Below are 144,179 nucleotides of genomic sequence, written 5' to 3'. Positions count from 1 at the left end.
TTTTGTTGCTCTGTTTCTAGAGGTCTGTGATGTTGGCTGGTGTTCCTTGGCCAGCCATTGGCAGTAACTCTGCCTGGATGTTGCCCACCTGCTTGTTTGTCCATAGATGCCTGATGTTTTGCCTGCTGTCATTCTGGCTATATCTTTTCCTTCTTCTGGGGCAGCTGGACTGGATGCAGATTGATTTGTTGCATGCAGTGCATTTCCTCCCCTGACTGCATACCTTAAGCTACAAATTATATTCTGAATTTTCCATTCCACATGGGTGCAAAGCAAAGCCTGTTGAATGCATCAGAAATCTCCTACTGATTTCAAGGGAGCATTGAATCATATCCTAAATCACTGATGCTATAGGGTTCATCACAAAGTTTAGCTCTTTGCTCAAAATACCACACATCTGGGAATATTTTCCAACAAATTATATTTTCCTAGATATGTCCTTGCTCCCGTATTGAGCTCCCATTTCTTAAGACTTCTGCTTCTAGGTCTCACTTCTTTTGACTGCCACTCTTGAGAATGTGTCTTTAACAATTTCAGCCTGACAAATGTTCCTTCTCGTAAAGCATACTGGTCTGTATTTCACTTTGCTGGAGTGCAAATGGCTTCCTGCTGCTGAAGAAAGTGCTCTTCCAAGGAAGACATCCCTTTAGTCTCCTGGGAATGGATCTGAATTTTTGAAAAAGCAAACTTCTCTGTTGTAGCTTTTAAAAGTTGCTGGAGTTTCTAGAGATCCCTGGGGCTCCTTTCTCTCCTCCCAGTAGATTCTGCAAGTCAGTGAGGCACTCAGCATTTTTTATTCTCTCTTTATTCCACTGCTTCACTGAGGAGCTTGATACACAGGGAGAGTCGGCTCACAATTGAGTCCCCAGTGGGTAAAGGTCCTTTAATAGTGTTTCTTAAATAATTACAGGGTTCTATTATACAGACTTGTACCATGTGTGCCTTTCTAATGCCTTCCTGTGAAATTCGGTGTTAAGCTGTGGCGTGTCAACAGCTGTCTTTTAACCATGCCTCTGGAAGAGGTTTAACACTAAGCTATAAAACATAATTTGAAAACTGACAGGCATTTTAGTCTAGAGCTATGCTTCTAATACTCTGATGTAATGAGTTGCTGTGATTAGGTTAGAGGACGACAGCAATAGAGATGTCATACAGATTTAGGTATTTGTTTTCTATTTCAATAAAGAAAAGAATATATGACCAAAGTTAATCCATCATAACACCAGCCTTGGAGGTTTTAGGATGAGTCCCATCAAGGCTGGAGGAGGGCAGAAATAGGATGCCAGGAGAAAGCCTCAGGATGTGTTCTGGGGACTATCAGGCAAAAGAGGTGGGCAGAGCAGTTTTGTGATGCTGATGCCATGCACAGACCCCAGCTCCTCCCACCTTGCAGCAACACAGCTGATGCAGAAAGCAACTACACTTGCAAAATTGAGGTGATTACATTACACTCTCAATTGTGTGGGTGTTGCTTCTCAGCAGTCTCTGTTTTCAGATCACCTAAGTGATAAAATAACTTGTTCAACTAGAAAAAGGGCAAATCTTATTTACAAATAATAGTAACGAAGTTTGAGCCTTTAAGCTTTCACAAGTAAAATAGTATCTAGCAACTGAACATAACAGGGATGATCTATGCTAAACCAATTTTAGGTTTATAAAAGCTATTCATGGACACGTCATTAACCTTCCAGCAAAACTGATACGGACTTTTGGCTGCTGCTTCAGTGACTGCTTTGTTACTTTTAGGACACACCTTACCACCAGGTCATGATTCTAAAGGGTTTTTTTTAAGACACTGGTGCCAACTGTCATTCACGATCTCTGGTTGTCAGAAAGTCTCAAATTTATCTATTAATTTAGTTATTACAATACTATATTAGATGCGGCTTGGTCTGTGGTTTTTGGTTTTGGTTTGGTTTTTATTTTGGTTGAGTTGTTGGTTTGGGGTTTTTTGTGCACTGCAAAGTTTTGCTGATATGTTCACTAATTTTGAAAACGGTGGCAGTGAATATTGTGTCAGATAACAGTCTCAACTGGTATTCTCTCTTTACTATAAGAAGCACATAAAAAAACTAAGCTTCCACAGTTGGGCTGTTGTGAAGCTGATCGAGGGAGTAAAGTACCTACAGGATAGATTTACTGTTGCTCTGTGGATAACAAACAGGCTTGCACTTTTCATAATTGCAAGGGGTTCTGCAGAGTGTGTCACTTCCTTCACAGGTTAAAAAGTTTGAATATATTACCTCAGGAGCAAGGGTCAGCTCTGCCAGGTTATTTTGAAAGATGGTTGTTTGGAATCCTGTGGACACAAGGTCTAGATCATCCAAGCCAGCCAAGAGAGAAATTCGGTGTTATACTCCCAAGACTAGACGAAAGAAATAGGATGGATATAAAAACAGAACATACTGAGTTAACAACAGAACATACCAAGTTAAATACAACAAAAACCCCAAACAGGTTAAGTGGGACCTGCTCCTTTTCAAAGAGCTCCTAAAATGTAGTGGATGATTGAGGTATAGGAAAGCAAGGCCCCTTTCTTCAGCCGTAGGTTGACTTTATCACTTGAAAAATATACAAAATTCAATGTAATTGAAGTCAGGTTAAAAGTAATTTATGTGCGTATGCTAATATGGAAATCAACCTTTCTGAAACTATTATTAAAAAAAAAAATAACTCCTCCAAAAATATTAATTCAATACTTTAGGAAAAAGTATTTCATTTTAAAAAGGCAGAAAGCTTCAAAGTCTGTTTTATTAGTGGGTTTAGATAATTCTCCTTGTTTTCTAGATATTCCCACAGTGACAAGAGTAGAAAACAGAGGTGCAGTACAATCGCTGATGAATGAGGAAAAAAAAAAATCAAAAGCAGGGAAACAAGTCTTATACACAATCGATGAAAAATTTACCTGCTTCACCTGGTACTTCACTATTGACTTTATATAATGTGGAAAACAATCATAACAGAAATAGTAGTATACAGTATCAGTAACTGAAAGCACCACAAATTGAGAGCAAACAACATGAAAAGAGAAAGTCACCAGTCCAGTCAGTCAATAAAATTCACAATTTTCAAGGACCATGCTTGAATCACTGTTATTAATCAGGCTCCCAATTTACAACAGATGATATTGTGCAGTTGGTGATTGATAATCCTTTCGGGCGTAATGTCGGTTCTTCCTTGAACCATGAAGGCACAGTTTGTGTGTGTTTGAGAACTCATAGATTGGTGAGCTCCACAGTTCACCAGCTGCCCAAATTACTTTCTATTGAAAAAAAAAAAAAAAAAAAAAAGCTTTCATTTAGGGAAGGGGAGGAACTAATTACTAATTCATAGTATTTCTCAGTTATTTTCTTTCCTTTTTTTTTTTAAGGTATGGACATGAATTTGCAACACACTGAATATAAATGTAAAAGCTATTAGAAGCAATTGTTCTATAATAAAACATAATGTTGCTAGAGCACAAACATCTGTCACTCATACAGGCATCATCCTGTAAACCCATCTAACTATCTCTGTTTTCCTTTCTGATTATATCGAGGTAGCTTGTGGCATGACAGTGATTTGAATGACAGGCATCCAACCTGGAACAGTGCTTTGCATACTCCTGTTTGTTTGCAGGGCCTCCTCGTGTTTGAAAGATTTAAATTTTAAAATTTGCTTTTATTGAGAAAAAGAACGATGAGGAAAAGGTTGTTACCTTGGAACTCAAAGTTATTGTGGGGCTCTGGCTTTCATAAAACTTTACCAGGTTTTTAAATTGACTTTTTTGTTTTCTAATGAAAAAGAGCATGAATTATTTAAATTTAGACCGCATTTTCTATATTAGAACCATACTATACCAATACAACAGAAGAGACAACAATCAAGACACAGTTTAACTTAATCCCCTTCCTCCCATACCTTAATTACAATCTTCAAAGCAGTTATAGAACCTCTATATTAAAGGCAGATTTTTTTTTCCCTATCTCCCTCTTAAGTTATTGTCGGATTTCTGGAATGCAGCTTTAATAAGTTTAATCAATGAGATTTTAATTTTTCTAAGTAGCCTCAACACCATAATCAAAATTGGTTAATTTAAAACTTCTAGACACAGAGCACCGGAGACTCCTGCATTTCAAGATAGCAAAAGCTCTTTTTATCTAAAATGTTTTTAAACTTTTGTTATACATCTCTTATAACAATTCTGACATGCCTGTGAACAATCAGACAGTTTTGTTTGTGGCTTGGGCATGACAAACTGAATACTTACGTTTCCAGTCCTGTTGGACCATATCTGTAGTTTCTCTGTAGTGTACCAGATATAATTGGTCACATATCCTGTATAAACAAAGCTTTCTGCCCCAAGATCTGCAATGTAGGTGAAATATGGTCCTTTGCCAATAAAACCATGCTCTCTAATGATACCAATCTGTAAGTTGGCATTTTGCATTATGTGCTTATTTGTCAAGCAGTAAATTGATTTGTTCAAGTGAGAAAGAATAATGTGGAACCTAGTAATCTTAAACTATTGTAGTGTATGACAGAAAGGTTTAGGTTGCTTATTTTCCAAAGGCCATGCTCTCATTTCAAATCTGTGCTCTTTGACCTGAAATCATAAAGAAGGGGAAAGAAAGGTAATTCCTACCTGATCATTGTTTCCCTACCCTGGGTGCTCTAATCTGGTATCCATCAGACAATTGGCATGGTCAGCTGACTTGCTGTCACAACTGCATCCATTTTCTCTCTTCTGCTTATGGCTTTCTGCAGAGGTAGCCTGTGAAGACCAAAGAATAGTATGTGAAGTGTTGGTGAGTATCTTGGGAAGGATTTTTACAAGTTAGGAGAGAAAGCTGTCTCGAGTAAAGTTACGAGGAAAAAATTAATTGAATGATAATAACGTCTAATCAATTTTAACTATTAGTTTCAAATTAGAGATTCAGTCTTTATATGATGAGCTAGAATATTTAATCATAAACATTCATCCAGAATACTGGGCCCACAAATATTCATAACTATATTTGACTATACTTTCTTGTCATAATCACTGATTCTTTGAGAACAGTGCTCCTTTTCACAGAAATAGTTTGTCTTGAACAGTTTTTTATTTTGAAACCTGTGTTACCTTAAATCATGTACTAAATTATTAGTGTCTGATACTTCCATAGTAATAATAAGACAGCCTTCCCCAGTGGCTTCCCCCTCCCAGATCTCAGTGATTTATGCCAAGTTCTGGAGCATGGGTTTATGTCATACCTATTATTTATTTTATTTCTCTTATATTATTGTTACTGTTGTAATAGAGCATGGAGTACCTTGTTGCAAACCCTGTGGGCACTGGTTAAAAAAAGAAAAAAAAGACTGTCCTTTCCTTGCTAAGTTTAAAATTACCCCATCCAAAGATAGAAACTGTGTGAGGAATACTAAAACCGTTGCAAGAAATAGCAACATAATAGTGAAATGATTATGCTTCCCATCGGTGAGGTAGTCCAAAATATGAAAATGTCATCAGGTATCTTGGGAAAGACGTTTTTTAAATTACAGCCAAATCTATGCTTCAGCCAACAGAACTACCAAAAATGAGATCTGCTATGACTCTTTGTACAGAAAAAAATGAGGGTCTCTTAAATATCTTCTAGTCTGAGGGGGGAAATATGGAACTGCAATTTTGTGATAGAATTAAACTGCTCCATTTCCTAATTTTATTACAGGCTTTGTCAGAGGAATGGCTAAACGTCTGCTTATTAGTCCTGATCTCAATCTTTATCTCAGGAGACTTTTATCATAATGAGTGTTAATTCTATGAAATTAATTGAGAGGTTGTTATTTTCATCTCTAAATGGCGTATATTTTTGATTGACTGGTCAATGACAAGTCTCTTCTCATTTTCCACTATAATAAGGCTATGAAAAAGAAAAGAAGTGGAATAGTTGGCCAATTAAGTTATACAATAATGACAAGGTCAAGCCAAAGAGAGTACATTGTGGTAGTTTACAAATTACTAAGACATTTGGGTTTTTCATGCTCCTGACAGAAATTGTAATGAAAATAGAAAGTGACACATGAATCCATTAACTTGACAGCACAATAAAAGGGAGGAGAAATAATTTTAAGCATACAAGTGTACATCAAAATAATTTGAAGGGATCAGAGACAAACCCACAAGAGATTTTTGACTCTTTCCAAAATAAGACAACAGACCACAGAAAATATACATTTCTCATTTCCTTCTAAATCCATGTCTTTTGCAGTTAGTTTCCTGTATGTCAGGGAAGTTTTTCTTTACTATCTCTTCAATATGCTCTATGTCTGAGTAAAAACTTTGAGTCATGCAAAGATGGTTCTATTCACTGAAATCTTGTGATGGTGGTGTAATGAATTTGTGTTGCTTTGCCAAGGAAAGAGCAGCTCTCATCAAGAATGTGTGAAGCTGTGCCAGTAAAAAGTGACATGTTTATAAATAAGGAACAATGTAGTCATATTGAACTTATGCCTGGAAACATCCTGCATATTACATCATTCTGGTTGAACTGTTTTACCCAATAGTCTTATGGGATTCATTTGTTGAAAAAAAAAAACAAAACAAAAAAACAGAGCAGGGCTCCTGTCTTAAAGTTTAACAAAAAAGGTTTGTTAAAAAAAGATTTTTAACACTAGCTGTTTCCAGTGTTTCCTGTAGCTAAGGTAGAATCATACATTGTGTTAAAGAACGATCATGAAGGACCTGTTCATTTTTATCTTCATAAAACAAGAGAAAATATTGTTCCATCTAAGAATGTTATCAAATTATGTATAAGACATCTTCAGACATCTGGGGTACTCTAAATTTTCTAACAATAGAATTAGAACTGTTCATTAAGTATCTTAATATACAGTACCTGCATAGAAAGCTCATATGAATGGATGACATTATGATCTAGCCACAGTGTATTAAGTGAATGGTGAAAGAAGGAAAAAAGTGAGCTTAATGCTGACTTTCCCCCAGATCCTCTCTTCAAAGATGATCCCTAGAACACACAGGGAACTTAAGGGATATTTTAAAGTGTGCTGCATGGGAGAGGTTGTTCTGAACCTGCTGTGCTATACCATCACAATTCACGCTGCACCTTCCCAGAGCCTTTCTTTTGGGCCCGCATTGCAATATTCCCAATGACCATGGGTGGTATAACTCTGCCTACATCAAAGAAATCTCCAGCTGACCTGCTGAAATAACTCTTCATTCTCTTGGCACTGATGGCACAGTACAAAGGGGACAGCCAGGGTCAAGCTTCAATGCTGTGTTAAAGAATACTCTCATAACGATTTTCGACTTAGGCAAATACACCAATCTTATCTGAAGACCCTAGGTTATTTTGCAAAAACAGAACAAAACTAGTTTCTTTGCAGATCTTGACCCCACCTGGCACAGCTAGGTGCTGCCCAAGATCAGGTTCCCAAACAAGGGATCATTTATGTTTGATCATGCCATGGAATCTGTATAGTCTTGCCTGCAGCATGGCCACTGCACCAACACCCAGTTGCTTCCTGAATACTCCAGACTAATATAATCATTTTCCCAGCACCATTGCTCTCTGTTGATGCCTTATGTAAATGTGATGGATTAGCCTTACTGCTACTGTTGCAGTTATTTAAAAATAACAGGATGCACAGCCTTCTGCAAACTGAGTCTGTAACACATCCCATAGAAGCTGACACATTAGGGTGTCATGTTTCAGACTTTCAGTTATCTCGTCTTCTTGTGATAGCAAATTTTGTGGGATTTGACACCTTGTCTTTCAGTCTCTCTCTCACTCTCATCCCTTCTTGCCTTGTGGGAATGAAGAAACTTTCCATTCTATGTCTGAGAAGATCACAGCAGATCCTTCAAGATCTTCCTTCAAGACAGCTCATGAGTTCTCTGGCTAGGGAAGAATGAATTATTGTGCATTTTTTCCTCATTTAATATTAAAAAGGCAATACATCTATTTATGTATTGTCAGCAAAATTCATCAACTTCATCCACATTTTGTGTATCTCTTCACTGAGCACAACTGCTATCCCCAAGTAGTATTTGATAATATTTTTCTTTTAAGATATGCTGTTATCTCTAAGGAAAGGATATTAATGTGCTGTCTGCATGTCTCTTTATGAACTTGAGGACCTGATCAGGGTAAAGATCAAGTATCACAAAAGTTTACAGCTGCAATAAGTCTGATTTTCTTTTTCAGCCTAGGAAACTTCTGGGAGTATTAAAAACATGCATGATAAGCTCTGGCCTCTGGATCACAGAACAGTTGAAGTGGGCAGGGACCTCTAGAGATCACCTAGTGTGAATACCTGCCTAAAGCAGGATCAGACTACAGCAGGTTAGTAAGGGCATGGTAAGTTAGATTTTAAGTATCTGCAAGGCTGGAGACTCCTAACCCCCTCTGGACAACCTGTTTCTACATTTGATCACCTGTACAAGGGAAAACCTGTTTTTCTTATCTTCAAATGGAATTTCTATTATTTCAGTTAATGCAGATAGCCTCTTGTCTTGTCACTGGACACCACTGGGAAGAGTTTGGCTGCAACTTTTTAACTCCTTCCCATCAGATATTCATACACATTGGTTAGATCCCCCTGTGCTTCCTCTCATGCAGGCTGAATAGTCCCAGCTCACAGTGTTTCTTCATGCAGCAGATACCCCTGTCCATCAGTCATCATCATGGCTCTTTGCTGATATTTATTAATGTTGGGAATCTATGTTACCAAATTAGAGACCAGTTAAGATCACACCACAGGCAAGACTGCCTTTCTCTGGAAAGAAAGGGACTTCCCTCAAGCTTTCTAGATTGTAAAGGATGGGATTTCTACTTTTGAATGGGGAAGTTTTCCCATTAACAATTTCCATGTAAATGCTGTTCTCATAAAACCATGATCTATACTCTGATAAATGAATTCACCCATGGTTTCCCTAGAGTAAAGAGGCATAGTTTAGGTAATACTTTTATCAATACCTTATTTGATTGTATTTTAAAAGTAAGTACTTTCCCCTGCAAACATAGAATAAGAGATAGAGTGCAAAGTCATCGCATAGCGATAAAAAATGCTTCAACTGGCAAAAGAGTTGGTTTGCAGTGTTTCTAAGACATAGACTGATGGCAATAATGATCTGTCATAACATATATCTTCAGAGTAATTTCCCTCACACTTATGCCAGATGTCAGAAACTTAATACAGAAGAAGAAGGTATGAGTAGAACAGTAGATGGCAGAATCACATACACGACCCAAGCTTTCTGACTCTTAGTCTTCCTGCTGAACACTGTCCTCTTGTACTCATTCTTTGAATTATTTTTTCATAAATAACGTTATCTAGATGCTTACTGAGTACTCAATTGTGTTTTCACAGCTACTGGACTGCAGTAAAGAATATTCTATCCTTAGATTCTGCAAAAGAAAAGTTGGATCAGTGTTGTCTGAAGGACCAGTCATAAGGCTGATAAAGAATGCAAAAAGGCAGCGCATTGCAATTCTCTGTCATTGCTGGCTTCTTGAGCATGAGCTGACACACACCATGGACTTAGAAGATACAATGATTGAATTGTGCAGGGTGGAGGGAAAAGATGTTGGGATTCTATAATCCTACAGTGTCCCTAGCAGTGACTAATATAAGACATTAAAATTCACTATGAATTAGAACTCATGGTTAAATGTGTTCAAGTTGTTTTGTCTCTAAAACATGTTTTATAGGACTTTTTTATAAATAATAACAGAATATGGCATAAAAAATGTCACAAGCCAGTGTCACTGTATAGCATGAGGTATAATTGATGCACTGTAACAGAGAAGGCAAAAAGTATGCCCAAGGTCAAATTTCTCACAAAATTGACTAACAGGACAGCAAAAGCCGTGGAAAGAACTGGAAACACTGCTTACGATAGATATTTTATTTATATTCAAATATGCTGCCACTTTTGTACCCTTACTAAGCCTAACACACAATATTTGCAAATCATCTGTTTCTCCCATTCTTCAGCTCAGGATTCTTTATTGCTATTTTCTTGTCCCACATACAATCAGTAATTTTAATTATTTCCATTATCATGTACTCAGTCAGCTAAGAGTTGAGTTTCAGTAGGTTAGACTGAATCCAGTTTGCTTTCATTATTTTCTATTTGTTCCACTTATTGGAAATTGTTCTCTGTTGTGGTTATTATTTTTCATTAAGTTCTTTGGATTCTATGAATCCTTTCTTGGAATACCCAACAATGCACATTTTAAACTAAGTCTCTTTTCACTAGTTATTCCATGCCTTTAGTTTTCACTGCAAAAAAAACACAGCCCAAATAAAAACATGGTCTAATTCCTCTATTCTAAAAACTAATACTTAGTACCCATTTTCCTTAAGAATCACTGGGGGAGAGATGCCTGCCTTCCTCATGCAACTATTCTACCATATTTCTTTCTTCTCCTCTGCTACAATAGGATTTATTGATATTGGAGATGTCTTCTTTTTAACCTCTTCATGCAAAGTTTGTGCATGCATTACCTACCTCTTGCTTACAAGATGGTGTGAGACTGAAAAAATTCATCTGGTTTCCTCAGCAGGTAGAAGCACAGGTGGGGCTTGGCCACAGTCCCTGCTACAAAAGGCAACATAAGACCCTCACGTAAAGCAATGCCTCTTTTGACCCCTCCATGTTGCATTCCCAACAATGTAGAAACTGCCACGGATCTTTCACTTTTCCCCAGGTATGTGAGATACATGAACCTTTGTGGTTGTTCTCTTCCTTTATGTGAATGCTTTCTGAGTGCTAAATGGCTGTCTATACAGCTTGTTTTATCTGCTTTTGAAGTTCAGTGGGCCTCTATGCACCTGCTGCCTAGCTACAAAAGTCTCTGTGTCATCAAACTGATTTCTAGAGCTTGACACGGATAAAGAGCTTGATGGGTAACGAACTGGCTGGATAGCTGCAAAGAGTTGTGGTCAATGGTTCAATGTCCAGCTGGAGACCAGTAACAAGTGGTGTCCCTCAGGGATTTGTGTTGGGACCGGTCTTGTTAAACATATTCATCACTGACATGGACAGTGGGATTGAATGCGCCCTCAGCAAGTTTGCTGATGACACCAAGCTGTGTGGTTCAGTTGATACGCTGGAAGGAAGGAATGTCATCCAGAGGGACCTTGACACACTTGTGAGGTGGGCTGATGCCAACCTCATAAAGTTTAACCATGCCAAGTGCAAGGTCCTACACCTGGGTCGGAGCAATCCCAAGCAGAGCTACAGATTGGGAGGAGAAGAGATTCAGAGCAGCCCTGAGGAGAAGGACTTGGGGGTGCTGGTCGATGAGAAAATGAACATGAGCTGGCTTCAGTGTGCACTCGCAGGCCAGAAATCCAACCGTATCCTGGGATGCATCAAAAGTAACATGACCAGCTGGTAGAAGGAGATGATCCTGCCCCTTTACTCTGCTCTCGTGAGACCTCACTTGGAGTGTAGTTCTGGTGTCCTCAACATAAAAAGGACATGGAACTGTTGGAACAAGTCCAAAGGAGGGCCACAAGAATGATAAGGGGACTGGAGCACCTCCCATATGAAGATAGGCTGAGAAAGTTGGGGCTGTTCAGCCTGGAGAAGAGAAGGCTGCGTGGAGACCTCATAGCAGCCTTCCAATATCTGAAGGGGGCTTATCGGGATCCTGGGGATGAACTCTTCATTAGGGAATGTAGTGATAGGACAAGGGGTAATGGGTTAAAACTTAAACAGGGGAAGTTTAGATTGTATATAAGGAGAAAATTCTTTCCCGTTAGGGTAGTGAGGCACTGGAATAGGTTGCCCAGGGAGGTTGTGAATGCTCCATCCCTGGCTGTGTTCAAGGCCAGGTTGGACGAAGCCTTGGGTGATATGGTTTAGTGTGAGGTGTCCCTGCCCATGGCGGGGTGGTTGGAACTTGATGATCTCGAGGTCCTTTCCAACCCTAACTATTCTATGATTCTATGACATCTCCCCCTCTTGAACTAGTGCAAGACAAGGGGCCTGGTAGTCCCCCTGCATTGTAAAATGTAGCCATAACTCATAGCCTAAGCAGGAGTCTCTCCAGACTGTATTCACATGAGGGCTGGTTCCTCAATCAGACATCTTTAAACAAATTACTCCACTAACATGTTGCAAGTCCCTTGCCGATCTTATAAAAGATAAAAATTCCCATCTTAGCTGCCAGGGGTTTTTCTTAGCATAACTGATTTGTTTCAGTCTGTTTATCACAAGCTTTACATCTACTATTTAAAACAGAATGTAAAGTACACAGGTTATTTATAAAATATCTTTTGCAAAGTTGGAAGGCTTTGGTGATAAGTACTGGGTCATTGCTTATTCTCCAAGCAGTGAAACTTTCCTCAAGGAACAGCACTCTTTGTCATAGCTCCCATGGTTTTCTATCATCCCATATAATAGTAATTCAATATCTATAACAAGAAATAAGAGGTAAAGGTGGATTCTATGTAAGTGTAGTAAAAAGTCCTCAGAAATAATTGGTTTAATTAAGGAAGTTGAAAGAGTGCAATGGCAATGCACAGCTTTATCTTGTTTCAGAGCAGAGACAACATTGACTGGCTAGAATTAGCACAGCAGAAATCATCTCAGATAAATAATGAATGTCGCCATTGAAAGAATTATCTTCTGTGTGACAGTCAACAAAGCATGAATGGAAACTCGGTGCAATAAAAGTGGAAGAGAGCAGATTCGAGAGCAGATTCAAGAGCAGAGACACATTTCCGTGCAGATATTGGTACTGTTTTGATGAGAGGTAGTTTCAAGCCAGAAGTACTGGGTGTGCCAGTAATGATTCAACTCAGTCCTTTTCTTATCAAACTGCAAAATGAGGTCATTGGAAGCAAGAAATGGACAAATGATGGAAATTCCCTGTAAACGCCAGTGAATCTTGATTATACTTTCAGCTCAAGGCACATTCAAACTTACGAATGCATTGAGACCTTGAATGCAGCTTGGTTACTCCAGATGTGCAGAACTGGCCAGGAGCTGCTGTGAGGGGTACAGTGGAAAGCACCAAATTCCACACACTGGAATGCATGTGTAGAGGAAATACATACATTTTTATAGCTGTCTGAGATACTTTAGTTTTGCATTGGTATTCAGTAATTAATGTTAAATAGAATCTCTAAAACTTGGAAACTATATTTTTTTCAAATATAATACTTTGCTAGTTCAAAAGCACAACTGCCTTTTTTTTTTTTCTGATCATATTCTTCCTCCTTGAAGGCCTGCTGTTAATATTTCACTATCTTTTTAATTGTCCACATCTATTGGCTTAAAAATTGAGCTTGTGAAACATTGGTCTTTAATTCATACTAATTGCAACAGAACGATAACATAATCATAACATAGCAAGAACGGGAAATTTGTATTAATCAGATCAGGTCAGTGCTGTACAGCTGCAAGTAATAAAGTCTCTCAAACTCCCATCACTTCTCCCAGGAATTACTGCTTTGTTGGCAGCAGCTTGCACAAAAGAAAACCCAATTGCTGTGTTTGTTTTAACCAGGAGTGCCATTGTAATGCAATAAAGTGCTCTGCAAAAGAGAAGTTGGGTCAGTGTTGTCTGAAGGACCAGTCATAAACATTAACTTGAGAATTTCCTAAGCGAGTCAAAACTGATAGTGATGGGCTAATTTACAAATGTGAGTTTCTGACAAGATGTTCAATTTATGTCCCATAAACGGTGCCACTTGGCAAGAGAGAAACAGATGAGAAAGGGCAGGAGGGAGTGTTTAAGTTTCTATGTCTCTTTAAAGGGGAGGAAAGGGCAATTTAACTTTGAGAGTGTGCTAAGAGGGTTAATTCAGGAGAAGTTCTGCAATTTATTCTCCTTCTCTGTAATGTTGGACCTTAGGGCTTAATGTAATGGAATGTGATTTAGAGTTCTGAATGTGCTAATTTCGTAATTCAGGTGTCCTGTGGAGAGGCTGTGTTCATGCCAGCTGTCTGGGGAATTAAGTGCAGCTGATTTGTGTTGGGAAAATGTGCAGTTTGCTTCAGGCCAAAATTGTTGTAAAATTTAAACCAGTGCATTTTTTCTCTCTCCTTAATTTAAAGTATGGGATACAAGAGGGCCTGAGGGGAATTACCAAGGGCTCCCACATACATCCTGGTGTTTAGTATCGAAAATTTTTGTATTGTTAAATTATCGCACTTGATAACCAGCGTAAACCAGTTTTATTTGTAGCACAGCTCTTCTATTTTCCTTTGCTTTTGCCTTGCTTTGGGTGTTCCGTCTTCATCAGACACTAATTACAGTAGGATTTTGAGTCTCATGCTCTCTGCAAGCATGAGATGTCAATCTAATGGCCAATCTCTTTGTAAGAAACTCTTGTGTTAAGTATCAATTTGATTTTCTTCCACGATAAGAGATGTGGGGTGGGAAAAAGGTTTCCATAGTATTCTTGAGTCAAACTGAAGATTTGTTGATATTACTGTGAAATTGTGAGCTGACAGTGCCTGCCTACTGTAAGGGGTACGCTCGAGTGTTAGCTCAACAATGTAAGCCAAGTTTGCCAGGTGAATAACACAGCTCTGAATTATTTACTTACTTATTTATTTATTTCAAAATGTATCCTCAGGATATTACAAAATGTAGTTCTGAGAAATAAAAAGCCATGTCTTAGGCTTATGTAAATCAGAGTTACTCCATTTGCTTCAGTGAAGCTATGCTGATTTATGCCAGCTAAAGAGATGGACCACTGTTCCTTAGGCTATAAACATGCTTGTTGCTTTACAGATGATTTTGCATCTAAATGCCATTATGAAACCATAACACCTGACCTGAGAGGTGAAATTGGTTACTTTTATTGAAATCAAAACAATTATATTTCTATCTTTACTGGTTTCCTTCAGCTGCCTTGGGAAAACATTTTAGAAAAGCAGGAAGGTGAAGTTGTCTTTTTGTACATTCTTGCAAGAGTACTGCTTTTTTGAAATACAGCAAAGACCTCTTAAATAGAAATGCTGGTGAATAGCAAATGAAAGGTGCCTGGTTTGTTTTTTCCTCCACCTTCAACTTAGTCCCTTTACCATGCCTTTTTGGAGACAAGTGTAAGTAAATTACTTCAGGTCTCTTAATATTAAATGTGAAATGCTGGGTGGACAGAAAACTCAAAAGATGCTAATAGCAAAGCATGATGTATACAAGAATTTACTCAAACCAGCTTATGGAAGTATGCCAATTCAGCCTTTCAACGCAGGATATCTTTGTCCATTACACACAACATGTTATGTTCCATGTGCTTTTGAGTAACAATATTCTGCATTTGTTGGTTTTGCCAGAGAAGGGTTTGCATCAAGTCCAAAGAAAGCAGTATGTGGAAGTAATGGATGTGCTTCAAAGTAACATTAAGATCAGTCCATGTTATATACAGAACAGATACAAGCTGATTTTTGCTTTGTTCTGTGTAAGCGTGGCTTAAAATATTTTCTACACAAAATCCTTTTGAGAATGCCAGTATGTATGGGGTGTGAGAATGTGGGTACATACTGATATTCCAACTAATATCTGACAGATAAAATTTCATTTCTAAAAGGGCAATGCCTGACACTGTGATGCAAACAGCTTGTTTCAGAGTGGATAAAATAGAAGATGAAAGTTGCCCTTAATGGAAAACAAAATTGTTTAAAATTGCAAAATTATTACTCTCTGACTTGACCATACTTCAAAGCTTTGCATGCTGATACATTCAGTTCCTGCCTTTTTCTTACTCAAAGTTCAAGAGGCTTTTGATATAATTCATCCACTTCCTTCTGCATTGCCCATGACTTTTGAACTTAGTATTGGTTTAAAGTAATCTGGGCATAATCCTCTTGTTGCTGCTTCGTAGTTAAACTATCCAGTTAATAGATTAAGCGGGTAGCAGGTACAAGCTTTGCTCATTATGGGTATTGCTTTCACAGCCTGGACCTGCACATTGTTGTGGTTTTTGGCTGAAACTTTTTTCTTCCAAAGCTGCAGGTTCAACCTATATATTTGTCAAACTTATTTTCTGTGTTCAGAGATTTCTAAGAAAGCTGTATCTTTTCATTTTGACTTTTAAATAAGAATTATTAATTAAATTAGAATTAATTTAAATAAGAATTTCTGTGGGTTTTTTTAATCAATAACAAAAACCAATTCTTCCCCTAACCTTTACCACAAACATAACCAAACTGTCACATTTGTAATGAACATCTTCCCTGTTTCTAAATTGCTATTGAAACACTTTCCACAACATGAGAAGACTGTCAATCAACTGTTATTGAATAAGAGCTTATCTACACAATCACCAGAAATTAATCTGAACTAGACATTAAATTAGTGGAGCTAACTCACTCTAAAAATTTATTGTGGACACATATTGAAAATTAAATTGGTGTTAATTTGATTTGATTTCCTTCACAATATAATAACGCTTTGTTATGTCACTTTCTACTGTAATCATATCAGGCATTCTAAATGGGTAAAGAAATATGCTGTACAAAACAGTACTAGTTATTCCAGGAGCATCATTTCAGTATTTGGTTATCATTAAATTAAAGATACAGGGAAGTACTTGGGGTAATAAGCTATTGAATGTGTATCATAATGCAAAATGTGAAATTGAGGTCTTGACCACTTTGTGCAAAAGTATGTCCAGACTATATCTCCTAACTGTTATTTCTGTTTCCACTGGGGAATAATTTTTCTGCCTGATTACATTTTAGTGAGTTCTGAGTTTCACACCAGGAAGAGTTTTATTTCCATTTGTAATTACCCATCTTTCATTTGTTTGAATAAGTGAAGTTTGTAAGTCATTCTGGTATCTTCAGAAGAAAGTAACTACAGAAGAGCAAACTCTTATTTCCAAGACGGACACTGGATGTCATGACAAAACAATGTGGTAGAAGAAAACATGGCTTTTTTCTCACATGTGAGTTCATCAGAATATAATTGGGTTAGATGTCTCATCTGCAAATCAGATCATAAACTTAATCCAAGCCTTTTTATAAGAACTAACACATTTTGCCTTGAGTTAGAAATTTGCTATTGCTACCATCGGTTATGCCTAAGGATTGTTAACATTTGGCATCAAGTTCAATTTTATTCGGTGACTGTAACAGAGATCAACCTTGTTTGATCCCTCACTTTTTCTTCAGGGAAATTAATTCCAAATGATGCAGCTGGATTGAAGAACTGAGAATTTAAATTTATCTTCTCTGCTGGGTGAAGGAGGATGCATATTTATGGCATGAATAGCAAACTCTCTACATCCTGGCTTCCCATATTTTATTACTTGGTACCAGTAGCAAAACTTTGTGCTCTCAGCAACAGCATTTCCAGAGGATTGTTTTTGTTTTGTTTGGGTTATTTTTTTTTCGAACTCTCCTGTACAAGATTTAATAGTACAATCACAGACAAAGGATAATTCTCCTGCTTTTATAAATTATGTAATTGTTACTTTGAATTGTGTCATAATTGGGTGAAAAAGAAATGCATATTCTATTCCCTGTTGTTTCTATCTGTTCTTTCTGGCTTGTTCAAAGAATGTCCAGGCTTTTCAAGTATAGTTCATGTACAGTTTATTTGCTTTTTCTGTATGTCAGCTATTGATACGGACTTCCTTTCTAAGTCTTTTTGAAAGGTACTAATGAAAAAAGACAACATTGAAAATTAGTTGACAATATTAATATCACCTCATTTGGCCTGAAATATCAAGGCTGACTTGTTTAAGGCTTTGGACAACCTCTCCTACCAGAGAAATATTTCTTCCTGTGGGCTGCACCAGTTTCCTCTGGGTTATCCTGATAGGCTCTTCCACTCAACCCCAGAGAGCCACCACCTTTGCTTGCCCATTAGATTGAGCAATATAGAGTGTACATTCAGAGCCTCCTATGTCAAGTTAAGTAACTCCCTATCTTTGCTTCTCTTTCATAAATGTTTTTTCATTCATCCAATGTGATTCAGAGAAAATTCCAGGAACAAACTTGCCAACAAAGTTTTCAAGCTGACAACCAGGTATTCTTTATTGCGGCACCAGGAGACACTGGGGATAGCTTCTCCTAACATGTGTCCCCGTGTTGCTACACAAACTGTCCTTATATAGTCCCTGGGTATACATACATATTCATGAGGCTACATATGGATTACATTATTTTCCAGAAAGTTCCCGCATGCATACAAAATTGTGGTGGTGGTCACTGAGGGTCATTTACTTCTTCCAACAATCTTCACCACTTCTGGCAGCCTTTGAAGCACCCAGTAGATGCTTTTACCAGCTTAATCGGTTCGCTAGCACCACAGACATAATAATCCTCCTGTCCTCCTACTTATCAGTTAGTTTAACTGTAGCCCATCCTGAACACTTGCCATTCCCAGACACTCCTTATCCTTGCATCCTGTTCTTCTAGACTGTTTTTCTTAAAACTATGTCAACTATAATGATTTATGTTGTACAAGAATTCTGTGTGCTCTCTAGCTGTACTCTATTTATTTTCTATGTATCATGCACCTCAGTAATTTTCCATTGCTACTGTTAAAAAGCTGTCAAACAACATTACTTAGAACTGATTCTAAAAGTTTATACATTCCATTTTGTAATCTTGTGCTCCGTTTCTTGTGCCCCCCCCCCCCCAGTCCCTGTTTAGACATACAATGAGCATCCTACTCTTACCTTTGTCACCTGCCCTACAAACACAGCTCCTGGAGATGTCCCAGAAATTTACCTAGTAACAGGAAATAAGGAAACGACATTCCTGCAGCTTAGGTGGGAACATAGAAAGAACTCAGAAAACACCTTCTTTCTCATCCATCCATACTTGTATGTTCTTTCCCACAATGACTCCCATGTTTGACAGGATAGTTATGCCTTGAGCATCTCCTGGACATGGCAGTTCTGCACAGGTCCCCTACCCATGGGTGGTGATAAATGAAGCTGGCAGTTAGAGGGCATAATTCCTACAAGAAAGTTTAACTGCCTGGAAACAGAAGAAAGCCCTCACCCTGCTGTGTGGTAAAAGTTGGTGGGAGAGATTGTGTTTACCACCAGCACCATTAGCATGTTCCCTTTGCTTTCATCCTACATTTGGCAATGCAACATTCTCTCCTGTCCTGACTCACCGTAATAGTATCAACTTTAGGAACAAAGTTGTTACTACTGATTGGAATACTTTCTGCCACCTTCCCTCTCTTGGCAGACACATAGGGAAAAATGTATTGCTATTTCAAGGCCTTTTGACACTGGGCTTCTACAAAACTCTTCAGGCATTCTGAGCAGCTGACCCCAATCATCCTTTTCTCTTCTGCTTACAGGGCCTGCTTTGGTCAGAACTACAAACATTTAAAAAGTCTATGAAATTGATAGGACATTAAAATGACATGTTTCCAGGGTGTCTTTTTATTACTGTGCTGTGTCAGCCATGGCCATGCCCACTGTGTTATAGAACTGTTCAACAGATCTGCCTGGATGATGATGATGCTTTTTCAAAAAGCACTTTGGATTTAGAATAATAACCACAATCTGCTACAAGACAAATGTTGATGAAAAGAGGACGCCAGCAACAGAAAATGTGACAGAGCTGGAATTTCTAACAGCAAAGCTGTGTGCAGCAGTGTTATTCACACTTCGAAATGCAATCTCTCTCAGATAGCGCTGCCTTCTGATATGCAATATGGGCCTGATCCAAAGCCTATTTAAGCCAGTGGACTGATTCCCAATGACTTTAATGGGCTTTGGATTACACCCTAATTGCGCTGATGTTCCCTTTACTAAAGCTCTTAGTTATAATGAAGCTCAACAATGCTGTGTTTGTTTTTCCCTCATTTCCAGGTGTTAATATTTTCTCTCTTTCCATCTAAGTAAAGCCTCAATTATCAGGGAGGAGAGGAAAAAGCCCAAATCTTTCACCCACTGCAGTGATCTGCTGTACATAGATCGCTAATGCTCAGTGCTGAGTCACAGTGAACAAGATGATGATCACCATGTAAAGGCAGTTAATAAAAGCAAAAGCGCAGTGGCATTTCAAGCCTGATTTGGCAATAAATGTCTCCATGCATGAACAGCCCACTCTAGTGAGAGAACTGAAAGTACCTGTGAAATGGGAAACTATGGGACCAGAGTTCAGCAGGAGGAAAGGTCTTAAAAGAATCAGTAAGGCAATTTCTCTTTTGCAGTAAAAACATAAAGAAAACAACTCATAGTTCACAGGGACATTGACAGTTTCTTTTCTGTAAAGAACTTTTCTCTAAAAAGTACAGACATCAAAAAACCTGCCCAGGTATTACTTTTTTCAGCAGGCCTTGCAAACGCTGGAGTAAACTGACATTCCCCTCCCTGGTGGGCAGCTCCCACGAGGAAATGACTATCCTTTTGCTATAAGCAAAAAGTAGATACAATGTCCTGTGCCTATTCCCATGATGTATAGCAGGATTTCTGACAAAATGCCAACATTTACATTGGTAAATTCTCATCTTATTTGACAACTAAAAATCATCTTCCCACTAGTCCCTGGCTGCCTTAGCTTCTTTAGTAAAATGGGATAATCCTGTGAGAGCTACTTGCTAACTAAATGTATTGACAGAAACTGCCCATAAATTAATTAACCACTTAAGCAAATTAAACAGATGGAAAACAGGGAATCAGCTATGAGGGAGGGATGGATGGACAATCAGAGATACACACACATGCACACTGCTGAATACAACATTCCCTTGCTCTCCCTATAGTCCACATCTTTTTAAACAGAGACTAGAGAGGACCCTAAGTTTTGTTCCTTCAATAAACGCTGTGGTCCAGCTGAAATGAATGGACAGAACCCAGTGAAAGTGAATGGACTGTAACTAATAATGCTATAAATTTAACAGAAAACTAAAAATTAGAGGAAAGGTATAGGTCCAGGAATACTGAAAACTGAAAAACATTCCATTTACTTTTTTCTTTCAGATAAGCAAAAAATATCTACTCTTTTACCCCAAGCAAAATATTCTGCCCAGCCCCTTACAGTTTATTTGATCCATATTCATTTTAATCTGTTTCAAATTAAAAATTAATTTAAAAATAAAAATTCTGAAAGGTTCACTTGGAAAATGTCAAAGGGAAAGCTTTTGTCATTTCCAAAATGCAAAATTTCAGTTTCAAAAGGTGTCAATCATAGAATAGAATCATAGAACAGTTAGAGTTGGAAAGGACCTTAAGATCATCTAGTTCCAACCCCCTTGCCATGGGCAGGGACACCTCACACTACACCATGGCACCAAAGGCTCTGTCTAGCCTGGCCTTGAACACTGCCATGTCAAAGCAAAACGTTTCCTTTTTTCTTTTTTTTTTTCTGAAAATACTTCCATAAGTCAGCCTGAATTTGCAAATAGGTTCTATCGTCCCACTCAAGAAAGGTACTGAGTTTTGGTTGGTTGGGTGGGTGTTTTTTTAGCAAATTAATTATTCAAAACATTTTTATTTTTTTTTCCCAACTCCAGATTTGATTCCATGTGTGTGATTTTTGGGGTAGAAAATGTTATTTTATTTCAGGCAAAAATACAGTATCACAAGATAGAAAAATTGAGCTAAAAAAGACAATAGGTGAGATTGGCTAACAGAATGATTTCAATATTAATCTACAAGCAGGAAATATCTTACTTATACTGCCAGAAAACTAAATCTGTGACAAGTTCAATTTTTTATCTCTCACTAGTTCAAAAGGTATGTGTATCCTGTGCCCTATTTGTACTCCATATATTATATACCATTTTAACATGTCTGTGCACAAAAGAAAAACAAAAGTTCCAGAATCTGGCAAATATTGGATAAATAAATAGATAAATAAATAATCTCCTTAAAGTACAAATTAATCAAAATTTGCTTGGAATTAAAAATTTTCATCAAGATTTACATCTTCTAAATCTTTATGGTACAAAAAATAGCAGTAAAGCATATTTCTGTATGACTGTGAATACTGATGTTATTTTGTTATTTTCTTATTGATGGAAGATGCAATATCTGATTCTAAGTCCTATATAGTATTTTGGGAGTTCTACTTACCTAAACTATGCACATCTCAGTGAAATGTTCTTCAGGCTGTAAAATTTCTCATATAACTCACCTTGATCCCTTAAATTCATATTATTTATCTACGTGTGCGTACCACACCCTTTACAGCCCTAATACTTCAAATATTAAGACAAGCATGCAGCATTTATTCATTTTAGCTGTCTCTCTAGTATATGATGCAGGACAGGAATTAAATTGTGAGCCCTCACTTAAAAAAAGGCTTCAGGACAACCTAGAGTGCAATTTTTATTACAGCCACAATAATTTTCAAACGTTTCCACCCAAAAAATTAAAACTAAGTTACCATGGAAATACTTTTTACAGTCCTGGGTCTAAATATTCGCTGCTTTAGTTGTCTTCTGCTTCACCTATACTTTATCATCGGGTTCTTTCTGACAGCAATTTGCTTGCTTTCCCTCCCATGACCTACAGCACTTCACTGTCAATTGTGCTTATATAAAATGCACCAGTGGTGTCATTTTTGCAGCCAGTTATGGCTCCCAGGTGGATAATTTACACAAGTTACTCATTTGCCTCTGCTTGTCCTGGCAGCTTTTCTCTTTAAATGTATCAGTGGAAGCTATGACGAATAATCAAAGGCTTTCTGGATTACAGATAACTGATATCACAAAACTACCATTTGATTTTGAAAGCCTAAATGTGTTTAGGTTAGTTAACATTGATAAGCTGTATTTCCAGTAACAATGAAATGAGTAAAGGTCCCATGGTGAATCATACACTGTTAGTATGTGTTTTGTTTGATCTTGTTCATAGATGTATTATTTTCTTCTGAAGTTTGAGTGTAATTTATTTGTCAGGTTGAATGGTCAGAGAGGAAGTTGTTCATTGACCTGAAGAAGTGTATGATGTCTTCATGACGATGAAGAACATGAAAGAGTATCCTTCTTGGGAAATATAAGAGTTGATAGGGAGTGTTTGAAGAAGAATGTGTCAAAGAGACTGACAGCAACATGGACAAAAGGAGGAAGGGAAATAGAAGATGCGAGGCTGAATTTGTTCCCTTTGGGATGTCACATTTAGGAATTTTAACAAAGAAAGGGTCGTTATCTGGGCAGCATAACTTCCTGAACCCAGCTTTTATCTCTTCTTGTCCTTTTACATAACTGAAAAAAATGGGTCTTTCACACAGAACAGTGGAGGAAGTGGAGAAAACATGATGGACACAGGAGAAAATCCCACTGGCACACAGCTTTTCAGTGCTTCTTCTCATGTGCAGGATTTGGCAATATCTCTCTTGCACCCTAGGTTCAGTGCTCTTTGGAGGCTGGCTGTCTCCCTCTCTTTCTTAAGAACTATTTGTTTTGCTCTTTAAATGTTCTCCCATTTTTTGCTAGTTGTTGCACTTGTCAAGAACTGTGTTCTTTCCACAATGTCTTTGATCTGAGTCTACTCCTTTGCTAATCCGTCTCTAATCAAACAGAAATTCCACCCTTCATTCATAATCCGATTGTAATATTATACATTCAGCCAAATATTTACTATATTGTGTGAAGTCCATACAGGTTTGCTGTTTGGTTTTTTTTCCATGTATGGGGTTATTAGATTGTACATCTCAGTAAAGCAAGCTGTGAAAGGCAAATAAGCTCTGAAGTTATCTAATAGTCTTTTGGCATTTGGTTTATTATTTCTCTTCTTGGCCTCATTCTTAACCCTACCCACCTTAAAACTTTAGATTTGTTAATCTAGTCTAACCCAAACTCCCACCTCTTGCCTCACTTGAGTCTGGTGAATCTCTTCTGGCTTAGTACAGAGGAAACAACTCACATCAGAGAGATGAAAGATAGGGTTTGTCCTGTAATGGGGATTTTGGCCATTGGAATAAAAAAAAAAGTGGTAATAAGTTAAGGAGTTATGGGGCAAAGAGCAGGTCTGCAAAGAAAAGCTTCAGAGCAGTAATGATGAACTACATATTAGACTCAGATTCTATTAAATTTCACAACCCACTTCACCAGTCCTTGATTAGCTGTGGGTCAGTTCTCTAATTTTGTCACCTTGCTATTCATCTCTACAACAAAACAGTGTTTGTTTTTTTTCTGTGACTGCTATGATTAGGCCATTTTTATGGATCAAAGTATGCAATTGTAAAAAAATCCATGATTGTAACAGTAAGCTTTAATGAAAAAGTAATAATGTTATATACGTGATGAGCTGCCTGGCTCCACACAGAAAAAAAGGCCCAGTGAATGTAAGAGACAAGGGACTTACCTTCATCAGAACAAGAGATGGATGAAGGGTCTTCTCTACATACAGCTCCAGTAGGTTGGTTGGTTTAGCAAAATAGTGGTTTGTGCTTAACTCAGACTTTCTACAATGGTCTGTGTTGGCAGTTACCAGGTGTAAAAGACACATGAAGGAATGTAAAGTGTGTACTCACATGAATATACACTTATGTATTTGTGAACTTTTTCTGGGCTTAAGGACCATAAAACCCAAGAGAATGTGATACAAAAGAAAAGCTGTTTCCTTTACAGCTTTCATTTGCAAATATTTAATAACTATCTAGTAAATATTTACTAAAGAAAATAACAAGGAAAAATCTTCTCTGAAGTTTTCAGTGCCAAATTTAGAGACTACTAAACTATTAAAATGCGAAACAAGGGGATTTCAGCCTTGATTTAAATGCAAATCTCAACCTAGTCTTAACTGGGGAGTCATTAGCAAAAAAAAGTTATAAAAGAAACCATTCAGTGTATTTACAGTGCTCAGTTTTCCTGCCATCCTTCCTCCATCGGTGTACCATTTACCAGGAAGGAGCGCTTTCTTCTTGATAAGGCACTGAATAAAAGATGGGACTGGCCAAAATCCAATCCTACCATTTATACAGGTTTTACGTGAAACTTTTCTGTTTCTTCTGATATCTTTTTAACTTTTATATATGTCTGATAGCATAATTCATGCTGGCAAGTATGCAGCATTTATAGCTACTGTGTACCTTTAGAATTGCCAATATTTATGCAAACAGTAATAAACTTTTTTTTTTTTTTTTTTTTTTTTGAAACTCAATCTGGTTTTGCTACAGCATGCTAGCAGTTCGGAAATGCTTGTGAGAGTCAGAGGCTTACCTCTTTCTTTTGTCTGAGGTTTTGGCTACAGATTTTCTCAGGGCAGTATTTCAATGGCTTGCTGAATATTTAAATTCAGCTCCACAGTGGTGAGGAATCCAGGCATTTTAGTGTCTCCTCCAGGTAAACAAGATGTGTAAGAATTCCCCTGACTTTCAGAACTGCACTTAGAGATGGTTTTTTCTCATCTTAGCTGATCAATGAAGTGCAAACTCTTCTGATTGACTGTAAGTTTCCATTTATACAATGGTCCATCATACCACTTTTGAAGGTCTTGAATATTTGCTCCAGGTCAGTCCAGTTGTAAATCCAGCTTGCATGAAGGCAAGATTTTAAACATAGATTTTTCAGTTTAATGCTCAATCAATTTCATATGACAGTCTAATGGACTCTACTATAGTTTTTAGTGGATATAGAGGAGCAGTTTCAAGGACTGTTCATGAAAGAAAAAGAATACTTTCATGTTAGGAGAGAAAGGGACTTGATCAGCAAGCTACATGTTCCAGGCCTGATCTGATGTACACGAATGCTCAAAGGTCTTTCATGAAAGTGGTTTTAGGGCTTAATTATCTCTTATAAGGAGCTAAATATGGCATCAAAGCAGGATGGTCCCAGGAAGACAGGTGTAAGTACTTAACCTTGCTCTCAGTTTAATTCCTGGGATTCAGCTCTCATGGGCACAGAAATACCATTCATTGAAAGCATGGAGATGAGGTAACAGCCTCTTTGTCTGCTGAGTTGAGGTTTGAATCAGAGTTAAGTTTTCAGAAGAAACACCAGTATAAGTATCTATCTGTCATATAATACATATATATAAGCATATATGTAAGGGAAAGAGAATGAAAGGGGTGTGTCGTTATTTCAGTGTTATTGAGAATAGCTGTCAGTAGAGTTTAATAGAATAGTTAAATAAGGTAAACATTTGTGTTCATCACACATTACCTGCACTGGAATGTAGATTTTGGCTTCTTTTATAGTCAGATTCATTATTTGAACATATTTATTAATTTTTAATCAGTGTACTTCATTTTAATATAGTTTTGTACTTTCCCCCTATGCCAACACTTTATTTAAAAGTGAATGATAGAAGTGAATATCTGATTATGGAAACCCACTGCAAAACACTGCCTGCCTACTCATTGTATAAACAAATCAAACCTCCAAACATGATTTTTAATACAAGTTTAAGATCAAAGGACGAAGTGGCTGTGTTCTTTGGAAAACAGCAAAGAATCCTTATTTTACTGTGTTTGAATAAGGCAGGTGTCACTAGCAAATTACATTACAGTCCCTGGGTAATGCAACAAGAAAAATAAGCAATAAAATACACCTTATTTGAACTCACTGTTACAGTGAATAGTTGGGTTTGTTTTAAAAAGCTCTGTCCTTTTCACTGTACTGTCATTAAAGACAAAAATTGCTTGACACCTGCTCACATTTTATGACCTTTTCTTTTTTATATAAGGATGATGTTTCTCTGATGCCAAACTTAGTTTTTGGAAGGGACCAACACACAGCTGTGTCTTAGCTATATCATATTTAAGCTGCTGTGTGTAGGAGGCTGCCTATATAGTGAGTAAGCAGATAATAGGTACTAGTTTCCTAAGGGCCTCTGAATTGATTTAGGGTGTGAATTTTGATCTGTAGAGCTCCAGAGAGTTTGAAATATCTCTAGTGGGATGCACGATCCACCACAGCCATTGCTGCGGTCAGTAGCAGTCCACCACCTGCATCCCCAGAAGCTTCCGGTGGACTAGGCTTCAGAAGACCAGCCTGAGGAAGGTGAAGTACCCACAAGATCAAAAATAGCCTGAGCTGTTAATCTTATCAACGTGCAAGCAGGAAATCTGGAGAAAGGACAGAAGGTAGGGTAATGTCTTCAGAGAGTTAAACATATTAGGGGTTAGACTCATGATAGGAAAGGAAATCATGTTGCTGTAGGCAGAGTTCTGCTGGGAGATGAAAGTAAATCACTAAATTATTTCTGATGGTTGCTTGTGCTAAGACCCAAGACTCTTTATGCATTGTAGAGACAATAGATCCAAATAATCACCATAAATTACTGTTGCCTTGAGGGGGGGAGGAGCGGGGTGAAAAGGGAAGGAAGGCATATCAGAGTTTTGTGGCATTTATATAACTTTTAGTGAAAATATTAAAACTCATTGATTATATAAAATTTCACCCACATATGCAAGATAAAAACGTGCTGCAAAACCACTGGGCTGTAAAAATAAAGAAATAAATAGAAATCAGTAAAATTGCACTTGATAAAAATGAACTAAAGCCAGAAAAATCTAACTTGACTCAGATCCAAAGCACTTCTTTTCTTTGGATTTGGCTCCTAATTGAAGATGAAAATAAAACAGATGCTAGAAATGTCAATTAAACACATTTTTCAATCTGGTTTTCATAATCTCTAGATCTTTATACATGAACAGACTTCTGTTCTTCAAGTCATTGCTAGTCCTTATTTTTATTTATTTAGGGAAGGTATTATGTCTATTCTATGGATCATGACTAAGTGTATATGTGGTTAGTATGTTCTTATAAGCCTGTTTTGCATGTCATTTCTGAGCATTTAATAATTTCACTTAAAATAAGGGACATTGTAATTATTATTTTTAAGTATTTACACAATGGCTAGTACAAATTATTACTATCTCTGCTTTATAAATACAAATTATAGAGTTAGTCCATATAACATCTGCTATTCAGGCTCATAAGTAGAGGAAAACCTGGGAAAGCTATACCTGAGAGACTTCAAAAAATTCATTTACTTTTCCACTGTTTATTTTGTTTGTTTCTGGTACTGTTGTACTAAACAATATGACCTGAGAAGTCTGGTTTATAATTTACTTTCCTGTTACATGTGTCTTATGAGAAAGTTTTGCCAGAGTTTTCTCAGGAATCTTTACACCAAAACCTTAGAAAATATATGCAAATTGCTCTTTTTTTTTTTTTTTTTTGGTGTTTTTGTTAGAGTTTTTTTGTTGCTAAGACTCCTGCAAAATGTTAGTCAGGAACTATATTTGATCTTTTTATTCACCTAAGAAAAAGTTTACTACTTTGGTAGAATGGTTTGAAAAGTTTGCTGTGCAACATTTTTACAATCTGGCAGCTGGTTGTGTAAAGACACATCTGAATTTGGCACTTACCTGCCATTAGATGGGAACTGTGTATGGTCTGGAGTGCCAAAGGGAGAGGAGGAGAGGCTGCAGCTCTTTCCTTCCACCACTCCTGTGGGGAAAATGTATTGCAGAGCCATGCAGAGATCCGCTACAATATGTTGTAGCTCTGGGAAAAATTGGCCTGGACCCTCAGACTATTATTTGCAACTTGACTATTCACAGCTGGAATAGCTGTGGGTTTGTTATTTGTAAAACATCCATGAATTTCACCACAGGCCTTTCTAGCAATACTGAAGCATCTGTGAATCAAACTGTTTCCCAGCTGTTCATTCACTACCTGCCGATTCCTCCAGCACTGCAGCCCTATTAATGGTGATGGTTACACCGCACTCCTGGTGAGCTCCTGCCACACGGCTCCACTCTTACTGCAGCTACAGGCATTAATTCCCAATAAGAGGAGGGGTGTTATTTCTTTCTGTAAAAAGTTCTTGCCAATGGTTGGAGCCCTTGCCAATATTTACTGGCAGCTATTGATATTTAGGTCTCAACAATGTTTTGGTCTAGTCTTTGCAAACCAGTCGGAAACACTCAAGGTGATTTTTCTACCTAAGGGAAAAAAAAAGAAGAGAAAAAAAGTATTTCCATTAGGAAGGGAAAAAACGAACAGAGGCTGTGGAGAATATAATGAATATCCAACGAATGTTGTTTAGAGCTTATCTTCAAAAGAGCAAATCAGCTCAGAAGTCCTTAATAAATGGCCTTATCAATAAACCTCAGAAACTGTAATTTCTTTTTACAATAAGGACGTATTTAAGGTTTTTTTTTAAAGCTTTTAGTGATAGCTAAATCATCATAATAAGTTACTTGTTTTTAAGAAATGCATCACATTTGCAGATTGGTGAAAACTCTTTGAACCTTTATTTAGTTGGTTCTTTGTTAGATGAGGGCACTGGAAAAAGAGATCAGAGACTAACCAGTGTCTGCACACTTGGAGAGAATTTCTTGGCTTTTCAACAATACATAATGTTATTCTTAAGCTGCTAACACATGACGTGTGAAGACTGAAGCTCAGCTAGGAATTCAGTAGCTTAGGAGGTTTCCCAGGTTTCGTCTGAGTCCAAATCTTATTGCAAAATGTCCATGGCTTTCATATGCTTCATACAGAAAAACACAGGAAAGTTGTTTTATTTTAGAAAGTTTAAACAGAGCTAGTCTTTGCTGTTGATCAAGGAAATTATGGTCTTCTATGGGATGGAGAAGTTCTAGTGTTTCCATACATGGAAGCAGAAACTTACAGTTATATGATGAGAACTGCTGTGCCTGGAATATAATGGGTTCTTTAAGGGAAGTTTTACATTTGACCATGATGGAGTCATGATTTTCTTTATTCTCAAAAGATCTGCAGATCTTTTTCAAGGAAGAAGCTCACACCCTATATACTAATTCATAATTTAAGCTATTTTAGACTTCTCAGGTGGCAGGGAAAATGCAAAAGCAAAAACAATTAGTGGATTGAAAGATGGGAGAGCTGCTTTTTTTTTTTTTTAATCTTGTTTTCTATCAAGGTAATTTTGTCATGGGAGATAGCAGCAACCCTTTGCTTTTCATCTGTCTACCTGGGCGGGGGGGATGCTGAGGTGATATATATATGTCTTGTCTGATAGAGCCTTTGAAGAGAGCCATCAAACACTACTGACATGCACCTTCTGGCAGATGTGGTTGCCTGGAATCTGAAGCAAAATGGGACTGATACATACCCAAACATTTCACAGGGACTTACTTACCTGGGAAAGATCTTTTAGCTCTGTTTTACAGAGAAACTGAGCCGCTGATATGAAGTGTTATAATTCCCTGTACTAAGGTATGAGACTCTTTTTGTTTGTATGATACCAAATCTATTATTATTATTATCATGACAAAGACAATTTTTGCTAATGCTTATTCTGGAGGCATAAATTCGTAAAAATACTGTACCAATCACTTTATTTTGGGCAGTAGTCTTCAAGTTCTTATTAAGGGAACTCCATACAGTCTTCTTATGTTATATTAAATGCGTTCTTTGCTTCTTGAGATACATCCCCAAGTACTTTCTCTATGAGCATTTGATAGGTTCAGGAAGTACCATTGCTTATTAAAAAAAGGAAAATCTTCTGCATCACTCTTTTGGAACTCTGTTCCCAGTGATAACATATGACCCAAGAAGAGATTTCAGTACTTAAAATTCAGAAAGACCTGACCAGCTGTGCAAAATCAGCCATGGTTTGCTTTCAGTTTCAATTTAAAAAACAACAACAACCAACCTCATTCAATGCTTAACATTTTCTTCTATTTTTACTGTAATCTGTCTTTGGTATTAGGATACTTAGTTTAACCATACCATCTAACAGTGAAGTGGATCTATTTATTTACTTTGAAGTGGTCATCTATTTCTTTTTCTTTTGCATTCTTCAGGTCTACATTCTGACCTTCCACAGCTAAAGGTGCTGGAAGGTTTAGGTTACTTTCTCTGAGAATGTTTTTATATCAGTTTTTGTATCAGAGGCAATACAGAGAATTCAAATCACTTTTATTTCAAAGATCTTTAGCAAGCCAAAATATTACAGACATATGACAACAGTTGCCATTAATGTATTTTTTCTCCCTCTGTAATAGTTCTACTGTACTAACGTAAATGAAGATATACTGTAAACAAGGGAAGATATTTTTTCTTCCCATTGCCTTGCAATGCACTTTGATGTATAGATTTACTAGAGAAAAGGAGAATGGAATAGCTAAGTGGTAGCCATGCTTTCTACAATTAGCAGTATATTTGTGCAGATTTCATCCATGGCTGCCTGGCATCACAGCTCTGATACGGCACATCCCAAACTGCATCCCAAACCCATCCACAAACTGCTGATGGATCAGCACTGGTTGCTGCAACAGTCCTCACATACACCAAAGACTCAGCTAACAGTTATGACTATGCTCAGCTGTGTTTCCGCAGTTTTTGTCTTAATATCTTGAAAAGTTTTTTGGGTTTGTTTTTTTTCTTTCAATGAATTAGTGAGCATTTCTGTTCACTCCATTTAGAAGCTGAAGATTAAGAGGAACATCATAGTGCAGGTAATATTAGACAAAACCAATGGATATTAAGCCATTATTTGCACATTAACAAGTTTTCCCTAAGTAGGTTTTATCATTTCAAGACATTTTGTTTTGTGGTGATGGTTGTTTGTTTTTTTTTTGTCTAATCACCTCTAAAATTATGAACACTCAAAGAATAAAACATCCTGAATAGCAAAGCAGCTTGAAATATTCATAACTAAGAATGCAACTGGTAATGCTCATAAACAAAGTTGTTTGGAGGCCCCTTTATTAATTTTTAATTTATTTTCAGTCAATTCCTTATTACTTCCAAATTCCTGTAGGGGATTCTGTTAATTAGTCATGTGTAAAATATTCATTAAAAACAGCTTCCTATTTTCTTCTTTTATTGCAAATTTACATTTCTAATCTTATAACCAAAATAAATGCCATTGGGTAGAGAGACCACATTAATTTTGATCAACCCCTTGAAATAGAAACTCAGAGAACAAAAGATATGGTAATAAAACCACAGTTACATTGTGATTCCAGCTCACTAGAAACAGGTACACATGTATCAAACTTCTGTCTCCTTGATATATAAACAACAGGCTTTTTAGATTCTTTTACAAATTGCTTTTAGGGAAGGAAAACAAACAAACAAACAAGCAATCAAAACCAACAAGCAAACAGCAAATCAGTCTTCACTGCCACTTACCATGGGCATTTACCTTTCTGAATTTGATACGTCTAGGTAGAGAAAAAAAGATACTACTTTTGAAATCTGGCCCAAAAATTGAGGCAAAAATGGTTCCAAAGTAATTGACATTAAGTTATTCTTCAGTCTCACTTTTTATCTAATGATTAAATAAAGGAAATGTACTCCTGTGATTTAGTTGGATGACTGAGTCTCGGAGGTCTGAATTCAATTTTACTTCTGATATATAGTCACTTCCTGGCAACTCACTTAATCCCTCTGGACCTCAAGTTCTCTCCATGTAAACCCTGACTCATATTTCTGGCCTTGTGAATTCTTTGGTCTTTTCTCAACTTTAAATATGTGATGAGGTCAGTGGAAAGGATTTATTGCTATTGGTACAAGTTAAACGTGCAGAAATGTTTCTAGGGTTAGAATCTTTCGATTGCCTATTCTAATGGGTAGGAAAAGAGGTATTTCTGGCTTTCGACTGTATCAGGAAATGTGGTACACCACCATGTTTTGGACCATAATCTTGTAATATTATGCTTATATTATGTTATTCCATTTATGATAAGATTTTGTGTCTAGAATCTTCTATGGAGGTAAGGCTAAAGCAGTGTTTCTTCTTTTTCTTATCTGTTTTGTTATTTATCAGCATAAGCATAGAGGGAAAGCTCTGACAAACCTTTAGGCATCCATAAAAGTTCTGTGTGCAGATCAGAAGCCAAGCTCATGGCCTGGCAAAGATCTCTCGAAAATCACAGGCTATTCTTTTCTCTCAGTAAGACACATCTCCCACTGATGTCAGGCATATGGTTAATTTGCCACATATTGCCAAAATAAAGCCAGCTTGGTTTCTTTCTCTTATTTTCTGCATAACAGACACTCTAAAATAAAATGTTCTTCATTTCCCTAGAGAAAAGACTCTGAAAAAGCAGGAGAAATACTCTGGATATGGTATGTACTGCTGGGTAGCAACTTTTGAGAAATGTAATGATATTGGCCAAAACCACAGTTTTAACTCTTTAATCTTTTAACACTAAATACAGAGAGGTTGATGTAGTTTCCTGCCAGGCAGAGGAGACTGGAAGAAGGAAAAACACATCCTGTTAGAGAAATGGGAATACAAAATTTTGTATATTCAAAGGAAAAATCAAGACAACACTGGACCACAAAAAGTGGTGTTCCAGTTCCAGCATATCTAGACTGGAACCAGAGCAAATTATTTCATATTGAGGCAAATTACCATAACTTTGTTCCTGCCAGTATTTCTGGTTTTGAAAGGTTTTTTCCCCCCATAAAACTTATTCAGTTGCAAGAATGCAGAGCTGGTTCATAGTATTCATGCAATGATCAGCATCTCATATGAGCTGTTACTTGCTCCTCTAGGGGTACCCTCCACACCAGCATGGGAAACAATCAGAACACAGCCCAGAAGGCTGTTTCTTACCTCATGAGAAGCATCTGAATGCCACCGCAGCAGTAATAATGTCAGGTGTTACAAGAGGCACTGTTGAAACTTCTCCCTGCACAAGGGCAAATTTATTACTTCACTCTTCAAGTAGTAATACATTTTGGTCTTCTCTAATTCCCTGCCTGGACATTATAGTGGAGGATAAAGGATGAGGCTATGTGGAATGGTGTGATTGGCAAGCAAAGAAGAGCTTTTGTAGGTCTGTTATGGAGAAGGAAAGCTCAGTTCCATCTCAGCTAGGGAAATCTATTTCTCATGTTAGATTTCCATTTCATGAACCGCTTCTCCCTTTCTGATGTCATTACAAAAAAAAAATCACTTGGACATAAAGTGCGTAGTTTGTGGTATTCTAAATATAATTGAGACAATTTAGAATTGCTTTGAAGCTTCTCTCTGGATTAGGAACCTTGCTGACCTGAATTATCTCACTTGGTATCTGCAAGTCTGTCACGCTCCAGAAAGCAGTGAGAAAATGCAGGGACTCCTACTTGGTAGTGTTCTGTACTCAGCTAAAGCAGGTACACATTACTATGCAATAAGCATAGCTTATGTCCCCCATATATTCATCCCAGGAAAAAAATTACTTTTCAATAGTCTTTTTATACGTATTCTTCTCCTACTTTACTGCTTTTCCCGCATCACTATCTTTGTAGTCATTTAGTCATTTTCTAAATAACTCTTAAAAAATTGATTTATAAATTGTGATTCACAACCTCTTCTGTTCCTTGACATAAGAGGTCATAACTGCTGCTTCACCAAGACCCAGAATTCTCCTTGGGCACATTTAATGTATATAACATCACCTCTACATTAGCTCTAAGGAAATAATTATTTATTGCTGCTCCTAATTCCAGGAACAGATTTGATCAAGACCAAATTAATCACTGCCTTAAAATCATTAGAGATCATGTAGTACAGTGCTGGCTGAGCCTGCACCATGATTCAGCCAGATAATACTCTATCTGAAAACTAATCACCATCTACTATATCATCATCTTGAGCCAGCAATTCATCTCCATTATCTCAGTGGCTCTTCTGATTGCAACTAGATCAAAACATCTTGCTGAAGTCCAGATTAATTTTACCTCATCCTTTTTTGCCCAATTTAGTATGTGGAAAAAGTCGATCAGTAATGTTAGCCTGAGTTCAGTAAACCCAGACTGACTCCGATGAGATGTTTTCCACTCCATCAGTTCTCACAAATTAATTCCTCTGTGATCCTTTCAAGTTCTTCACCTGGAACAAAAGCCAAGTTAAAAGTTTACATGTCCTGGTCACTCATCCTTTCCACACAGTTTAAACTTAAGCACTAAATCTTGTTCAACATTTGTGTGGTGGAGCCTGGTCTGCAGAATACGTCAGATGCCCCTGCTAATGTCCCTGCTAATTCCTTGTCCCCAAGGAGCACAGCCCTTCAGATCCTGATTTTTTTGTATCTTTCTTAAGTATATGTTTACATTCTTTTTACTAAAGATCAGTTTTACATTTTTCCCTTTTTTTTTTTTTTTTTTGGATTTTGCTTCCAATATACCTTTACTTCTTATTGTTTCCTATTAAAAGTATGTAAAAATGTATTTACACAGGAATTTTGCCATGCCTAAGTCCTTGATGGTTGTTCCTCTTTCTGTTACTCAGAAATCTTACTTAGTCTTTTGTTTTCCTTTCCCCTGAACGTTTGAAATTTCTGTCATTTTTTAATTATTTTTTTATTACTACAATGCACAGAAGTTCATTACATTTTAAAGCATCTTTTGACTCCTTCAGTTCTTGACTGTTAACATGTATTTCAGGTGCATTAGGGGCATTTTTAATCGCACTCACTCTCTCTAGAGATATCTTATGCAAATTTGTGCTCAGTATATTTCTGTTTCTGTTCTGAAGGAAAAGGATTTTAATGTTTTAGTTGAAATTCTTCAGATACAAAATCCATTATACTAAAATGTTAGACTATGAAAAGTGTGACTTCACATCAGAAGTTTTAACAGGGAACTTCCATAAGTCTCAATGAAATAACTAAGAAAGGAACCATGAAATTTATTATTCTTACGGCAGACTTACAAAGTACCTCTTTTTTGAGGTATATATTTGTACAGGAACTGAGATAATTTCCAAGTAGGTTTATATCTGATTGTTTTGCCCTGTAAATCCAGTCAAGACAGTACAGGGACAAGTTGGTAGGGTTAAGTGCAGAAAAGGCTGCTTTAAATCTCTGAATAGAGTTTGGTGAAGATTTTCTATTTCTAATGTTTCCCACATATTGCTGATTCCTTTTACCTACCTCTTTATTTATTATTGATTTCATGTTAGTGTACTAGGAGGATAATTGTACTAGGTATTGTATACAAAATACATGTTAATTTTTTTCAAGTATATTGTGCTTATGCTGTAGGCTATAATTGTTTTGGAAGATTGCACTGAATTAGGCAGAGTACTTAGATTCAAAATGAAACAATATTGTGCCCTCTAGGACTCCCAAGATATATATTTAGATCCTTCCTTGACAATGACTTCCTACATAACCTTGGCATGTCCCCTCATCTCTCTGTTCTTCAAGTTCCCAGCTACCCAGCCAAGACATAAATACTCCCCATCTTTCATCTTTTGGAGGTAGATTGTAGCATGCTTATGTGTTTTGCTTGATTTTTCTCCTGAACAGTCACCTTGATTTTAGTGTGATAATTTCAGTGCATGAAAACTTTATCAAAGGCATTTTCTTTTTCTAGCACTGGTTCTTATCAGCTGTTTAAGAGGTATATAAAGCTTCAACCAATATAATTTTAATGCTATATAAATTATGTTGTATTCAAGAAAAGACTAAACATTTTTCAAACTAGTACTTCCTAATTACAAAGCTGGAATTGAATGACATTATGCTCTGAAATTAAAACTGTCTGATCATTTTCTTATACTTTGTACCAAAGGCATAAATTTTGGTCTTTCCCCCCATAACCTTAATTTCCTTCATTTAGCTCATAAGGTCACTGACCAGTTGTTTTCTTTCAAAAGTGTATTTCTCTGCTATGAGAAGATATGTCATTTTTATCTGAAGTGCTTAATACACCTTATTGTAAAAACTTTCCCCAAAGAATCAATTTTCAGCCTTAAAGGTTATTTCACTTTAGTGTGCAATATACCACAATTTCTGCTGTGTTTGATCCATTTGAGCTGTGGAGTTGGTAAGATTATACATGGTTTATACTGCATAGATTTTTAATGTTTCACACATTAGCTTTTAAAAATTGCCTTCATATTCCCTATATTGATTTTTGTAGGCCCTAGCATACAGCACCCGCTGAGTGGCTTTGCCAAAGTCTCCTGATGAAAGGATGATATAGGAATCCTCAGCAGGGGCAAAGACAACCATGGATTTAAAAAAAATAGCATTCATTTGACCATTTTTTTTTTAGCCTCATTGTAGGCTTTTCTTTTTTTTCTCTTTTTTTTTTTTTTCTTTTTATGATGGCATGCACAGTGTAACTGCCTAAGGGCATGCTTATTATAGACTGTATTTTAAAGCTGATTAAAAATAAATTCTCCATGTCTGTCTGAAACTTATTCCACAGAGAATCTTGTTTCATATTGGACAAGTAAAAGGATCTGTTGCTTAGTTAACTAGGTTCACCTTTTACCTCAGCACACATTTAAAAAACTCATATCAAATTTCCATTGCACTTCATTTATTATCCAGTCTTCCTACTTTCATCAGAGAAAGCATTATAATGACTGTGACTTTGAGTTTTATAACTAGTGTGTGTGCTTGTGTGTATATATTTATATATATTATTATATTTTATTTATACTCTATATAAGAATTAGGCTACCAAGTCTGACAGAAAGATCTTGGTATCATAATAAGCAGACTTGTCTTTGCAATCATTCTGCAACACACAGGACTTGGCAAATCATCAGATGGCAGGATGAAGAGGTAAAGCACAGAATCTGCAAATTCTGGCCGTGCACGTGGGAATAGGTTCCGGGCTTTCCAAGAACTTGTGGTGAAAATGAAACTTGGCAGGATCCATGCAGAAATTAATTTCATCTGTTTTCATTTTGCACTGTCTGTCATCTAGTTTTTGATCACTAAATGAAAAGGAGAAATGAAATTCTGCCATACGCATTCTATAAATTTCAATTTAGCTATCAGGTGTCACACCTGCCACAATTTTACTTTTTGCTGTGTTTCAGACAACAGACATAATCGTTTGTTTGTGTTACCGAAGTTGGTTTGGGAAAGTTTATTTATGGTAGTATTTGCAGTAAATCTGCTCATTTCCATCCATTGCTGTATAAACCTACCACTTGAAATATAGACAGTTATGTCAGCTTGTATAGGAAACATATTGTATAATGCTAATTATACAGTAATATTTATACTCTCTACTTCTCTAGTGAAATGCTCTGAAAGTGACTGCTGTGATGTTTTGAACAAAGTCACATTACAAAAGTTTCAGGCCCAGATTCTCCTAGAACAGGGAGGCATCATTTACAGTTTACATTTCAGGTTTGTCTCTCCCCACCAAGAGTGCTTTGCCCTGCAAGGGCTGCCCACCACCTCCCCATGGGACTCGTCCCTGATCATAAAGTGCTCTTTTGTGTGCCAATGATGGGATGTTGGATGTGTGACCATTCAGAAATTTCCCATTGCATTTGCTTTGTCCATGAAACGGTTGCTATGGACAGCCCCTCATCACCTACCCTTGGGTGCCAGAGCCCCACCACAGCTTTCAGATTTGGTCCTCAAGACATTGCCCACACCCACCAAGACTCAATGCACCTGCATGGTAACAGGTCACTCACTTTTCACTTAATGTCTCCAAACCTAACTGTTCATATTCTCAGTAGGAGAACACTGTGCAGGTTAAATTTATGCTGTTAATAGGCAGAAGGATTAATGGTAGCAAGTTATCTCTCCATGAGCTGTCAAATGTATTTATGGTGGCACTTATTCCCCGGTTGTGGATTTTTTTTCTGGAAAAAATATAAAAATAAACTTTAAAAAATCATAAATAAATGAATCTCCTTGCCAAGTATCAGGAGAATGGTAGAAGTGGGTCAAATCTTGTTGGAAAATGCTGAATGGGTGGCAATGAATTTTTACTTGGTTCCATTTCAGTTTCTCTGAATTGTTTATGTCAAGAAGAGATGGATGGAAATTTAAATAAGAAGTGAAACAGAAGTTAAAATTATTTTTTCTGATTCAATATCTTGATCTTTCAGTATTTTAAATTGAAAGGATTTTTCTATTTGAAGATTTTTTTTTCTTTGCTCCTTTAATTTTTAAAATTAGATGTTTTCAGGCAGTTCATGCTTTCTCATTTTGACTCAGGCTTTTTGGAACTGTTTCAAGCTTTTTGGAATTGCTGGAAAATCAAAAAAGCTTCATGTGGTTATACACAGAGTAGAAATATAACCCTGTTGATTTACCTTTTTCATTTCCCTTTTTCATATTCTTTTGTTTAAAGAATAAATCTTTGAGCCATAATGTGAGACCAGGTATGCAACAGGAAATGCAAGCATAATCTATTAAATATTATGCCAATAATAAAACACAAGTCATATAACAGTCATGTTAATGAAACAGCATGATGCCATACATTGTGCTATATACCTGAGTTTTGTTAGCTTGGATTACAGGATCACAAAGTCTTTGGTTTTTTGTTTGGGATGGTTTTGTTGGGGTTTTTTGGGGGAGGGAGGGAAGTGGGAGGGAAGATTAACAAAAGAATTCCAGTTCATCTTTAATTTACGCTTTAATTTTTAATGACACTTCATTGTAGGCTTTTATACTTGCTGTTGCATAGGTAAGGATTTTACAGGCTTTCCATTAATTACAGTAATTTTAAAAAGTTCTGATTCATGCTTTGATAAATTCTGGTCTGGGTTTTGAGAAAAATATAATTCACTTTGAGGAAATAAGGGAGAGGATTCATAGGGTGAAAGTGAACATCTGTAGAGTGACTTAGTGGATAAATGATTTTTGAAACTAACCTATCTGAGTTATAATGAGAAAGCAGATGTGGGGGAAGTTGTCATATTGCATACCAATAAGCATTGTGCAGATGGGCCAGCTGTCTCCTTGCACACATACACCCATACACTCTGTCATATCCATCCAAAGGTGAGTGTATCACTCAGTACGTGATTCATAAATTTGTTAGCTTCTTGGAGCAGAAAATTTGGAAAAAATATCATCATATTAGTGCTAACAGTTATTTGGCAATTAAATTGAAACAACAATTAGCCTAAGGTAAATCTTTTTTTCCTTTCTTTTTCTTTGATTTTCTGGTATTTCACAAGCTTATGCATAATACATTTTATTGTAATTTCTTTCATGCAACAATGGCAATCTTCTGTACTTCAATGATAGTCAGTTGCTGCCAGCTCCACCTCTTGCTGTGGTACACCTCTGCTGCCTCAACAGTTCAGCTAGTGGTGATACTGCCAGTGCCCATTGCCAGGCATATTCCAGCTCACATTATGAATCAGACTTTTTTGTGTGCTTTTCATAGGAAATCCACTGAAATGTAAAAATATACAGTGTCTTATACCTGCATCTCTAAGGAAGCTGAAGCACCATATACCTATTAATAAAACTGTTGAGAGTCAAGTATATCAGAGCATGTATCTCCTGTTTTTTTAGAAACTGACAGATTTGATCAATTAAACTCCAATGCTCTATTCATAGCTCAGTTTTGTTTTTTTATGGTACAAAGATTTGCATTCCAATTAGCGCCTGCAAAGAAAGTTTTCGTGTTAGCCTGATCAGTAATATTTCCCCCTCCTCAATGTCTATCTTATTCCATTGAGACCGCAGCGATGTGTCAGGAAGAGCATCTCTGTTACCTTCTGATTGAACAAAATTCTCTTAGGCTTCCTTTGAAATCTTGAGGGCTTGTCACTTGAGGTGTTATTTTTTTAAGCATGAACAAATCTTGTCAGCTGAAGCTGAGAAATCAGCTGTATTTTATCAGCACTTTGGGATCAAACTTCACAGTCAGTATTCAGCACTGGGTGCTGTATGTGAGACAAAACTAGAGGTTACCGTCTGCTTTAGAAAGACCATCTCTGGTGGCAGGGGGATCAGTTTCCTACTGTTTACAGAATATTTAAAAAAAAACCAAACCTCAGATGATACTTCCATTTGTGTGATATATCAAGTGCTTAATATCTTGCAACACTTATTTATGTAGGAGCATTATGTTGAATTAACTACAGCTTCTTTGGCTTAAAGTGCCTTGAATCCACATGCAACTTTTTAAAGAGAATTAATTGGCATCATAGGTCTTTTGTAATTAATCCTCCTTAAGGCTGAGGTAATGCTGCTTTACAGCAGGTCTATCACTTACCCAGTTACACACTGATTGCTGCACTCCCTAGTCTTCCATCTGGACATCTGTAGAGCTCTGGGACTTAAAGAGCTGCATTCTCAATCCCATCTGGAGTAGTGTCACAAAGGCAGACATCTACAAGATGCTGTTGGAGTAAATAATGGTAATTCCTGCTCCTACACCCCATGCCAAGTCAAAGGAAAAATGATAGTGACTGAAGACAGGACAGGACCAAGCTTGTGTTAGTGCTCCCTGACTGTTTTTTTATGAAACAGAGAGTACTCTGCAAGCTGTTCTACCAGTGACACATACAGTGTGTTTACCAGCACACTGGAAAGTTTCTCACAAATTACTGCAACCCAACAGGCACCCAAGAAAAGGTGACAGGCTCCCAGGTTACCATAAAGGGGAAAAAAAATATAATTTCTGAGTTTGTTCTGTGGAGCTTGTAAAAGCCAGGGATGGAAGCTGGCTCCCAAGACTGATCTGTGTGTCACTGCTGTAGTGCAGAGCAAGTATCAGTACTGAAGCGCTGTTTAGTATCCGCAAGTCAGAATGTGTAGGTATCAGCATTGGTGGGCTACTGGTTGAACTAGGAACGTTTATAAAGAAATTGTGATCATTTTTGGAACATTTTTTGTACTGTGGGTGCAACATGAGATGGGTGGTAGTCATAAAGAAGAAGCTTCATTTAGCATGTTTATTTCAAGACAGGTTCTATCTGTAGAATTGTCCTTCTAACCATGTTGTCTTCTATTTCTGAGATGTTCTTCTGTTTATTCTATTTCTTCTTTATTCTAACCCAGTGAAAGCAGTGGATTTGCATAATACCTGTAGGGAACATCCAAACCACGCAGTATATTCCTTGCTTGTTGTTGCTGCTTTTCAAGCTTTTCCTTCTTTGGTATTGTAGGCAACAAGCATATCCCACTGCTTAAATTTTGGGGAGAAAAAGAGTTTCACATGGATACTCTATCCCTTCAAATGAACACTAATCAGCTTAGTAGGACCACCACCTTCTCAAGCATAAAATTCTTCAGTGCTGCCTTTCCTCCCAAGATTGTATCCTAGCAGGCATTCACAGCTCGCCAAATAAAGCAGCAATGTTGCACTTTGTGAAAGCAGACAAATGCCTCCAAGGGGAAAAAAAAACACAAAACAAACAAACCCAAACCACGCACTGCTTTTTACTTCATCCGCCAGATTTCCTTCTCCTGAAACCCTAATGCTACTTCTCCAAAGCTACAAAGCCAAATCCATCTGACTGTATGAATGCCAATACAAGATATTATCCTGTTTATACTGAAGGCTGCTGTAAGTGAGCAATGTGTCTTCCAGGCTGCTCTCACGGCAATTTAGAAACGGAGCTGGCAAAACACAGCTGAGTTATGGGAGAAGCATCATGGCAGTTTAACATAGCAAGTCTCAGGCCTCCTTCCAGTTCTAGGAGGCATCTCATAAAGCACAGTTAGAAAAATCACAGAGCTGACATGCAAAAGTTTGCACTGGGTTCCTTGCCAAAATTGCCAACTATGAAGACAAACACACAGAATATGTAAATGAAATGGTTAACATGGGAATTTCTGTAAATCGGCTTTAGGAAGTGGTGTGGAAGCCCTTGTTTCCTAGAACTGACCTCTTTTCCTCATTTTAAAATCCCATGTAGACAAGCCCAATATGCTAATAAAATATCAAGGTACCTTGAAGTTTAGAAGACTTGATTTTTATCCAAAGTAGCTTAAATCAGCTTCTTTGTCCTTTCATACCTTACATCAGAGAGCAAGAAATATTAAACATTTCTTATTTCATGCAGCATCTTTAGCACACATAAATATATATTTTAAAGAGATGCTTTAAACATCTCTTTCTTACAATGTAGAGCAATGTGAGAACCCTGAGGAAAGAATAAATGACAAACTTGCATAACAACCATGTCAGTTTAAAAACCATGCAATAGCTAGGCATGAAGGGAAGAGTTAAGGGATTATATGTCGAAGCAGTAACTCTCAAGTTTGTATTATTCTAGGTTTAAGTCCCACCATTATCATTATTTTTAATGGTGTTTTTATATGCTGTTGAATAATAGTTTGTCCACATCCTGGCTTTTATCGAAAGAACTGCTTGTGCAGCACTTGTGCTGGCAATAATATCTAATACAGTTATGGTCACTTAATTAAACAATTTGGAAGTTTACTTTAGGTGACATTTAAAATTGAAGTTTCAAGTACGTTATTCTATCGTGTTCTCTCTCGGTATTGTTCAGTAAAATGCTGTATTCAAGGAAATCCATGAAATTACAATTCAAAGGCTGTGATAAGAATGGATTAGTTCTGTACCATTTTTAGCTCTCATTACAATTTTTGTTGCAAGACTAAGTCTACAGATTGAGTATGAAGTATATCAGGCTTTAAATTCAGTGATAAGTCATTGTTAGGACAGAGAATTTTGTGATAACACAGGCAGAAGATTAATCCACTCTGATGACAGCCTTGCAAGTCTATGAAGAACAGAACACAGAGCAAGATTTATCCATCGCATTGACAAGGACGGTAAGGGGAATGGGAAATGGAACAAAATGAGTCCATTTGCATGACAACCCAAGACTATAATCATATGGTTCCACTCAAATCCTACAGTAATGGACTATAAAGAAAAAAGCATAAACAAGGCACATAATTTAAAACTATATTGTACTCATCAACCTTTCCAGTGTCTGTAGAAAACATAATCAGGGAAGAAAAATTAATTTCAGTCTGCTAAATTACACTTTAAATGCAGAGGGGATACAACAGAATTGTTCAAGCAAAGTTATTCATGTGGCTTTCATAAGTTTGAATAAATTCACTCTGTTCTGTATTCACAAAGATGAGACTATCAAACTAGATCCTCAGCCTGCATAAAGCAGCACAGTTCCTCTGACTCCAGTGAGCTCAAAATCTTCTCAAAATCTCCAAGGAAACTCTCTTCTTGATAGGGAGGCTTTGAAAATACTGAAATAGAAGATAATTTGAGATACCTAGGGGAGAATTTTAAAGAATGGAGATTGCCAAACAGTATGAAAGATAGGATAGGAAATGTACATGTGCATCTTCCACATCCCTGCAGTTCCCTGAAGCTCTCTGGAAAAGTGTGGAACTTCTCACATACATGCATTTGTGTGCCCAGATGTTTCTAGGATCATGGCTGTAAGGCTGTAGGGAAGGGATTTGCGAGCTGGAGTCTGACATTCCATCATTTGAATTAAAGTAACAGTGATTAGTGCTAGGGTTATAAGATATATATCATCCATATACTATAAATCTATAGTTGTTTTATTCTTTAAGTAATTAAAACAATGCGAGCTAAGGCATAGCACCAAGTAAATATGATGTCATTATTGGAAAGCTCTTAGAAGCTTTGTCTAAAGGTCAAAATCAGGATTACATTACTTAGTCATGACCCTTTGCACTTTCTCATCTGAACAATGGAATCTCATTTTAATTTCCTTTCACTTTAAATACAGGCATTTCTGTGAAGGAAGTTGCATATGAATATCTGCACGTCTCCTTTCCTGCAGCCTTATGAAAAAGAGCTATATCATACAATATAATCAACACTGACTATGCCACATACATATAGCACCAGTGTATTTTGAATATATTTTAGAAAGTTAATCTGAAACATCTGAATTAGTAAGTGAAGACTTTAGTGTACCAGTTCAAGCAGTACATGAATAAACTATTTGTGTTTCAGTTCCTTTAAAGAACAAGTCCTACAGCCATGTATAAGCAAAATTTCCCCTAATTTTAGCTTGCAGGCAGGAATTTAGTCAGGAACTGCCTGCAATACCTAGGTGTTCAAATACTTAACTATATATGACTGAGGCAAATACGTATTTCTTGCTCCTTTTTTGAGCATTGAAGATTATATTCCATTCTGGTTTCATCATTATAATGTGCAGAACAGACCTTAAAACAATTTAGGCTAATTACCAAAAGGCCAAAGGGTCCTGTGAGTGCGTGTGTGAGAACTTTGACATTGTGTTCATCTGGAACTTAATGTGGAGTGTAGATGTGAATTTACTGAGGCAACCAAAGAAGCTCTTGTCCTTATAGTTGAGCAATCTGGATATCCATAAATCCATGGGTCCAGATGGGATGCACCCGCGGGTGCTGAGGGAACTGGCTGAGGTCATTGCTAGACCGCTCTCCATCATCTTTACCAAGTCTTGGGAAACGGGAGAGGTGCCTGAGGACTGGAGGAAAGCAAATGTCACTCCTGTCTTCAAAAAGGGCAAGAAGGAGGACCCGGGTAACTATAGACCGGTTAGCCTCACCTCCATTCCTGGGAAAGTGATGGAACACCTTGTCCTTGGTGCCATCTTAAGGCATATCAAGGATAAGAGGGTTATGAGGGGCAGTCAAGATGGCTTCACCAAGGGGAAGTCGTGCTTGACCAATCTCGTAGCCTTTTATGAGGAAATAACACGGTGGATGGATGATGGTAGAGCGGTGGATGTGGTCTACCTCGACTTCAGCAAAGCGTTTGACACGGTCTCCCATAGCATCCTTGCGGCTAAATTGAGGAAGTGTGGTCTGGATGATCGGGTAGTGAGGTGGACTGTGAACTGGCTGAAGGAGAGAAGCCAGAGAGTTGTAGTCTATGGGGCGGAGTCTAGTTGGAGGCCTGTATCTAGTGGAGTGCCTCAAGGGTCGGTACTGGGACCAGTATTATTTAATATATTCATCAACGATTTAGATGAGGGAATTGAGTGTACTATCAGCAAGTTTGCTGATGACACTAAGCTGGGAGGGGTGGCCGACACGCCAGAAGGCTGTGCTGCCATCCAGAGGGACCTGGACAGGCTGGAGAGCTGGGCGGGGAATAACTTAATGAAATATAACAAGGGAAAGTGTAGAGTCCTGCATCTGGGCAGGAACAACCCCAGGTTCCAGTATAGGCTGGGGAACGACCTGTTAGAGAGCAGTGTAGGGGAGAGGGACCTGGGGGTCCTAGTGGACGACAGGGTGACCATGAGCCGACACTGTGCCCTTGTGGCCAAGAAGGCCAATGGCATCCTGGGTTGTATTAGAAGGGGGGTGGTTAGTAGGTCGAGAGAGGTCCTCCTTCCCCTCTACTCTGCCCTGGTGAGACCTCATCTGGAATATTGTGTCCAGTTCTGGGCCCCTCAGTTTAAAAAAGACAGGGACCTGCTGGAGAGAGTCCAGCGCAGGGCAACTAAGATGATTAAGGGAGTGGAGCATCTCCCTTATGAGGAGAGGCTGAGGGAGCTGGGTCTCTATAGTTTGGAGAAGAGGAGACTGAGGGGTGACCTTATTAGTGTATATAAATATATAAAGGGGGAGTGTCACGAGGATGGAGCCAGGCTCTTCTCAGTGGCAAACAATGAAAGGACAAGGGGTAATGGGTACAAATTGGAGCACAAGAGGTTCCACTTAAACCTGAGAAGAAACTTCTTCTCAGTGAGGGTGACGGAACACTGGAACAGGCTGCCCAGGGAGGTTGTGGAATCTCCTTGTTTGGAGACATTCAAAACCCGCCTGGACACGTTCCTGTGTAACCTTACCTAGGTGTTCCTGCTCCGGCAGGGGGATTGGACTAGATGATCTTTTGAGGTCCCTTCCAATCTCTAACATACTGTGATACTGTGATATCCTCACTTAACATAGTATCAATTCTACTTAAAAATAATAACGAATAAAAGATGGAAGCAATCAAATTAAGCTCCTCAACAGATACCTCCATTCTACCTCTTTTTAGCATACACAAGTCAGATCAATTTACCCTCTGATTGTGCAAAGTTTCTCATGCATTGTATCACAGTACTGCAAATTCCCTGCCTCATTCACAGGCTTTGCTTCTCTGATTTCTCTTCCTAGAATCTTTGTGGAGCTCAGAGATAACCTTGATCTAGGTTAGCGCTGCTGTGCAATGTGTAACAGAAGTGGTAACAGACTGGATGGCTTCTTAACCGCTATTATAAAATATCTCATCCTTTTATGATCTTGATTTATGACATATCTCATGTTGTTGTTTTAGAAACACACAAGGTAATGTTTAAAAAGAAGCTGTGCCTCATGTAACCAGTGCAATCTCTGCTGTATGGGTGAAGGAGACTCTTACTTCTTGAAATGGCTAAGGTCAGCAGAGCCCTGCAAAGTTCACTTACCTTCCCGGGGCTTCATCTGGGTATGTAGCTGCAGAGGAGAGCAGAGATGTTGTGGTTGGCAGCCTCTTAGCAGGATTTGCAAATGGCTAAGTTGACCAACACCAGGTAACACCTGTACAACTAAACCTGTTGGGAGTCCATAATCCCCTACCAGATGGGACTGCACCACAATGCCAGGATACATGAAACAGCAAATCCATAAGCCAAAACAGTTGGAAGTATGGGATTGGTCAGGAGCCAGTGCAGATGGCAATGGAGGGCTTGTCAGGACTGCAAGTCTTTGCTTGGCATTGGGTGGGTGCTGATACAGATGGAGAATGGGATGTGTCAATAATGCAGTTCTCTCTTTACTTGTCTTTATAGAATCTATGCATGAGAAAGGGAGATGTCTTCCAAAATATACTCTTAGCTTCTGGGACTCAGTCCCCTCTCTAGAGGTATCCCCTCTACACCTGAAATTAGAGATTTGACTAGAAACATTCAGCTTAAATTTTGTTTGGAGGAATTATTTGTATACAGGAATAAAATGTGGATTTTTTTATGCATTTGCATTAATAAATCTTTAGTACTTAATTGTTTGCAGAAAGTGAACAAGGACTAGTCACGAATGCTGTCAAAATGGAATTTGCTTTTAACTTCAAATGAATATTCATGAATAATTTCCTCTACTATTTGCTCACCACTCATATTTAATGATATGGGAAATGGGATGAATAACAAGGTGCTGAAATTTGCTGACAATACACGTTTAAGTTAATATAAAACATGGAGCAAAGTAAGGAATTTCAGGAGGAGTTAATAAAACTAGAGTGACTGAATAACAAGATACCAGATGAAGTTCAATGCAGACAAGTACCAGATAATGAACATTGGAAGAAACCATTTGAACTACTTGTACATATTGATGGGGTATGAATTAGCTCTGACCTCTCTGGGTTAGGATAGACATACTGTTCAACAGCAGTGAGGAAGGAAAAATGACCATGCATCGCAGGGTGATGACACAATTGTTTTTAATGACAGTGTTTTGTTTTGACTATAGCACTCTTAGTTCATAGGATGAACTTTCCACTCTAAGTCCTAAATTGTTGTCCAATATTTTCCTCTTCTGAGTATTATTTGTCCCTCAACACAGTCCTCAAGCATTTTTCCTTCTGAAAGGCTTCTCGGATAGGAAGTTCACAAATTCCTGAGGTGTCACTTTAAGAAAAGAGGAAGGGATGCAGCGGAGACAGGGAGGAGGTGGTGAGAAAGAAAGAGGGCAAAGGGCTAAGAGGGCTCTGGATATGGCAAAACAGTGAGAAGTGGGGCAAAGCACAAAAGCAGCAGAGGGGCGGTGCTTTTAGGAGCTGTTAACCAGGACGTTCATAACTGAGAGTGAGTAAGAGTATGGAATAGAGCATCTTCTATTACAGCATTGTATACCCCATCTGACCCCAGTGCTCTCCATCCCTGTGGCGACATTTCCATGGTCACACCTCCTCTTCCACTCCCTTTTGGCCTGCATCTCTGCAAGATATAAACCCATGGCAGCTGGAGGTTTCTGGGAAGTGTATGACCAAATCCTGAGATCCTTACTTAGGATCTAATCATTCCTCAGCAGACATGGAACTTAATTCAATAAGGACACAAACCTTATAATCTGACCATTTTACAGCCTATTACCTAAGGTAAGATCTAGGATGGTTTTGTGGCATACTGGCCTGCTGGAATATTTCCTGGAGTGTTGCGAGGGTAAACACCTAGACAGGTTAAGACAGTGACTTGCCACTACTTCAAGTCAAAGAATATATGACAGATGAACAAGGACTGTCAGAACTTCTCTCCCATGTGAGATAAAGAAGAGTTAGTTGTTGTCTTCTAGGAGCTTGTCTGGTTATCTGGCAGTTAGCATATTAGCACTGCAATGTAAGAGCCCTTCTCTTCTAATGCTCTGGTATAAAATGAGCGTGGATTAAAACGACTGATAATCTGGCATTTCATTGGTGTAATTACTTATTAGGTTCAGTCTATCCTGCAGAGATGTGACTAACATTACAAGTACCATAGCATGAGCAGTCCCAGGAGAACATAAACAAAAAAAACAAAATTGGAAATGGAATTACTTTATTCCTTTTAGCTTTGAGGACCTTTATACTCAGCCTGTACATCTCTTCTATATTATAGCAAATGCGGAAACAGAGCACAATTTCAGGGCAGCTAATCTGGCTTTCAGAAACATTGCATTCACTTTAAATTCCCCCATTTCATGACTTCACCCAAGGTAAAGCAAAGAGCAGAAAGAAACTGGCTCTGAGCACTGAAACGTGCCATTTCTTTCAGATGGACATAGCTACACAGATTTAGTAGGATGTGTGCATGCATATGTTTACATGTGATTGTGTGTTTATTGCTTCAGAATTGCCTAGAGTTACATCATCCCAGGAGATATATTCAGCCCTGTATGTTCAGATGGAATATGATGTTTGCACATAAAATTATAAGCATTCATGAAGCACTCAGACAGGAAGGTGAGGTGAGGCAGTTATAAAACAGATGCTAACAATACTTTTGAGCTAGAGTCCTCTGAGGTAAGCTGCTCTATGGTAGACTAGTCTGTGTTCAGAAAATGTTTTCCCTGGATTTTTTTATTTGAAAATAATTGTAACCAACCATGTAAATTCATTATTTTGAGCTGACATTTAAGTACATTTTCAACTGTATCCAGACTTTATTGACTAGAAAAAAACCAACCTTGTAATTGCTCTAGTGACTAGGATAAATGAAACATTTCTGAAGTAGTATAAAGACCATCTAAATTCCTGAAGTGATAGGATTTGGTATGGAACCCATAAATGAATTTAATATTAAAAAAAAAAAATAGAAAGCATCAGAGAAAAAGCTTTATCCAAGGCATTTGTGCATCCTCAGTCTGTTTTGTATCCCATTTTCCTTTTGGCAGCAAACCTGGTGGTTCAAATGAAGAGTCATTTATCAAAAAAAGCAAAGGCTGAAAGGGAAGGTCATGATCATCTTATTATTATTCATATCAAACATGTATCAGCCCAATTCAGTAACCGATACATATATGTGCTTATGTGATAGAGATAAATTGAGTGTATGCATGTGCATGTGGCTGTTCTGCATGCACAGAGTGGATTTCTTTGAGCGCAATGTTGGTGGGTTAGATACCAGAGTCTGAGGGTGCTGAATATATGTGTGAATATATCAGTGACAAGGAGACTGAAGATCTATGAACCCTGCTGGAGCACTCAGGATCTCTCAGTCTGATGCACACTCTTACCATCCCCTCTCAGTATGATCCATAGTGGTCTGAAAGTGGGGTCTGCAACCTCCGGCAGATAGATTTATAAGATGACCATCAGATGACATCCTTTGGCTCTTGCTAAGTATCTACTGGCATACTTACCCGCTAATTTGAGAAAGAAATACAGATCCTGACATACCACACTTGTCTTTCTCCAGTGTAATATAAAACTACAGATGTTGTGAGAATCTTTGGCATATATCCAGCTAACAGTCCAATTTTGATCACACCAAAGGAATAAATGTCTTTCATAGAGTTGGTTATGCTTATGTTAATTTAAAAGAAACACACCTAATACTAGCACTGTTCAGTTTTTCTTCCTTTGTTGGTACTATAAGCAGTTTCTGGAATTAAAGCAGTTGCTTTATATTTGTCTTTTGAAAGCTACCTGAGACTGAGCTCTAAGAAATGTTAACTTTCTTCCCTCATCAGCTGGGGGTGTTAGTTCTGTAGCATTGTCTGCACAATCAAGATCCCAATTACCTTTAAAGCCACTGTGAATAAATGTATTTCTTCATGATAAAAGCTTGGAAAATATCCTGTAATTTCTGAGAGCAGGCTGATGTCTCTCTATCAGTTCACTAGCAAAAAAAAAAAAAAAAAAAACAGCAACCTTGAGAATTCTACACTCACAGTGCAATAAGATGCTGTAATCACTGTGATCAGTAATCAAAAATGTGTGGTTTGAAGCCAAGCATGTTAGCCTGTGTATATTCATGTCCTCTTAACTCAGTCCTGCAAAGATAAATGAGCCTATTTATAAAACGAACAACATATTTAAGTATAGAATTGAAGCTTTGCTTCTCACATTTAAGAATGGAAAAGCTGTCTTCTGGAGTGTTTCCATAAACCATTTATTTTTAATGCTTCTTTATTTTGAGACAAGCAGGGGTGGATTCTGCAGTACTGACATTCCACATCCTTTCACCATTTGACTGAGTTTAGACTATTCTCCAGTCTTCCAGGTATATGCATGTTTGTGCATGTCCCTTCTCCCTGCCTGTAAAGACAGACATCCTTCAGTTTTGTGACACCTCAGTATTTTATTCTCTGTGTATTTTCAAAATTTTGACAGCACAAATTTGAAAGTGTCTGCTTTCTTATGTGTTCATCTGCTCATCTCCACTTGTTTAACTCTTTATCCCTGTGTGCCAATAGATATTAACAGTAAATCCTCCTGGTTTAATCTCTTAAATGTCTCAGAAATCTCCCCTTTCTTCTTCATTCTCCCCATAAAATATTTGTCAAGTCCATCCTTCTCCACATCCATGCCTACTGCGACCTTGCTGTCTTCAGCCTCTAAATGACACACACAATAGCCAGTTTTTAAAGTAGTCTAATGCAAAAGTAATCCACTGCTCCCAGTATTGAGATCTCATTAAGATATTCCTAAATCCCTCTTCTTCCCTGTCTCCCTATTGCCTTCTAAATCTGATCGAAGCTCCTTTTATCACCCAGTTCCTCTTAACCTAACCTTCCTTCTTCTGTCCTTGCTCTGTTCTTTGACATCTTTCTTCTTTATGCACTCCCTCCTCACAATGTAAACCATTTCCCAATTAGACCTATGGACTGCCTTTGACGTTGTCCACTAGCCTGTGAGTGGAGTAAGTAGTTTAACAATGTTATTCCAGATGAAAACTATTCTGATGTGATTTGCATATTTCTCTTGATAAGTTTGGACCATTGACTACTAAAAATCAAGTTATCATGTGCTTTTCTAGCAAAAAGGAAAGGAGGCATTTGTCTCCTTATAGTGAGATTATGGCTTTTTTCTGAGTCATCCACAACTTCTACATACCCCTTGAATCAGAAAAGGAATTAAAGTTTTAACTATAAATTTACTATCACTATGATTCATGAAATTGCTGTCTAACCAGTCTACCCAAACAGCCCTTGCAGGAAGCTGTTGTCTAAATTAAATAGAAATTTACATCTCTGACTTTTAGAAAATATATTTAAAGATCTTAAGACCTGAATTTTAGCTTGTAACTTCTCTCTCTCTCCACTTACTTATTGTTAAAGATACCTTAGCTTGATTTGGGGGAGTAAAAAGACAAGGGGCAATAAGATGTAGTTTCTGCATTATAGATTTCCAAACCCAGCCCTTACTTAGGTGAAATTTAGCAGCAGGATCTGTAAGTTAGTACAGACAAGCAAAGCTTACAGTTTAACGCGTCAGCATGAAGGACAGGACATGCAGATCAGAGCTCTATTCAATCCATCTTATTTTCTGTTCCTCAGAGTCTCTGTGCATCAGGTTACGGGAAAACTTAACAAAACAATCTAACTCCTAGTCCCTTCCTCTCTTCCCCTTTAAGTCCTACCCCCCACCCTCCCCCCAAAAAAAATTCAAACAAGAGAAAAACAGTCTTCCTACACCTGGACCCTTTGTTCATTATTCTGTGGTTCAACAAAAATTAACATCCGGTTACTGGAGCTTCCTCTCTCTTTGCCAAGGTGCTACAGAAGTGTTTTGTGCCAGCCAGACACCTACGTGCTATTTCTACATGTCTAAACACCCTGGCCCAAGTAGAGTTTAACTCATTGAACTCCAGCCATCAGGAAGCCGGAAAGTGATGGTGAGCAAATAGTTCCTAACAAGTTTAGAAAAAATGTTGCCACTTCTACAGGTAATTCTTAAGAGCAAGCTGATGCTTCTCTGTCAGTTCCCTACTGAAGTTCCAACCTCAGAACTTTCTTGTCAGACATGAAATATTTTGTCACACTGACATTCCATAGCCTCACGTACATTTCATTTAGTTTAGAGAGATCTTCCACTTATCCCTTGGCTTCCATCTATAAAGACAGGCATACATCAATGCTCCAGTTTTACAGTGCTTCAGTATGTGAGTCATCATCTCTGGGAAGCTGGGTACTGATGGTATCCACATCAACCATAACAGGATTAGAGAAAATGTTGCCATGTCTATGCATAATGTAAGTACATGCTGAGGTCTCGTCAATTAGGATGCTATAATGAGGATGCTATAATGAGGACAGAACTGCTCTCACATTTAACACAAAAACATGCCAAATGCTATATTGAATATGCCCTATTACACAACACCCTGTTTCAGTCCTACGAACTTCTAGAAACTTTGGTTTCATCAGCTCCTGAGATTCCTGGCCGTACAATTCCTTCCTGCCTCTTTCCTCCCTGCCTATACGTCTTTGTTTTCCTCACAAAGCAGAGTTCAGTAGATTTCCTGTACCTCCCTCACTGGCCATTACCCTTAAAGCAGCATTGCTTGGCTGCAGTAAGGACCTATCTCAAAACCGAAGAAAGCAGTAGGAAGAACAATTGCAGTCAGCCAAGACTGTCTCAAAAAGAAAACAACAGAAAAAAAAAAACAACAGGTCTTGGGGCTCACATATATTCAGCTCACCAGGAAAAGGTGGAAGGAAGCTTGTAGACCATTAACTCCAATCTCGTAAACCCTGAGGTAGTTACTAATCTCCTCCACCTCTTTCCCACCCTCCCTGATCTGCTCCACCATTCTCCTGCTAGTCCTTTATTCCTTCTGCAACCAGGCTTCAGCTCATCCCTTCCAGCTTCATCTTCCCTCTGCCCTAGGCACTAACCCAGGCACATGGTCCTCTAGCCCACTCAGCCCTGAATCTTCTCTGATATCCCTTGCAAGACCCAGGCTTCTGCTTTTCTTTTACTTTCTCATTTATTCCCTTCTCAATTTATTCCCTACTTGCCAGAAGACTCAGTCCTAAGCCCCTCCTGACCCTTCCTGTCCTGCCTGTGAGTCTCAGGAGCTTTTGGAAACGTGAAGCTTGGGACAAAGGGCAGTGTCAGGGCTGCACCCGCAACAGCACGTCGCTTTCCTGAAAGCCATGTGTACATATTTTGCACATGTTCATACATTTTAAGGAACGGAGTTTTTTTCTGTGACACAGGGGCTCTGCACCAGGCACTGCACAACAAACAGCATCACCAATGAAACTGCTTCCATTCCTAGGTAGGTGAAATCTCCTTCCCTGGGGAGCGAGTGGCAGGTGGGAAGGGAGTGGGGTCTGGCAAGGAGAAAGGATGTGTTGGAGGTGGTGGAAAGCTGCTGGATACATGGGACTGAAAGTCCCTTTAGCTTTGATCAGGGCTGCTACCAGATTTAGTAATTACATGGTTAGGATCATTCCAAAACCAAATCCCACAAATACCAGCCTTTATCTCACTGTGGGTTTTGTTCTGTAAAAAAAACCACAGAAATATTGTGGGGTTCTGTGGGCTTGTGGTGTGTTTATTATTTTTTTTTCCCCCTCTCCGTCTGCTTGGGAGAGTTTTAGATTTCACAAGTTATGAACAGTAAAATGTCAACAGAATCCCACAGGTTTCTGTTTTAATCTCTGGAAAATGGTCTCCTCTCTCAAAAATAGAGGGAAAAGATGAAACTTGGTGATAACAAATCAATGTGGATTATATATAATTGTAAAAAAAAAAAAGTGTATAAGTTTTAGTCTTTTGAATTTTTCAAGAAATTTTAATTTGTCCAAGAAAACAGTGCCTCGGTGAGATTTCCTGGAGCAAGGAAACCTGTAATTGTAACAGTAGGCTATCCACAATGATATTTGGGTAGGGAAAAACAAGACTGCATCCAAAAGGATCTTTGTGTTCTGCAACTTCCATTGTGTCCTACTAACAATTTATGAAGAACAAATTAAAAAACTTACTTTCCATTCTGAGTTAACCGCTTCATTTTTACACTATTCCAGGGTGTGTACAGTTATAATAGTTTCCTTAAAGGGAGAGATTCCTTTTTTCTTTGTGTGGAAAACCATACGTATTCATGCAGTGGGAAAGTAGATATACCCTGTAGGAATCATCCTATGTATGGAAAAAAGAAGACAAAACTTTCATAACATGGAAACAGTATGTTAAGAGATTAGCTTTAAATAGTCTGGATAAGTTTTTAAACCCTAATGTCATAATGCTGTAAAAACTATGACATGTCATTTTAATGTCTCAGACCATGCATGTGTTAGCTACACAAGTATGGAAATGCTTATAAAAATTCTGATTAGGAGAACTCTGGTATTTTTATTTAATATGTATAGGGCAGCTTGGATTACACTCAATACGTAATTCAGAGTACAACTAAATGTCTGTGCTTTACTGAGTACTAAGAGAGCTTTGAAAGGTTTTCAAATGTTTTCCCCAAATCACTGAATAACTTTGACTTAATCTACAGCGTCTGCTGTTTCTAGCCCTTGGGTAGTTTTACCCCAGAAGTCTCTGTAGTTGGTGGCCCTTGCCCCATCCTGTGATATACTGAGTCCATGATGATAAGTTTACTAGAATACACCAATTTTGTGGATACTTTTTGCCCAGATCAGGTTTTAGAGCTCAGAATGAGGTTTTTAGATAAAGACATGAGTCTGATTTTCCTTTGTTCCAGTTCTGATTTCCAGTCTGCTGGACTATGGCTACGCTTCTGCAAGCTGCAACATGACATGCCACAAAGATGCCAGGTGTGAAGTTCAGGGTGGGACAACAGGCTGCTATTGCTCCCAAGGATATACAGGAAATGGCATAACATTCTGTTACGGTAAACAGATTTTACCTATATGCATTTTTGTTATGTGTTTGCTTGAAAAACTTACTCAAGAGCTCATTAGCTCAAGGATTAAATCTTATGTCACAACACCTTACACTAACTTGCTCTCAAAGCCAAAAACTTTGTTTCTGAAAAATTCTACAACTTAGTCTAATATTTTAATGTAACATATGATGCATCTCAGTTGAGTATATGTTTTCCAGCTTTTCTTTCCCGTGAGAGATGCTTATGTATTTTCTCTGATTCAGCTTCAGCAATTTCCCTTGTGACTCAGGACCTCTGAAGCATAGACTTGACATGACTGCCACATTACAGCCCTCTCATCTCATCCACACACACACAACACTAGATTACTCTTCCCAGCAGCTGATCATGATCAAAAACACAGCTCCTGGGTTACTCTAGAGGACTGTGGATGTGTTTGTGCCACAGAGACATGTCTGCATATGAGGCAAATGTTAATTTTTCCACTACATCTGAAGAAAAGGACACTTTCCCTGCCTTTATTTTTGAGTTGTCCTCCACTATGAGCAGCTCTAGTACTTATTTCTTCTTTTAGATAGCTATGCCCAGCTGAAAGCAGGCTGAATTCGTATGAATCTTCTAAATTTTAAGTATCCTGAGAAATAGTTATAAATATTATACTTCCTTTTGATCAGGTTTTTTGTTTCACACATCTTGGGAAATTTAGCAGTAACAGAGGCACTTCAGTTTAGTATTTGCATAGGTAAGTGGCTCACATTTAGTTTGGATTTTTACAGCTCACTTGCCCTGGTGTACTTGGAGGTGTGCTTGTTTTAAGAAAATTTAGAAAGTAAAGACATTTTTCCTAAGAAAGCTGCCTACCCTTTTATAAGCTGGGAATGCTTAGAGAGAAAGAAAGCTGGCTAAAATAATAAAGAGTATGGAATTAAAAAGAAAAAATAAAAAAGAAGAATTTTGTTTGGAAGAGACCTCTGGAGATCATCTGATTCAGCTCCCCACTCAGAGCAGCTCCAGCTTAGAGAAGGTTACCCAGGGCCTTGTCCAGTGAGATTTGAGTATCTCCAAGGATGAAAACTACATACATCTCTGGGCCTCCATCCTAGTGTCTAGCATGGCAGACACATGACAAGGTAGCTTAGGTAGAATAAGTGTGATGACTACTGTATTTTTGAAAACTTTTTCAATGTCTAGTTGTGGTTTCTCTTATTGTAGCTTGTAATTTTTGCCTCTTATGTACATTTAAAATAATAGTTTAGCTTCATGTCCCCTCTAAACCCCCATAGCCTCCCATTAGGTAGCTGTAGAAAACGATGATTTCCCTCTTGCCTTGTCTTCTTAAGCCTGAACAAACACTGCTGTCTGAGCCTCTTTTTTGCATCACGTGTCATGTATTCACTAAACATATTTCTTAAATTTAATGCTGGCCTTGCCCTAAATATAGGTCAATCATTATTTGTCTATCGAGCTGGTCAGAGAGAAATAAGAAGAAATGGCCTTCACTACACTAGTATTGTATTTGCAGTAATTCAGTTTTACTACCGTGAGTAAGCTGGTTGATTTGAAAGCTAAGTGTACATTATGTTTGCAAAGTCAGGGGCCTACGCTTGTGAATAATGCAGAGAAAGAAGAAAAACAAGTCAATTTTTAACAATGCTCCCTGAAACAGATCAAACCAGGATTTATTTATTTACCATGATGCAGTATCCTCTACATTGTGTGTACTTTTCCAGAAAGTTATGATTATGAATCATTAATTATATTTACAGTAAGGATACCTGTTGCTCTTCACTGACATCACTGATGTTCTTAAATCCATCCATTATATATGTACCTAGTATAGTGCTATTAAATCCATTTGTGTAAGGATAGATTTATCTTATGTTCCATATTCTTTTTCCTCATACAGTATCTTTTTCTTACATTCTCTTTTGCCTGTATTTTTTTTAGGGAAATCTACATTCAAACTTCATAAAAACCTCTATAGAGCATGTAAAGAAAACTCAATAGAGTGAAATATACATTTGCAGATCTTGTCAATCAATTAATTGTTTATTAGGAATTATACTGTTTGGAAACTCTATCTTTAAAATGAAATTTGCAGTGTCAGTCCAGGCAAAACAGCTACTAGATGTATTAGTGGTGCTTCGCAGTTAAGCAGCGATGGTTTGAAGCAAGCCTTATGTCAGGAGAACAACATTTTCTCTGGTAAAATACTTCAACAACCCACCAAAGTCACTTACCCTCTAGCCAAAAAACAAAGCTTGTATCAGAACTAGTGGCTGTTGCCCCTTAAAGAAAGGCAACGTTTCTCTGGAGCAACATGTTCCACCGTGCATAATTAATATTGTGCAGTAATTCTTTTAATAGCATAAACAATGAACCTGGATTTTAATTGGGTAGGTTCTAAAAAAGATTAGAAATATAGGCCAAACTCTACCATAAATAGTATAAAGCTACAAAAATATAAAGAAAGCCCCCAATTGTTTAATGATGTATTAGATCTTCCTGTTCTATGTAGTGAAAGCAGGAAGTGTATCTGCTCTTCTAGGGATAGCTACCCATTTTTTTTCCGTTAATAATCTTAGGTTTTTACAATGATAGTTCAGTCACCTTCAAAGGAGATCGTCAATTATTTGCTAATACAGTAATTTTCAAACAAATATATATAATACTTTGTGTTTACATATTTGCCCTCTTAGTGATTTAGATAAGTTGTGAAAGTCATAATTACTGTCAACAGCATTAGTAATTTTGCATAGCACAGAACCAACTTCATTGTGCTTATCCTGGTGGACCATTAAACCAGAACTGTTTTTTCAAGGGTTTATTCTGGAACAAGCAATTTAAATTCTTTCTCCTTGTAAAAATGTTGGAGAACCAAAAAAAAGCTAGTTCTCATGTTAGCCCACTTAAGCTTGTAGCTGGAAAACTGTCCCTTTTTATTTATAGGTATTCCCAATGTTTTTAAAAGGTTTGTGTTTTTTTCTCTACTTTCACTTGCTTGTAACACCTCTTAAATACTTGTAAAAGTTATTTCTTTGCTAGCTCTGTCTTTTCAGTGTGATGCACTTAGACATTTTCCCTTGAGTTTACTGTGCTGCAAAAGGCAATAATGCCCTGTTACATTTATTTCCTAGCACCATTATTGATGAATCATGAATCACTGATGTCAGCATACCTTAGGAATCAGGTTTGTTAGTTTTTACTTTGCTCCCTTTGCCAGCTGGCTAAGTGACTGTAGAGAGCTCAAGATTATTGGATTTGCTGTGTATAGATAAAGACATATAGATATGAATTTAATTTCCTGGTGTCAAAGTCATGGCTTTTAAAATAATTATCCTCTTACAACCTTTCCCACAAGATTTCAACCACTATAAATTAGGTCATGTTTTGGACTTTCCAAAGGCAAACTTTGGCCAGAATAACAATAAACTAATCCTCTTCATAATCTCATTGTCTTCAGTAAGAGTATGTGCAGGAATGCACATAGTCAGGAGAATAACTGATTGTAGGATCTGGCCTCTTTTGTATATTGCAGTTATAACTTACATAGCAATAAATTCCTTCTGTACAATATCTTCCAGAAAGCAATAAATGAGTCACCTTGTCAAGCTTTACACCTCTGAAGTACAAAATACTATGCCATTCTTCTTACTACTTCTTTGGTATTAATATTCCTTGCTTTATGTAGTATTAGATGAGAGACAGCAACCTCTGAAAATATAATTATTTGCCTCTTAGGATTCCATTCTTGGGCAGATGTGTGTTCTGAATGTAATGCATGAGGCTTTAGGTTCATGTTATCATACACCTAATTGAAGTAGCACAGCTAGAGCTCTTGGCATAAAAATAAAAAATATCCAGATAAGACTGATTTACAGACAAGTTAATTTCCTTTTGTGCAAAAATGCCGTGGAATTTGTACAGATAAATAGCATGTATTTGCCGCTTTTGTAAAGCCATTTCTTTATATAAAAAGTGTTGGCCATATAAATTAGGTGTTGCTCATAATTCCAGCTTTCTTCCAAAAGAAAATTAAAGGAAGCAAATAAGATTTCAAATCCTTTAGAGAAGATTGTGGTGGAAGTGAAACTTCATAGAAGCCAATATTTTATTTTTAAAACAGAGGGAAAAATTATTTGGCATCATTGATGCTTTCCTAAGCAGCTCTGCTGTTTCAATACTGGCTGCTTCTTGATTGGTGACTGCCAATTTGCTGCTTTGCTGGCACACTGCAGGAAATTAAAGTAAACAGTGTGATCACAGTGTTTACTTTAACTTTGTAAAATACGGAAGGAAAATGAAGCAGTGTTGTTTGTTCCAGGAGGGTAGGCAGTCAAGCAGGAAAAGTCGGAACACAATATCCCTCCCAGATATCCCCACACAATATTCCCTTGTAAATGTCACTTGCAAATTATACAACAAAATTAATCAGTCTTACTTGCAAAATAGTTACAGCTCTTCCAGAAATAGTGAGCAAGGACATAGACTATCAAAGAAACTGTATACTGAAGCAAGGCACTGACTCTTTCTGAAGTGCAGTGTAAGAGGATTTATCATTTTCCAGAGGCAAAGAATACATCAGTTCAAAGTGGTATTTTATATCAAAATACAGAATCCCTGTTAGAACACAGGTCAATTTGTGTAAACTCAGCTGAATCAAATTGAAAGTCTACTCAATATCTGAACACAACCATATTTTCTTGTTTTACTGAGGGTCATACTACCAGCTCTCTGGCTTTTGCCAAATGTAAAAAGGAGCTTTCCTGTGATACATCAGCTCTTTGCTCTAGGGTGATGTCACTGTGTCCCACCATCAACTTTCATTGAAGTCACTAAATTTGTTTTGATTCACTGGTGTCACCACTGCTATTCTACAACACCCAATGGGTGTATAGTTCTGTGGGAATTTTTACCTGTTAAATTAACATGACCCTGTAAAACCACTGTGTATAATCATTTCATTCTATCCATAAATGTCCTTCAATAGAAAGTGATCTAACCAAAATGCTGGTTCACCAGAAGAGAATTTTTTTTGTTACCAGCAAGCATAAATCACTGGATGTCACTTCTGTGTTTACCAAATAGTCTGAAATCACTGATACGGAAGATCCAATCCACACACTTCCTAAATTCATTTCACTGCTATCAGTTACCACAAGCTATGAAAAGGCAAATTGCAGCTGCTCTAGCATAGCACAGCAGGAGAAAGATATGCCTTAGCCAAACACAAATAACAGGGCTCCACACAGTGGGTGACCACCTGGAAAACCTGGGTTGTGCTATGCAGGAGGCCAAAGCAGACCGCTGATTCCCAGCCCTTTTTACATACTCCTCATAACCTCTTGGCTCATCTCTCACTCTTCCTTACCCTTTTTCCTCTTCCCTCCTTACCCTGTCTCTCAGTCTCTCCTGCTTTGCCTCCAAATTCTGCTGGATCTATTACACATTTTTAAGGTGGAGCATGGTAAATCTCAAGTGTGGGCTGTGTGAAAGGGCAGAAGTCATCTTTGAATTCAGAATTCCTGTCTAGGTTTAGGTGTCTGGCTTTCTGCTGATCCCAAGAAGGTTTAGGAGGCACTGTTCTGTTTGTTGCATATGTAGATATTATATTTAATTAAGCCCAAACCTTCAGGGTTCCTCTACAGGGAACAGAAAGTTTCCTTCCCTTCCATCTCTTCATCAGTCTGTATAATCTTCAGTGTAGCTGAATGTTTTCCACCTTTTCTTGAAGTGCAGAGATTGACAGCTGAGCTGTGAGATGTTACCCGGGTGAGGTACCTTGATCTCACATTTTGGACTAAACCTGTAGGCAGATCATGAAATTGAAAAGCCTGAACAAATTATCAAGGAGGATTTGATACCCTGGTTCATAACAGTCCACTTGCCTCGGAAAGCATGGGTGTTAACGCAGCAAGTTCCTGATCGTTTGTGGACCTACGGCTATACCTATGGCCTTTTCACAGGCAAGGTGATACAATTTTCTGTGAATTGGGTAAGGTTTTAATGGTTATAATTTATGTAGACTGCTGAGGACTAACCGGCAGTTGCATGGTTGCCTTCTAGTTGCAAAGGACGGAGTTATGTTTATATTCCTGAAATAGCCATACCTTTGCCTAATAGAACATTTTTTTTCAGAGCTGACTTTAGTTTTTAGAACTGAAATTACTCACTGTAGCTAGATACTATTGAAAGTATATTTTAGTTGAAGCTTTTAAGAGTAGATTGGTGATTCTAAAGGGGAGAGTGTGTTACGACAGTACCTGGTGATGCCTAAGAACACTGGTTAGATGTAAAGCAGTGCAGGATATTTGAAGTAACAATCCTGCTGAACAAGACAGTGGAGGCTCTCTTACGCTAATTGTTGTACCTCTGTAAATGGCTAAATCCATGAAAATTTGACAGAAAGCATTTTATGCATTCAAAGGGCCGAATCTAGTTTTCTCATACCAAAAAAAAGTCCCTCCCAGTTACTCAATTGAATGAGATAAGAGAGAAATCTTCAGGTCAACTCGCCAGGAAATGCAGTTTGCCTAGAACAGAGATATAGCCCACTATAACAACTGGCAATATTTACCCTGACTTTAATAAGCCATTAACCAAGACCATGGTAGACTCATGACATACACAGAATTAAAATGTGTTAAAATGTGTTTTAACCCATGCCAAATAATTCTGATTTCCTTTCTTGAGAAAATACTCTTTTCATCTTGCTTTATGGTACTAAGAATCAATAAATATGCTACATGTTTAGAGGCTGTGGAAAAATTCATTTAAGGAGCTTTAAACTTGTTATTTCAGAGTCTGCTTACTTTGTGTTTACCAGAGATATGACTCACTTCCTGTATCTCTAGCATCTGAAGCAGTCCAGATAGGTCCACCAGTAACAAAACATTCTTCTCACTTGTTGGCTTGAAGTAAAAGGATGAAAGATATTTCCAGAACATGTATGCTCATACATGTGTATTAAATGTACACACGTGTGTGCGGGGACCTATGTATGAGTAGGTATGTGGATAAAAACCAATCTTTTCCATGAAAAAATGCAAAGCAATCTCAAAATAATCAGCTTTACTCATTCTGTGGTTGTATAGTTTAAATTAGCTTTTATTAAGGAAAGACTGGGATTTATGGGAAAGAAGTTGCTTCCATAAATTCCTCTTCCTTGAGATATCTTCTATACCTAGGTTTGCATATGGTAGAACCCACTACAGCCATCAGATGCTGCAGCTGCCTTTGAGGCTATAAAGTTAGTGTTACCCGCTTAACAAGGAAAGAATCATAAGGAATTGCACACAGAAGGGATGATGATGTCATTCCTGCACAGCTACATTAATTTGCATATAATATCCTACCAGTCTGGCATATTCATTTTACTTCTGTCTCTGTCCAATAACTCACACAGTTCAATAGTGACAAAGTGTTCTGTTTTTTCTGGTTTTGCTGTTTTGTTTGTTTTCCTCTTGCAGAATAAACTGGCCAGGAGTGGTGAAGTTGTCTGTAACCTCATTTGAAATGTGTAATTTATCTAGGATGATATGTAGGTGCACAATTTTTCTGTGTATGACTGTGAAAAATTGCCGACTGAGCTGTTGGCAGACAGAATATCAAACCCCGCTCAGCCCTGTGTGTATGAAAAGGTTTAAGAAGGTAATTGACACTTTGGGCCTCTATTTGCCAAAGAAAGAGATAATGACTTCTCCAAGAAGATTAGAATCTAACCAAACATTGTGCTCTAAATATAGAGCACAAAGCCAGTGATGTTTGTGAAAATGCTGCTTGGCTGCAGGAGGAGGGGGGGGGCCTGAGGGACTGCAATTTTGCACTGTATATTTTTAAGGTACACAGATTTAATTTAGAGATTATGGCTCGAAAATGAAATTTACAGTATGTGTGTTTTTCGCCGATAAGAAATTGATTTTGTGACCTTGGTACACACTAATTGAAATATCTGGCACTGTGTTTTGCTGAGGTTAAAGGAAGCTATATATGCCTGGAACCACATTCTTCTTTCACCTTGAACTGTGCAGTTAATCACAACCACAATCACTAGCAGGAAGGAAGCTGCTATTTCGCTGTGGTACAAGGAAGTTGAATAATCTCTGTTCATTGTCTAATGGATAGGTTGTTTTGTGATTACTTCAGGTTAAGTTTAAAAGATTCATGATAACTTCAAATGGAGACTTCTCGTGGAATTAACAATTAACAAGCACCAAGGCTTGGAGCTCTGTTCTGTGCCCTCTGCCCCTGTGCCAGGAGATGGTACGGGGAAAAAGCTCTCTTGTTGTACTCTTCTTCGTGCTGTTCCAGCAGCAGGGAGAAGAGAGCAGCACGTGGGCTGCTCTGCCCTTGGACAGTTACTCCTGTGCATCCTCCTCCTTGAAAGGCCAGTTGTAGCATTTAGAAACAGCAGCTATGCCCCAAGGACTCCGCAGGTGGGTTGTTGATTTAACACATCTTCTTTATTTAACTGGGTTTCTGTCTTAGCTTAGACTTGTACAACTGTGACAGTCTAAAGTTGCCTATAAACTAGTGTGGCAGGGTGTCCCATTATTTCGCTTATTATTTAATGTTACACGTTTGTTAGGTTGGCACAGGATCACGTTTTTCAAAAAGGAAAATTAAAGCTCCTGAAAAGCGTTGACAATAAATGGTTATTTGTTCAAAAACAGCCGAGTCCAATCTTTGTTTATGTTAGTAGGCTTCATGTAATGGTGTTGCAATAAAGAAAAATAGCTCTTCAGGATGTGCATTGGCTTTTATGTTTTATTTGTAATGAAAGCTATGCGCATAGGCGGCAATCTACATAAGTTACAGTGAGGGAGAATATAAGCATAGATGGTGACTCGCATGTTTATATATTTAATATTTATTTGTGGCAAAGTGTCTGACTCTCATTTTTTAAAGAATATGAAATTAGGCTGAGGTATTGCTGTTCTCATTCCCAGAAATTTGCCAAGAGAAATCTAAGAGAAGAGCTGAATTCATCCTACCACAGGAGACCACTGTCTATCTCTTGCCCCAGCTGCACAGAGGAGCTGTAGGTCTGTTCCCACAACTCTTGTCCTGTCTTCTCATAGTTGATTCCAGGCTGGGAGAGAGTCCAGTGATCCTCACTGCCTTCTTCATGTTGTAATGGGTTTTGGGTAACCCCAGAGTCCAAATGGGCTGAGATCAGCGCTGCCTCATCTCACAGTTTGCGTCAGCACTGTCATGAGAGGGAGGGATTTTTGCAATGGTGATCTCTGCAGCACATGAAGGTCTTCATCACTGATCTCTGTAACATCAGAGGCCCCAAAAAACACCAGAAAAACTCTTCAGGATGTTGGCATGAACTGAAAGGGAAATTCAGCTAAGCTCTGCAGGTCTAAATAGGAGCTCTGAGCCTTTCTTTAGTTCTTTGTGGTGGTGGGAAAGGAGTAGGTGGAAAATTGCATTGCAGCGGAGGCTTTGCCTTACATTTGTCTTGAATAAATCATTTTGATAGGTAGCATTGATCCTGAGGAAGCTCTGCTTTTTCAAAATCAGCCTGTAACTAGCTCAGAAAGGAGATTAGTGGAAGCTGGAGATGCTCAGACAAACAGGTTTGGGTCCTTTGTACCTATCCAGAATGTTTCATTATTTGAAGTTGTGATGAAGCATGCAGAAATTCATAAATGTGACCCACTGTGCAACATAAAAGTATCAATATTTCTGTGCCATTGTGTAAGGGATATCTGGTGCATACAGAAAGAATTTCATCTCCCTAACTACCACAGAGAAAATGGGAAAGGCAAATAGCCTTCAGAAGTGTATTGACTTGAAAGCAAGGATGAGAAGTTTCTAAAACTTAACACAGTGTTTCATCTGAGCCAATCAAAATAGAAACTATGCTGCATAGCAGTTGTAAACAATGCAAAGATGTGATTTAGCTTCTTTTTGGGGGTTGTCATGCAAATCTTGGTACACTGATTCCACAAAGCTTTGATCATAGCTCCATGGTTAAAATCTAGGAAGTTCTTAGTAAAGCTGTTGCTTCAGGGGTACATCACACAGCATCACTTCTCTCACAGCAGAAGCTAGATATTCAGTCCAAGGTGTGTCAGGACACAGTGGTGGGCTACAGAAGTGCTGAGCTCCGTTTGTATCGTTTTGCTCAGGAGGTCTGAGGCTTAGATGGATGTCAGAGGAGAGGCTGGGATAATATTTGCACAGCTGTGGGCTGCAAAGAAAAGAACTCTTAAGTGAACTTTTTGTACATCCTCTTGTATAAACAGGTAGTATGCTAATACCACCAAATGCTTCTTGTAGGAGGGGAGAGATGTGCTAAAAGGCCTCTGGGCTGTAGTCCCTGTTTTCAGAGAAAGCTATTACAGCTTTTATTAGCTGTAAAGTGCTCTTAAATTGTTACTCAAGTTTTGGCCTTAGACTGATGAACACTCAGAAAACTTTTAACCTGACATTGGCACTTTACCCTCAGGGCATGCCACTCAGAGAGCAGCATTCAAGTTTCAGCTTGACACTCAAACTAGTAAGGGGTCTGTGCTGTAATACGGACATCTGGTTTTGAGTGCTGGAACAGAAATCCAAGTGCAGGGGTATTGCTTCTTTCACTGGCAGCATGGTAAAAATAGGCTCTTGATATACCTGCCACCTCTATTCTTGCAGTAAGCAATGGTAAGGGCACAGATAAGTACGGTAATGTATTTTATTATAGTTTCCTGCAGAAGGGGTGTTGCTGATGACTTTCCTCTGGCAGGGGGTGACTTGCAATTGACTCTTGAAAGCCACAATGGCTGTAGGACACAAAGCCACAGTTAGGGGTGGATTTTCCAAAGAAATATGTGTTGAGCACTTTTGAACTGTCTGGCTCTATCCTAGGTGCCTAAAGGAGGACTGTGTTGTTTCAAAACAATAATCTCAGTTGTGGGTGCTGAGCAATTGAAAATCTGTCCCTGAACTGCCTTCTTTTTTTTTTTTTTTTTTTTTTTTTCTATCATCTGTTGGCAGTTTGGGCTTTTGATTGATTTATTACTTTGTTTTTAACTGCAAAGACCCTTTATTAAGGAGGGGAACTATATGAATGGGCTGGAGCTGCTGGTGGTAGCAGCTCCTTGCCATCAGAGATTCAGTAATTAAATAAGTAGATAATATCCTCCTTATTGAGAAGATTTAGAAAATCATAAGGACTTTGCATTATTACAGTGTTTAACATCCGCAAATGGAGGGAAAAAACCCATAATGGCAATTTTCATTAGCTGCAATGCATGTGGAGAGCTCTTTTTCTTTCTTTGAACAGCCAAACACTAAACAATTCCTAAATCCCTCCTTGTTACTTATGTTTTCTTCGTGGTGGTTAAAAACCCCATAAAGCAGAAATTGAAGACTTGCTATTAAAATACTTGCTGACAGCTCCATTCAAAACATCCTTTCAAATACTGCTATCACATCATGATTCATCTGCTATTCTGATATAGTTGCTTTAACAACAAGTACCTTCCTTCTTGGTTAGGGCCCATCTCTTTTCATCACAAAATTCTTCCTTTAGACACTTTATTGAATCTCTGCTGTAAACAAGTCTTTCCCTGGTGTGGTAGTGTTTGTGTTACAGAGCACATGTAACCCCCAGAAAGCAGGAGGATGAAAAGAGATGGTCACATCACAAGAAACCCTAGCCTTTTATCACCTCCTTACCTTATCACCATATCACCTTATATATATATATATATATGGCTGCAAGCACTCAGTGCAATTAGCATAACAAGTCAGGGTTTCTGGCTCAGCACAGTGACCCCACATCTTTCTACCCAACGAGTACAAGCTGCCCTGTTGTTGTAACGCCGTGCTTCCATGAGCTAACTCTGCCAGGACAGATCTTTGTCTGGCGTACAGCAGCACAGCTCTATCAATTACAGCAGACTTATGCAGCTCCTACCAGCTGAAGACCAAGCCAAGGAACATCCAGGGGATTAAGTGGTCCCCAGTGAAGCAGGGTGAATTTCACTCTTGAAGCTGGAAGTTAGAATTATTTACAGTCACTTTAACAGGACAACAGCTGCTCTTTACCTGGAGATGAGCCAACAGCACTGAAAAATTTTGGATCTGAATTGCAGATGGATGAATTTCAATTTGATACAAGTAGCTGGACTGCACGATTCTGTACTGTAAGCTTTCAAAGTCAGAGCTTGAGAGAAAGATCATTAATTTGAAAGCTGATACTCTGAAAGACTTTTATGAAGCAATATATTTTCATAGCAGACACGGATAAATTTAAAAGTAGTAATCAAGGGCCATGTGCTACGTGTTCACTGACAGAAAATGTAGAGAAACCAGCCAGAGCCAGACACTTAACATTCAGAGCATTCGGACTAGCACTGAGGATATTGCCTCTATGGAAAACAGTATGGTTCGGAATTAAAGTGTTGTGAAGTTTTGAGATAACCAGATACAAGGATGCTGCTGGATTCCTCCCAGAAACAACAAGCTCAACATAACTTTTCTAGGCAAATTTGGGGTTGACTTCTGTACAAATTTTGATGGAAGAAAAGGTCCCTGCAAATATCCCACTAAAAAAGTGTGTTAAATTCTTGAGACAAAAGAGAAAATTATAATAGTACCCATTGAAATTACTTTATAACATATTTGAAAGGAATTCTCTAAATTCAAAGTAACTATACCAGTTTTCATCAAACGAGATGTAGACCTAGAAATTTTTCCCTTGCCAGTCGTAAGAATTTTATGAGATGTAACATTGCCTTAAAAAATAAAACATCTACACACTACTGTTTCATGTCATGCAAGTAAAAGCATTGTACAAAACCGAAATTTATATTTACTTGGATAGGACTACAACTAAACTCCTCCTGGAATTTTAACCTCATTCACTTAGTATTCTCTTTCGGGATACTTATAGGAAAAAATAGTGGCCACTGGCAATTATAGATATTTCAAAAGGCTGATTCATTTCATCTCTTACGGCAGTCATTGACAGATTGTGCTCTGTGCCATGCTGTATCTGAAATCAGATCCACAGGCATTCAGGATTTGTACTTGGAGCCAGATATGATTTTCACTTCTTTGCTGAAATCGTCCTCTGTCATGACTTGAAGCAACCCAAAGGCACCTCTGTGTGAATTACTTACACACCCTCAAGTTGATTTTTCTCCAGGTTTCCGTATCAATCTTTACTAGCCAGGAAAGAAACTAAGGAACAATGAAATCTTTCATAGGTGTCTTTATTTTAGCAGATGTGTTAAGATTTTCTGTGTGTCATGGCTTAACCCCAGCTGGAAACTAAGCACCATGCAGCTGTCCCCCCTTCCCCTCCCCCCCCCCCTCCCCACCCCGTGGGATGGGGGAGAAAATCAGAAAAGTAAAATTGAGAAAACTCATAGGTTGAGATAAGGGCAACCTAATAGATTGTCTTAATAGGTAAAGCAAAATCTGTGCATGCAAGCAAAGCAAACCAAGGAATTTATTCAGCACTTCCCATTGACAGTCAGGTGTTCAGCCGTCTCCAGGAAAACAGGGTTTCATCACTCATAAGGGTTACTTGGGAAGACAAAATGCCAAAACTCTGAACGACCTCCCTTTCTATCTTATTCCCCCAGCTTTATATGCTGAGCAAGATGTTGTATGGTACGGAAAACCCTTAGGTCAGTTAGGGTCACCTGTCATGCTGTGTCCCCTCCCAATTCCTTGTGCACTCCCAGCCTACTCACTGGTTGGGTGGACTGAGAATCACAGAATCACAGAATCAGCCAGGTTGGAAAAGACCTTTTAAGATCAAGTCCAACCATTACCCCAGGACTGCCAAGACTACCACTAAACCATATCATTGAAGGCCTTATCTACATGATTTTTGAACACTTCCAGGGATAGTGATTCCTCTACTTCCGTCGAAGCCTGCTCCAGTACCTGACTACCCTCTCTGTGAAGGAGAAGCAGAAAAGACCTTGACCTTGTGTAAGCACTGCTCAATGATAACTAAAACATCCCTTTATTATCAATACTGTTGCCAGCACAAATCCAAAACATCATCCATACCAAATACTATGAAGAAAATGAACAGTATCCCAGCCAAAACCAGCAGACTATCAGAGTGACATTGCAGTGTAATCATTCTCCATACCTTTTGAACTCAGTTGTCTTACACTAAATTAAAAAAAAACTAACAAATAAACCCAAAGTTTTTAAAAAGCTGAAAGTTTTGCATAAATAACCTGATATGAAAAGTTATACTGTAAACTCACATATACTGAAGAATCCACATGAAAGAGCAATCTTACTTGGGACTGAGCCATTGAAAAAAGTTGACATTGAGTTTGCATTTCCCTAGCCACCAAAGTCGAGCAAACCCAAGAGGTAAGGTAGTAGGAAGACAGGTCTCAACAGTTACAGGTCTTGTGGAATGTTCACTGCAAGCATCCAGATGAATTTTTATGTGAGATATTCCTATCTATTTTCCTTGGCTTTGTTTTGACTGATACAGTGTTATATTCAGAGGCAAAATTTTGTTTGAACTGAAGAGTGTTTAGACCTACAGTCTACATTTTTCTACACCTTGGGCAATAACTTAGCAGGAAAAGATTCTTTATAAATACACACAAGTGCAGAGACCATACTGTCTATGTACATTTAAATGGTATTGAACCATTCTGAATTCCTTTAATCTATATAAAAGGTCCTAAACTTTAATTCACAACACTTACATCCTTACCCAATTCATCATACAAATGTGTTCTATAAATGGATGAGAAAAAAATAAAAATATTCTGTAGTTAAGCACTCCACACATAATTTCACTAAACTAGATTAGGACAATGGAATATTTTCACAGGTTTTCCCATAGCATACAGAGCATAATGCTTGTAAAAAACAACAACTTTTTTTCTTTCCATAATGTGGGATCTATTAAGCAACTACAGCAAATGGCTAGAGAATTTATTTTTGCTTTTACACCTCTAAGCAGATTCTGTTTGGGTGGCTTGAGTTGCTCTTGGAGAGTGAAGTTCCTGAGCAAGCTTATTACCTCTGTGTCAGCTTTTACTACTTTGGTTCTCTTCATTTTAATAGTATAAATAAACAAGGTATATAAAGGAAACAGTGAGATTTTTACCATTGATTTCTCCTCAGAAAAATGACATAATACAGTGATGTAAAGAAAGATGACTCTGTATTACATTGCTATATCTTACTCTGTAGCATGCAACCAGGCAAAATCTTAGAAAATCCCAAACTCTGAAATTTATTGAGACTAGAAAATGAGCATTAAGCCTTTTCTGGGATCTTCTTGAAAAATGTTATAATTAATAATTATCTCCTAGCTGGTTTGTTGCTATTTCTCTGTGCCAGCCTTTGACAGACCAGATGTAAACTGGTTTTGGCTGGTCTGTCACTGGGCTCCCATTATTATCATTTTGGACATAAAACCCTCCATCACATATTTGTAAAGGTAAATCTGGTCACTGATTCTTCCCATTCTCATCTTCTCTGATTTCCCTCTATCTATAGGATATATATAGGATATATAGAGAAATATATATCTATAATTTCTCTGCCTTGGTTGGTGTTAACAACATCTACTAATTTAGTATCATCTGTGAATTTGATTCTCAGGCTGTTCATCTCTTTTTCCAGAGCATTAATAAATATGTAAAATAAAACTGGGCTTAACACCAATTCCTGTGGCAACCCAACTGGATACCTCTTCAGAGCTCAGCACAGCGCTGTTTGTCATGACTCATTATCCTTTGTTTACATTTCTTCAGCCAGTTTTCGATCCACATGACAGCACTCTTATCCAAGACATTATAAATTATTTTTCTAATAAGATTTTGTGAGCCACTGTATCAAATGCGATACTACAGCTCAGAAATATTTCAGTCACTCTGTTCCTTCCATATGCTAACCCTGAAAATAGCGAAGAAGCAATTACATTTGTCTGGCATGACCTGTTCTTTGAAAATACAAACTATTTATTGGTCATGGTTCCCCTGTGGTTCCAAGTGATTTTTACGCTTATAATGTTTATTCCATTATTTGAGAAGAGATTGAGAGTAATCATACTAGAAGATAACGGCAGGTTCTCTCTCCCACTCTTCCCCTTATTCTTGGAAGACTTTCAGCAATTGCTGAGATTCATACCTATGGTTTTAAGGTAAAGAGAGCATCATATCCCAAAGGCATACCCTTCAGCAATGGAGTGTCACATGTGAGGAGTGCTACCAGAGAACAAGGAATGGCAGAGAGATAGTACTAGCTATAATCGAGGTGATACAGTCAGAGAGAGACAGGACAGAAAGGCAAGGAGTGGATGTTAGGAGGGGGAGGAGGACTGCTATGGTGGTCTGAACAGAAGGAGCAGGAGAAGTGAAAAAAGGTCTCAAAATTAGGATTCTATTTGACAGGGGACTTCTGGAGCTGTCTGCTCTAGGGAAGGATCCCTGCACTGTCATTCGTTCAGTAATTTTGCCTGGTGCTGTTCAAACAATGAGACGTGTTGCTTTCCTTCATAACTCTTGTGCTGCTGTTTGCACCACATGCCACTTGGGGCATCAGAAAACAATTAAAATAATAAACCAGTTTCTCTGAATGAATTCAGATAGTTTTGTGCACAGTGCAGTTTGTATCTGTAGCCCATTTCTTGTCATGCCATCTGGGCCATGTTGATTACTGTGGACAGGAGTTTTTGCTCTCATAATGACATGTTTGGGGTTTGTCCCTTACTCAGAACAGAAATCATAGAATCATAGAATAGGTAGGACTGGAAAAGACCTTAAAATCATCTAGTTCCAGCCCCCCTGCCATGAGCAGGGACACTTCACACTAAACCATGCCACCCAAGGCTTCGTTCAACCTGGCCTTGAACACTCCCAGGGATGGAGCATTCACAACCTCCCTGGGCAACCCATTCCAGTGCCTCACTACCCTTACAGGAAAGAATTTCCTCCTTATATCCAATCTAAACTTCCCCTGCTTCAGTTTTAACCTGTTACCCCAGTCCCTAATGAAGAGTCCGTCCCCAGCACCCCTATAGGCCCCCTTCAGATACTGGAAGGCTGCTATGAGGTCTCCACGCAGCCTTCTCTTCTCCAGGCTGAACAGCCCCAACTTTCTCAGCCTATCTTCATATGGGAGGTGCTCCAGTCCCCTGATCATTCTCGTGGCCCTCCTCTGGACTTGTTCCAGAAGTTCCATGTCCTTTTTATGTTGAGGACACCAGAACTGTACACAATACTCCAAGTGAGGTCTCACGAGAGCAAAATAAAGGGGCAGGATCACCTCCTTCGACCTGCTGGTCACGCTCCTTTTGATGCAGCCCAGGGTATGGTTGGCTTTCTGGGCTGCAAGCGCACAATGCGGGCTCATGTTCATTTTCTCATCGGCCAGCACTCCCAAGTCCTTCTCCACAGGGCTGCTTTGAATCTCTTCTCTGCCCAGCCTGTAGCTGTGCCTGGGATTGCTCTGACCCAGGTGCAGGACCTTGCACTTGTCATGGTTAAACTTCATGAGGTTGGCATCAGCCCACCTCACAAGCGTGTCGAGGTCCCTCTGGATGGCATTCCTTTCCTCCAGCATATCAACGGAACCACACAGCTTGGTGTCATCAGCAAACTTGCTGAGGGTGCACTCAGTCCCACTGTCCATGTCAAATACATGGGCAGACCTCGCACTGGCTGTACTGAGAGCTACTCTTGCCATAGAACAGCAGGACTACACTAAAGATCAAATCCTTTTTGTGGAGGGATTACATTTCCTGCCAAATACATGACATGGTTCAGTTTCAAGCACATACAGAATTAATCTGTGACAAGACAGACATTTAACAGTGGCTTAGTATCCAGGACTGTCATGGCAGACAGCTCTCAGCATCTGATCTAGCAAGATCTTCTGGTCAATGTCTGCATGACCTTGGAATCCACCTCTCTCAAAGAATTTTTAGGGATGGTGTCTAATGAAGTTTTAGTACAAATCTATATACATACCTCATAAGTATAGATTTGTACAGTTAAATTATATTGGAAGATGACCCCTGAGAAGCCACTCCAAAAGGAAGTAGTTTTCTGCCAGCTCTTGTCACTGCTCTGGAAATCCTCACTGTCTTTGTGTCACTTACCCACGCTTATCCTTGGACTTTAAAATGCATTCATCAAAGAGATAACAGGTTTCATTTTGTATATCACTATGAATTATCCTGTGAAAACAATGCTACTGAAAATGTGATGGCTGACTTGTGAGAAATGTGTGAACACTTGGAACATATTACAAAATTTTCAGTCTAGCTCCTGGAAAAAAACTCCCAATAGAAACTTGCTCAAAAGATTCCTCTTTCTTGCAGTGCTGAGTGCCTGCTCTGACTGCTCCCAAAAGCCAAACTTTCTGTGCTGGTGACAATCAGAGGCAGATGCTGTCACTTCCACCCTGGAAACTAACTTCTAATAAAGTTAATGCCCTGCTCAAACTACTCACTTAGGAAAGTATGGATAATGGTGTAATGAGATTTTTTGCTTATACCACTATGCAAGGAAAAAAATAGAAGGAAGTTTTAAACCAGATATGACAGCCTTGAAGATTTTGCATCACCCTCTTCCTCTGGAATTAAAGAATGTTTAAAGCAGACTAACTTGGGATATGTCAGTATGACTATATGATCCCAGGATCCAACATATACTTCAAGATTGTACCAATTGGAATAATGCTCTCGTGAATAAAATAATGCAGGATAAAGTGTTGTTTATGATTCCTTTTCTCAGCAGATTAGCTATGTACATCTTGTAACACAGGCTGGCTCTGTGGAATATCAAGCATGGCAAGAGACCTGTTAGAAAATAAATTACATTATTCAGCCAAAGCAATATCAGAAATATCCTGGAGTCTACACTATCTTAATGTTGATTTAAAATCATATATTCATATTACCTTTTTATGTCTAGTAAAGCAGTGTGATGGAGCCTTTCTTTTGCCAAATTTGTATTATCCCATTTCTCTGAGTTAGGTAAACTGTAATGTGTCTGCTTTACAGATGGGTAAACTTAGCATAAAAAGAGGGAAGCCATTGTTTTCAGTCAAGAATGCCTAAATGTAAGCATTTTCATCTATATTAGCCATCCATAGTGGCAGTGGCTCTGAAAATTAGCCTTTTTCCTTTCATTTATATGACAGATTATTTTACTTTAAACAATTTTTGGATAAAATACATTAGGCATCCCTAGGGCAGGAGCTCGAAATCAAGACTCCCTCATGAAGACATTACCTGCCTGGGTGGAGAGATGTGCTCATAGGTTTAGGGTGATTGAATTGCTTTTGTCAACTGTAGCAGCTTCAGTAGGAGGGATGGAGTGTATTTCTGCTCAGGTACTGTCTGCAACTGGGTGATTAGGGTGCTTTTCAGGACCAAGTGAGAGCAAGTTTGTTTAAGACTGCATTTAAACACCTGCTTGCTAAACCACTGCTTATGAAGAAGACATCACCACTATTTTGTTCTCTTTCTCCTTTTCTTCTTCCCATTTGAATAAGAATGACTGCAGCTGCACTAAGAATAGTGCAGGTCCCCATATGTGTTTTAGGCATGTTATGTTTATAGGATCTCATCACCTTATCAGAATTCCCAGTGGAACTCAGGCATTTCTAAAGAATAAGAGACTGGGCTGCTTACTGCTGGCAGAATCAGGGTAGCCCCAAGAATAACAAGGAGCATAACACAGTCACTTCTCAAAATCCTTTTGTTCGTGCCAAAATCCTTTTGTCAAGTTGTGACTAAGGAAGTACGCAGCCACAGAGCAAGGAGTTAGAGAACTTCAGTCAGTAGCTAGTCATTTTCCAGCTGGCATTTTGATAAATGTTTTATATATTATAGTACAGTATAAATTATAGGCATATAAATTACAGCTAGTAGCACAGGATATTGGACCTGCTATGGGGTTTAGCCTGCATGTATGGCATAGCCAACATACTGTTTCCATCATTTTAATAACCTTTATAGAGCAGGTGGCTGATGCAGTTAATGTTGCTATCATTTTTCTTTCCTTGTGTGATTTGTTGTGATGACAGTTCCATCATTTCATTTTGAGTATTTAAGGCTATTAGGAAGCATTTTTAGGCAATCATCCGGTATTGGTATTTTCAAGCATGCCTAAAGCATATAGGGAGTCACCGCCTTTCACACCACATATTTCTAAGTATATGACATGTTCTGTGTTAATCTGTAGAAAAACTATGGACAAGACCACCAGCTGTGATAAGCTACCTAGCTTAATTTAGATGGAGTTACAGCTTTCTGTTCCAGATGGGGTTCAAGGCCAATATCTTACAATTGCAAAGATTTCAAAGATGTGAAATATTTCTAAGATCACTGAAATATATATTTTGCATTTCAAAGATAAAATACAGAAACCAGTATGTCATCAAACCATTTAATTTTCTTCCAAGTTTGAGAGTAAATTGACAAGAGATCAGCAATTGGCAGGAGAACAAATGAAACATATTGAAAGAGCCAATTTGCTAGTATCGAGGGAGGCAGATGTGTCAGTTTTGCATCTGCTCAAGCAAAGTCCTTGTTGCTGTTTTCTTCCCCTCCTCCTTTTAAAAAATATTTAATTATCCAAAGGTTAAATTATTAGATAATTGAATAATCATTTATAAGTGACCAAGGAGCACTGTATTCATAGAAGAGCCCCTTTCTTCACTGTGCTGTGATTCCAGCAGTTTCAGTTCATTTGTGGAAGTTTCTGATTTTTTTCCCAGAACTCATCACACCTGACACACACTAGATTTCAATTGCAGCTGAGTAGTTTCCTGGGCCCCAGTGCTCCAGATACCAATTTACTACCTTTGTCTTGAACTAGCTGTTAAAAGGGAAGGAAGTGGAAACAACAACAGTCTGTTTCAGGATATAGGCATGCATCATGGCAGAGAGCAGGAGGCAAAAATGTAGGCAAGGGTAAGTGCTTCCGTGTTTTTAAATGTAGACAGCAATGTGGCACCCTTACCTAGTTACTTTCTCTGTCAAGCAGGTAAACAAGCAGGCATGAGCTAAGGCTGTCAATAGGTGACATTCAGAGATGTAAGTCTGAAGCATAGCAGCAGCTGTTGTCTGAAGAAAAATGTACAGATAATGAAATGAGTAATTCTCTGCCCTTGACTTTCTCACTATTTGCTAGTCTCTGTTCTCTTTATTGTTGGTTTATCATCTATTGAATTCTTATATTTTTAAAAATGCATCAACAGGTAGCACAGTTATGTAACTTCTAATATTTTATTAATTTTCAAGAGATCTGGTATGTGGCATGCACAGGGTGTGTATGAAAAGCTGGATAAACAAAGAATTTCAGGAGAGAAGTAGCAGGATCACTGGGTTTGCAGAAGCTTTATTGCCAAGTTATATATCTGTGAATCAAATTTCATGTATGTGTGGACCCTGCAAACCAGGAAACTGGAAATGGGGAAACTGTGATTTTTCTTTTATTATTTAAAATAGATGTTTTCCATTGCTAGGAGTTTGATACTTTGTGTTGTCTTGTATAAGCTTTAAGTATTAGAGTTGTCAATGTGACTTCAGGAGTTCAAGCTTTAAGTGGAAAAAACAACCCACTCCAGCCCCAAACACCTAAAAGTTGTAGAATTATTTGTTTCACATACTTCAGGCATTTCTATATCACTGACTGCTGTAGCCTTGAGGTGCCCATTAAAAGTATGCTTAAAAGTAAAAAGCTATTCTGCTCAAAACAGATTATCACAAGCCTCATTTTTGGCCACAATTTTTATCTTAAATTCCATGTTAGATTTTTTTTTCCACAGGAAAAGAAACTTTGATTTAAGGAAGGATTTGGCCTACTTGAGAGGGCTGCCTCAGTTTCTGCAAGGAAGGCATCCACTGACTGAGCTGAAACACCTCCCCTCTGTGTCTCCAGACCACCTTCAGTACTCAGCAATGGAAACAACAGCACAGGGCTCAGAAACAGGGATGTGCAGTGTGTAATGTCTCTGTGATATCAACAGAGTATTCAAGGTTAAATCTCCCAACCACTTGAATCCATGACAGAATTTCCTTTTTAGCTCTGCTTGCTAGTGAGGAGACCAAGGTTCCCTTCCAACTATGCAATTTATTCTTGCACCATCCTTCACTCGAGCAAAAAACATTCTGGAGAGCACTGCTTAAACAGAAGTTTCACATTGTTTCATTTCTTAGGATTCATTATTTGGTTTAAGCTTACCCAAACAAGATCAAGGTGCCATATTGAGCACCTTGAGTGAGTTCATATTGCTATCAAAGGCCATGTGACCTTTAGGAGTTTGAGTCTATTTTGTTTAAATTAAAACAGACAAGGTAGAAGAAAGGATATTGTAGATGGGGAACTGAGACAAAGGCAAGTTAAGTGACGCCCCAGGCTTCCACGCACAGTCTATAGCAAAGTCAATAAATGAAACCTGTAAGTCTTTCAAGGTCACAGCTTCAAGGGTACATCCAGATCACCACCTCCAGTTCTGGAGGTGGCTTCAGGAACATACATGGAGGTGGAAAATTAGGAGACTACAGTGTAAAGGAAAGAGCAGGACCTGCCTTCCAGGAGAAGAAAAAGCAACACAGAGCTGAACTAAAAGTGGCAGAATCCACCTTTTGTATTTGGGAATTACTGGGTGGGGTACGTGTGTGTCTTTATGTCAGGGCTGTTGCAGTCAGCATCAGCAAAAACACCTGCTGTCTCTCTAGAGGCATATTGTATGTGTAGAACTATGAAGGTCAACAGAGAGGCCTGTATTTTCTAGAAGAGTTTACACTTGCCTACTTTGCCTCTTGTTACTGGGAGCTGCCTCTCACTGAGTAGCCACGAAAGATGGGATTTCCTGTTAAGCTGGTGACTTCTGGTTGTGCTGTTTGTATTATCATCACAACAGCATCCCTCAGCAGAAATTGGTGTTCTAGCACCCTGCTGACATAAAAGATGTAGACAGTATCTGTCATGCAGTCCATTGGAGAGTCCACAGCCCTTCCCTGTGTGTAGATGGGACGTCTTCAGTAGCGGCTGCAAATGTTGAATAATTAAATTGTGTCTACAGCACTTCATATAATTATTGCCCAAGTGATAGTACAGTGAGATAAGCCTGGTGTCGACAAGCAGACTTTTCCACCTTCAGAGTTTGGTTAACAGGCTTGCTGTTTTGAAATGCAAGAAAAGTCCACTCTGTCAGGAGGGATTTAAATAGAAAATTAAATGGGTTTGCATATTGCTCTGCATGACAGATTTTTTGTTAGCTTTCGAAGTCTGCAGGATCTAACAGAGCATGTGGAAGTAAGATATGTATTTCTGAGTGCTATAATAGTTGCAATTATTGTGGAGAAGTGTTAAATATAAGCAGCTAGTCCCAAATGCTATTTTAGTCCACTAAATATTCTGTGAATTAGTAATACTAGGAGAACAGGGATGATCAAAATAATTTTTGTGTATCTTCTCACTTGGCTATCTGTTCAGAGGGAATTTACTTTCTGGTGGTTTTTCTTTCTCAAGAAAACAAACGTAGACAAGAGATGACTCCACAATTGTGTCTTGACTAGAAATAACTGCAGCTAGAAAATAACTAGAAAAAACTCCATGTGTTCTTTCCATCTCTTTCTAATAAAGTGCAATTGGTACACCCCTTGCCTCTTTCTGTTAGATGATTGTAGGCAGTGTTATTGTGATTGAGCATAAGCTGCTACTGCAGCTGTTCTTTTAAACATACAGTTGAAAACAACAGCTCTGGTATGGTGACAGAAAACATCAAAGCAACAAAACACACTATTTTATCTGATGGGGGTAACAATATCTCAGCTAATAAAATGGCTGTCAACCCTGCCCATTATATAGATAAGGAAGCTGATGATGTCTGCATGCTCTTTGTTGGTACGCCAAGTTGCAATTATCTTATGACAGAGCCCTTCTGGACTGTGATTGATGAAATATTTGGGGGGGAAAGCCCTTCAATAAGTGGATTTCATTGGATTTGATGATGACATCGTTTTCATTATGGTTGGCAAAAACATTTTAAGTAAAACTAGGAAAATGTGGCCTTATTTTATCTGCCTGGGATGTCCTTGCCACATTCATTTATTTGTATTGTATGTTGGATGTAAACAAGTCTAATTCTGAAGTTCGTGTGTTGACCTTTTCTGGCACTGAGATCAAAGTACTGTCTGCAATAAAGATGAGAAGACTTTAAAGACTTCAGTGGCTTGTTGGAGTAGGATATGTCTAAATGTAAAACAACACAACAGTGCAGCCTTTGGTCAAAACAGACACCAAATGAAGTTCTAAAGGAATTTGTTGCTCCACAAGCAACCCATCGTTATCTTGCAGTTTAATGGCCTAAAAGTCAACCAGTATAAAAGGCAATTTTTCCTCCTTTCTTGGGCCTTAACTCACAGGGTGACTCTGCCACTTATCTCTAACAGACGTAACATGGATGTTATGACATTCTTTTCCTCTTAACTGGTTTTCTTACTCAGTTTCCTGTGTGGATTTGGAAACTAGTAAAGTCCTCCTGAATAACAGTCATCTCTCTGTAAAATGTCAGCCTTTCCAAAGCACATAATTACCCTTTTTGCAACAGAGTGTGCTGCTGTCCTATCCCAAACATGCCATTTCCTCTGGCTTCAGTTATTCCCTATCCCAGATCTTTCAGTGCATCTCTGGAGGAGACTCTGAAGGTTGACATTATGGTACCTGATCTGATGCAAAGGCAGCTGCAGTAAGAATTTAAGCTGTAATCCAGTTATTTTCATATTTAACAGCTTGACGACTTGAAAATAAATGTCTTCTAAGCACTACTTTTGTGCATAGCCTGTATTTAGATTTGAGAGGTAAACCTACTCCATTTGACTGAATAAATCAAAGAAAGGTTTAATGCTTACTGTAACATTAAGTTTGCAACAAATTCAAGCATAGAGAACCTTTCCCAACAAATTGTTCTGAGATCTTCAGTATCTTGACTGAGCTGGGACTTTTGGAGAAAAACTAAGGATATCCTATAGAACTGCCTGTGCTGGTACATCCAGAGACAGGCGCAGAGGACAAAAGGCAATGACTTTTTTTAATGAGCAAAACATTTGATACATGATGTAATAGTTATCCTGGTTTAAAAATAGAGTCTTCACTGCTGCTTTTGGATAAAACAGTTCCTTGTCCAACACTTGCAAAACAGAAGCTTGCAGGATATCTTCACATATCTAATAAATGGCCCAACTTTCAGGGATACTTAACATGCTGTAGAAATCTACCCAATGCTTCTGCAAGTTCAGTCTACTTGATAATCAAGATGTTTATCTTGATTATGTTTGCTTGAGCTTAGATTTAGGCACTTACTTTGAGAGGTTTATTTCGACAAATGAAGGGAAGCTACTTTTTTGTTTGTTTGTGTTTTTTTTTAGTTATTTGCTCGGGAAACAAGTTTTTAGCATTTCCCACTGAGAACTTTGCAGCTGAGTAATGTTTAGGAAAATAACAGTGAAGGCTTCTGCAGTGCCTCCCTCTCTGACAGATACCCAGCATGGCAGTCTGTAGAAATCTGTTATGTTTTACATGCATTTATTCAGTACTTTATGAAAATCCTCATTTTCTGTGAATTCTGCCTTCTTAGTATGTAAATTATACCCCTCACTTTAATCAGTGGCAGCAGTGTTTTCTCTGTGTTTTGTAATTGGGACTTTGTCTCCAAGTGTCGTCTGAGCAGACACAGTACTGCATAAACCAAGTCAGGCAATAGCAAGCAGTGTGGCTGTGCAGCACAGTGCTATATCCAGGCTAATGGAGTCTGTATTTAAAGGGCTAATTAGCCTGGTTAGAGGGTGGCACTAACGTAGCCTCACTGCTTGCAGTATGACCTGCCTCTGAGCATCATGTAGCTCTCTGTTGTGGTGTACAGGCATACCTCCATTTGCCAAAAGATACAAAGCATTTATATAACATATCTACACCCTTCTGCCTGTCAGCACTCCCAGGCATAAAATGCACATAATAGCACTTTATGTGGCAGGTTGTATTACAGTAGGCAAACTTGAAAGTGTTTTCAGTTCTGACTTGTGCTACATTTCAGTGTTATTTCCTGATATAAGTATTACTTCTGTCCAAACTGTAGATATGTTTTTAATGGAACTTATATTTTTGCCTACTAAGTGTGTTTTGTGTCTTTGGGATAATAAAGTCTAAATTCCTGTATCTAAGAATAAATACCTTTGCTAGAAAATGACAGTTATGTAGACAACACTGATTATGAATAAACAGAATATTTCAACCTAGTATGTAATAACTATTTAAGAGCAAAGTTGTTGGTGTAGTCAGCAAGGGAAAAATCAATTTACAGTGAATTAGGATGCTATATGCTCCCCTCACAATCAAAATTCATTAGGGAACCTGAGTAAGTTAACTCATTCTGCCATTAGATGCAGTGCTAAAGTTTTCCAGATTGTGTGCCTTAGAAATAAAGGTCCAGAAAGAGCTATCAAGACTATTTGGCATCAGGAGACCACAGGCTCCATCTCTTCAAAGTTCTAGGGTTCATGAAGGAGAGATGAAAGAGGAAATCTGGCGTTTAGATCAGTCTGGTTTTTGGAAGAGGTTGCTCCAAAAAGGAGAAAGGCTATATACGTTTCAAATGAGCAAATTCTACTAAAATGATACTTGGATATTATATGGGAAAATGACTGATTACCAAAAACCTGCAAGCCTTTAACTAAGCCTGAACAGTACCATAGAGCTAACTTCTCCTGAGCTTTGTAACCTCTAATTCCATTTGCATCATTACATTTAGCTTTAATTCACATCAGATGACAAGAAAAAAAAGGGGGGGAGGAGGAGAGGAAAGGGATGGAAAAGCAGGCAGACACCAAACACTATATGTTTTTATAGTGCTTTTTGTTATAAAAAATGAGACATTGGGATCAGTCTCTGAGATATCACTGTCAGCAGTTAAGGCATTTTCACCATGGAGTTAAATACTTACAGCATTGACAGTAGCTGGAAATACTTCAGTGGTTATTGTTGAAGTCATTAGTCTAGCTGAAGTAATGCTGGCATGTTTTCCCTCTGGGTAGAATTCCTCAGTCTAATTGTCTCCTCCTTGCCAGACCATATTTGATATCTTCAAGTTTGGAGACTGGATGTTTTCCAGTAATTAACAGCTTTTCTCAGTTATAGATTGAAATTATTTCCTTCTGTGAATTAGTCTATTATCCAGTAGTGAAGCTATTGAATTCCAGAGCATTTAAATGGGATAACTTACAATAGGGCTAATACAGAAAACATACTGTCACAAAGCCACATGAAAGCTATGTAGGAGATGCTTAGTTTACATGTAATTTTTTTACAAGAATGAAACTGTATTGACCTTAAAAATCAAAATAAATAAATACATTATTATTTGCTGTTGGTACTATCTTCTAATGGCCTAACCTTAATATTAATTTAGAGCAATACAAGTCCATGCACTCACAGACTTGCATTAAGTCACCTTACCTAACCTCCCAAATAGTACTGACAATCAAATTTCATCAAGCTGCTCTTGTCTTGAGTACTATAACTTGGGTTTGACAAAAGTACATGATGAACTCAATGTCTCTGATGCCCAGACTAAACTCCTTAAAGTACTTTGTCCACTCAGAGCATAATTAGCCTGTGGTTTCAGAAATCAATGAATACTGTTGCACAATGGGAAATAATAGCCTCTGTAGTCACTGTTTTATGGCCTTCCATGTTATTTGAGCTATTACTTTTCTCAAAGCAATTTTGCCACATCTTTTATTGTATTCTGCTTTTTAAGTCCAAAGTGGAACATAATACAGATCTCAAGGGTAAAAGCAAGAAATGTTTTTAATACTGTTTCAGATATCTTACAGCAAATTATTTTTCAAAGGACAAAATTTACTGAAGATAATGTAGTACTTCATAATGTACCATCTATTTTTAAGCAACAGATTCAAAACCATGAAGAGAGACTTCTAGTTAAACACCGAGCCTTGTTGTCCTTTCTACATATGGATCTGTCCTTGTTGCCCAAATAAAGGCTTCCTACTATACCTCTTAAATCATGTTATAACATGATTTAGCAAAAACCTTTTTTGGTAGAATTCAGTTTTATTTTTTCATCCAAAATGCTGCTAAAATGGTAAACGTAAACTGACAGAATTTATCTCCCCAGGGTCACGAAGGTAGTCTGGAAATGTGAGATGCAAGAATTCATGTTCATCCTGACATCCAGTCTTGTGTTTCACTTGTCATTAATGGGGTATTTTTGAAGAAGCTAGAGAGATTATGACCCCCAAGTGATGATCCTTGTGAAACTGGCTGTAGGAGACATCCATCCACAAGCTTTTGGGAATTAGATATGGACGGAGTAATCCTGATATGGTTATATTTCCTTTCTTTGGATGAATTGAACATCTGTTGCATGCAGTTCAATGAATCCCAAGATTTGGTGCATGTATTGTACAATCTCTGCAGCTAATAGGGAGCTATTTCCTCTACAAGAAAACAATTTACAGATTCTAATGTAGTATGCAAAAGAAAGTTTGAATTTAGACAAATACCAGAATGTGTCATGCTGAGTTTATGTATTTTGATTCAGAAAGTTGTGCAGAGTTTTCAGAAATTAATGTTGGAAATAACGAGAACCAGGTGCATCAGGAATTAAACAACTTTGAATCTTATTTCCCTGCTATTCTATGTAATATGTTATTATACAGTGCCTACTGGAGTACTGGGGGGATGTGTATATGCAGTATAAATTGTGGCATTTATATAAAAGGTGGAAAGGGTTAAACAATGTAATTGAGATACATCTACTTTCATGGTGCCGATTTTATGCTCGCATTCCAGTAAATAGAAAATGCAATGGGAAGTCTGTAAGGAATTACAATATCTGCTTTGTTTGTTTGTTTTTTGCTTGTTTGTTTCTTGTTGGGGTGTGTGGGGTTTGGGGTTTTTGTGTGTGTGAGGTTTGGGTGGTTTGGGAAGAGGATTGGGGGGGGGGATTTTTTTTGATTTGTTTGTTTGTTTTAGGTACAGTTCTATTTTCAGTGCTGGAACAAAACTTCTACTTGGACTGCCCATTCAGTTCTGCAGGGGCATAGTTATCTACCAGGAAATTCATCTCAGTAAAGGACAGATGTGCTGCTCACTCTTGTTTAAGCAAAAATATTCTGATTGTGCATGTACTGTGCATTTCACTTTTCAATTTAAGGATGAGTTCCAGTGAAAACAAGCAAGTGAGCCACAAAAGTAAAAGCTGGATTAGGAATGATGGTATTAAATAACTGGGAAGGTTTTGAAACCCTTCTGCTGGTTTCATTCAAAGAAACATTGAAACCTGCATACTGCAGGCAGTTTGAATCCAGCATGTTCTCATTCATATGCACTTCACCTTGTTTTCATTCCATGTGCTTGAAGGAAGCGAACCAAGACACTGATGATGCATCTCAATTACACTCTCTAATCCCTGACTAGTAAACTTGACATAGGGTGTCTGCCAGGAAGCTGAGGCTGGGTAATTAGATCTGTGTGGGGTGAGGAAAGGAAGAGCAATGTGGTCTTCATCCTTGATTTCTGCTCTTGGCAGGTTTTGCATTGCTGCTTCTATAAAGCAAAGATGTGGGTTAATGAGAGCCACTCCTTGGACATCAGTGAGTTTGAGGTCAGGCCCTATTATGGAAAAAGACTCTTCATGCACTTGAACCAAACATGAACATGTTTTTGCATTTACTCGCGGATGAACAGAACAATCCTGCTATTTCAGACCCTGCCACAAGAAGGAGTGACAGAGCAGGTTAGCTGGGGAAAAGCCTTCTTCAGAACCTGAGCCTGCCTTTTAGTACAAATACTCCCATCTGCCTACTCTAGGGAGAAATTAATCAGTTGGATCTTAATTTCTGGCTTCTACAGGTACAATATTAGTCACCCCAAACAAAATGGCAGTCAGTGAGTCCCATAAACTTCAGTTAAATTACCTTTAACATACAACTATCTCTGTGCCTGGATAGTTAATCCATAAACCATTACAGAAATCCATGCACTTTCTCATTTGTATCCACTACCACATGCCATCTACGTAATAAACTTACAGGCCTCACATTGTCACTGGCATTAAATATTTGAAACTGCCCGTTGTGCACTGTGGAGGGCTCCCAGAGCAGACAATCCTTCACAAGTATCTAGGTGCTTCCAGCCCAGGCTCCCAAGCATGGTGGAAACACAGTGCTACTGCTGCCATGTGGTGTTCAAGACCCTAGGAACTTAGTCCTATGCAACTGAAGGCAAAGTTCATATCCTGACAGAAAACAGCACTACTTCTTATCAGTCTTTCCTGCATGCTTCTAGTGAGTTCAGTAAAGCTCATCAGATAATGCTTAACTTAAAAGTTTCTCTGCCTCATTCAAGCCACGCTGTCTCTCACTTATCCCCTCTTTCACATCTTCGCATAACATGATGGCGCTGCAGTGGGTTTCATATATAAACTGTAAAGTCGTGATGCATTTCCCAGCTGTTTTCTGAATAAATATCCTTCTTGTTTTGTTTTGAAATTTGGGAAAGTGCTGCCTGGATTTTTTTCTTCCCCGTTCTCTAAGCTGTTTTCCTTCTGTCTTATCTCTTGCTTGGGACCAAAATGTTTAGATTTGAGTGGTAATGTCTCACTCGTTCACATCCTGTCAGATGGGAGCCTTGGGTTGTTTGAGTTCACAGTATGACTAACCATAAGCTGAGTGTGACTCAAACTGAAAATGGGGTTATTGTTTATCCCCTCCTATTCAGTGCCAGTTTTCCAGAGATTTCATCTGGTTCTCACTCCTCACCACCAAAGCCAATCTGACAACCACAGCAGACCATCTTCATCCTGGATTTTATGCATTTTACTGTCCCTGACATTACTCTGATGCAGTCTCACTCCTTCTTTAGCTCTGTATTTTAGTAGGTCACCAAGCCAGGTGCTCAGCTGGTGAATAAATGCTGCCTTCCTGGGTGGAAGGCAGAAGGGGAGCCTGGAGTGCTGTGGGTGCAAAGAGATCACGGTCTGCTTCCTAAAGACTGAGTGGCAGCTCCTAGTCCCTTGCACCTGAGCCGTAATGTAAGTTGTACTCCTCACCTGCACCCCTGATGGGTACCCTGAGACCCTGCTCACTGCATCAGCAGGGGATGCCTGACCAGCTCTGACTTGTGCCTATAATAGAAGGGGTGAATCTTCATAGCATTCACAGGTCTTCCGTCATGACCTGGTTAGCGAAGGGGTGTCAGACAGACAATAAATAATTAATGTGGGGTTTGGACACCCAAACTGAAGCTCCCCGTTTGCAAACTGCACAACTCAGAAGCTTCCTTGCTGAGTCCCTGATGGTCACTGCATCTTTCAGGTCTCCTCTGGGGCAAGCAGTGGGAGCATGTTTCTACTGTCTGCAGTGCATTTAGATCCCTACTCTTCAGGAGGGGCTCTAAAGGGGGAAATTTCTGGGGAAAAGGTGGGACAGGGCCACTCAACAGCTATTTATTCCCACCTTTACATCTGTTTCACTGATTTGAGTACCCTGTTCCTTTTTATTCTCAAATTCCTGCAGATACTTGTCTGGGTAAATGGTTTCTTTCCAGTCAAGGACTAACACTTTTAAAGATTTCCTTCTCTGCCCACCCCCCCCCCCCCTTATTCTTCACATATGAGTGATCACAAATTATAGACTTTCTTTTTTTTTTTGATACTTCACAAGTGTTGAAAAGGCAGGTTGTTCCGTGTGGCTAAACAAATGACAATTTCATCACTGGCACTTACCCAATAATAAATGCTTTTCATGTTTAATTTGTAAAGCCTGAAAATACCATCTAGAGATGAAGGAAACAGTTTAGATAATATATTAACCTCTCCGAACCTTGTCCATTCTCTGAAATTCAACCTGATTCTGTTTTGAATACGTAGGAACATGCCTTTCTTTAAGACTGGTCTGCCCTGCTTCTTAAACTAAGGGAGCTTTTTGTTGTGAAGCCCTTTAGTTCAACCATACATGAAAGATCTGCTGATCTGAAATCTTCTCTTCATATGCATATAACCTGTGAAGAATGTGAGAGAAAATATTAGTTTGCTGAATTAAGGAATTTTAGGAGTTCAGTTAGCTGCAGAGCCATCAAGTTCAAACCAGTTAAATCCTCCTGCCAAGCTACAAAAACATTCCGAGAAGGCACTGCAAAAGGTTCTTGCAAGGAGGTAGAGAGTTATGAAATTTCAACAAGACAGTGCTTGCAGTGGTAAGATTTGCTATGCAGCAACTGCATGGTCCCCTGCCCTAGTGTAGGACAAAGATGAATCCGGCCCATTATAAAAGCAATTCATATTTAAATGAGATTTGCAGCCCAGTTATACAGTCTCAAGTGGTTTTGCTAAGCATCTGCTCTTTCATGCTGATTTAGACCAAACTTGAACACTGAATCTTTGGAGAATCATAAACAAATTGTGTTAAACTACCATTAATGGAAACACATCGCAAGAAAGGGAAAGCAAGGTTGTTAATGGTATCGCTGTTCATAACTTGGGCTGTGATGTCTGTAGAGGCACAGTCCTGCAGCACTGAAGTAATGTATGTAGGATCACCCACTGTTCTGAGACCTCCAGACAAGCTAAACACAGCAGGGTGAGTAGCACTGGAATTTGTTTTACAGGAAGCCTTTCATTTCCTTGCTTTTGAGGGGTTAAGTGAGGCACTTCAAGTACTGTTCTCCCATGAGGGCTACACTAGGGAAGGGTAGTTTTAGTTTCCCCTAGGGGCTCCATAGCAGCTTTGGCAGCAGAGGCTGCTGTTGAAAGAGAACAGCCGGATGCAATGAATCAATGTATTCCCCAGCCACTCCAGCTGCATTTCCTTCCTATGCAGTGCTGTCCACTTTTCAGGCTACTGTGTCCAGTACTGGTCCCCAGCCCTGTGCTGCCACTGCTGCTCTTGACAGATGGGTATGCCCCAGAGGACTTCGACCTTGGTTTTCAAAAGGCCTGGACTGGGACAATATTAATTGTTGATGCTTTTATTGCTTCTTTTTATGTCATCTGGGCAATGCAGTGAATAGAATGTGAATGTATTGTTGTATACAGTAACGGTGTCAATATGAGCTCCTTGTGGTCCTTAGTAACATCAAGTGTTCATTAAAATTATGAAATTCTCACTATCATGCATATGCTTGTTCAGGTATGGCTTTGGGAAAGCTCAGGATATGAAACTCAAGCTCTGATCAGGAGTTCTTAATTCATTAAAATCCTTCAATGTCAAGGTGTCAAAAGACTTCACCTGCAAAAGCCAGATTTCTGCTGCCCTGTGAAATCTGTTGCATCTCTGGTGAGCCTAGCTGGTTATCCAGGTCAGAGCTCACAAAGCACCCTGGCCCCAGCACAGATTACCCTGTATGGGAAGCTAGGACTGTGGCTCCTGCCAAAGTGGAGGAACAAGAGCCTTGAGTGTTCTGCCTGTAGCAAGGCCCCAGTAGAAAGCCTTGGGAGACGCAGGTCTGCCTAACCATGGGCCTTCCCACCATAGGTGGCTATCACCAGTGACCAAACTCAAAGTTCAACACTGCTAGTTTTCCAATCAGGTCACTATATTAAAATAATTCAATGCCAGAGAGGCCAGAATACATTCCCAATGCAGAATTTCACTTCTAAAAAATCTTATTTCCTATGGGTTAGTGAGGACTGAAAATCTACAAATTATTCTGTTTAACTTAAGTGAGTTCAGCTTTGTTCATTACTTTAATGAAGGGTTAAACAGTTCATTTCAAAATTTACACAAAGGGAAAAAATGTTGCATGAATGTGAATTAATACAATGTTTCACCCCAAAACTAACTCTTCATTTTATATCTCATCCTATCATCAAAAAGTCTATCATGGAGATGTGCCCAGTGTAATGGAAATCCTTCAAAGCTGCTGCAGTAAGACTTTCCAGCATGACATTTTTCATGTAAAATATGTAAACAGTATTACAAAAATATTATATTTAAAATTGGTAATTCAAAGCATTTTCTCATGCTTGTCACAATAATAAATTATATCATGTTGTAGATGTATTGCCCTGGCATTTTCCTACTGTAGGTTATAATTTTATAACCATGTTGTATTAAAGCAGGATACATGACACAGAGGAACTTTAGAAAGTACATGGGCTATGATAGAAGAAACCACTTCTATTTATTTATTTTTTTCCTAAAATCAGATTCTTTTAGCTTCCAACTGCATCATGGCCTTAAAATCCACAAATCCTTCTTTTTTTCTTTTAATGTGTTTTAATGCTTTTAAATTAATTGAATATTCCTTATACAAGAATGTATTATATCATTATTAAAGAAAATTAATACACATTTTACCTAATGAACAATGTTACCTGATGTAAAAGGGTAATTATTTAAACACTAGATCCAGTTTATAGGTCTGTGTGACAGGGAAAGACTTCCATCATTGCCCAGGCTTCTCAGTAGGGCTACTCAATCCTTAAACCAATGGTGTTCTTTTAATGAACACAAGCAATTTTAATACAGAATTACCATCCTGATTTAAAATTCAGTTTGAAAGGGATATATCAGCTTTTCAGATTTTAGGGTTTTTTTTTGCTTTTGAAGATCCTTACATGTTTTTGAGAGACAGGTAGAGATATGATTGCATCCAGCTAGTACCCAATTCCGTCTAACCATAATTACATTTATGCACATTAAAATACATAGTAACTGCATTTTTAAGGTGAAAAGGGAGAATTGGTTTTATTTTACACCTCTATCACGCAAGTATCCTACCAATATTCAGGTACACATAAATGTATGTACACATACATCTGTATACGTATACATACAGTACACATACGTACTCCTGTATCCACACATCTATGGGTTATTTAACCCAAATTTCCTAGGAAAGTATTCATAAATTTCCTTACAGTGTGATTGATTTTATTTAATGATGTGATCTAGAACAATTCTAATAGCACAGAAGTGCCGTGTAAAAATGACCCAAAACCCCTCAAACAAACCCCCAAAATCCAAAAAAAACCCACCCCAGCAACAAAAATCTCCACAACCTGTTCCTTACCTCCTCCACTGTCATTCCTCAAGCCATCATGGCTATTTAAGAAATGTCTTCTGTATCAGAGAAACTTGAATGCAGCATTACCATTTAGCCACAATAATTAACCTTGTGATTTGGCCAATCTTGTCTCTAAAAGTCTCCAATTTTTTTATTAGTTACTGAAAAAAAAAAAAATCTTTACAGGAACTGAAGTGTTCAGTTGGTATCTGTGCCAACAACTGCATGTGCCATAACTGAATTAGGTAGCAACAAAGCAGGTGGATGAAATGCTTGTTGTCATTTAAAGTATTTTCTTAGCATAGACATAGACAGAAAATTTGTTTTAAAATATATATGCATATATTTCCATCTATAAATCCTATTATTTTTTCCTGACATCATTTAAATCACAAATTCAGTAATATTATAAATAATGGAAAATTTGGAAAACTATTTTAAGTCCCTGGGCTTCATATTGAACTGCTGTCTGAAGAAAAAAATTAAGTTGTTTATATAGAGAAATAGAAGATATTTTGTCATCGTTGTTGATCTTGTATTTTGTGTAAAATTAAGTGGATTGAACAAATCTACTTAAACTATATATGAAAATCCTTTTTTTTCTAGAAAACTTCTTCCTTACTTCCATCTCTCATTAACCCGGTAGTTTTCCATGCTGAGCACCACCCTGGGCCTGATTACATCAGTGACTTTTATGCCATTAATTTAAAATGGAAGTGGGATGTGGTTCAGTAAATTATGCCCCAACATGGTCTGCTCAGTTTTGTGTTAGACCATGGGAATAGTGAAAAGAAAGCTCCTTATGAATTTAACTCTTAATTCTTGTGTTTGCAATGTAAGGTACTGTTAGTCTTCTTTGATGTTCTGAAGGTTTCTCAAATTATCTGAAAGGAGCTTTCAACAGGTGAGCCTCTTAGGGCAATACAGTTTACCATTTAACCCCTTAGACATCCTGAACATTGAGGAAAAATGCCAATAATCCAGTAAAGCTAACTAGGCATAATTGTAAAAAATGTATTGATGACCATTGCATGACTCATTTTAATATTGCTTATAAAATCTTTCGACTACCTGAAAAAGGATAATACTTGTGGATTTTGAGGACTATAGTTGAGCTCCTAGAAAACAAATTAAAAATAAAAGTTCTTACATGTAGCTTTTCTCTCCTTAGCTCTGCCATTTCTCTATTGTGAATTAGGTCCTGCAGTTATCAGTGTCCTTCTACTTCTCATCTTCCATGACTACTATCCAATGAGCTTTCCAAAGTCAACTCACATTGTTTTCTAGGATCTATAATACTTTCCCAAGACCAGGTTTACTTGGAAACTAAAATAGGAGAGTCCAATTTTTTTTATTTTTTTTTTTTTTTTTTGTCCTGAAATGCCAGGGTTTGGGAGCAAACTGGGATTGCAAAAAAGCTAAACAGACACATGCAAATGATATTCAAAGAAGTGGAAATTGTTACCAAGTTTTGAAAAGTATCCTGGGGCCTGGACTCTGCAATACCACATGCCAAAGTGGATGTTTCATACTCTCATGCTTTGCATTTGAACTTGGATCAACATCACATTTTTTTCCTCCCTGTCATAATTCCACTTACACTAATTTGGTTTTATTTTGGCATTCTTTAATAACCAAATCATACACCATTTCTGCTGTATTCTCATGAATATCAAAGCTGTAGAATAAATATTGTTGGTGTGTGTTGGCAAGGTGCTTTTATACTTAGATTCCTCATTAATTTACATTCAATTTTAGTTATAATGACCATAATCCATTTGATACTGTTGATCCAAACTCCCCTGAGGAAAGCTGCAGTTCTGAATTGATGTTTGCCTTTCTGAGTCAAATGAATAGCATTCAAAATCACATCAGACTTCAAATCTCAATAATGTCCTGTTCTAGGGTTATACTGGGGGGTGTAATTAAGTTATCTTGCAGAAAAGTATCCCTGCATTATTTTACATTGTTGTACCATGTACACCATGCTCTTGGTGTACTTTAATCTGTTCTAGCTTATGTGACAGTTTATTTACCTGTACCTTATCTCTGTCAGCACCTTATGAGAACACTGGCCATCAGAAAGCAGAAGCACCTTTCTAAAACTCATCCTTAGTTGTCTTTTCTGAAATCATATGTCTTCTCCCTGTCATGCTCAAGAAGACTCAAGTCAGTCAGTGGGACAAACTTGGTTAGTTTATTGTCCAGGACTGCTATGCAATACCACAGAAGGTCTTCAAAAACAGGCCAAAAAAACTTTAGCAGTTTAGCTATATTGATCCTGCTTTGGTGTTAGGAAATAAAGTGAGTGACTTCTTGATATCCTTTTGAGCTTTGTTTTCTATGATTTTAAATTCCCAGCTGCATCCTCAGTGTGACTTTCTATCTGCAGATTTTTGGATAGCAAAAGAATGTTACAAAATAAAAATACAACCATGGCAAAACATATACTTGTCTCAGTCCTTTATTCCAAGTGAATATCCAATTAAACCATTCACTTCAGTATCCTGCTGGTTTTCTCATCTGTTGACTCACGCAGAATGAGGGCAGAAGAGTTTTGCTGAACACCTGATTACATCCTTGCCAATGGGAAAACTGTATAGACAGGCACCAAGAGTGCCAGTTCAGCATTAATAACTTCTATAAATAAAATACCAGAGTCCACATTAAGCTTACTCTTTACTGTTTTCTTCAATCGTCAAATGCAAATATATTTCTCCATAATTTATGTCTTGACAGATGATAATGAATGTGAAAATGCTACTCAGCCTTGTGGAGAGCATGCCAATTGCACAAACACAGTGGGAAGTTATTTCTGCATGTGTATGCCTGGTTTCAAATCCAGCAATGGTCAACAAACTTTTGTACCTAATGATGGAACCTCCTGTGTGGGTAAGTTATTAACGTCTGCCAGCTTGCTTTACATTGTCACTCTTGTTGCTTCTTTTAATTACAGAAATCTAGCAAAATGCTTTTAGATTTGCGAAGTTTGGAGTCTGAATATAAAATTCCCTCAACTTGGACTGTTACAGACTTAATGTTTCAGTGGGGCCCCACAGTTCTCACTGGTAACACAGCAGCTGCCACTGCTTTCAGTAACATTTCAATCTTGATTCTGCTTGCAATATGTTTATGCCACAGTTTTAGACAATGAAGTTAAGGTAACACAGAAATCCCCAATCTAGCTATTTATGCCACTGTTTCACTGATTTGTGAGAAAAGTGGTCATATTCTTAAAACAAAGCAGTGACAAAGTATTCTGCATTTAGGTAGCTCTGGACCAACAAAATTCCCTATACAAGTAACCTACTAAGCTCCAAAACTATGTTTTTTTTTGTCTGAGGGCTTTGGTTGAGATATTTTTGGTAATTTTTCAAGTCTGATCAAAAGCAGTGAGCAAGATCAGTAGTTAATCTACCTCCTGTGCCATCCATCAGCCTCTGTTTCTATAGCAGTTGGGTGGAAGCCGTTCAAGATTACAGGGGAGGAAAAGTTCTCTGGAAAAATGTTATTTCTGAACAGCTATGCTATCCTTTAGGATTTCCTTTGGATGGAAGAACTATAACTATTTCTCTTCTTTCAAACTCCTGGTAATTTTCTCTATATGTTGCAACAGTCCTCAGGGAATCAGAAAATGAGAAATAAATCTATTGCCCTTTACACCTTGTATACATCTCCTGTGAGCTTGTGAGTGCTGACAACCTCTCTTCTTACTGCTCTTAATATCAGCAGAACGACTGCATATTAAGCCAGAAAGTGATCTAATCAACATTTCTTGCCCATTGCTCACAGCCACCTAAAATAGCTCCGCTTTACCCAGCTGCTATGAATCGTTCTTAAATTAGCTGGGATTGAGACTGTTAGCACATTAAGCTGTAAATATTCTTGCTGTTTCTGGTCCAGGCTTTGATTTTTATGTTATGACATTTTCTCAGCTTCAGAAGTTTTGTCTTCAAAGTTATTTCTCTGACTGTTCTTGTGTCACTTTAGCTTTTCAGCATTAACTTGCCTTTTTTTTCTATTGCCCTCCTTACTGGGCGGACTGATCTTTTTTTATCCTCTGCTGGGGGTTAGTTTACCACTTTTCTTCTCCTTTTTGTAAATTCATATGGGAAGAGGTGAGAGCTTCCAAAACTCACACTGAAATAAAAAAATTACCTTGGGCACCTTTTCTCATTATACAAGTGTACCAATTACTTTAGCAAGTAGTGAGTCCTAAAGACAGCCTTTTGATGCACAATTAATTTTCTACTTTATCAGTCAAGGAAACCATAATAGGATATTTTGTACCCAGTGGATCTGCTGCTGGTGATGGCAGATATGACTTGCTCACAAGCAGCTGTCAGCAGTGTATTCAGGATGTACTACACACCCATAAAGCAAACACTGAAGTTGTGATTGTAAATACAGTGCAAATTATCCAACACAATTTGGAGGACAGAGCTACCAAGTATCCATCTTACTAAGTTTATAGGCACCAAAATATTTTCAAATTCTGCAAAGTCTTAAGCTTTCTTTTTAATGTATATGTATAACACATATGGCAGCACCTTTGAAAACGCAGTAGTTGAATTTTGGAGAGTATGCCATTATGTTTATGTGTTTATGCCATCAACCCTATCTGGATTCCCAGTGGTGCAAGTGTGGTACATCACTCTGTGTGTGTGAGGTCACTTCAAAGTCCAGATGCATACATATGTGTGTTTCTCCCCTCTTTGGATACTATACTAAACCAAATACAAAGTGATTATAACTCTCAGGATAGTGGACCAGAAGAAGACTTGGTATAGTGGATTTGGGAAATGTCAGTTCACCCTTAACCCAATCCTTCTGTTGGGGGTCAGCAGTATTTCATCTATGTTAGGCAGGTAGAATTGGTGAGGAGATGGCAATGAAACATGAAGATAGAGGAGGAATTGGAGGGTAGTAAGAGAGAGAGAAGAAAAGAGAAGGAGAAAGGAAATGAAGAAGAAAAAAAGAGGAATGCAGAGATGTAAAGTTTCTGAAGATTATATTTTTCTGCTCTCTGGCATATGAGTTATTAAAATCTATTTACAGTATAAAAGCCCTGCTTTTTCCTTAGACTTCACATTTTATTGAATGTTCAGCTGCAGCTGAAAACGTGAAATATAAACCTACTTTTTTTACCCTGGTCAACACAATAAAAACATTAAAATGGCTATCTGCAAAATGAAAGTGACATCTGTGCTACTCTGCCTTTTCCAGGAACATGTTATTAGTTTTACTCAGGTATTTTGAGAACACTGGGAAGGCACCCTTTCTCCATCACATCCTTTTCTGTGTCAGGAGAGTTATACAGTGGATGGGATATGCTATGTGGCTAACTTTTCTTCTGCCTGTGCTATTTGTAGGCTTTTTCATTTCTGCTTTGTGTGTGCTGCTGACTTCCACAGTATGGAGGCATGGGGAGGGAACATCTAGTCCTTTGCAATTGGACTTTTCAATCACTTGCAAGCTACTAATAAGCAGAAGGTATAACGTAGACATCAAGCTGTCTTGACTGACTGGTGAAGAATCAAAGCGATGTAGGTACAATCCAGTAATTGGCAAGACTGAACATAATAACTATTCTCAGTACTTTTAATTTAATTGGAATTTCCTTGCCTGCTGCAGTAAATGAGGAGTGACAAAGCACAGAAATAAAATAGAAGGTTCTAAATCTATTTTCACACTAGCCTAAGTGGTGTTGGTGATATTATTTTTCTGATTGGAGCTATTATAAAAGCTTCAAAGTTTGGCTCCAGGATTTGTTTTGAATATTTACTAAAAGGCCAGGGTTTCTTGCAGAGCTATGGCAAATGCTCTCCTGTTTAAAAAGCTACTGTTCTTCAGCCTTTGCTCAGGAAAGCTTTCTGCGAAGACTGCTCAGTCAAGCCTTGGCAGCCCAGCCCCACTGCTGTAGTAGATCAAGGAAGACAGTTTGAGATCCTTGCCCCAAAGCTCCAGCAAAATTGGATCGCTGAAAGCACTGACAAGCTGCTGCCCATGTGTGGTCCAACAATTGCATATTTGGTTAAAAAGGCATAACTACAAAATATAAAGAAACAAAAACTTACAGCTACTGCATTTCAAAGGAGGAACTTAAAAGCAGCATTTTTGTAACTGTCACAAATTGTTGGCTGCCCCTGACAGTCTCATTGATTTAAAAGGGATGTGAAGCTGATTAGTACCTTGCAAGATCAGGCATATTTCCTTTTAATTTTGTCATCCAGGAGATTTATTTTTTTTCTCCAGGAAACAGTAAATTATATAGGCATGATATGGACTCATTCCATATCATTCCATATGTACAGCTCAACTGCAGAAAGTCTATTTGTGTACACTGAACAGCGTGTCTCTGTCAGGCCATCCTGTTGCCAGAAATGTGCTGTGGTACTTAAGTTTCTGCTGTTGTTTTGAATGATGCTGACTTTTCATTAAAAACTCTATTATGTTTAATATCTGACATAATTACAAGAGAAAGAGTAATCTGTATGACTGTCCAATAATGACAAATAAATGATTTACTAAAGACTCATGAAAAGTGAAATATCACAATAATTTTGAAATATTTGCACCAGTAAATCACATGGAAACTTAAATACTTAGCTGTGATAGTCTAGAAAGTATTCAAGCATTTATTTATGTATTTATTTATAAATCATTATCAGTTTTAACACAGCCTGTTGCCATTTGCTGGTGTTTTAGCACTGCAGTACACACTGAATATCTTGTTAAGATGTACATGGCCTTCTCTGTGTAGCTGACAAGGCCAAAGAAATCTTTGGTATAAGGCTGATGTGTGTTCTTGCTATACAAACTGATACTGTCGTGGTTTTCACCCTTGCTGCTTCAATTCATTCAAAGTTTGTCTGTCTTACAGAGAGTCACACAACAGGGCACTGACAGACACCCACTTGTTTCAAAAAGAGCTTTATAATTTACTGATGTGAGAGGTTATTTAAATGCCAAGAGTAAGAACTTTAGCCTTATGTCTTTATATGACAGCATTTAATTATGAGGTAGACTATATAACACTAAATCAAGTTTTTTCCCTCCCTCTTCATCACTTTTGTCAGATTCACTGACGTATAATGTGGTTAGCTCCATGACTGCATGAATACTGAGGTAATAGAAACTATATGAATACAGATAATGTAAAACTCAGTTCATCAAAGAGAAACATTTTCAGTTTGGGGCGTTAAATATGGAAAAAAAACTATTGCCCTAATGCAGATAAATATAATTTAACCTCATACCTTAAATATCGGTACTTGCACCAGTCCATTCAAACACACTGCCTCCACAGCAGCTGTCCGTGAAAGGCTGAGGTGGATTTGATGGGGAAGGCAAATACACCCACAGCCCCACCTCGCCTTCCCATCTGTGCCTTCACCGTCTGAACCTCAGGCTTAAAATGCAGCATTTCAAGTGAAAATCAGACTCACTGCTCAGTGAGGAGGATGGGGTGGGATCTCAATCATCTACTAGAACCCCAGGGGTTACAGCAGAAGAAAGAGAGCTGGCTAACGAACGTTTTTCTGGTTTTTTCTACCATTTCTGTTTATCTAGCAACCTTATTTCACATACATGGTTGCTCATTTTGTTCTACTCCTTTTTTAAAACCACCAACAGTCTTGTATAAAAATAAGAGTGCAAAAATAGTTCCTATATGCTAATAGTGCATTTCCAGCCCTCTGTATCTGCTTTCTGTTCATCCTTAACATCCATCTGGCTATACAAAAGTCTTCTATCAATTCACGTAGCTGTTCTCCTCTACTAATCGGTTAATCAGTACTTTTTCACAAATTTATTTCCCAAATTCAGTGTCATGCCAGTTCTTCAGTTCTCTCTGAATCATCCATTCCCTTCTCTACCTTTATTTTCTTTCAGTTCAGTTCTCAGGCTGTTCCTTTAAATTTGCTCATGTATCACTTCTTCATTTTTCAACTCTTTTCATACCTGTTCAAAAGCTGTTCACTTTTTTCTCCTTTCCAGCACAGCACTTCACAGTCCATTACTTCATTCATCAGAAATATTTGTGGTTTTCTCCCAGTTTACTTTCTCCATTGAGTTATTTGATAATTATCCTTGGCCAACCAAATAATGCAAAATAATCCCACTTCAGCCAAAGAGTTAGTACACAGCTCTCCAAAATTGATCAATTCATGGATTCCCTTACCGGAATTCATCAGTTTTACTATTGGACTGTCCCCCACCCGGTTACTGAACCTGTCTACGTAATGGCAAATTATTTAGAAGCACAGAAGACATTTTAGGCAAATGTAATTTAAATGTGAATTAAAAAATATCCCACATGCCAAGCACTTTAAAGGGCACAGAGCTTAAATCTTAGATTAACAAAATGGATGAAGTGATCTTTTGTAGCATCTTTTTAAAGCTGTGACTTAAAAGAAAAGGCTGCAGTTTTATTTATCTTTTCTAACTGAATCATAAGGCTGAGAAAATCTATTTAGTCTAATCTCTGGAAAATGGTTTTCTGATGATTTGCATCATGCCGAGCATTTTGTTATGATAGAATTAATATGGTTTTAAAAGTTTTATGGTTTTAAATTCATGGTTTTAAAACGTGAACAATGCACTATTATATAGTAATAAAAGTGGTGGCATAAAAATATGATCAATTATGATTTATCCTTCTAATCCCTAAATATTATAATTGGCAGGTATTTTGCCATTAAGTTTGCCTTTTCAGTTTTTGCTTTTTTTATTCCATGAAATTTTATTATGAAACTGCTTGCAGCATGCAGGGCTATTATCAACAAAGCAGCAAGGTGTTAGTCTGTAAATACTTAATGAAAAATTCAATTTCTCACGATATTTGCAGATGTAGATGAGTGCAGCAATGAAGGAACTGTTGCCTGTGGAGACCATGCAAAATGTGAAAACGTGGATGGAGGGTTTAACTGCTCCTGTAAGGAAGGTTATCAACCATCCACGGGAAAATTGCAGTTTAAGCCAAATGATGGCACTTCCTGCCAAGGTACATGATATTATAAAGGTTTATGTGTTATTAGAGAGCTACATCTTCTGAGAAACTCACCAGTGCCTCTTTATCTTCGGCTAGATTAATCAGCAATACATGAAAAAGAGGCAAGGCAGTGACATCTACATTTCCTGAGAATAGAATCATTTTGTAAATGTATTGTTGTTAAACAGTGTGATTAAATCCATTTGAAATAGTGGTTGTCAGATCTCTACTTCTCTCCATAAATTCAAGCTGTCTCTTAACTTTACCTGTAGAAGTAACAAGGAAAGGGGCCTAAGTCTCTACCCGAGTAAAACAAAAGCTGAGAGTCTGTCCAGTGATGTAACTTTGGTCAAGATTAAGTCCCAGTAGTTGCAGTTTGAGAACAAAGTGCTGTGTCTTAATGTGCATAAATTCAGAATGCTGGTGGTGTGAGGAATGACAAGAGCTCTTAAAATGAGTATACATTGAATATTGATTAAACTCCAGTATATAATTAGTTTCTGTTTAATTTCTACAGAAAATCCGAAGGCCAAGTGTGAGTTATACAAAGACTGTATAACTGAACATATTAACAGAACTTTAGCTAGGGTAAGTAGCATTGGTTTATAGATTAATTTCTAAATCCTTTAATTGTTTCTGTTTGAAACTGTTATTTCAATTATAGTAGTTCTTAAGGAGCTTTTAACAAGTGTTTGAAGCATACAATTGAACTTAAGTATGTTTACAGAAGTCTTTTTAATAGTTTCAAATTATTTGAACTGGGTTGTATGTTCAAATCATGATAATAACTTGCTGGGAATCTGTGTGTTCTGTTTCCAGCAAAGTGAGTCATGATGCATGAAAAATTCAGAAGTGTGATGATCACTCAACTGTTTCTGTAATTTCTGAAGTTACACACTGCAGCATTTACTGATGTGCAATTATTTGCTTGTTCAGAGTGAAAGGCAGCAAGATAGCTTACAAAAGTATGTCAACAAGTGACAAAATAGAAAATGGAGCAATAACAACCTGGTATGCTAATATATTTACTGCCAAAGCATAGTATGTAAAGTGGTGCAGAATTTATAGACTCAGAGACTCTGGACTCAGGATTTCTTTTTCACCAAAACCAGAGATTACTGAAGCAAATTAAAAAAAAACCAAAACAACCAAAACATTAATGGAATCACTGTTCATTAGTCTACATTTATAGTATTGTCTAATTTAAAAAGATAAATGAAACATAAGCATAAATGAATTAAATCAAATTGTATATGTTGGGGTGTTATATTAAGCAGTTTGCCAAAGTTACAAAATTCAGAAAGATATTCATTGAAAGGCTTTTATTAACCTAGTGTGAGATGGTCATTGTGTTAACATGCTTTCTGTGTTAACCCGTAATGTAATGTATTATATTAAATGTAACATATGCTTACCCCATTTACATATGAAGGCATGGTAAATGCCACAGCAGGATTTAGGATTTGGGGGTTTTATTTTTTGTTTTTAAAATACATAGTCAAATTAAAGCAATAAGTTAAAGTACCTCAATTTTGCATTAAAAACCTGTGTCACTTAGCCTAGTTTTTTAGCCTGTGTTATAGTTTGATTCAGCTGCAGTCAAAGACAAAGCAATCCCTATAAAAGCTGTTCAGCAGCAGAGTCTACAGATCTTACAAAATCAGGTGTTGGGTTCGGGGTTTCTTTGATGTTTTTCTTTTCGGGGGAGGAGGGGAGGAGGAATCTTAATCTCATTAAATTTCAGTATCACGAAATAAGAATTCTTTTCTTATTCAGCCGTGAAATGGAAATTTGCAAGTTTAATCATCTCACCTTCTTCAGACTGTTGCTTTTTAAACCAATTGTTTTATATAAGTGCATTAAGCAGTTCATAAACTGAAGCATTGATGGTGAAATAGGCAGTACAGTTTGATTTAACTACATGCTTTATGATCTACATTAAAAAAAAAAGAAACCGTACCAAATATACTATTTCTCTGCTCCCACCTTTTCAACTAAAAATTTAACAGAAGAGAGTCAATGGAATAATCAAATCACTGATATTTAATGATTTTTGCAGAACATTTACCAGTTAATTTTTTAGAATTAGGGTAAATAAAAATGAGTTGCAGTAGTCAGAAAAAAAAAAAAGTTTAATGATAACATATGGCTTATTTTTATAATAGCTGTTTATTAAGATTATAGCAGACACGTATAACCTATTGATTTAAATAGTGCCTGTTTTTATGCACAAGCATCTTAAAAGCCAGTATGTTAATTCACAGAAATCAGCCATTTGCATTGGGTTTTCTTTCACTTGCAGAAATGTGACTTCACTTGTTTCATTAAGATGCGAGTTCTTGTTTTTTTCAGATTAGTCATTTGAAAACACCCCTGGAGATGCTGCAAGAAATTAATAAAAATACTTTGGGACCGCTTTTACCTGTAGATGTAATTTCATATGTTGAAGCACTGTCTTATTCATCATTAAATACCAGGCATTACTCTGTTTCTGACAATGAAACACTTCGTGATACAACCATTAATGTGAGTAGATCAAGCCTTAAAATTGGATGAGGGGGATGTGTGCCTTATTTTACAAATAGCATATGACTCCTGCACTTAAACATATAATTTTCTGTGTAGGTTTTGGTTAGTACTGTGAACAATTTTTTACAAAAAGACAAGATTACAGTCTGGGAAGCTCTTCCTGTAGATGACCAAAGACGGAGCCTGACTAAGCTGCTGCATACTGCAGAACAAGCAACGCTTCTCATGTCACAGAACTTCAAAAAGACAACACAGCTAGATGCTAATGCAAGTGACATAGGTAAGATAAAGAAAATTAATCTAAGATATACTTTAGGTGTGGATTACACTGAGGAGTTTTTCAGCACGATTATGAAGATTAGAAATGGTGTTATGTGAAACACACAGGTGTTAATTTGTATGAGTTTCATAACTAACACCTGACTTTCAGTGTAGGTATCATAATTTTCAATGATTGAACATGTGAGCCTACAGCCCAGAAAAAAACTTGAGAAGCTGTGGGAAGTTGTCCTTTCAGATTCTCTTTCAATATCTCATTATAGTCACACCCTAACAGTGAATCTGCATTCATCTTACATGTACAAAATTATCCTATGCATCTAATATGCACTAAATAAAACCCTACCACTGGAATGAAACTTAGATTTGCCCTATACAGATTTTTCCTCTTTTTGGAAGGTATTGTAAATGATCATGGAATAAGGATTGTAGCTGGTGAGTCCGATCTGGAGTGGCTTTATTTTCAGAGGAATTTCCATTTTAAGAGGAATATCTGAGGAGAGCCAGTTAGGCTAAACTGCACGTTTTGCTTTCCTACCTTTCTCAATGTGTGATGGTGCCTTCACACAACAACTCCTGATGATTTTGCTGTATTAATAATAGTTCTATCATTCCTTCAATGGGAGCAGAGTAAGGTTAATACCAGCTGCTTTTGAAAATCCTGATAAAGCATTGTTTATGACTTATGGCAATGGTCACATCTTCATTTCTCTGAATGTACCCAAACTCCATGTGACCTGATTTCTTATTTTAGATTCAGTACAGTCCTTCAGTACCTCTTACCAGTTTGCCAATTTGTAAGATGACATGATAAAACAGATTCTTCCTTTGATCCGAGGCAGGTCAAACCACCTGTTCTTTCACTTTTCTGAAAGTAAATTATCAAGAGTGATGAAAAATGAGAGCTTTTGTTCCATTACATAAACTCTGTAGAAGCAGATTTATGTCAGTCCAGAGCACATCTGGGCCTGCAGCAGATACAAAGCGATGCCATTAGCTGGCTGTAAAGCCCCGGCTCCCCCACCACCCTGGCAGAAAGGAGAGGGTCTCCTGGCTACAGAGCTGAGGCCATGAAGGTCTTGAAGAGAGGATTCATGTGCGGCCTTCAGTAGCAGTGTAGATGTCAGTCAGACCAAGGTGGGAAAAAAGCTTATCAAGAGAATGGTGAGGAATTTCCATGTTGAAGCGTGGATGATTTTTTTGCCTTGCTCTTGTTCTGAAAAGAGAAACTAGATGAGCTCTTTCCCAAATTGGACCCAAACACTGCAATCTTTTGTTATGGTTTTTCAGCATCAATGCATTTTCCACAGGACTTAAATGTGCCCCACACATCTATTCTGGGACAAGACCTACAATATTACCCATCTCTCTCCGCTGTTTTTCATGGTGCAAGCTCTTGAACTCCAAGCTTTTCAAAACTCCAGCTACAGAAAACTATTTCTTACATCCTGACGAACATTTTCTGACAGCTGGTCTATTGAATAGCTCATATTATTTTTGTGTTGTGCTATAAGCAATGCAGATGGTATAGCTTAGTAATATTCCTCCATCAGTCAAGTTTTAGATTTGTTTGCTGTTTTGTTTTTTAAAAAAGGCCCGATTGACTTTTTTTATTCCCTTCCTGGGTGATTGAAACTCAGCACTATAATGACCCAAGTAAAGAGCTCAGTGTCCTCTAATGTAGTTTGTGTCCTGAGGGGTGATGCTTGTTTGCTTGCTTTTTGACAAGACACATCATTATTTCATGGTGCAATGTGTGTTTCATAGCATGGATAGATAACTATAAAATATATACTTTTCAAAAACTGGCTTTTGTCAAATGTTACTATTCAGCAGAGAATTTTATGCTTTGCTTTTTATAATTGTGATTTGTGGTCCCTTTTAGAAATGCATTTTTAATAAAGCAATAGCTCTTCTTAGAGTAACCTACATTGTTCTTTCCAGTTCCTAATTTAATGCAAGGTGAATAAAAGACAATATTTTTTATGGAAAGAGTAAAAAATATGAGAGCAAAATGTATGCAGGAAAATAATAAAACATAGGGGTTTAAGCAAAAATATTAATAGCATTTTTCTTGAAATATTTGGTACAATGATATACTCTTAAAATTCATGGTAACATGAACATCAAAATAGCACATTTATTAACCCAACTGTAAATTATGGTACACTGTAATGGATCTCTGAGTTGTACAGTATTTTTCTTCTTTTGCAGTACTCAAGGTTTTTGCTTTTGATTCACATCACATGAAACACATTCACCCTCATGTATACACGGGGGGAGATTATATAAAGATCTCTCCAAAGAAGAGAGAGGAATCCCATCCTAATGGTAAGAAACAAAGGTTAGAGAGTAGGTGGGTTATTAAACACCTTGGCTAGACTTGTACCCACTACTAAATAACCAAATATGCAGTTTACTAAGACTGAGCTTCAGCCCTGCCAACTACAGAGGAGTCAAGGTGGTTTTATCATCATCTCTCCTACCCTTTTATGGTCTCAAGACTGGCATTTCTAACATTTCCAGTATACAGTGAGCTTTAACACTGGATATTGTTACCAGAGAACTGAGCTTTATCCTTTTCTTAGCCATAGATCTGCTGTGAGTTCAGACTGGCTCCATCAACTAGTGTTCTTACTTCTCCTCCAAAAATGTGTGTATCTTTTCTATTTAAAGAATAGTTCACTAGGGCAAGAACACGTTTTCTTCAGTACCAAGCCAGTAAGGCACGGAAATTGGATTGGACTTCATACTGCTACAGAAATGGTTTGCAACTACTCTCATCACTGAAAATAAACAAATTTGTTTAAACAGTTCTGGAATTAAACCACCTGACCTAATAAACATAGAAAATATTTTTTAAATCCTAATCTTCCAGCTTATCTGAATCTCACCACCTGCCAGTACGTAAAAAAGTGATTTGCTTTGGTACCAGGGAGAAAAATCATGACTTCTTTTTTTTCATATCAGCACTGCATCCTAAAATCCTATTTGCTTTCTTTTTCCCTATGTGCCTTCCATTCTGGCTCCACTGTAATGGAAGTCAAAGTAAACCAGGTAATTCAGAGAAGCCCAGTATTTACCTCAGGTCTGAGACATTTTAGTTTGAGACCTGATACCACATATGTAGCCAACTGTAAAACAGCAGCAAGCACGTGTTACTCTAGAAAATAAGTATACATGTATATATCTAATTAGAATTCCAAGTGTGAGCACACATAGGTATTTCTAATGGCAGTTACATTGTTTTAAATAAAGCTATATTTCATTGTCTCTAAAACATTTTTATAAGTATTCCACAAAGATTCCATCTGTTTTGCATATTTTATGCAAGATCAGTAATAATGTCTATTGTTTATTGTTTCCTTAATGTCTTCAATATTGTTCTTCAATAAGAACCCCACAAACCACTGAACATGATCTATTTGATTGACAGGCACTGTTGCAGTTGTCTTCCTGCGGTATAGCAATATTGGTTCTTTGCTTTCATCACCTAAAAACCTCTCCTCAAAAGATACTTCAGAGCAGAGACAGACCGTAAGCTCATCAGTTATAGCTGTGGCAATTAGCTCAAATCCACCTACACTCTATGAGCTTGAGAAAATAACATTTACCTTAAAGTATGAGAAGGTAAGGGGCTTTTTTGTTATCAACTTCAAATAAAACAAAATAATAGCTAATCATTTTATGTGATGTAACCATACCTCCAGTGTATGGTATATTGAGACATAATTCTGTTGTTTGCTGATGTTTGTCATTTATTTCTCTAATTAGATAAATCCCAAATGTGACATCCTAAGTGCAATAAACTAAATATGATACAGCTGAAAAGAGCTATGGGACTAAAGCAAGGGCAACAATGCCAGCTTTGCTGTGTTATAGTATGAATAAAATTTAGATGTCTGAAACAGAGAATATTACAAGGTCTTGAATATTCTGTATTTAGGTAGAGTTTCTGAAAGTTTATTACACGGTTAAGCATGCATATTAAAAAATACAAAGATATGCTTCAAAGTTACTGTGAAAAGTTACCTTGGAGGTAGGAGAAAATACCAGAACCTATAGTATTTCAACTTTGTTAACTTCTGAAATCTGAACACATTTGTTTAAAAATAATAATTTTAGTTCCATAGTGTGTATAGATTTTACTGATTTTACTTGTGCATGAAGAATCACCTTGCATTGCACAAAGAATTATCAGAAACATTAAAAGAAAGTGTGTAAGGAGGTTGACGGTAGGACAAGGTGTTAACCTTGGTTATGCAGCATTTAAATCTGTTATTTGTCTTCTATATAAATTTGCATATATTTATACAGCCTATTAGTACAGTAGGGACCTTATCTTTGATGAGTTAGTAAGCACTAACCGTAATAAAAAATACTAATGGTCTTATTCAGCGCTGTCATCACACCTGATATAGCAGGTATGATATGACCCTGGCTTTATCTCAGATCACTTTTTAAAATGCACAGAATAAGCCTCAGTTTTCAAACTGTTCATTTGGAAGGGACTGTGAGCAGGACAAGCAATGTGGCTGTAACCTTGGGATTTAGTCCATGTTCAGCAGGTGCAGGTGTATGTATGTAACAATGATTTCAATAGGTAAAAACTCCAACACCTTTGCAAATGCCAGAGGGTTCAGTAATCTGACTAGACTACATTTTTGGTAGGGTGTTAGCTTTGTGGATAACATGCTTCCCTCCCTAGCCATGTTTTAATTGCTTGGAATAGGACTTGCAGAATGTCATTTTTGTTTCCCAGCCTTCCAAAGGTGCAAGCAGTATCTAATGAATTGCACTGGCTAACCTAAGAAAGGTCTCTTGATAGGGAATATCCTGCCTTTTGCCATCAGTAAAACATCTTGTTTCTGTTCCAGACTCTGGATAAAGATATTAAATGTGCATTTTGGAACTACTCTGCAGACACAATGAATGGCAACTGGGCTACCGAAGGCTGTGAGCTGACACATTCCAACTCCACTCATATCTCATGCAAATGTAATCATCTGACTCATTTTGCTGTTTTGATGTCCTCAGGTGGCTCTGTTGTAAGTGCTATTTTAGTGTTTTACCTCATACTTTCTCTTATCTTTATTCCTTATGTTTTTATTTCAGTGCAACTTATGTGCTTTTCCCCTTTTAGGTCGTCTCGATTTTGTTCAGCAAACACACAATTTATTGTGCACAGAGCAAACAAAATTCCTCCCATATGTGTTTGATTTTCCTTTTGTCCTTTCTGCAGTATTACAGAGCAGTGATGCAGCAAAGTATCTTGTTCCAAATACACAGTCTGTTGTGCTTATTTTTGGTGCATTGCTTTTAATTTTAAATCCCATTTTAAGACTGCTGTGGGATTTAACTGGCATTCACTGGTGGTCAGTAACCATATGGCCCTGAATTTCTCTCTCACAAAACTTTGCCACCCATTTGTCTAACCTTGGCATCTAAAAATCTGCTTTAAATTCTTTCCTGAGAATTTTCAACAGCATAAATCAGTGTGAATTTTATGACTATTAAACATGGGCACTCATGACAAGTACAAAATCATGAGAATGACCACTCAGTTTCTCTCTTTGTTACATTAAGAGTCCCAATAGATTTCCAGGGCCTGTGTGGGGATCTGTGGGAGCTCAGGTCCTGCCTCAGGAGGCAGCTTTACATGGTATCAGAACTGACAGCAAGCAGAATATTAGCATGAATATACTGTATCGAGACAGTTCTCTCACACTGTGAATTTCATGCTGATAGAGGCTGTTTCCTGGTTGCTAAATAGCATCCTAAGTCTTCAGTTTAAATTTAAAACCTTTGCAGGTACTTATACGGTTATTTTGAAAAAGAAGGCTGGGAAGCGAATAATCTCTGGTTCTTTATTTAGAAAAAAAATTACTTAGATACATTTTATGGTCAGCTGAGTACTACCCTTATGCTGATGCACAGTCATGTACTTCAAGAGATTCTTTGTTCAAATACCAAGCAGCAATTGAACTGTATTCCTGTACAGAAAATATTCACATCTAATATTAAAATAGCCTGTGTTTCTTTGGAGAATGTTCATGTTATGTATCTGGGATAGCATTTTTTTGAAGTGATTGTTATTTCAGAGTCTTGTTTTGATCATGTTGCAAATGCAGTAAGAAGGTTATTCAGTTTTGCTTATCTAAGTCACTGCTGTGATAAGTCCTTTTATATTAGAAAATGTTCATGTCATATTAATATATGTCCTACTGCCAGTGTATTTGTTATTCACTAAAATGATCTGATTTTTTAAATCGTATTAGGAGATACTGATGTTAATAAAAAAGTTTTGTTAAGAATTATCAGAAAATGCAAGAGCAGAAATATATGCAGTTCATTACTAACTTCCCCTAGAATGACGTCTTACAAAAAAAAAAAAAATACTTTTTATACTATCCAAAGTGTAAGTTTGCAGTGAAACTCTACAAACAGTTTTGATTAATACTTTGTAGAAAAGATGAAAAAAATGTGTAATAGAATGAGGTCTTTCTTGAGAAGGTACAAAGCTGTTCTTTTAAATATTATATTATAATTTTCCCCCAGGGTGTTACAAATTATAACATTCTTACAAGAATCACTCAGCTAGGAATAATTATTTCGTTGATTTGCCTCTCCATGTGCATTTTTACATTCTGGTTCTTCAGTGAAATTCAAAGCACTAGAACGACAATTCACAAAAACCTCTGCTGCAGCCTTTTCCTGGCGGAACTTATTTTTCTGATTGGAATTAATATGAACAATAATAAGGTGGGTAGTTTTCACTCATATCTTGATTTTGTGTTGTAAAGTAAATGTACTGTATAAGACACAATTTTCCATCTACTTCCAATATTTCCTAGTATCAGTATGAATATTCCAGTGACACTGGTTTCCCAATCTAGTAACAGAAAATACAAAACGGTCATTTAAAGAAGTAAGGTCTTCATTGAACGGGTGTGTAATGACATTGCTCTATGGCTTTCATTTAAGCTTTGTCATCCTATCAAAGACTGCGGTCTCAGTATGATTATCATTTTCACTTTTCTCATCTATTTGGATGCTGTACAACCCATGTTGGTAGCTTTCTGGGTGACAATTTTCTCTAAAAGCCAGGCCAGATCTGTAGTACCAAGCTAGTGTTGGCTGGAGGACCCATTTTCTTTATGCATGTGAGGTCTTGACTTGTCCCTGTTGCTTTTCATACAAGATGGGCTGTTGATTTTTGCATCTCAGAATAGTGTTAGGAAATTAAATTATGCATAAATTATCAAAATAATCTTACTGTTAAGTAGTCAAATAGAATTTAAAATAACATGAAAAAATAAGAACTGCTATCCATGAGAAGACATTCCAGTACCAACTGATCAAGAAATGTCATTTTACAAACATTTTGTAGTAACAAAAGTAATTTTGAAAATAATTCCTTGTGATGCCTAATTACACTGTTATCAAAACTGTAAAAATGAGCTTCATCTAGATCAGGAAATCATACAGACTGCTCCAATGTAACTATGGGATCAAACTTGTCAAGTTGTTCATATAGTTTTTCTGGGAAGAAGCGCACTAGAATTTGAATATAGTCTTTTTACCTTACCAGTTGCTACAGAAAACATTAATGAACAAGTGAGCTCATGGGTGCAGGCCAAGCTCCTGTCAATCAGTATTATACGTGGGCTGCTGGACCACCACTTTAGAGTTCACTAGGTTGCTGTGCATATGCTGTTATATTAACAGACATATTAATAGAATTATGACTCTTGCTTTCTCTTATTGAATTTCTAGCTCTTCTGCTCAATTACTGCCGGATTGCTCCATTATTTCCTTCTAGCTGCTTTTGCATGGATGTGCATTGAAGGTATTCACCTCTACCTTATAGTAGTGGGAGTCATCTACAACAAGGGTTTCTTGCATAAGAATTTCTATGTCTTTGGCTACGTCAGCCCAGCTGTGGTCGTTGGAATCTCTGCCGCACTAGGGTACAAGTACTATGGCACCACAGAAGTGTAAGTCACTGTTTCTGTGTCTAAATCAACATACATAAGGATGCAACAGTCACAGTAGCACATTTCAAGGCATTTCCTGCTGTTTACTTTTCAGATGTTGGCTCAGCACGAAGAACAACTTTATATGGAGTTTTATAGGACCAGCATGTCTAATAATTCTTGTAAGTATAATTTTCATTTTTTATTGTAGTACGTAAAGCCGATAATAAAAGGTGTTTAATAATCACCCACCCATTGCCAGCATAGCTGTGAATGCTAATTATAGGGCAGAATTGGCTAATTTAGACCTTTTTATAGCGTCTCTATATTATTTATATGCTGTATGTCTAAATACTCTACTAGCCTGAAAAATTAATATTTGACCAAAAAAAGCTCAATATAAGATCACAGATTCTTTTCTTGCTTGCTTTCATTCTTCTATCCTGATGGTTTCAGAAATTCTGTGAAGCATTTCTCTTTTTTAAGAGGTAGCATCTCTGTATGTCATTGGCATCTCAGCATGGCTCAGCAGGAGGTGTACACAGACACTATCCTAGCAGACAGATAAGATGGTTTTTCAAATGTTGTGTGACTTAATCTCTTATCAGTGATCGGTCATCTTTGTAAGATTAGACTGTCATCTTTGTGGCTTTATCACTCGCATGTACCCTGTCATCATCAAAGCTATTTTAAACTAAATTGCGACGTCAGAGAAAAGAACCCACTATTTCACATGGGCAGACAAGTCAAGTATTGATAGCCCTATTTCAGCTGTGAAAAGGGCCTTTTTAATTCTTACTGGAAGTGGCTTCAAACCTGCAAATTTGGCAGGTATTATGTGTTCAATTCTGAAACAAGACAGTTTTGGTGTCTCAAGAGCATTTCTGAGTGCTATAAAGTTTAACAAACCATTCCAGCTGTAATGGGGCATTATTGTGTATGACTGAGTTGACAATGATCTGGCAATAGCTGGAGCTAACTTAGTGAGAAGGTACAACGGTGAGGACTTGTGGCATCTGTGGTCAAGTCAGCTATAACCGTACACTGGGTTTTATTTGATTTATTTATTTGGTGATAAAAATGATGATTTGTAAAAAAGAACTGGCAGTGCCTAATGCACACAAGACAATAGTAAAACAGTTTTATTTCAAAGTGTTTGCAATTTCAAAGCTGAATAAAGTATCAGGTATAATTCTGATCAAATTCCACCCCATTCCTACTGTAGTTTGGGGATGGGCTGGGAGCAACCTGCCAGATGCAACTGCAGCATGATTCCTCCTGATCTCACCCTCCTGGTGAGCACGGCAGACTTTGAGAGAGCCAAAGCACTGTAACCTCCCTTGGATCAGTGCTTCTGCTGCCAGACAGCCCTGATGAACAACAGGTTACTACCGTAAAACAAATTCATGGGGAGAGACCATCCTTTACTAGGAAATTCTTACAATTCTTAGGTTTAAGTTGTCAATTTCCTATTTCCACTCTGGACCTTATCTCATTCTTCCATGAAGGCAGGAAGGATAAGATTTTTTTGTTATTGCTATCATTCCTGTTCCTCATCTGCCTTCAGGTGAAGATTTATGGGCAGTGATGTATCACTGCACTGTTAGCACAGGAAAGCTGCATTATCAAAATATAGAAAATGCCCCAAATTTATGCATCTGTAATCTCGTTTTCAGCTCCAACTGAGCTGTGCTTAATTCAGAGCACAGTACAGAGGCAGAGCAGGTCTTCACTGACTTTTGTATAAGTCTAGATGGCCGCGGAGGCAAATCTTGCAAAGCATGGATTTGCACGAAGCCTGTAGCTTCATTTTGCTCTGAGGCCTGTAGCTACTCTTTCAGCACTCCAGATCTCCCAGCTCCCAGCAAATTTAAAGTGGGGGTAGTAGAGGTTGATACAGGCCCTATGTGCCAGTGCAGTCTACCTGTGAGTGAGAATAAAAGCCAGACAGCTTCTTTCGCTTTCTCCCACTCCTCTGCCTAAGTCAAGCCACACAAAGTATCTGTAGCTGGACAGCAAATGGCCTGGTGGTTGTCTTGGTTTTTATCTATGTTATGGAATGGTTTTGTGATAACTTGTTTTCACAGTATTCGAATACCTTTGTTATTGTCTCTTCATAATCATGTTACTAGACCTGGGAGGAAAGGCAACCCACTTTCAGCAAGCTGCATTGTCTGCTGTGTGATTTTTATTTTTTTTTAAGCATTTGGACAGCTTATTTTGATGGGGTCATAACAAATTGAAGCCTGAACTGCAAGAAGGGTGTTCTCAAAGAGAGCAGGGAGCTAGGTAATTGGCTTACACTCTATCCAGGTTAGTGTCTAAGGAAAATACGGAAAAACTTAGGAAAACAGGCACATGTCAGAGATGAAGTTGGTGTTAGATGTCTGCTCTGTGGGAGGCATGTTGGTGGCAGTAATTCGGTTTCCATTGTCCAGTCTTCCTGTTAGTCATACTGCATGGGTACCACAATAATATTAAACCTTTTCCAAAGTAGTGTCACTCAGGAAGTCTTTTTAATTACAGAAGCCGATCTTCTTCCAAGATTTCCATTCTGCCCACAGCTAATTAAGGAGGGGGGGGGGGGGGGGGAGTGGGAAAGGAGGTAATTAAGGACTCTGAAAAGGAAATGTTATTTTTGTTCTGGGATAACCAGATAGGTTACTGCAATCCTCATATAGAAAGTTGCGAAATCTGGCAGCTTCAAGCTTACCTTTAATCCTGAGCTTCATCTACTAATTTTGGGTTTGCAGGCTTTCCAAGATAGCCTGGAGAGTTTGCATGCCAAATCTCCAAAAAGCCACTCACCATAAATATGATTCTTGCACAGAGACATTACAATTGTCAGGACAAATGCCCATGTACACAAATGGTGCTTTCACTTTCTGAGAGTGGGGACACAGGAGATTTGTGCTTTAGATTATACTGTAATATGGCTTTGAGACAATATGTGAATGACATAGAACAGGAATAGTTCGGTACCAGTGGCTTTTCTGTCTCAGGGTACATTATTTCAAACACATCGCTGGACATTCAAACTACAGTAATAGTGAACCATGGGAAGCTCAAGTGTTTATCAGGAGTACAAACTAAGTTTTCTTCGTTGCCTAAGCAGAAACAGAAAATATTTGTTTATTAATACTAATGTTTTATTAGAATTCTTAAGTGAAAGATATGGCCATATCCCATCTAAATATTACTATTATTAGATTGGTGACTTTACATGAAAAGGAGTGGGTCAGGAGCTCCTTAGATGCAGTTAGCAAAGGAAGGGCATTTTGAATCTTTGTAAAACAAGCTGCAAGCTGAAGATAATTTCTAGAACTTATTTATTCCTCCTAATACTTGTAATCTTTAGAACCACAAGCATTTTAGCTAAAATGGTGCATTAGATTAGATCAAAGCATATAAGCATGAAGAAATTATTTATAACAAGTATTTAAAATTTTTAATAGACAAGTGAGTTGTTTGTCACAAGTTTTAATGGACAAACATTCACACACACCATAACCCATGGCTGATTGAGGCAAATGCAAATATAAGTTTCCGAGATAAAAGGTATGAAAAAAAATCCATAGAACATGTTTTTTTCTTTTGTAATAAACTTACAGTAACCATCTTCAATACCTATTTGTCTGCAGGGCAATGTGGCTGCAGTTTTGATGAGCATGAAAGGTCAGCCAATAACAAACTCCTTCCCATTGTGCAGGACTTCTATACGGCTTTCCACACCTCTGACATGACAGCTTGCTCTGTGTTGAGTGGGAGCCACTCTGGGTTTTATCTCTCTATAAGGAATGTATTCTAAATACTGGCATTTTTGGAAACTATCTTTTCGATTCTGTGGAAAGATGATAAATCCCTCCACTTGTACCTATTGTGAGGGACAGCTTTATATATTAGTTGACTAGCTGGCAGTAGAAATTATATTGTTTGGAAGGGTTGGGCAAAGACTATTAATGCTGCATTCATGAAAGTCTGCAAGCTATTAAAAGGAAAATTTAGAAGAGAATCACTGATAATCCAAGTGCAGCTATAGGCAACCTTTCTAATATACCTCTCTCCCGAAAATTTCTCCTGTTAAATATGTTCAGTTGAGCTTTGTGGAGCAAGTTCAGAGCCACCCATGATAACATGAATATGACTTTGACAACGTTGACTTGATTCATGCAAGTTGGACTTGTACCCATTGTCACTGCCATAATAAATTGGCATACCTCTGTAAGAACAGGGACTCAGAAGTGTGACATGTAACATTAACAGGTGCAATTTGCCATTTAATGGTAAAAATCTATCAGTATCATTTGTTGAGATCACCTCTGTAATAACAAAATCCAGACATGCTCTTTGAGGTCAGAATATTTCCAAAATTGAATATCATTCAAATAATCCTCTCTGTGCCTTTTACCTAAACATCCTAGTGCTGTGCAGCGAGGAGGTGGCTCCTGTATGCTCTTATTAGGTTTAGTCCTCTTATGTGTGTTTTCAGGGACCTTGAAGGTGGCTGGCTTGGCTTCAAGCTCCAGTTTCTTGAAACAACTAGTAATTGCAGTGTTTGCAGCTACAAAAATGTCTTATAAATGGATCCTGTAATTTTTAGGGCATTCTTGTAAACTTGACTTGGAACCTACAAGCCAATAGTTCTTGGGAGAGATGTCTTCAGAAAAGCCACGTTCTTTTTATTAAGCATTCCTGTATGTAATAAATGTAATGAATAATCAACTGTAAAGCAAAAATATTCTAAGAATTGCAATGATTGATTAACCATTCTGTTTTAAACTTCCCATGTATAAATGAATGGGTAAATGAATAAAATATACAGATTGCAGTTGCAAAATACAAAAAAGTGACATATGAGTGATGAAAGCAGGCTAAGAGTAGAGTAATGCTTTTCATTAAGGAACTGCCTGCATATTCATTAGAGCTAGTCGATTACTTAAAAAATACATTCATCAGATAATTTATTTGATGAATTTTACCATTATTTGTCAAATAATTTATTCAACAAAAAAGGTAAAATTAATGGAATAGTGCATTCATCAAATCTTATTGGACATCTCTAATACTTACTCAGTTCTGTACATTTAGGTTGATTCAGGATTAGTAATACTGCTGCGATCAATGCAGAAAAATTTCCTGGCAAAACCATTACTCTGCTGTTTTCTCATAAACTCACATATTTCGTGTACTTAATCTAGGCCATTCAAACTGAACATCTTCCTTGTAGAAATGTAAATATCCAAAGAGTTTAAAATTTTACATTTTTGCAGATTCCAACATTGAGCATGGTCTGACAGTCCATTGTTCCCACTTAAAATAAAAAAGGGGAGGGGGGACAGGCAAAAACCCCAACCAAGCGGCCCCTCTAAGGTCAGTTACACTACCCTGATGTAATCAAGAGCACTGCCTCCTCGGACTACTTCACATTATTATTCCTGTTATTCAGTGAGCAGCTCATGTTTGTTACTCTTGACATTTCTTGATATTCTAAGGACTAATAATGAAAAAGTTGTTTGACTTCTGACCTCCATCACAACAAACCGTATTTTTTAATGAATATTTATGCTTTGGAAAATTCTGTGGGGTTTTTTTTCAAAGGGTTAGTTGTGATAAATGCTTAGTTAAGCTTCATAGACAGATGAGAAAAGCATACTCTGTACTATTTACTGTATATTTTCCAAAAAGTAGTTGGTTTAAACATTTTTTTATATCCACTCTTGTTCCTCAGTCTGCTTTTTCTGTGGAAATAAAATTCCTACAGGGACTAGCAACTGCTTTATTATTCTTTATGGAAAAAAATATAGTCCCCTTTTCATAAGACCCTCTGTGGCTTCAGTTAAAGGTGTCTCCATGGCATTTCTTACACCATTGTGGATAAAGTGGAGATAATTAATTATATAGTGGTATTAAATACTGACTGTACAGCTTTGGTCAAAACAGATTAGTTCAAACCACAACGGTGTTCAGCAACAGCAATAAATGCTGTGCTAAATAATCATTGAGTCAGAAAGTAGTTGCCCTGCTCAGTGGACAGGAAGAGCTTTAAACTCTAAGCCACAGCTTTCATACTGCCATACCCAGTGGATGGAGCTTCTCAGCAGCACCAGGGTTTTAATGTGAAGTTAAGGTCCCTCCTTCTCACTTTTACTTCTCCCCTTTCTCTGTCATTAAAGCCCCTGTTCTAAAGTCCCTGGAAATGCATGGGAAAAGAGTCTGTAGACATTATTCCACAACATGAAAATTACTTGCCCTTATGTTCGTAGAATCATAGAATAGTTAGGGTTGGAAAGGACCTTAAGATAATCTAGTTCCAACCCAACATGATGTTATATATAACAATATAACAATATGATGTTATTATATAGGAACAAATTCATCACAGAAAGCTCAAAGATCCTAGAAAGATGTTCTGTAAAAAAGGTTTGTTTGAATTTTTTAAAGCAACTTAGTGAGTAATATGATAAGAAAACACGTCAAAAAGTTCTTCCTCAGATTCACTGTAAGGACATTAGACTTGAAAACTCAAGCATGTCCCCTATCAAGAGAGAAGCAAGCAGAAACAGCAGAGGGGGTACAAGTGGATGCCAAGGGCAAGGGGAGAAGTACCCACAGGTGCCAGTTTGCTGTGCAGTTTTCCTGAAGCATCCCATAGCTTAGTGTAGGTTAATGCCCCAGGCATCTTTCTTTTCTAGTAAAATTTCATATTTGAAAAATCATGGCAGTCAGGTGAAGTTCCCGATGACTGGAAAAGGGGAAATATAACTCCCATTTTCAAGAAGGGGAAAATGGATGACCTGGGAAATTACAGACCAGTCAGTCTCACCTCCATGCCTCACAAAATCTTGGAGCAGATTCTCCTGGAAGGCATGTAGGGCACATGAAAAACAACAAGGTGCTTGGTGACAGGCAGCATGGCTTCACTAAGGGGAAATCCTGCCTGACCAATTTGGTGGCCTTCTATGACAGGGCTACAGAACTGATGGACAGGGGTAGAACAGCTGACATCATCTACCTGGATTTGTGCAAAGCGTTCGACACTGTCCCACATGACATCCATGTCTCTAAATTGAAAAGAAATCAATTTGATAGGTGGACCACTCAGTGGATAAAGAACTGGCTGGATGGCCACACACAAAGAGTTGTGGTCAATGACTCAATGTCCAGCTGGAGACCAGTTACGAGTGGTGTCCCTCAGGGATCGGTGTTGGGGTCTGTCCTGTCCAACATCTTTGTCGATGATATGGACAGAGGAATTGAGTGCGCCCTCAGCAAGTTTGCTGATGACACCAAGCTGTGTGGTTCGGTTGATACACAGGAGTGAAGGAATGCCATCCAGAGGGACCTTGACATGCTTGTGAGGTGGGCTGATGCCACCCTTATGAAGTTTAACCATGCCAAGTGCAAGGTCCTACACCTGGGTCAGAGCAATCCCAGGCACAGCTACAGGTTGGGCAGAGAAGAGATTCAGAACAGCCCTGTGGAGAAAAACTTGAGACTGTTGGTCAATGAGAAAATAAGCATGAGCCACCAGTGTGCGCTTGCAGCCCAGAAAACCAACCGTATCCTGGGCTGCATCAAAAGGAGTGTGACAGCAGGTTGAAGGAAGTGATCCTGCCTCGCTACTCTGCTCCTGTGAGACCTCACTTGGAGTATTGTGTGCAGTTCTGGTGTCCGCAACATAAAAAAAACCATGGAACTGTCAGAACAAGTCCAGAGGAGGGCCACGAGAATGATCAGGGGACTGGAGCACCTCCCGTATGAAGACAGGCTGAGAAAGTTGGGGCTGTTCAGCCAGAAGAAAAGACTGCATGGAGACCTCATAGCAGCCTTCCAGTATCTGAAGGGGGCCTATAAGGTTGCTGGGGATGGACTCTTCATTAGGGACTGTAGTGACAGGACAAGGGGTAATGGGTTGAAACTTAAACAGGGGAAGTTTAGCTTGGATATAAGGAAGAAATTCTTTATGTTAGGGTGGTGAAGCACTGGAATGTGTTGCTCAGGGAGGTTGTGAATGCTCTATACCTGGCAGTGTTCAAGGCCAGGTTGGAGAGAGCCTTGGGTGTCATGGTTTAGTGTGGGGTGTCCCTGCCCATGGCGGGGGGGGGTTGGAACTAGATGATCTTAAGGTCCTTTCTAACCCTAACTATTCTATGATTCTATGACTTCTATAAACTGTGACCCCTACTTTAATATTTCCATATATATTAAGCCTCAATGGATTTATTTTTTTTTCCAAGAAAAAAACCACAACTGTCTAAGTCAGATTAGGTTTTGTTTGGTTTTTTAGTTGCTTAGAATTCTCTTGCTGATTCTTTACCCTGCTTTGCTATAAGTAGAATTACTATAAAAACTTATGCTTACCCTAAATTATTTATTAAAAGGACCACCATAAGTTTGCTTTAGATAGTTAACGTAGACTGAGGTATTTTGGATCTTTTTAGTAATTACACAATCACTACATCCACAGTACACATTTTCTCACTCATATCACATATTCCACTACTCTACTGTCCTTTTGATTCATTGCTTGCAGGCATTTACAGAAGAAAATTTAAATTTACAGTAGTAATTGCATATGAATACTTTGGAAATCTCACTTGGTCATTGAAAGAGTTTTTGTGGCTTTGAGTAAGATTGGATTTTGTGACTACATCCACAGCAGAATTGTGAATATTTCTAAAAAGCCCAAGAGCCAAATCTTTTAGAGTATTTGGCAAGCTTTGTAAAACTGTGGAAGGCATAGACAGCTTTCTGCCAACTAGTCACACCTCCAAAATAGCAAATATAGCCTGTGGTCAGACTTGACATCACAGTCATGATCATGATGGTATCTCACCCATTCGCTGAAGCTAGCTGTGCTAAACGATAATATACAATTCCCTTGCCACATAAAAATACTCCTGCAGGCTTTTGCATAAGGCTTCAGATGCAGCCTAAAACAGTTTTGCATTTATGCAAAGAAACCATTGGAGAGGTATAACATGGAGTCTGAACTTTTTGATGCACCTGGAATCAATTCATTAAAGAGCCTGATTTATGTCATGACCAGCTTACAAGTAAATGCACCTTCTAAAAAGGTTCTTGGAAAAGGCAAAGAGTAAATAAAGTGATGAATTACACTGTGAGCAAGATAGAACCTGTTCCTATCACTGGATCTAGTTATAGCTGAGGTCAGATACAGCTCTATTGGCTCATCCCTGTTGTCCTTGGCAGAAGAACTGAGGTTAAATAAAAATGCTAAGGTCAGCATGTGTTTAGCTTTGTAATCCAATAAGAAACATTAAATCTGAAGTCTGAGAGTCTGATTACTCTGTTGAAAAATATGGAAACTCCATGTATTTATATATTTATTTACAGCTTGCTGTAAGGGTTCTAAAAATATAAAGAAAACATAAAATTGGGTCTAAACCTACAGCTTAAGGTATGTAAAATAACAACTTGAAAGTATCCATATATAAAGAGCAACCGTATGTGATAATCATGTATTTCCTGAGACAGAGTTTGAAATTAACTCATTTAGCTATGTTTTACCTTTTAAAACAAGTGAAATCATTAAAATCTTAGAATCATAAAATTCTAATCCTGCATTAATGAAAGTATTTCCAAAAATACAGCCTAAAGGGAGGTTGTTAATGGTTTTGTTACAGTTCCTACTCCTAGGTAAGGTTGCTGTTGTATACCTAAAGCATTCGAGAAGATATATTCACTGGGGACATGATAATGAGATAACTCAGTCAGGAGACAAACCCAGACTGTTTGACTGCCAGCTTGTGTCCAATTTGATGCAATTAATATGGCATACATTTTCATTTTGAAGCTTAAACTTTTGTATTGTTAATAGCTTAATTCTGTTCTCCCCTGACTGAAATAATGATGACCCACTGAATGTTGGCATTTTACCCAGCCATTAACCATACAGCCAGAAAGACAGAAATGGATTGCTCTCTGTGGCAGAATTCAGAGCATCACAAGCTCATTAATTCAAACACTCATAATGAGGGTCATTGTAAAGACTGATACAGATATAGCTGCTCTGAACTTCAGACACTTTTTGAAAGAGCCAAATTCAATATGATATATGTAAAAAATTCAAGTATATGCCTAAGAGAGCAGCGGGAGAAATTTTCTCATTCTTTTTTCTGAGATCTGACATCAGCATATAGATGGTTTCATCAATTATTGAGACAGAGACTAAGAAAGGAAAAGGGAATGATTTGGGGGTTTCGTTTTTGAAGTTTGAATATAAAGTGCTCAGACTGAATCAGGACTAGTATGTGTGAATCTTTAGAATTAGCTGCCTCTTTCTCATACCTTCTCTTCTTTGTAACACTAGAAAGCCTCAAAAGGCTGGTATTTAAAGTGGTTTAATAACTTTTGAAAGGCTGGAGTGTGTCTTTTACACAAAGATATCATATATGAAACTACCAATTCCTTTTTCATTATATAAATACATGTGTATTGGAAACAGCCTCAAAACCGCAGCGTCATATTAAACAATTACTCCACTGTTTAAAAAAAGAACTGTCTTCGCATAGTCCTGGATAAGGAATAGGGAGATGAGGGAGATCCAGGTCTCCCTGCTCCAGTGAATATTTAATTATTATATGCCACAGAATAGATCCAGCAGGGCTGACAGAGCAATAGCAATGAATAGCTGGTACAGAGGTTGGAGAAACTAAGGGTCATAGCCTAGTCTGAATATTAAGTATAACAGAAAATTATTCCCATGCCTCCAACATCCTGGATAAATGCCCTGTCTGTGGGGATTTTCATTGTTCAGGTATGTCCTTTCTGGTTTTAATCAGAAAAGCTGTCCTAGTCAGGAAGCCTTTCCAGGTGAAGGTATAGTCTAAAACAGTAAATGTCTTTTAGTGCTAATGAGCTGACATTTTTCAACAAAAAAATGTTGGACAAAATTTTCTTGAATGCCCTGTCCTGATCTGTTTCATTTTACCTGATGTCCAGGTGCTAAGTGAGCTACTGCTGCGAAAGATGGACCATTTCCCTCTGAGCTTTCAAACACTCTTTTGTCTTGCTTAAAAAAAGGGAGGGGGAGAGGAAGGAAAAAAAGATTTCTTAGTTGCCAAATTTGACAGCTGTCAGCTACCTTGATGGAGCAGAATTAAAATATATCACTTCACTCACTATCTTACCATTTAATTGTAATTAATTATGAAAGAAACTACAACTCTTCAACATGAGTGCAAATATTTTTATTTGCAGGCAGATGTTTTGCATGTTTTATTAAATTTTGTGTTTTTCATACCATTCAGTGCTCAACTAAAAATAGCTATCATTCTGTAACTACACAGAGAGATTTTCATGTGGTGTGAAGCACTATCATCATATTTACTTAAGGATAGAACATTATGTTACTCTCCAGTGTGTAAAATACGGACATTTAACAGTGAAATGAAGAACCTATTTTAAATATAGCAGTTGCTAAGCAATGTGCTATTAGCAAAACTCCAACAGCTTGAAACATTTAGCATTTTAGGACCTACGTGCTCATTTTTACATTATTACTTAGTTTGCGAAATACAGTTAGTAATCAACAGAGAAGTTTGTAATTTGCTTAGACAACAGATAAGATTGTTTCTCGTGCTCTTCTGGATCCCAATCTTGGGGGAAAGAACCAAGTAGTCATAAAATTGCTTGGGTTGGAAGGACCTTAAAGATCCAGTTCCAACCCCCTGCCATGGACAGGGACATCTTCCACTAGACCAGGTTGCTCAAAGCCCAATCTGGCCTTGAACGCCTCCAGGGTTGGGGCAGCCACAGCTTCTCTGGGCAACCTGTGCCAGTGTCTCACCACCTTCACAGTGAAGAACATATTCCTAATAGCTAATTTACATCTACCCTATTCCAGTTTAAACCCAGTACCCCTTGTTCTACCCTTACATGCCCTTGTAAAAAGTCCCTCTCCGGATTTCCTGTAGGCACCTTTTAGGTACTGGAAGGCTTCTGTCAGATCTCCCAGGAGCTTTCTCTTCTTGAGGTTGGATAACCTCAACTTCCTCAGCCTGTCTCACAGAAGACGTGCTCCAGCCCTCTGATCATCAGCTACTCTGGACTCACTTGAGCAAGGCCACATCCGTCTTGTCTTGAGAGCCCCAGAGCTGAACATGGTACTGCAGGGGAGTCTCATCAGAGCAGAGGGGGAGAATCACCTTCTTTGAGTGCTTAATGCAACCAAGGATGTAGTTGTCTTTCTGGTCTGCAGGTGCACATTGCTTTGGTCACTTTGAGCTTTTCATTAGCCGACAGCCCAAAGTCCTTATCCACAGGGTTGTTCTGAATCCCTTCCCCACCCAGCCTGTACATGTGCTTGGGATTGTCCTGGCCCACATGCAGGACCTTGCACATGGCCTTGTTGAACTTCACATGAAGTTTGCACAGGTCCACCTCTCAAATCTGTACAGGTCCCTCTGAATGGCATTCCTTCCCTGCAGGATGTTGACCACACCACACAGGTTGGTGGCAAACTTGCTGAGGGTTCACTCAATCCCACTGTCCATGGTGCTGACAAAGATGTTAAACAGTGCTGGTCCCAATACTGACCCCTGGGGAATGCAACTTGTCACTGGTCTCCACTTGGACACAGCCCTTGATGGCAACCCTTTGGGTGCGACCATCCAGACAGTTCCTTAACCATCAATCCATCCATCTTTAAAATCCATGTCTCTCCAATTTAGAGACAAGAATGTTGCCTTGGAACAGGGTCAAATACTCTGCACAAGTCCATGTTGTCAGTTGCTCTTCCCTTATCCACCAGTGCTGTAACCCTGTCATAGAAGGCCACCATGATTTGCCCCTGGTGAAGCCATGTTAGCTGTCACTAATCACTTCCTTATTTTCCATGTGTCTTAGCATAGTTTCCAGGATTATCTGGACACCAAGGTGAGACTGACTGGCCTGTAGTTCGCCCAGGGTTTTCCTTCTTTCCACATTTAAAAATGAGAGTTCTCTTTCACCTTTTCCAGACATTGTGAACTTCACCAGACTGCCAAGACTTCTCAAATCTGATGGATAATGGTTGGCCACTTCATCTGCCATTTTTCTCAGGACCCATGGATACCTCTCATCAGGTTCCATGGACTTGTGCACCTTCAAGTTCCTTAGAGGTTCTTGAACCTAATCTTCTCCTACAGCAGGTGATGCTTCATTCTCCCAGTCCCTGCCTTTCCCTTCTGCAACTTGGGTGGTGTGACTGGAGCACTTGCCAGTGAAGACTGAGGAAAAAAGTCATTGACTACCTCAACCTTCTCCATACCCCAGGTAATCAGGTCTTCCATTTCCTTCTGGAAAGTGCCCAAGTTTTCTTTTGTCACCAACATACCTATAGAAGCTTTTCTTGTTGCCCAGTCCAGATCTAATTCTACTAGGGCTTTAACTTTCCTAACCTGATCCCTAGTAGCATTGAGACAGAGGGAGGGATACAAATCTGCAAACAGACTTACAGAACCATCCTATCTCTAAGTGAGGTTAGGTTAACACATCACACAGCTTTTCCCATCCTATCCTGAAATACATGTGATTAATTGAACAGAGCTCCCCACGGTAATTCCATTGGCAAAACTTCCTTATTGCTGACAAGATGATAACGAAAGCACTAGGAAATTTCTTGGTATTTTCAATTGCTCTTACTCTCCTGTGAATTTCTTTACAAGAGAAATTATCTGGACCAATGTTGTAGCTGTGGGTTAGATCTAATCATAGGACTTGTACTGCTCTGGAGAGCTCTGAACTCTTCCTTGGGTGCCTGCTATATCTTACCAGCAGACATCACAGTTGTGAACATGGGAACTGTACCATGGAGACTGCCAAAACACAGCCACAGGAAAATTTCCCTAACCTGTTCTAGACCACAACTGGAGCACCTCCCATATGAAGATTGGCTGAGAAAGTTGGGGCTGTTCAGCCTGGAGAAGAGAAGGCTGCATGGAGACCTCATAGCATCCTTCCAGTATCTGAAGGGGGCATATAGGGTTGCTGGGGATGGACTCTTCATTAGGGACTGTAGTGGTAGGACAAGGGGTAATGGGTTAAAACTTAAACAGAGGAAGTTTAGATTGGATATAAGGAGGAAATTCTTTCCTGTTAGGGTGGTGAGGCACTGGAATAGGTTGCCCAGGGAGGTTGTGAATGCTCCATCCCTGGCAGTGTTCAAGGCCAGGTTGGACGAGGCCTTGGGTGATATGGTTTAGAGCGAGGTGTCCCTGCCCATGGCAGGGGGGTTGGAACTTGATGATCTTAAGGTCCTTTCCAACCCTAACTATTCTATGATTCTATGATTATACATGCAAGTGTTAATCTGCAGAGTGATATCCAGAGCAGTGTCCACTGTTGCCTGCAAACCCCTTGAGAATGCCACTCTCTATGATGTGACAGAGCTCCTTTTAACAGGAGTCCTGAAACTGGTTTAATGGAGCCAGAAGTCACTTCTAAATCCTAAATCCTTGTGACCCTTCACAAAGGTGATCTCCCCAAGAGAGATGTACCACTTACCATCTTCCCTTTAAACTCAGTCACAGGTGTAGAACAAACTCAGTCCCAGGTGTAGAATAAAACCTAGCTCATCCAGATTTGTGGCTCCTTGGAGATTACTCTGGGTTACACAGATACATAAATGTAGATGCCCCTATCTTGAGAATCCTTATTTTATGGGATAATAACTGCCCTCATTTAATGTCTATTTCACAGTTTTCTACCATTTCTTCATAAATATACCACAACATTTCCAGAATTTAAGAAAGCTAAAAACACTTTAACAAATATCTTTATGGAGAAATGGTTCCCTGGAGATGCTATGAGTGGAGACTGTTCCTATATCAGCCCTTGTCTTTGATTAACCACTTAACAAAGAAAAAAAAGGGGGGGGAATAGATTAATTATTAAAATTAGTCCTGTAGTGCACCTGAGCATGCTGACTGAAACCTGATTCTCACTGAACCTCGGGGGGAGGGAGGGCTGAGGATGCTCAGCACCTAACAGAACTGGGCTTGCAGGGAGAAAGTCAGAGGTTTCCTTTCTGAAGTAGTAAGGACTGAGTGTGCTGTTTGCTCAGTATAAGTTTGGGGTGGCTTGTTCAATGAAATAAGAGAAAAAAACCAAATTCAGTTGTGGGCTTAGAATCAGGGCAATTCCCCTTTAGCCTATTAGACTTACTGAGAAGCCCCTCTCAGGACTTGCAGCAGTTTCTCTGACTGCTCAGCCATGTAATAACACTGAAAACAAAGGCACAGGAACTTGCCATGTCACACTGTAATGTCATTATTCAGTTGATAAAACTGTGGCCCTGCCACAGCATTTCATGCTTTGGGTTTGCCCAAAGCTGTGGAATATCTCTGCTCATTATGCAGGTAACTTCCCCCCAAAGCCAGCATGTGGCAGCAACAGTCCCCAGGCTGGCCCTTTCCAGGCCTGTGCAAAGCCCGTCCTGAGCTTGTTTTCACAGTTGCCTGCACATATTGCTCCGCTCCAACTTACTGACTCTCTGGAGATAGCATGCCTTATGTTTGCCATTTCATTCTCATTCACCTTGCTTGTCACCTTAAGGCAGCCTTAATTATAGCATCGTTGAAGGTTTGTTCAACAAGATCTGAAGATTGTGCTTTAATTACAAAAATGAAAACATGATTACAACCGAAATAAGTATAAAACAGTATTTGTCTATAAGTAGCAGCTGAAGCTTTTTTAGATGTTTCAGTGCCTCTCATCCAGAAGCCCCTCAGTTTGTCCCAGTTAGAAGATTAGGGAATCCAGGATTCCTTGTGCCTATCTATATTTTGATTACTTTTACAGCCTACTAGGTCCATTTTTGCTCATTTGAAGTTCAGGTTTTGATACAAATTCAAATGTCTTAAGTGGATGTTTCTTTATCTGGGAATTTTGGGTGATTTGATTTTCCATGCCATTTGTTAAAATACATACGGCTGTTTGAGGATATTAGTTATATAAAGGCCATTTCCCCTTACTTTAGTCCAGCTTCTCAGTATTCCTACTCAGTTCAGCCATCCAGTGTGAATTTTTTACTTTACATTTCCCAGAAATAGCTGAGGCAAAGAACATGTAGAGTATCAGGTTGAAGCAAAATATGTTCAGCTTAGGATTCCTGTTGTATTACCATTTTTTTCTAAAGGCCACACTTGGCACATTAACATTAGCTAGTTTTTTTGTCCTGGATTTACCCATGACTTAATGTTACTGTTTTCCCTCAAATTTTGCTGCATTTCTGTGTCACTTAACAATTGCAATTGCTTTGTTGTTACCTGTATTGTCCCATAAGGACAAAATGTAGTTCCAGAGGTCTCTAACTTAGGTTAAAAAGAAATAAAAATAAACACACTATGTAGCCTAAAAGCTACTGTTTTGAGACACTGAACATTGTGTAAAGGCAGTCTATGCACTTTGCTATAGATATTTTTTATTGGTGGAGTGCTTCAAAATGGGGCAAAAAACTAACTTAAGGCTTTAATAAATCTTAGAAATGACTGAATATTTCAGAAGTTAAGCTCACCCTCATTACCCTGTAACACTACCTCCTGTGAGGCTACCTGAGACATATTGTACTATAATTGTGTTCTGGCAGCTGACTCTGAGAAGCCAGTGTTAACCTCTCCCATTCCCCCGGTACAGATTATTCCCATTAGAATGGGCTGATGAATGAAAAGATCATAGTTAATGGGTATTACTTTAATGCAGAGGGCCAAATCCTATTATTCTGTACAACGGATAGAGTAAATAGTATTTGTGTGAAGGAGCCCCACTGAGACTAAGAGAAATAGAGTTTGCTGCCGCAAGGCCCCGTATCTGCCACTCAGACCCCCAGCCTTGCTTATGCTCAATCCCATGCTCAGGAGAGCATCTCTAGTTCTGCAGCTGATGTATGTGGCCAAAAGATAAGGAGGGTTGGCCCATAAAGTTTCTTACAGAACCTATTAATGGCAAAAAGAAGGCTCTCATTGACATTAGTGATTTTGATGACAGGCCACTAGAGAGGAAGTTTGGTCGTGTGGTTTGTGCTATGATCTTGATAGCTCTTTTTTGTAGCTGTGTGTATTCTCCATGCTCATGGTACTTTGATCACATTTCACCCTACCTTTTTCCGATTAGTAAATACATTAGGTAGGTTATGCAGATTATAGTGTGTGCACCAAGTTGTTTGATATATTATTCACCAACAAATATAAGATAAAAACTAAGTCTGCATATAATTACCCACAACTGCTGACTGACTTATAATTAACTTTGAAAAATTGCTGGTTTAGGAGATATTATAGATTACAATTTTAAATATAAGGAGCTTCAGAATAGCTCTCACGATCAGTGCAAGTACAAGGTATTCAGTGAAGAATTAATTCCCTAAACTGCTAATCAGCTCTATCTCCTGTCTTATCAAATTGTAAACACATTATGCTGTATTAAAGTAGGAGCATGCAGCTAATTAAAGCAGAGCCTGCATTTAATATCACATACTCCCCCCTTGACACACCAAAAATGTTCTGAGGACATATATAAGTGTTAACAAATGAAAGTGATTCTTTTTAAAGCGATGCTGTGCTCCTACATGAGCCTTTTGTTTTCATTTCAGAGGATTCTGAGGTTGTTTTTTTTTTTAAGAAGGAGGGAGGAAACCCACACAGTCTTTCTGGAGAAACAACTTGAGGAAGGCATTAATTCTATTCAGTCTACATCTGGAAGCCCACAGGAACCAACCAAGGGATTACAACCAAGGATCTACAAATAGTATCTGGATGACGTCCAGCTAAAATTTGGTTCATTTACTAACATTTTTAATAGATTCTGATGTTAAATGCTGCAAAGAAGAGTAAGATTTTTTATTTTTTTTTAAGCAAGAAAGCAAACCCATCCACACTGTTAAATGAATGCAGTATAAATTCAAATGAAAGATCAATGAAACCTAGCTAGGCAAACAGAGGTTCAGAACTATAACTGAGCATCATTTGCAAAACTGTGGGGTTTAGTTGCTTTTTTCTATTTCAAACTGAAATAAAGTAATGCCATTTTAAAGAAGGCAGGAAAAAAATACTGAAATTATTCATCTATGAAACAATCATAAAATATAAGAGAGAATACACAGCAAGAAGCCTTTCAACCAAAGTTAGTTCTTAAAAAATTCTTTGTGTAAACCTCAAAGTTTTTTTGTGCCACTTGAAAGTTTTCACACCCAAAAAACCTCAGAACATATGATGTTATTCAGCAACAAAAGATATACATTTTGTCAAGGTCTACACAATATTGTATAACAGAAAATCCATAAGCAGGAGGGTTTTTTTTGTTTTCTCCATTTCCCTTTTTCCCTTTTTCCTTTCCCTTTTCCTTCTCCCCTTTTTCTTTCCTTTTTCCTTTCCTTTTTTTCCTTTCCTGTTTTCTTTCCTTCTTTTTTCCTTTCCTTTTTCCTTTCCTTTTCATCATCTCTAGTTAAGGACAATAATCTCAGCAGAAAATCAAGAGTTTTACCAATATCAATGAATACTTTCAGACCATTTCTAGTGATACTGTTGAGATAAGGTGGCGTTACAGCCTTGTTTGATCAATGTTTACTACAGGGCTTATATTTTCTTCATAGAAGTGGAACAGAAGAGTGTCTCCTCCCAGCACTGGATTCTATAGATTTCAAATATAAAGAAACTTCATCTGATTTGTTTCATTTCATAGAAACATAGAATTATAGAATCATGGAATTGTAGAATGGTTAGTTATGAAAGGACCTTAAGATCATCAAGTTCCAACCCCACTGCCATGGGAAGGGACACTTCACACTAAACCATGTCAAGCAAGGCTCTATCCAACCCAGCTCTGAACTCTGCCATGGATGGAGAATTCACAACTTCCCTGTGCAACCCATTCCAGTGCCCAGGAATTTCAATGTGTAACAACTCCTGAAATTCAAAAGCACCCTGAACTAAAAGTTCCTTTCTTCACTCACCACAGGTTAATTTGTTGGCTTTTGGAGTGATTATTTATAAAGTATTTCGACACACTGCAATGTTAAAGCCAGAAGTTAGTTGCTATGAAAATGTAAGGTAAGTTTGCCATTTAATACAAATTCTATCTTCTCTAAGTTTACATACAACCTGAGATGAAAGTAAGCTTTCAAAAGTAACAGTTTAATCTTCTGGAGGATTTGTATAAAAAGAAAGATTATTTATTTTTCTGTTAAAAGGTATATTTTGTAATCTTTATTCCCATAGAGCAGTACCTTGTACACTAACACTGGGGTTGTGTGAGAGGTGTACAAGGAATACAAGTGGCCCATATCAAACAGACAGTAAAGACAGATGGCAAGGTTAAAGAAGTAATTGTCCTTTTTTTCCTTAATTACTTTCCACAGCCTCTATGCAAGCCAAAAAAGATTTCAAACCTTATGCCTGAATCAGGATAAAAATATTTGCCTTGAAGTAACAAGTAATTTAGTGATAAGACAATCAACCCATTCATGTTGTTTGTAAAAAGTCCACAGTAGGACATTGTACTTCTGTGGTGTTAGGGGGTATGGCAGGATTCTCTACAGGATTTTTACTTTGCATGCTGCTATGATTTTTCCATCATCTCAGTCTCTTTAAAACTGATTTATAAGGACCTTGAAAACCGTTTGTGCAGGAAAAGCTGAAGTGTACTACAGGGAACATTGAAAACAACTTACTGTTTGTGTTGCTTAGGAACACTCCTGAGTTTCAATGCATTGCACTAGATTTATAGTTAGGATTTAGCAATTGTTTGATTGATTACTTTTTCGTATTCCTCACCCTTCATAGTTTCATGTGGTGACCTGGTCTTGACGAAGTTGAAAATTATTCATTTTCGAGTGAACAATGCTAAAAATGTCTGTTGTTCAATGGAAGTCCTGCAAGGACTGGTCTGAGAGTGTATAAGAAAGTAATCAGTGGTTTCATTTCCAAGACAGCATGCTTTAATTTGCTCAAGCCTGTGAGCAAAAATAATTATTTTTTTTAAGAGAAAGAATGAAAGAAAGTAAGTCTAGTTTTACAGCTGGCACCGTCTTCTGCAGTGAACCTGAGAGGCAGCCTGGGAACCTTTTGATGTCATGCACATGTACTGACCTAAGAGCATACTGTACAATTTTCAGGGTTATTTTTTGAGGAAGATAAGGAGGAGGAGGAAAAGGGGGGGTGGAATGCTTCATAACAGACATATGTTTTTCCTTGGGGTATTACACTAACAGTAGATTTAAATCAAATCATATGGTGCTGCAGTACACCAGAGAAAACGTATCTGAAGATTAAAGAAGCCAGTGTTTTAGGGCCCTCCAGTTCTACTCTGCTCTTCAGCAGTGATTATGCGAGCTTATTCGTGCCACGATGCTACAGCACACCCCAAAGAACAGCCCATGTATTTGCATTTCTCAGGACTTTGCAGATGGGAAAAATTTGCCTAGGCAGCATTTACCTTCCAAAGTGGTGAAAGAAGGAAAATAACACTTGCCCACATGTTGTTCGTAATGCTTCCTTCCTGTCTAGATCCTGTGCCCGAGGTGCTCTTGCTCTCCTCTTCCTCCTTGGGGCTACATGGATCTTCGGAGTCCTCCATGTTGTCCAGGGATCCGTGGTTACAGCATATCTTTTTACAATCTTCAATGCATTCCAGGGGATGTTCATTTTCATATTTCTTTGTGTGTTGTCTAGGAAGGTAAGTGTCTCATTCTTTGTGGGAAGCCACTCAGGCAGTCTCGTGTACCTACAGACACAGCTCCCCAGTACTGAAGTGGAGTTGTGGTACAACAAAGAAATCCTTGTGCCGTTAATGGGGGAGAGGAGAGAAAATGTGAAAGTATCCTACACCTTCAGTGGAGACAAATCTCTGCCTAACTTTAACCTTCTCACATATTTCTCACCAGTTTTAAAACCAATATACAAAATATGAAAACAGTGTTTTGGTTTTTTTAATTGTGAAACTCGATACAGTGTCATTAACCCAGTGAAATAACGCAGTGTGTGCAGTGAAACTCACTTCTGGCCTTTCCAGTGAATAGCAGGATTCACCCACACTATTCTGTGATAACATTTCCTTCACTCTGTCCTAAAGTCAAAACCAACCCTACCTTAAGACATCTAGTGAGAGGAGCAGTACAAAATTATTTGAAAGACATATTGAATTATTAATAAATATATAATAATAAACAAGAAATCTAATATTTGAATTCAACATTTTTATTTCAGATTCAGGAAGAATATTATAGGTTGTTCAAAAATGTTCCTTGCTGTTTCGGCTGCTTGAGATAAACGGAACAAAAATATGCACGAGCATATCAGTGGAAGAAGGAAGCAAGCTAGATGATGTTGTTATGGATATTATGGAAAAAATATGTTATTGTGAAAGTATGAAATGATAGAGTGAGCAGGCATATCTCTTAATTGAATTACTGACTGGTTTTGTACATATGTGTGCATTAATGCAAAGCATTTATATTATGCTGTATACAAGCAGTATACAAAACAAACTCGATTATTGCAAAATAAGTATTAATGAAGACTGGGGGAAAAAAAAGCAAATTTCTGAAGAAGCTCAAGATTTTTCATGATTTTCAGGTTTTGTTTCTAATATTAGAAATATCTGCAGTTTTTGAAAGCAAGATACCAAAATCTAACTAGCACAGCAGATTTTACGAATTGCCTTGTTAGTGAAACATGTTCACTGTATTTTTTGTAACAATGAGCTTCTTACATTGAATTTGTATGTGGTCATCTGCAGGGAATGGGTTCCATTAAAGAGTCAATAGATAAAGATCAGCTTCAGCCCAGACTTTTGAAAACATTTCTTTTAATTTAAAGTAGATTAAAGAAAGAATTTGTTTAATGATATTCACTTATCAGTCTGAAATATATATTTGTATATTAATCAATTCTTTATTTTTATAACTTTTAAAGAACTGTTTAGATCTTAAGAGCTGAGGTCAGATCTGATACAAGAATGGTGGGACAGCCATTTTATAAGTGAAATATTGTTTTGTGAATACTTTGAAAAAGATCTGGTTCTCGTTTTATTTAATTGCCAAAAAGACTGAGATCTACTAAACTGGCACAATGATTTTGGAGGCTCTGGGAAGAAGATGCTTTCATAAGTTCGTTGCTTGATATTTGGAATCCAGACCTTGCAGCACCAAATTAAAAGTGGTAGTAATCACCCATGCAGAAGAATGCAGATTTAAATTCAATGTTGTGTGCCTCCATACCACGTAAAATTATAACTACAGCAGTTTATTCACAGAATCTTTGAGTCAAGCAGTTGTCTTCCTCTGAGGCTCCTGGTTTTGAAACACTTATCCTGTGTTTAACCTTGGGAGCATCCATAGGTCTACTGAAATATAAACGGAATACTTGAGGTGCAGGTTTTGCCAGATCAGGGCATAGATATGATGCATCAGCAGTTCCACCTTTCCCATCTGACTTACTTTAAAAGTATGCTTTAATTTCACCCTTTTAGCACCTAGCTTGTGTATGTGAAGTGCTGAGCAATCCTCAATCCACATTGCCTTCTCAGGAAGTGTCTAAGATCTCAGATGAAGCCCAGTATTTTTACTTTTGAGGCACTGTAAATATGTAGTTTTTAATAAATCCCACTGTTGTGTTGTCTGTTAAAATAAAGCACTACTCTGAGATTTATTTATATTAAAGGAAACTTTTTGTTGGTAATGGTCTAATTTGTTTGTTTGGTTTTTTATCTTTTTCCCTATACACAAGGCTTTCACTCTATGCACTGCAGTGATATGCTTCATTAAGTATATTCCATGTCTCTGACAAAACTTTGGAAACCACAAGAGAAGCCCTTTATCTTGGGGAAAAAAAATAATCTGTTGGTCCTCTGAATGTAAAATATGTGAATAAACTGATGTTCTTAGCTTGCACATTTTGACGTTTCCCTTTATTTAAATAAATACACTGGTGTAAGTTCTCATATATTATTTGCCCTGAATTGTTTGCTGTTATTATTTCCTTTGCTCTTCTGTATGTTCTTCCAGGTTTGGGAAGATACAGGTACATATTACTTAAAAGAGTACTTTTAGAAGGATAGCTACCAGTACATCATTTTTAATCTCCTGCAGAAATGTAACTATAGTAAATCTGACTGGACAAAGAAGCATCTCTACTAACTATATAATGATTTCAGCATGCTCAGTGAGATTGAAAACATTCCTGGAAAAGAAAATATATCATAAATTGTTTAAGTTACAATAGACATTTTAATGAAAGGACATCCTTTATAGGAAAACTGGTTTTTCCAGTCTCTGGGTCAGATCTTCATTGAAACTCTGTTTTCTTTACATGCAAGGATGAGTTTTTGTCTTTTAATACAACACATAAGGAGCAGGAAAAAAACTTGTTTAGATTCATTGCCTTAAAGCCTGAAGGCTATTGTAATTGTTCTCTCTAATGCATGCAGAAATACTGACAAGAAATAAAAGGTTTTATTTGTCACAGCCCTTAGTAACACAAGCCCCAACCCACAGAGAGAGGAGGAGAGCTAATGGGCATCAATTGGAAAAAGAAAGGTTTCAGCAAGATATGAGAAAAAATCTTTTCACTATGAGAATAGTTAAGCATTGGAAATGGTTACCCACAGAGGTTGTGTGGCTGTGTTAAAATCTTTGGAGGTTTTTAAGATAGGGTAAAGCCCTTAGCAATCTGATCTCATACCTGACCCTACTTTGAGCAAGGACTCTCTGAGGTCCTTTCCAGTCTGTATTGTTCTGTGAGTCTATGATATGAAATATCAAATCAGAAAAATTACAGTTGGGCATTAGTTATGATTTTGTTAAGCAAACTTGCACACAGGTGCCATGCATCAGCTGCATAAACTGTTTTTCCTAAAATAAATTTTATATACTTGCTAGATCAACTGGTAAATAATTGGCTGGTTTGAAAAATAAGAACTTGTTCAGCATATTTTCATATTACATGCTTTTGAGAGGTATGTGACATCTCCAGGTGGGGCCAACAAGAAGAAAGAAAACAAACAATGATTGACAAGACAGATAAAAAGTAAAATGTTAAGGTTTCACTCTGAAAGCAAGTGCTTGCTGAAGAGAGAAATTGTTTCCATTAAACCAATCAAAGAGAAATTGTGTTCAGTGTTGCATTTCAAGGTGTGCTTCAGAATATAATAAATAAGGTCTGGATTAAGAAAGACTGGTTTATGCTGAAATAATTATTTCCTCAAAGAATTTGAAGTCTATTTCAAAAAACCCACAAAATTTAGGAGTCAATTAGCATCACAACCTTTGGAAGGTTCACTCTGTCAGAGCTGTAGAATGAATCATGTAGGCATTGAAAATACCATCATTACTGTTCAAATTTATTTCAGACTTTCCTCCACTCTCCAGTTGTCATAGTCCTTCAACTCAGAACACGCTGGTACCCTGAAGCCAGGAATCTGCAAACTTGTGCATCTTATTGACCAGCCATACAAAGCAATGTTGCACATGGTGATGTTAGGCAGAATGAACAAATATTTTTGGGTCTGATTCCACCAGATGCTACACCTCCCACATCACTTTTCTCACCAATAATACCACTTTTATATCTACTCTTTTTATCTTTGTCACGATAGTTCTTTAAAGCCCAGCTCAGAAATGCACTCTTGCCAGACGCCAGCTAGCCACAGGAAAAGTCCTACCTCCCTCTTTGAAGCCTTTAGAGAGGAAATAAAAAGGCAAAATTTAACTCGGGAAGAAAGCTCAAACTTTATTTCCCTTGGGAAAAGAGCTAGTGGGAGGAGAGCTCCTGGCCAGCAACCTGTTCCAGCATGTGTTACTCCTTCCACTTTGCTCTTGTACATGCAGGAGACAAAGCATTACTGTGCTGTGATATTACAGAAGATGCTACCTCACCGAAGTCATCCCCCAAAGCTATTTTTATATAAAATTAAGCCTTTAAGATGTATGCAGACTTGAAAACAGCTGGTCATCAATGCATTGGTACTCCATTTAACCACAACCAAAATATCAAGTGCAAATGTGCTAAAGCACTTTCACAAGTTGCCTGGCTCCCTGCCAGCTCAGCCTTCATGGCCATTGCTGTGGGCAGCTTGTCCATATAAACTGCAGCTGCGTGAAGGACTGTACTGCCTTTTTGAGGCTTTCTATCTCCATGACAACCCTCCTGAATAAACCCTGTGGAGAACCAATGTCCCTTGCAATATCCAGACATTGCCAGGAGTCAGATACATAGCTAGGCATGGGACCAAGAGATCCTAGAACTGCTGCTTTGAAATAAGATGCAAGATGTGACTAACAGAAAGTACCATACCATCAACTTTACTATCACACAGCAAAATTGACAGCAGCAATCCTACTGGGTGAAAAGAACAGAAAGTATGAAATAAAAAAAAACAAACCCAACAACAGAACCACCACAAAAAGTAGCAGTAAAACTGATTGTGGAGAATGTATTATTTTTTTTTCAAACTGGAACGAGAGAAAGCTTAAAAAGCAGACAGAAATTACCATGAAACATAAACATGACTTTTGACTGATTCTGTTTATAACAAGACCTTCTTTTCATAGAGACCTTATTTTTACATCTTCTCAATGCAGGGTTGCACTTTTCCCAGAATTCCTTCTCCAGAGCTATCCCTTTAAATTTGGCAGAAGCTTTACTTCTAGAGATGTTTTACAGCTCTTTCTTTTTTCTTGTCTTGCTGGTAAGTACTCAAATTTTATTGTATTTACTCTTTTGGATTCCCAAGAAATAGCATTTTTTCATCATGTTTCATAACATAAGGGAACTCTTCTGTTTTCTAAAGCATAGCTTAATATTCTTGTTAAAACTAGCTCTAAGACTAGCCATCAGTTTTCACTGCAGTGCCAAGAGGCATTTCCCTCTGATGTAAGCCTTTGTGTTTATTCTAACTATATAAATGCTGCAGTTAGCTCTGAATCCACATAAACTAAACACTATTTAAATTAATTTTGTGAGACTTTTGCATGACACTCCTGAATAATTTAGTCAAATCCAAGTTGATTATAAACAGTTCTTTTCAATAACTAAATTTGAAGTCTGGCTTTAAAAGACAGTCATAGAATGGTTTGGGTTGGAAAGGACCTTAAGATCATCTAGTTCCAACTGCCTTGCCATGGGCAGAGACACCCCCCACTGTACCATATCACCAAAGGCTTTGTCCAATCTGATGAATCCAGCGTATCTTATAAAACGTGACTTGAAACTCTATGTCTCCAATACCCATGATCAGTTAAACTTTAATCTGGGCAGGGGTGCTTTCCTCCCATGTTTGCCCCACTATTATTGGGCCTAATGGACTGAGTTAAAGGCAGCAATCTTCAAAATCCCACTCCTCTCTCTTTTTGACTGTTTCTACACTAAACAGACTTTTGGCACCACCTTGGCTTCTGATGGGTTTCAGAAATAATTGTTGATGATACAGTAAATTTGTTTTCTATCCCTTGTGTTTAAATCCCAGTCTTACAAACACTCATGCATTTACTCAGTTTTATGCACGACTAAGTCTTTGGCATTAATGAGACTGCTCATGTGCATAAAGTTACGCATATGTGCAAGTGTTGTATGATCAGGGTCTTAGGATGCCAATTTGCAGTAATAACAGATTTGCATAAACTCATGATCCCAGGCACTGGGTTTCCTGCTTATTATCAATAGTGAAATTCATTTAGCTGTTTTTCATTCACTGATGTTATGAACCACTTTCTTTTATTTTTAAAGTGAACTTAAAGTTGCTTTTCTTGCCACTCCTGAGCCATTCTTCATTTCACCTGTCTTCCTTAACATACTGGGGGTTTCCCTTCCTGTTGGCACACTTAGAAAGGCCTGCCTTAACCATATTAGTATCAGCTCATTTACGTTCATGATGAAAGATTGTGTCACACTTCTTAAACTGAAAATATATTCCTTGCTGCATAAGAATGCTGCAGAAATACTATGTACAAATACCCAGCTAGGAGTTATCAAACTCTTCTGCTCAAATCATGACATCTGTCATCAAGGGTTTAAGCCCTAAATGAAATCAGTAGCAGCTGCAACCTATTTAGATGCCAGCTAAGGAAGAGGAAGATTGTGTACCTCTTCAGCAGGTGAGTTGCATGGAAGCAGGGAAAAGCAAATTATATTCTTAGTGAACTTATAATGCAAATCCTAGTACAGGATAATCTTCCTTTCTTATGCTCTACTCTGGTTTGTCTTTGTTACAATCAGCATTTAATGTCTTTAATTATCTCCTAAGGACTTTGGGGCTTGACTCCTCGTTTCAGAAGCAGCAATGCACACAGTGCCTCTCTAAATGGGTGGGGAAGAGCCTTATATCCATTCCCCCACCTCAGCAGACACTAATGAGGACATACCTATGCACAGGCTCTCTCCTCTGTGGTGTACCTAGTACCCACAATCTGCTGCCCAGATGAGGATGGAGTGACATGTCCAGCTTGGCAGTGAGTAAGGGATGGCAGTGTTGCACCAGGAAGGCAGAAAGAGAATTGCTATACAAAGGTTAAAACGGCAATGCTTGGTGGGTAACAAAATGAAGGCGTGAGTGTGTCCTAGCTCAAATATGTAACATTTTCAAGGAGGGGGGGAAGGAGGAAAGATTACATTCTGGGCCAAAATGCATAGCTGAGAGCTAACACCTAAGCACATGCTTCTCTGTCTGAATAACAGAACTTCATAAAATAAAAGGGGAAGAGTGATACGGAAGGAGAGATGATAACATTTAAAGGAGGGGACACAAAAACTTGAACAGATTTATGGATTATAGGGGAAATGAGAGACACAAGGTTGTCTGCCCTGGAGATAAGTAGAAAAAAGTTCAACGGAATCTTAAAGCAGCTCCTAATGATGTCCTATATGCTACCTTTTTAAGGAGTGATTTGTATGCAATATTTCTAGGCTAAAAATATTACAGGCTAGTGAAACAGATAGCATAATCCTGCAGAAACAGCAGGAAAAATTTAACAATAAGAGAGGAAAAGGGAAAGATCCTGTGTTTCTGCTCAGCTTCTGCTCAGCCTGTGAGATCTGGTTGTACTGTCATATGGCTTGAATGGTCTTGTTCGGTCAGTTTTTTCTCCTTTAAAGCTATTGCTTTCTTCAGAAAGACATTGTGTGCATGGAATACATATGCTGTAAGCTACAAATGAATAGCATCCTTCCAGATCTGACAACCTGTGCATGTATCACAGAGATATTCTTCTCGTACATGTTGTATGTCTGTGCCAAGAAGCATGAACAGAAATACACTCTGTACTTATGCATAGTGTACAACAGTTACATAAAACCACTTTTTAAAGAAAGCTGTCCTTCCAAATATTTCCTGTTATCTTAACTATTTGAATGACCAAAAAGTTAGATTGTTTCTACTCTGCACCATCTAATTCAATTCCATTCAGAAATGATCACATTTCATGGTTATTTTAGACCTCCTCCCCCAGCTCAAAATTCAAGCAGTACTAATGGAGGATGTTAGAAGTGACAGTTGTACCATGTCTTTTCTGTGTACAAGAGCTGCTAGTGAAGAGCTGAATATAATGACAGTGAAACGTTATCTTCTCCAGGTCTCTTACAGTGCCAGTGCAGGCTGACCTCAGTGGCTTTACCTGTCAGGTTCTGCAGATGAGTGTTATGAGCTGGTTGCCAAAGCAAACATCCTGGGGAGTGCAGCCATGTTTCGAATCTCCCCTTTCTATAGCAGGAAGAAAGGAAGGGAATTTGTAATGAAAGCATGCTCTGGATGTGGTTCTCAAGCATGCTGCATGCAGCAATGAAAAAATGTCTGCTTTCATGACAAAAACAGTGGTTGAGATGGGCTCTAGTTCAGATGCCAGATGAAATAAATGTACTGAAATAGCAGGGCTGATGACAAGTACAGAATTAGTGCACAGCTCCAGCTGTATGAGGAAGTGATCATGAGGCAGGAGGCCGGCACTGTGCCATCAGGGATACAAGACTTAGCCCAGGACAGCGAGAGCACTGCCAGGCCTTTGGCTGGTGTGCAATGACAGAGGCTCCCAGGCAAGGCTGCACTGGAAGTCTGAAATAAAGTGAAGGGGGTAAGGGGAAATGATGTTCGTATTAAAGTCTCTTGTTCTGTGTTACAGGAGAGCATGTTTCTGTGAACTGTACCACTGGCACATTTAAGCGTATGGGTTCCTGGGATTTCACAATGCTTCATTTTAGTGAACCTAAATTTCAAATTGTAACTCCCACATCTGTCACTAATGAGGGCAGCAAAACTTTAGAGAGGTCTGAAAGCCATCTGGAGCCACAGAGAGCAAAATCTCTGGAGCCCAGCCCAGGAGGAAGGTATTAACCCTCTTAGTGCTGGTGGAAAAAGCAGGAAAGCCAGTTAATATTACTAAATGAATGAGTTTGTGTGTATCTCAAAGCCTTACTGCAATTATCTGCTTTCTTTACCAGCTCAGGGCCTTGAAAGCATAATTATAAGAGAAGCACACAAAAAGGCTATATTGTCTCTTTGCCAGTGTTTGCAGATAGGAGCAACCTGAGGGTATCAAGCACAGGTCTGTCAGGGGTGGAAGTGGCCGCGGGGAGCATCCTAGCGTATCCTGCCTTTTGAAAGGCAGGAACTCATCATTCTTAAACAGCTCTGTTACCCTAACAGGGGCTGCTCTCAGAGGCTGCATCCGATTGTAGCTTCCTAGCTCTGGCTTGGTATTTGCAGATGATATTCCTGTGACAGAGAAGCCTGCTCCTCTGGCACTTATTTGTTTAAATGGGTTCAAGAGTTCTCAGCTTCCTGACAACTTCTCCCCCCTCCCCCTCCCCCATTTATTTTATACCAATCAGTTAATTTGCTAACATCACCCACCATATCTTCTGATCTTAGGCAAGCTGGCTGGGTTTACTGGTGCCTTTATTGCCACAGAACAGCCAGCAGTGAGGAATGCAGGTCAAAAGGGAAATAAGGAGGAACAGCTCTTTTGAAATGGGGAGGAACAAGGTCAGGGCTGTGGGGCAGACAGGAGAGGGTGGAAACACTGAAAAAGGATGTACTTTAAAAACAAACTCATACTGCACTAATCCAGCTGCTATTCAGCTTTATCCTGCTTTGCTTATACATTGCTAGAAACCCCCTTTTATCTTCCTTTGTCTCTTTTTTCTTTCTCTTTCTTATTTTGCCAGTTACAAAGTCTTCAGGACACAACCCTATTTTTCTTATCTATTTTATAAAGTGCTCTGTGTCTTTCACATGGCATACTTTTATTAATTTCTGATAAAGGAATCTGTTTCAAACGGAAACATTAGAACTAATCAGAAATGGGAACATTTTTTTACAAAAGGTGATGGTTGTTGTTGGGAGACTGCTCTACCTTTTAGGCAGAATTTCTGTCCTAACCAACAACAGAGCTTTTTTTTTTTTTTTGCTCTCTTCCAGTTACTTGAGATTTACAGGGGCGTGAATGAAAACAGACTGCAACTTTTGTCTTCATTACAAAAGGGACAGAGATTTAGAAGAAAAAGATTCATTGAGCAGTTTTATTAGAATAAAATGGTCCTGTTTGGCTTTGGCAGATGTGTGCTTGTTTATGTCTATGGAATGATCAGATATGCTCATCTTTGTATTTTCCAGTGGTCTGCATGTCCTAGGTGAACAGGACAGTCCTTCTTTAACTCTCACAGTGTTCTTTCAGGTCATGGTTAAGCAGAGGCATGACCATGAAGAAACTTGCTTTTCTTCTTCCAGCCATATACCAGTCAATAGAGAAATCCATTTGCTTTCTACCTAGCACTAAAGTAGAAAAAGAATGTCTTTTGTGTGTGTGTGTTTGTGCACAGCAAGGCAAACAAAAGTTTAAAGTAAACTTTTTCAAATAACTCTTTTTCCTGGCAGAACTTTCTCTGCCTTCTGCTGGCTGAAGGGCATTGTAATTCATGCAATAATAGGGGAAAAGATCTGCTGGTAGAAACTGTTTACTTTAAACTTCTGTTTGTTTTGCCTCCACTCTAGGAAAGAATGCAATATTTCTATGAAGCTTTGTTAATTTTTTTTCCTCCCTTTGACTGACTTGGGCACTGGTGAAAACACCCGATCAACAAACAGGAAAGCAAAGGGCTTTCAATCCCTGTAGGACTGAGATAGCATGAACTGCTGCACTGCAATCCCCTTTGTGAGCGAACGGCTCTTACCTGGTAATAACCCATGTACTTGGGCCAAAATTTTCAAACAAGTCTCCTAAGCTCAAACACTGGCACTGAATTTAATGGTGGAGTCACTAAACCACTTCAGACACTAATTTTAAAATAGAATAAGGTATATAAGTGCCAAACTATGGGTTTAATCGGTTCGTTGTCGTTTGTGGGAATGCTGCCACTTTGAAGAGCTGTGTTTCAGATCCAGTTACCAGACACGCTGACCTGGGAGCTGGTCCCCACATGGGGACAGAGATTTCTGGGAGGTGAAAGCCTCATGGTTATTGCACCCTTTCATGGTGCCTCATCGCTTTGCAGGCAGCAGATCATGAATTGTCCACCCTAAAGCAGCTGGAAAGTGAGTTTCCAGTAGTTTCCCTTGTCACCTGCTGTGGATTCTGTGAATGTCTGTGTGTGTGTTGTGTGCTTTTCTTACTGAAAAAGGCTGAAAATGAGAACATGCAAAGGGTCATATGGATAAAGTGCTCGGGCCAAAGTGCTATTTTTCAGGGTGGTGTGGTATCTGATATTTTATACTATTTTCTCATATATAAGGAAAAGATTGAAAAAGGAGGAGTGTGGAGATAGTTTGTCTTCTCAATGCAGAGGTGATTCCTAAAAAGAAAACTGCTGTCATATGTGCTGGATCCAGTATTTCTGGGAGATGTACCCTATATCCTGTTACTTAATAACAGTGCAAGGGTTGTTTTTTTCACTCTTAATTCATATCCAATGGCAATGGCAACACTGATCCACCTAAGTGCCTAGTATCTGGGAGCAGTGGATCTGGGCAGGGCATGCTCCAGCTCCTGTAAGGGTTCAGATCTACATCTCTTGTCAGGAACACTTGGTAGATGCCTCTCCGTGAGCTGGGATTCAGCAGAGTAAGGGCATGTTTTCCTGACAAATCTCAGCTACTAAAAGCAAAAAAAACCATGTGGCCAAGGGGAGTCTGAAGGTCTTTCCCTTTGGAGGTGCTCTGAGCCAAGAAGTGGAAGTGCACTGAGCCAGGAGGAGGAAGCCTGTGCTCTGAGGACTCCTTCCAAGACTTTCTTTTTTACTCTTCCCTGCCACCCCCTTTTATATTGTCCACTGATAGGGATGAGCAGGAAAGGAACAGGAAGAGCGAGAAAACAGAAATAGCCCTGAGACTAGAGTCTAGAAGCTGAGACACCTCCCTGTGAGCATCTCAGCTGCAAGGCTTTACTGCTGGAATTTAGTGCTCCAGCTTCTTTATCTGCAAAGATGTGTCAGGGAAGGGGTAAGCAACTCATCTCTTTCCCTCACTCATTATTTTAGGAAAGCGAAGTTCACATTACGCTGATTTTGAGGCACTCTGCCCTGGTGCCATAGGCGTCCACTGGCCTCCCCCTTTGAATGATGCCATGGAGGGGGCTGTGGAACCGCTCAGGCTCTGTACCATAGCAGATCTCCATGTACCTGATCTTCTCTGTGTGAAGGCACAGGCAGAGCTGGAGGTGCCTGCACAGCTCAGACACAAGCAGGGAGGTATCTGGTGATTGCAAGAGGGGTACTGATTGCAGATTTGAGGGTCCTTATTTTGGCTGCTGGCCTTTAAAAAGCTCCTTGATGTGCCTTGAGCTTCTATAAGATCTGACCCTAAATATTGATCTAGAAAACGTTAGATTTGTTTTGGCAATATGAGCTCCATTCCCAGGATGTTCAGGAACATAGATCTTCAGAGCCAGAAGGGATTAAAAACTTCACCTCCTGTGTAACAAAAAACTAAGAACCTTATCCGAGAATGTTTGCCTCAAGCTCATAGCTTGTGATGAGATATTGCAAGAGTCCTAAAATACCAGGATCTCAAGAATTCTTGCCCATTCAGCCCCCTTCTGTTTCTCAAGTCTGCTGCAGTTCTTGAATTAAAAGCTCCTGAAAATACGTATGTAAATGTGGGGCATTTTACAACAAGCTTCCAAAGCAGACAAATGTGTTAGGCCTTTGAGGAAGCATGAATACCTTAGGATTATAATTCATTGTAATGTCATGGCAAGCTACAGTTTCAAAGGCATAAGTCTTACATTTTTTTAGCCAATAAAAAATTTAAAGGAACAAACCCCCAATTTGCTTTATAATCAATAAAACGTACAACTTCTTTACCTTATTAGAAGAGGCTGTCAGTTGCAGTCAACCATTGTCAACAGGCTGTTTGATCTGTCGGTGAAACAAATCATTACCAGGAGCACAGTGCTGCTGCTGTGGCTTTTGCGGTGTTTTTAATGAAGACTGGCAATACTTCTATTCTATTACAAGATTCGGAAGTGAATTTGTTAGAGTCACACCCTGGTTTTAAGTAGAAGAGTAGGGTTTAAAAATAATTAACTGTCCTATTCCAAATAACTCAATAGATTCAGGAATCACTCAGAACAAAGCA

General features: G+C 38.3%; 1 protein-coding gene and 1 long non-coding RNA gene across 4 annotated transcripts; one reads left to right on the top strand and one right to left on the bottom strand.

Moving 5' to 3' along the window:
• Positions 1–2,754: 2,754 nt before the first annotated feature.
• On the bottom strand, positions 2,755–10,647 carry LOC133207647 (uncharacterized). The gene is made up of 3 exons (XR_009724104.1): positions 10,489–10,647; positions 4,625–4,740; positions 2,755–3,262 (listed from the first exon to the last, which is right to left on the bottom strand). It is a non-coding gene; the product is annotated as an uncharacterized LOC133207647 (long non-coding RNA).
• Positions 10,648–47,020: 36,373 nt separating this feature from the next.
• On the top strand, positions 47,021–133,512 carry ADGRL4 (adhesion G protein-coupled receptor L4). Of its 3 annotated transcripts, none has more exons than XM_061345142.1 (17): positions 47,021–47,058; positions 54,167–54,228; positions 55,663–55,812; positions 93,588–93,740; positions 99,697–99,852; positions 100,358–100,428; positions 102,193–102,366; positions 102,466–102,649; positions 104,863–104,979; positions 106,085–106,278; positions 107,526–107,696; positions 109,207–109,410; positions 110,425–110,645; positions 110,740–110,806; positions 129,582–129,673; positions 131,129–131,297; positions 131,828–133,512. In XM_061345142.1, exons 1-17 carry the CDS (start codon positions 47,036–47,038, stop codon positions 131,888–131,890), a joined length of 2,271 nt encoding a protein of 756 aa, XP_061201126.1. In that variant the 5' UTR covers positions 47,021–47,035; the 3' UTR covers positions 131,891–133,512. The 3 variants fall into 3 exon arrangements, with proteins under 3 accessions (XP_061201126.1, XP_061201128.1, XP_061201127.1); XM_061345143.1 differs by lacking the exon at positions 47,021–47,058 and adding an exon at positions 53,510–53,655; XM_061345144.1 differs by lacking the exon at positions 99,697–99,852.
• Positions 133,513–144,179: the final 10,667 nt, after the last annotated feature.

This window comes from Neopsephotus bourkii, unplaced genomic scaffold (assembly GCF_033783945.1).
Source record: "Neopsephotus bourkii isolate Nb327-2 ecotype Australia unplaced genomic scaffold, CSIRO-AGI_Nbou_v1 NB_234, whole genome shotgun sequence".
Classification (NCBI taxonomy): Eukaryota; Metazoa; Chordata; class Aves; order Psittaciformes; family Psittacidae; genus Neopsephotus; species Neopsephotus bourkii.
Note: the sequence above shows the minus strand (reverse complement) of the source record. Positions and strands in the feature narration are given on the sequence as shown.

What these genes read in the sequence shown, in the direction of transcription:
- ADGRL4 (XM_061345142.1), top strand. Translation starts at nt 47,036, where the DNA reads ATGGCTAAGTTGACCAACACCAG. An exon ending in GCTAAGTTGACCAACACCAG is followed by an intron (nt 47,059 to 54,166) that starts GTAACACCTGTA and finishes TCTGTGACACAG; the next exon opens with GGGCTCTGCACCAGGCACTG. An exon ending in TGATGGAACCTCCTGTGTGG is followed by an intron (nt 93,741 to 99,696) that starts GTAAGTTATTAA and finishes CGATATTTGCAG; the next exon opens with ATGTAGATGAGTGCAGCAAT.